This window comes from Heloderma suspectum, chromosome 2 (assembly GCF_057233095.1).
Source record: "Heloderma suspectum isolate Gila_16-S chromosome 2, 16-S_ref, whole genome shotgun sequence".
Classification (NCBI taxonomy): domain Eukaryota; kingdom Metazoa; phylum Chordata; class Lepidosauria; order Squamata; family Helodermatidae; genus Heloderma; species Heloderma suspectum.
Genome location: NC_139459.1, coordinates 166,263,471 through 166,365,270, shown reverse-complemented (window position 1 = coordinate 166,365,270; position 101,800 = coordinate 166,263,471). Strand labels below are relative to the sequence as shown.

Here is a 101,800-nt window from a genome sequence, read left to right as displayed (position 1 = left end):
CCTTTTATCTGCTTGATTGGTCATGGGGTGCCCAGGAAACAGGCCACACCTGGCCATGCAGCTGCTTGTCAGCCATTCGTTCCATTACTTATGAGCCACCAACAATGGGTGGGTGTGTATGCCACTGGCTGTACTTCCTGAATGGGTAGTGCCCCACTTTTGTCAAACCCCCTGAATTACAGCTGAAAGTCCTGACTTCGCTCCCATCTGGGTGTGTTTCCTTTCACCTTCAGTGTGGTGGTGTGCAGAGGCCAACTGCCAAAACAGTTATCCTTGTTCCAATATTTCTGGCCCTGACTGTATAGAAAGAACATAAGAATGAGCTTGTCAGATCAGAACAAAGGTGCATCTAATGCAGAATTTGGTTTCCAGCAATGACAAGCTCACAAACATAGAATGAATAATATTCCCCCACTGTTGCTGCCCTCAACAACTCTTATTCAGAGGTATACTGCCTTCTGAACTTGGAGGTTCCATTTTCAGAGCTAATATCCTTTGATAGACTTGTCCTTTTCCATGAATTTATTTAAACCTTCTAAATCATAGTAAAGAACATTTACATCAACAGGTATCACTGCATCTTGTGTTTCAGGTGGCATTGTTTGGTGTTATCTATGTTTATTGATCTGTGGCGGCTCATTCAAACATGCACACCATGGTGTAGTCATCAAGGGATGAGTGTGTACATGTGAACCAGCCAATAGTGACAGCTACTCATTCTCACATTACATCATCTCCTGCTATGTCTCTTTGGTTCCCAGACTGGGAAAACTTACACAAGAAGCAGGCTTCTGTGTGTAGCAGAGGAAGGGAGCTTTTTGCCAAGAGGACCTGCCCAGTACAATAAAGTTAGCTGAATACGTGTGCTGCCTCCTAGTGGTAGGGGTGGCCCAGTTGGCTCAACATGAACAGGAAGCAAGCAAACCTCCCTCTTGGGCTATTAATGGTGCCCATCTCTGCTTCTCACAATCACAATTTGTGCCAAGATAGATCCTACCAGTGCTTTTCAAAGTCCAGAGCTGCCCTGCAGCTCCAGAGGACAACCGCCCTGTATGGCCTGCAGTCACAGGGACTACTTGTGGCCTCCAGAAGCTAAACCTAGGTGGCCTTCCTCGCCCAGAGGTACGGCCAGCACACTTTCGGTATTATCTGCTAGGCCTCAAATCTTTTCTTCAGTTCTGATACCCTGGGCTGGGCCAAAGGCCTGGAAGCCGCAGGGCGCTGCGTTTTGGTGACTTGCTCAAGGACCGGGATGCCCTCCTTTGCCATGATGTCAGTGTTCACGTTGACTTCTGCTTGGAACAATGCTGCAGGTGACTGGATGGTGGAGCAACTGGGTGCTGCTGTCCCTGCCTCTGGGGTGGGGACAGCTGGAGGAGGTTCAAAGGTCTGGTCAATCCTAGATTCCGGTCCAGACTTTGTACCAGTGCAGCTTCCGGTTCTATTCACACTGAGATTGGAGGCCTCGCAGTCTACATCCTGGGTCCACATCACCTGCGTCGGCTCATCACTAGCAGCAGCAACCTTCTCCTCTTCCTCCTCCTCCTCTTGCAAGGGAACTGCTGCTGTCTGAGGGCCAGGAACCTCCTGCGGCTCAGGCGTGCCATGGTCCCACCTGTCACTGCTTTCATCTGCAGCTCTGGTGGACAGCAACAAAGCACTCTGCATATGCTCTGGATCCAGAGAGGGCAGGAACTTCACATCCTCAGACAAGGAGTCACCATCATCCTGTTCCTCAGACACGGGTTCATAGAGGGTCTCTCGGCTGGGCCTCAGCTGCAACGGACAAGGAGAGGCTAAGTTACAATTTGCCCCTCTCCATCTCAGCTACATCGGCACCTGGGCATATTTAACAGGACCATGGTTACTTGAACTAGGAGGGCTTACCTTAGTATAGAAATTCCTCTCTTCTAGGTTGCAGAAGTCCAGGCTGCGGGTCCCATAGAGAGGCCGTCCAGCTTGGCTTGGCTCCATCAGATTTAGCGTCTCAAAGATTTCCCCTAAGAGGTCAAAGCCGCTTGGATCCAGGAAACCTGGGTGCAGATTTTCACCTTCATCCAGATTTGGGGAGCAATCCAGTGACATGGTGCTGGAGGAGATGGAGACACCCCTGGGAAAATATGTATATTTCACATTTGAAATGTGATCATGAAGAAAGTGCTATCTACGAAAGCACCGATATTTGAAAGAGCATGGCATCTCACATTTAAGCTGCAATCATGTCCCTACTTACCTGGGAGTAAGCTCCATTGAATTCAGTGGTACCTACTTCTGAATAGATGTGTATAGGATTGCATGGTTAAAGCAGCATATAAAATGACATGGGAAGTAAGCATGTTAGCACAGTGCACTGCTGTTAAGTAAATGTAATATATGCTAACATCCACCGGTATGCAGGCCAGTAGCCAAGACATGACCCAAGGGGAGCAACCTTCTCCTTCCCTGCCATATTTGTGGCCTGGCTTAGCAAGATCTTTATTGCTGTATATTTTGTACAAAAAGCTCACTTTGAAACTGAGAATGTCCAGTTGTCCCTGCCCCAACCAAAAGCAGTTGTGCGGGTGGGTTCAGATGGATTAGATCACTTAGGGGCTAGCCCTGACACCTCAGCTAGACACAGCTAACTAAGAAATTACCTGCACAGCAGAGCTACACCACAGAAGGACTTCCAGCATTTATTCCGGGTGCAGGCTGTCTTCAAAACTTATAGAGAGCTGTTCTTTTTTGCTCCATCCCCACTCACTTGTGAACTCTGTGGGATAAAACCTACAGAGACTTAAAAAAAGAAAAGAACCTTTGCTTGGCCAGGTTGATCAGATGCAAAAGAGGGCAGGGCTCATATATCTTTCCAGACGAGGGAACTCTGGTATGTGCTACTTATTCCATATTGTTATATTTGCCAAGAAATTCAAATGAAGCCACTTAGCTGGAATTCATTAGCAAATATAATAATGTGGGAAAGGCTCTATTGCTACAGAAACTAGTTGTCCTGCTTTAGAGGCAGAATCCAATGGGGCACTTACACCTCAGCTGATGCTTTTACGCCCCGCCAATTCTGTTGTGCAAGTGGCCCCCACTGCTTGCACAACATGGATTTAATGCTTCTGGGGTAACCCAAAATGAGTGGAAATGCTAGTTTCTGGAAGGAGCAGGTTGGCGGAGCTCCCATAAGGGAGCTCTGCTGACCTGCTTCCTTCCAGAAATGAGCATTTCTGCTCGTTTTGGGGCTTCCTCTAGGAAGCGCTAAATCTCCTTTGCATAAGCAGTGGGTCCCATTTGCGCAACAGAATTGGCAGGATCCACCACTTACGGAAGGGAATTGGTGGGGCAGAAAGGAATCGACGGGGGCGTAAGCATCCCGTTGGATTCTGCCCTAGGGGTTTACACTGCATGTCGCGTTGTGATGCCAATTTATTCCCACTGGCTTCTAGCTGGGAGTGAGTCATGCTGGCTTGGACTGGCTCCAGTATTAATTGGTGTCCTGCATACTTATGGGATACACCTGCTTGTACTGCATTGCTGGATTTTTGGTCCCACTTTGTAAACTGGGGTGCATCCAGATGGGCGGCTCCCTATGGGGAGGGGCCATAGCTCACTGGCAGAGCATCTGCTTTGCAGGCAGAAGGTCCCAGGTTTGATCCCCAGCATGTACAGGTAGGGCGGGCTGAACAAACTCCTGCCTGAAACCCTGGAGAGCCATGGCTGCCAGTCAGTACCGAAAAACCTGGGTTAGATGGACCAAGGGTGTGACTCAGGCAGCTCCCTATGTCCCTATCACCCAACTATTGCTCTTCCACTCTAAGCTGCATGTGGAATCACAGTTTGGAGGGCTACAGCACACGTGTACACCCTACTACATTCCGTCTAGCCAACAGGTCGCTGCGCCTGTCAAAAATCATGCCGATTTCTTTTAAAAAAGAGAAGATGTAGGAGTAGTTCTAAGGTGATCTACACTTGTGGAGACTGCACTACCACTGTAGTGTTCTTTCCAAAGAAGTCTGATTTCGTGTGGCCTGAAAAGAGATGGAAAGAAACCCGGGGAAAACAAAGCAGAACAAAGATTGGATGATGACCTCATGTAGACGCCTTGCAAAAATGAGTGAACTAAGTCTGGCTATTCCAGAGTAAACATCTAGCGTGGAAGCATCCCTGTGTTTTTCCTCTCTTTCTCTCTGCATCCCCACAACCCCCGGTGTGGGAAACCATTTCATGTATCTGACAAATAGGCGGGTTTTAGCCCATAAAAGCTTATTCCACAATACATTTGTTTTTAAAAACTGAAACAACTTTACAAAACATTCTCTAAATGGAATGAACTTCCTCCAAATAATGATTCTAAGGGGATGTTCTGTTTGAATTCTTTTTTTATTGTTTTGGTTTCTAAAAATAGTAATCCTGGAAGACAAGTGAGGTATACAATAGACCTGTTTATCTTTAAGGTGCCACTGGACTCTGTTGTTTTTTCCACAACAGATGAAGACAGCTGCCACTCTGGAATTTAAGGTTTCTCTCTAGACATAACAAATGCCTCATCCTTGGGCACTTTTGGAAGAGTAGATAGGTTAAATAATTTTTAAAAAACTTTTGGGGAGATGAAACAAACAAAAATAGAAGTCTGGGCACAATTAAATTCCCAAGCACTATCATGGCTTCCCAGTCCAGATCCTGAGAGGACTCCTGTACCTTTTATCAACCCAGTCCTCTGCCTCCTTACTCAGAATTAAACCTTACTCTGAGTCCAATGAGACTTACACCCAGGTTAAGTGTGCGCAGGATTGTAGCCGAAGGGGGTTAATGGAATGCGGCTTTTCCCATCACACCAGATCCCATTTGTTTCAGTGAGGGTTGTGCCCCATGTACAATAGTTGGGATTTTTCCACCTCAGGCACCAGTTTTCCTTGGACACACGCAAGGAAAACTCACACATGCACAGGACACAGTCAACAGAGCAGCAGGGTTGTGGGTGAAAACACTGAGTGGAGCCCAGCTGTATTCTGTCTACTTCGCATGCCTTACCCTTGAGTCTCCAGGTCTGTCCTGCTGCTCTGCCTTTGTGGTCGCCTGGGGCGAGACTGTAAAAAGAGAGTGTGAGCCTGAGACAACCGCTGTGATGCAACACCTGTAGGGGGCCAGCTGCCCTTGTTCTGCTCAGTATGATAATGTGGGGAGGGGAGAGGAAGAGGGGAAGAGGTCCCTTCCTGCACCTGCCAGTCTCAAGCCACCTTGCTGCTGGGTAATTATAAGCATAATTACCCTCACCAGGTACAGGTTGTCATGACATCCGAACCTGGCGAGGGTGGCTGGCTGGGGTGGTTTACAAATCACCCTGAAGCCCATGGCTTATGTTGAACCCAGTCAATATAAAAATGGGGTGGTTTTGAGTATGCTTTGTCTCCGTTTGTCTTGCTTGGGGCAACTCTGCATGTCTTCCTCTTGGATGGAACCCGTGCTCCTGGGCTGAAGAAAGATGCCGCGCTGTTGTATGCAGGCTGTTAGAACTAATCTTGGGATTTGTACCAAGTGCAAAAACTACTTGAAACACAGGTTGCATTTAAAAATAAAATGAACACTATCTTGAACCCTTAATAAGATATCATGAACTGGAAACTCGGGGTGCTTCCAGATGGAGGGCTCCTATCACTATGAAATGGAAGGCACATGCAGCTATTCTGTCTTCTTCCCTCAACAGTTTCTCTAAGGCAAGAAAAACCTCGGAAGAAGTGGTGGGAAGACACAGGAGGGTTACGAGTGGAAGATGGCGTCTAGAAAACCAGTAAAACTCTGTGAATGCGGCAGGGTGATGGCATGAGAAAACGCCTCCTCTGGAAGCACCCCTAGGGTTTATTAAGCACTTGCTGTGATGCTCTCACCCACGGCTGGCTGTTCTAAGGCTACTGAGCCAACAGGAGAGCAGACTCAGGTCTGACTCTTCCCTTTAAGAGATTGTAAGTCTGAGTTGTCCATGTGTTCAGACTAAGCAGTATTAAAACGCGGCTGGTGACGGCATTACCTGTGAGTGTAAATAAGTCGCAGGGCGTTTTCCAACCTGTTCTACTAAGAACAAAAGGTGGGAGTGTCCGCCTCTCCATTACAAACGCTAGGGATCGCTATCAGAGTATGTTCAAGCATTCTCAACAAACTAGAATTCCCAGGGCTCTTCAGGGAAAGCCAAGAAAGTTAAACCAGTATGCAACTGATATACGTTCATCTCGTAGATTCAACTACTACTTCTGTCCTGCGGCTCTGCTTTGGGATCTTTGCATAATGGAACTTAATTGACGGTCCATATGTGAATCCACCTCTCATGGTTACTGGGCTGCTCTTTGCACTTGGGAAAGCCGGACAAGAAAACAGCCAAGCACAATTAGACCCTTGATTGACAGGGGCCTCCACGCATTTCACACTGAGTTCTAGGTTCCACAGATGTCCTCTCCGCTCCACCCTCAAGGCATGGAGAAAGCTGCAGTTCTACTAGGAGGCAAGTCCCATTGAACTAACTTCTTGAAGGCAGTACAAGATATGGGGGCCTTGAGGTAGCCCATATTTTGGGTGCCCTGCCCCTATTTACTTATGACCAAGCCGCTCCTCAACACTCGCCTCTCAATGCCCTCATGCCTTTGTAATGGAGAAGCATGCACTCCCACCTCTTGGTAGAACAGGCTGGAAGGCACCCTGAGACTTATTTACACACACAGGTAATGCCGTCACCAGCCACGTTTTAATAGCGCTTAGTCTGAACACATGGACAACTCAAACTTACAATATCTTAAGGGATCGAGTCAGACCTGAATCTGCTCTCCTTCTGTTAGCTCAGTAGCCTTAGACACAGCAGTCAGCTGTGGGTGAGAGTATCAAAGTAAGCTTTTAATATACATTCACATACAAACCAGACACAGGCATACCATCCAGACCATTTCTATACACAACAGATGCCCTTCTCTGTTTATTTCCTGATGCAGTCAGGATCAGGAAATAAGCAAACGGCCCATGGCCCTCAAGCAAGCCACTGCAGATGGAGATGTTTGCATGCTGAGTATGTCCCACGAGCGTCAAACATGTCCATTTGCACTAACGCAGCCATGGCCCCGGCGAAGCCTTTTCCCTCCTCCAGCTGTCCCCTGATCTGGTTCACTTTTTCTTGCATGTCATTCTAAATCTCCATTTCCCCAATACCTTCCCAAAGTGCTGGGTGATAGGCAGCCGGCTCTGCAGGCTTTCTGACTGTCTGCTCCTGGTGGGCAGGATGGGCCTGGAGATGGGATCACAGTTCAAGGAATGTCCTCGCTGTCGGTGCTGGTCTAAGCTGAAGTCCTAGGGGAGACCAGAATTCTATGGAGCATGAGCTCTGCTCCCACCCCTACCCTGCAGCCACTGGGGAAGTCAAACAAGCCCCTCATATTTGTCTTGTGGTCGATTGCTTAAAGTTGTGTTTAGATATACGTTGCCTCTGTGTATACTGTTTGTGTGTTTTCATGTAAATGGCTTTTTAAAACTTTGTATACTGTATCTTTAATGGTTTTTAAATTTTGTAAACCGGCCAGAGAGCTTCGGCTATGGGGTTATATAGAAATGTTATAAATCACCATCACCATCCAAAATCTAGAATGCGATTCCTGGTACGACCAGCAAACCAGTCAGAAAAGATTGGCCGGGGGGGGGTGGGGTGGCGGTAGTGGTAGTGGTAAGGAGGGGGATTTGCTAAGAACAATATATAAAATGAGGGAAAGGACCCTAAAGAGGTCTGTGTATATGTATTCAAGCACAGTGAGTTATGCGACAGATGTACATAATGGGGATAGTGGTAAATGTCCGCAAAAAGGTATAAAATACAACAAGCTCCTGGCACACTGATTATTAATTAATCACATTTTGATCTCGCCCTTCTTCCAAGGACCTCCATGCATGGTCCTGCAATGAGCTTCACGGTGAGTTCGGATCTGAGCCTGGGTATCTCTGGTCCTGGTCCGGCAATCCAACTACTACACTATGCTAACGTTTACACAAGAACTTACACTTTCAGAAGCTCACGCGCATCCCATTTCAGACAACCCCCCCCAATCATAGCACTTATTCTTAAACTGATGCCCTCCAGATATTTTGGACTATAACTCCCATGATCCCTAGCCATTGGCCATGCTGGCTAGAGATTATGGGAGTTGTAGTCCAAACCATCTGGAGGGCGCCAGGTTGCCTAACCCCAATACTAAAAGGCTGCAAACATACCGCCTCCCATCTTCCACATGCGATAGTTTTAGAACAATTGGAAGCTTATAGCAATCTGAAGCATTTTAAGGAAAGGTCAGGAATGGGGAGAGGACATTGTCTCCTACCTTTTCCAGCAGTCGGCTCCGCATATTCTTCAGCCCCATTTTGGCATGGCCTTTGGCCTAGAGGACATGGAGATGTACAGCACTCAGAGGAGTTTCAAGGATAGACAGGAATTCACAGTATTTTTTAAAATGTGATTAATTGATTCAGATCTACAGTCCCTGAAGACTTCCCACCACACCCCTCTAGGACCGCTGATGCCTGGGAGGCAGCTGACCTCCCTTTTCCTTAGGACTCTCAGCTCAAAGAGGGAAAACAGCCACATGGTGGAGCATTGATCCTGGAAACTGCCAGAAAAAGGAGAAGTCACACAAGTGCCTTACATATTGGTATGCGTTCCTGACAGCTGGATTGGCCTTGTTCTTCATGGTACTTATCAGGGCTCCTCCACCTTTCTAGAAAGAGAAGAAACAGCACAGACATATCAGCTGGAAGCAATGCACTCAAGCAACGTCCCAGTGCAGCTATTGAAAGAGGCACAATTGGGGAAACTCAATGGGAAGACTGGCCACATGAGGAATGAGCTGATGAAACGTGGGTACCGAGGCAGAACAACGGATGGGCAGCTACTGGAAAAGGACGCTAGCCCAGGAGACATGAGCTCCATTCCCTGCCCTGCATAACGTGGAGGCCTCCCAAGCAACTTTCTTTATGAGGATTGGAGGGACATCCATAGAGACTGTCCAGCCTAGTAGTCTCCCTGGTTTTGCTTGGAATAACAACAATGAGCAGTTTATAAAGCACTTTGATTTATTTCAAAATACTTTTAATTTCTTTATTTAAAGCATTTTGATCCCATTTCTCAGCCAAAAAAGGGTCTTAGAGCAGCTTAGGATCAATCAGTAAAACAAGACAGGCCCTGCTTGCAGGTTTACAGTCTAGAAAGACACGACACACAAGGAAAAAGGAATGGCGAGGGAAGAGGAAAACACTGAATATGCTTTCAGTAGTCCTGTTTCCTCTCTCAGCTCTCAGTTTATATATAATCTTGTAATTCTTACAACAACCAGAAGTCAGCATGATTAGCCCCAGATTGCAGGGGTTTGTGTGGGTGGGTGAGATACAGAGGCTGAAACAGCAGTTCATGGCAGAGGCAGGTTTCAAACTTGGGGCATGCTGATTCATAGCTCAGTCTCTTAGCCACTATGCTACATCAGCTCACATCAGGGATCAATATCCATACTGGCAATGGGAGGGGGCGGGGAATCTGGGACCCCCATGTTCATTCTGTCTTGCCTCGCACATTGCCAAAATGTCACCTGCCCTCCCACTAACTGGCGTGGGCCACAGCCCCCTGGATACTCTCCTGAACAAATCCTCTTGAAATGAATAAGAGCTAGGAAAGAGCACCACTACTTTCAATCAGGCTTGGCTAGAATTGGACTTGGATCTGAGAAGCAAGGATTGAAATCCTTCCTCTGCCATAACCAGCATTTGGGAATGCCCCTTCCTTAGGCTCCCTTCTGCATTGGTACGGTTTTTAAAATTTATTATTTTGATAACAATAATAGGATATTCAGACTCTCCAGATTAAAAAAACAAACAAACATGCTTGTCATGCTGAGCTAAGCAGCCACTGCATGCATCCTTAAGAACGCCTGTCTGCTTAAAAAGCAAAGGCAGCTGTGTTGCCCATAAGCAAAATTCCAAAACCCATTTTAGTGTAATACTTTTATTCGGCCCACCAAATGGTCAAAAAATGTGCAAGCTCTTGAGCTCTCTAGATCGCTTCATCAGGCAAGATGTTACAAAAAGCAGCCGGGAGTGGGGAGAATGACAAACAAACAAGGCTAACTAGCCACTGAAATCATGGTGTCTGCATGACCACAATCTTGAGATGGAATGGGCCCCATCTGAATCTCTGCAGACCCTTCCTCCACCGCTCCATCTCAACACTGTGAACATGCAGACTCCATGTCAGCTTTGTTTGGATGTTTTCACCCCACCCCACCTGCAGGCTGCTTTTTGTAACATCTTGCCAGATGAAGATATCTGGTGATCTTGAAAGCTTGCACATTTTTGGTGATCTTTTGTCTGTCTCTCTCAAGGAATACCCAGGGACAGATCATGGCTCTGGCCCAAGCCAGCATGCATGCATGCATTTTCTTTCTCATCTCATCTCATCTCATCTCATCTCATCTCTATACTGCCCAATAGTTGAAGCTCTCTCAGTGGTTCACAAAGAACTGCCCACAAAAAGTATAATGCTGAATATTATGTAAGTCTCTCTAAAGATAGGGGATTACTTAGAATTCTTCTCTTTTGTTTGCTAATTCCTTATTTCTCCCACTCTCTTTAATTGATGGTCAATAAACCTTACCTCTCCATTTGGACTCTGGAGTTGACCATGCATTTTGACTTACTTTGAAGGACAGCTAAATGGGAATAACAGGATTCGGTCCAGGCTGGTAGTACCCAGCCTGGTCCTTCATCAGCACATTAGTTCCCTACTTTTAGGTTAAATTCCTGCAGCTCTTAAGTGCCTGCTTGATAGGTAGGGAGCACAAGGAAGTGGGAGCAGTCTACTCATGAGTAAATTAACAGCATGAGCTCCAGCCTGGTCCTTCAGGCAGGGTGGCTCTGTGCCAACCCAGTCTATACAGAAGCTGACTGACATGAAGCAAGCAAGCAAGCAAAAGATGGAAAGGACAGGAGTTGCAAGGACAACAGCTCCTGCCAGATGGCGGTTCATTCGCTTACCTTTAGATTCTCCACCCACTGCTGATAGGAGTGCATGCTACCTGGGGAGGAAGAGGACACAGGTGAGATTCCATCAGGGCCTGGGCTCCAGTCCTTTCAGAGGCTGGGTCTCAAATGTTATATTCAGGGTAATGTATCTGCTAGCCCTACGCAGCATGGATTCAGCATCCCGCAAAGAACTGGGCAGAGAAGGCAGTTTTGAACACTTTTCCTACACAGAAAGCTCCTCCACGTAGAGGAAAAGTGTGATGAAAAACCTTGTGCAGATTGTCATGGGTGATGACCTCCCATGTATCTGTTTAGTGCCTGTATATATAAGCACTGGAAAGCAGTGGCCAATCACACCTTCCCAGTGGGTGTACCCTCAGTACAATAGACACCTCTGTAACTGTGTATGGGGTTCGCAAGTCTTTTCTAATACTGGTGTTCTTTCTGTGTAGAAAATGCAGAATGATTCCTGGTGAGAACTAGATTTATAAACTTACCCTTATACAACCGGCTGTAACACGAAGGTTAGATGCAAAAGGTTTTGAGAAGGATGAGGCCCCAGGATGTACTTTTCTTCTGAAACTGGAAATGGCAACATCCTGCAAAGCCGTATTCAAAATCTTCTCTGCCTTGTTGCATTGGGAGCCGCTACAGATGCGTCCACTCTAGCTTTCCCCCCTGGTAGTGACGCCACTGGCTCACTCCTTCCTTGCTGAGAATCCTGCCAGCATTACCTGCTATAACTTTTTTCAGGTGCTATCCTGTTTATTTCACTCCCTGGGTTTTAGCGATGGTGGAAGTTCCCATCAACATTATATTGCTATCATGGAAGGTCTGAAGTAACCTTGCACATTTATGTTACCTTCTTATCTCCCCCCAGCCCCCCCTACCCCATGCACATGCACATCAATAGCATATAGACTGTTCTGGCTTTACATTCTCAGCTTCTGCATGTGTAGGTCAAAAACTAAACTGCCTTGTTGTCCCACAGGAGGCCAGTCATGAGCTTGTGTTGCTTTTAAATGGGGAGAAGAGGGTTGACCAGAGACTACCCAGCAGTAACACATTGCCCACTTCTAGCACTGTAGGAGTGATTGTGGGGATACAAGTTGTGGGAGGTTAACGGGAGCAACATTGATTGGGTGTGCAGGGAATTAACAAGAACAAAACCAGTGGAGGCTGGTGGCTCCAATGTCAGGGAGCAGTGAATCCGCTCCGGGTTTCAGTCAGAGCTCTTAAGCAACTATCCAAGGTGCTGTACCTTGGATAGCTGCTTTAGAGCTCTGACTGAAACCCGGAGCGGATTCACTGCCCCCCTGACACTGGAGCCAGCAGCCTCCACTAAACAAAGACAAATGCAGAAGATTGTGGTGGAACACCTAACCTAGCATACAAGCATTCTAAGCATCTCGGCAGTCTCCCAGTAAGTTGCTGGGTTTATTTTGCTTTTTTACAGAGCATCACATTCGACGTAGCCCACAAACAGAAGGGTGCTGGGCAGGACATGCAACTGAGGGCTGTGGTTTGGTGCAAGGGCGTCTCAATGGGCCCTGTAGAGACCTATTTCCCCTAATTAACAGAGAAACAAAACATGCTGGGTTTTGCATTACCTGGGGACAGGCTTCTATTGATCTCCTGCTCAAAGAGGTCAGAGAAGTTGTCTCCTGCATTTAGCTTCTCCAGGCGGTCATCGATGAACTGACAGAATTCAGGGTGTTGGGGAGAGATACAAAGAAAGGGAACCATTAGGAAATGCAGGAAGGATCTCCCACAGAAGAAGGAAGCATATTTAGGGTAAACAGCTCAGGAATTAACTCATAGGGAAGAAGAACCAGTTGATGTCTTGGGCCTGGAGACACCTCATAAAAACTAGTGGGGATTTCGTAGTTATGGGGCAGGCCTTATGGAGGGCACCTTAAGGGGGCTTTAAGAGAGGTAAGGTCCAGAAGCCGGTACAGGCTTCACACCCCCATTGGCCAAAATCTGGGAGGGTTAAATAGCCCAGGCCAAGGACCATGTATGTGCACATGCGTGCACACACATGTGACTGCATCCTCATTGCCTCATCACTCAAAAGTGAATGAAGGGAACTCAGAAAGAGCTGATGTTTTCTTCTTATGATGTGCATGTTTTAGGACTAGCACCAAAGAGATGCTGTTCTGGTCTTAGTATCCCAACCTGGAGATCCCTACATGGAGCAACAGGCTGTGTGCACACAACTGCATCTCTGCAAGCTCGCTTGTGCATGACAGATCATTAGTTCTGGGCTGGGGCCTCCAGAAGATAATTTTAGGTGGGGAGGCTCCCCAAGTATGACACATAAGATGTTAGAAGGGTAGACGGGGGACAAGACACAAACAAGAGAACAGCAGCAGAAAGCAGTACCTTATGGGACCTCATTATTTACATAGCACCAGACGTGTTGGACTACAACTCCTGTCATCCCTAGCCAGCACTGCCAGTGGGCTGCTGGCTGGGGAGGATGAGAGTTGCAGCCCAACATATCTAGAGGGCATCAGATTGGGGAAGGCTGCTTTACAGAGTATCATAAGCAGAAACATAAGCAGGGTGAAGGAGACAACCAAAGGAGAGGGAGATGGGGCAGGGGGGAAAAGGAGGTGAATATGGGCAAACACTGTTGATGCATATTTAAACTTGGTGTCAGAGCAGCATTAAAAGCCACATATAAGGGAGCATATTATTATTATTATTATTATTAATTATTACATTTCTATCCTGCCCCATAGCTGAAGCTCTCTGGGTGGGGTACAGGAGTAAAAAACATTAACATCCAATATACAAAGTTTAAAAGTCATTTACATAAAAACACAGACAATATATGCAAACAACATATAACTAAAAACAACTTTGAACAGTCAGTCATAACTAAAGACACATCCAGGACTGATTGAAACTCATCATGTGCTGCCAGATGCCTGGGAAAAGAGATAGGTCTTAACCTGGCACTGAAAATATAACAATATCAGTGCCAAACGGATCTCATCAGGGAGCTCATTCCACAGATGGGTGGCCACCACAGAGAAGGCCCTCTCCCTCGTTGCTGCCTTCTGAGGTAATAAGCAGGGGAAATCACTACAATCGTACTGGGGGGGCCAATGGGTGGAGTTATTACAGAGATGTGTGTGCAAAGAGAGTGCAGGGTAGTATCGCTGGGGTGGGAGCACAGAGAGGGGAAAGTATGTGGAGCACCATAGGCAAAGAGATGTCAAAATGCATCAGACAAGCAGGCACATGCTGTTTGCACACTGTACTCTGGTCTAGGGTGTGTGGCTGAATCTGATGCAGTGTGCGTGTATTTGTGATGTTTCTCGCTTTGTAGGTGAGGGGGCTGAACATGACCTTGAGTCCCTTCCAACCTTAGGAGGCTGTTTGCTTGAAGAGCTGCTTGGGCATTCCCCTGGGAATGGTCCACCAGCCCATACCTCCTTGAAAAGCTGCAGATGCACGGCCCGCTGGAGGAAGGCCTGCATGGCGCTGGATCCTTGCTGCAAGAAGCTGTCTTGGCAAAAGGAGATGCGCTCACCCTGCAGGGAGACAGAGAGAGAGAGAGAGAGATTGAGAAGGGAGCTGATAGCACAGATCCCAAGATGCAAAAAGTTGGCATAGCATGGTGGGGTGGGATAAAGAAGAAAAAGTTGTGGGGAAAATGAGTGCTTTAAAAGAGCTTTCTTTTCCGGAACAATTTCTCAGATCAAAATCTTAGGTAATGTAATAGAAGCCACAGAACCTTTGTGGTTTAAGAAGTGTGTTGCTGCAGCATCACATGCAACAGCAGCCGTGCAGGGCCCTGAGGGTCTGGTGCTGCTTCTACTGCTGGGCAAGAGGTATCTGACATATGTAGGCTCACAGAGATTAGGATAACCAACGCTGGTAGTTCCTGTTTGACTTGCACCACGAAACTGGGTGCTATTTGTGAACTTAACTGGATGACATTTGCACCTCATAGACAGGACAAGAAGAGTTGCCTCACCATAAAGCTCTGGGCAAAACTACCTGCAACATTAAATGTGTAGCATATAGCTGATCCTAACTTCTTTTTAAAACTTTAATGTAAGCGTACATGTCCCCAATCTGGATCACGACCACCACACACAGTTAGGAAGGTTAAACCTTTCCACCCAGCTGCTTTCCCACCTAAATTCTCTGCCCCCACGCAGGGGCTAAAGAAAGAAAAAAGGTGTCCATTGGCACCAGGGGAGGTTTTCTTTTTCTTTAGCCCCCACACCAGTGGGGAGGAGATTTAGAGGAAGAAAGCAGCTGGGTGGGAAGATTTAACCTGCCCTCCCCTACATGTGGTGGTCCAGAGTAGGGACCCACACAATTACACTAAAGTAAAAATTAGGATGAGCTACACATTAAACATAGCATGTAGCTTAGCCATCTATCTTGTTTATTTAAAAACAAAACAGATTTTGAATGCCAGGTAATCTTACATTTTAGAGATGGGAGGATGCTTTCTGTCCAGTTTTTTTTTTTTTTTTTTTTAAGTTATTGAACCTTGGCAGCACACTGCAGATTGGGAGAGCAGGTACCTCTATGTGATTATTTTTCATTTTCTTTTCAAAAGAGCCACATATATATTTACCTTACTATACAGATTAAAAAGTCACAAAACTGCTTCAGGGATGCTGTGTGCGTGTGGCCAATAGGCACCTGCAACAGCCACACACACACATCCTTTTTCAATCTGCCTTCACTGAGGAGGGATCAGTGGATAGGAATGCTCTATTATCCAGATTTATCTGGGGTGGGGTGGCAGGGAGATATTAACCAGAGCAAAGCATGACAAGAAAATCACACTCTAATAGTTCCCTGAAATAACCTGGAGATAAATGTAACACTGAATGGTGGGTGGGAGGTAGCAATTCAGGACACCAATCACTATCCACAATCCAAACACACATTGTCATTATTTTTGCTTGGCAGGCTCTGATTAAACTGATTTAAAGGGCAATTTCTTAATGAAAAAACCCAGTTTCCACACAGCACTGGTGCAAACTCTCCCACCACCTGAGGCAGGAAACGGGCAATTCAATCCTTCCCCCACTTTGCTGCCTGAAGCAGGGGATTCACCCTGCCTCATGAGAGGGCCATACCTTGGCCAGAATGCCCATTCATGTGCCAAATGCCTCAGTACTAAGGCCATCTGGCCAAGGTTTTCCCTTTCACTTAAATGACTACCAGACAATTAACACAAATAGGGAGAGAGAGGGCTTGGCTCAAAAATGGCCAAAGACAAACTTCTTACTAAGACTACCAACTCGCCATTGTTAGCTGTGCTTCTAAGCCCAAATTTATTTGCAGGTGATCACGTTTACGTCTAGGCCCCCAAAAGATCCAGAGGACGATTTCTGCATATTATTCTATTTTTAAAAACACAAAAGCAAGCCAGGACAGTTTCCCCCCTTTTACCCAGCTTATGTCCCTTCCAAACTCCCCTCCTTGCCATCTAGAATGCTTCCATGAAGGAAAAGGGTGCTCCCTTGAGCAACCCAGTGGGCGCCATGCCACTACTCACTGGGCCATAAACAAGTGCCTCACGGTAGCTGCCGAACAGCAGTGCCTGTGCCCTGAGGAAGGCTCGAGCAACTCCATCCCCCGTAGCTGCTGATTGTTTCTTCAACTGGAACTTCAACAGAGAGACCTGAGTGAGGAGAGGAGAGAATACAAGCTCATCCTCAATTCAGAGGCCTTTTCCACACAATCACAAAAGGGTTCCCCAACCACAATTTATAACCAGAAGTCCCAACCGAGCATTAGTAGCACAATATTCCATTAGTAGCCTCATATCCCCCCACAATTTTAGGCGGTCTGTGCAAAATGAAAATTATACCACGGTTGGGAGCGTGGGACCTTTGGTGGTGTGCTCCTTGCCCAGCAGATGTTAAGCCTTGTCACCCTCTGGAGCTGGCCCTGCTCCATGTAAAGAGCTTGGGAGGGAGATAGCCTTGCCTGTCATTGGAGGGCCTTGGTAAAGTCAGGGTACCTCCTAAAACCCCACAGAGTAATGAAAAGGTCATGGAATATGGGAATTGTAATCAGAAAAGCTTTAAGCATCAGGTCTTAAAAGAGTGATGAAAAATTTTACAAAGGTTTACAAAGATTAAGCCTTTAGAGCAAGGTTGAGCAACTTGTGGCCCTCCCGATGTTTTGGCCTACGACTCCCATGATCCTTCACCATTTGCTATGCTGGCTAGAGCTGATAGGAGTTGTAGGCCAAAACAAAGTTGCCCATCTCTGCTTTAGAGAGACTTTCAGCATGCAGTTTTTCAAAGAAGCATGCAAAATTACCAGCCCACTACGTTGTACTCCTTCCGGCGCCAGGTGAAGGACTTTTTATTCTCCCAGTAGTTTAGCATTTCATTCTCCTAGTCTTTTAGCTTTGGTGTTTTTAATCTGTATTTTAAATCTCTGCATTGCTGCTAGGTTTTATTCTGGCTCTAATGTTATGTTGTGATTTTAAGCTTCCATATTTTATATTGTTTTATGATGTGCTTTGTAGTTTTAATTTTTGTGAACCACCCAGAGAGCTTCGGCTACTGGGCAGTATAGAAATGAAATAAATAATTTTAAAAATATAAATAAAATATTTTTACTAGCCTGCCTGCAGACACATGCATCCTATTTATCTCTGTGTCAGTCATCTGTGGCCTAAAAATGGGGAGGGAACTTTTGGAAAGTTTGGAGACAATTCCCCTGGGAAAAAGGCCCATGGCTCAGTAGTAGAACACCTGCTTTGCATGCAGAAGGTCCCAGGATTAATTCCTGACATATACAGGTGGGGCTGGAATGGCTCCTGTCTGAAATTCTGTGTGGACAGTAGCACTGAATTAGACAGGCCAATGGCCCAGCTCAGTGGAAGGCAGCTTCCTATGTTCCTAACTCTGGCTTGCTACAGGTGACCAGGAAAGTGGCTGCTTATGAGCAGGCCATAAAGCACAGAGGAGTTTACAATATATATGCATCCATAGCGGCTCTTAGGATAGTAACAAAGCAGGAGAGATTCGCCAAGGAACAGACAAAACTAACCGTAAGCCAGCCTTCCTCATGTACTTGAGAGGCTCATTACGCAGTGACAGAAGGTATTAAGTAACTGAATTGAGTAGTGCAGCATTCTCCAACCTGGCTGGCTGGAGATGATGGAAATTGTAGTGAAACACATCTGGAGGCCGAGAGATTGGCAAAAGCTGCTATAAAGGCCTTATACATTCTGTTTTGCACTGTCAGGTGAGACCACACCCACCCACACATCACTTAAAAGGAGCCTGAATTCTGTTTCCTCTTTTTGCTGTTCTAGTCACTATAGACAGAATATCTGGGGACTGAAATTCATTCTGCACTGCCAGTGTTCAAATGTGACTAATAATTCTGGAGGATGTAGCATTAGTGCATGCAAATAGCAGGTTCAAAACTATACATTCTCTCAAATTATTTAAAATGCAGTTATTGTACAGGAATTGCATTGCAATCATAAGAGTTTATTACGTTAATTTGTACAAAATGTATCAACCAACTCAAAACCTATTTAAAGTGGCTGAGCCAGTTACTGAGCCATTCTTGGGAGTTAATGTTTGAACAGGAGGACTTTAAAAAAAAAAATACCAGTGAAAAATACCAGTTCAACTACCTGCATGAAAACATACCAGAGAATGTGTTTGCAATTTTCACAAATTGGGAAAATACTTCAAATGTTTAAGCTGGACAATTCCCCATCTTCCAGTTTTACTTATGGATGATTTGGTTTATTTAAAGTGCAAATGTTGCACTCAGAGTGAAAGGTCACATGTATTTAAAAAAAAAAAAACCCTGCTAGAACACAGCTGCGATAGACCGGGGCAGTGGGGTAGAGGGAGATTGTTAAGCAGAGAGAATACACGAAGCAGCCCAAGGAAGACCCCCAAGAAGTCGGAATGATACCAAAGCACATGCACGGTAAAAAAGGGGGGAAGGGAAAGAGGCTTATGAAAGCAATACTAACTACATCACTCGGGAGGCTTTCCAGGTCTTGGAAGGACGATTCTACTGTGTTGGTATCGATGTTGAGAATGACGACATCCTCCAGGGCCTTGCTCCTCACTCTCTAGAGATGTCCAAGACAGAATCGAGAAACACAGAGCGCCCCGCTGGCGTTGCCAGTCACCACTTTTTGAGGCCTCTGTCACGTACGGTAACCGGACCCAGCTACACCTGAGCCCTCATCACCCTCGCTCACAACACTCACTTCACGGAGCACCCAGATCACAGAAACTGAAAAGATGGCTGGGACCAAAGGGCTGTGTACTAGCATGAGAACCCACCAGCCAGCCTCCCAGAAGTCAATCCCCACCCCAAACCCTAATCCCAGCATGCAGCCTGCAGGGCCGGCCTGACTGGACAAGCAAATCCAAGCGGCAACCGCGATTTCTAGGGATGTCCAAGAAGCAGAATGCAATCTGAAAGGTGCCCCCAGAATCCTTTGCAGCATCATGACAGTGCTGGGGCACAGCTCTTGCCTGCAAAATGTCTTGGGCCAGCCTAAGCCACAAGGAAAGGGCAGGCACACTGAAGAAAGGAATGTACTGAACAAAGAGCGCTTACAGACAACCAAGCTACAGGGCAGTTTGCATGATCATGAAATCTCAGTTGCATGCCGGGGGATTTGCATAATTACTCTTGCTGGTGGAGCTTGCCCTGTGATGCCAACCTGGCAAGGGTGGCTTGTTGCCATGGTTAACAAGCCACTTCAGAATTCTACAATAGCCCATGGATTCTGGGTGGCTTGTTATCCACGGCAACAAGCCAGCATCACCAGGTTCGCACAACCCAGCAAGCCAGGCCGGTGAGGGCAATTATGCAAATCTCCCCAGGACACACAATGGACGGGCATGTGTGGTGGGGGAAATAAGCCACTGAGTCGCATCCCCTTTGCCTTGGAGCCACGGAGTGCAGGGCTCAGCTGCAGGACTTATGAGGCCCACCCAGCTCTCCTAGGGGCAGGATGGGCTTGCAAACTCACCTCCATGAGGCTTGTGTGGACTCCTATAAGGTAGGGCATAGGGGCACTGTTGAGGAAAGAAAGGCAAGTCAGAGCTGGCTCCAGATTTTTGTGGGCAAGAGGCTATCAAATGGGCCCTCCTAGTCCCACTTTGCTCCTAAAAGGTAAAGGTGTCCCCAACCAGTCGTGTCCGACTCTAGGGTGCTGTGCTCATCCCCGTTTCTAAGCCGAAGAGCCAGCGCTGTCCGAAGACGCTTCCGTGGTCATGTGGCCGGCATGACTGAACACTGAGGTGCACGGAACGCTGTTACCTTTCCCGCTGAGGCGGTACCTATTTATCTACTTGCAATTTCTTGCTTTCGAACTGCTAGGTTGGCAGAAGCTGGGACTGAAGACGGGAGCTCACTCCATCACGCAGCACTCGGGTCTCGAACTGCTGTCCTGCCGACCTTCTGGTCTGCAGTTCAGCGTCTTAACCACTAAGCCACCGCAGCCTTTGCTCCTAGGTATGCGGAAAAAAAGGAGACCTGCCCTTGAGACTGGGCAAAACACTTTCTTTTAGCGCTGTGGCACCACCAACAGATTCAGAACCACTGGGATTAGTAGAAGGAGCTCCCAGGGCAAAGGCTGTTACATCCAGGCTTTTCCTCTTGTTTCATAGATGGACGAGACCTATGCCTACAGCTTGTGCCAAAGATTCCCGCTGCTAGCGTGAATACAAGATCCCAGCGCATATGTGCACCCTGGCAGGGAAGTAAGCAGCAAAGACTTCTTTGACAGTCCCTGGCCCTCACAAGGGTCCGACCCAATGCCAAGCATAGGGTGAGCGCAAAGGGGTAAAAAGACTCCCCTTTTCTCTCCTTCTGCTCTCCACTCTTAATATGCGCCCTTTTCCTCCAGCAGCCTTCCCTACAAACAGGACTTAATTTGAGCCAGACCTTCTCAAAGCACAGCTGCAGAACTGGTTTCAATGTTGCGGGGGGGTGGGGGGTGGGGGAGGGTTCAAGATATGAAGTAGTATTAAGAAGACGGATGTCATGGCTCATTCAGGGGGCTTCCAGGTGAGGCTTTTGTTGTGCAATTTCACTGCCTCATTTAAGGATGTACGAAAGTCACTTACCTTGCCCAAAATTTGATTCGCGGTGGGGGGAGGCACTCCGTCCCTCCCCCCGAAATTCTGGCCAGGGGGGAGGCGCCCCGTCCCTCCCCCACAAAATTCTGGCCGGGGGGGAGGCGCCCTGTCCCTCCCACCCCGAATCCTGGCTGGCCAGGAACGCAAATGTTTGCGTCCCTGCAATCAGCCGTGATAGGCTATGTAAATGTTTACGTAGCCTATCACGGCTGAGTAAAAAAATAACAAAAAATCACGCGTACACAAATGGCAGCGCCCATGGATGCCCATTTGTGTATGCGTGGGGTTTTTTTTTTAACTCAACCATGATAGGCTACGTAAACATTTACGTAGCCTATCACGGTATTTTTTAAAAATCTAGCCGTGATAGGCTACGTAAATGTTTACGTAGCCTATCACCTTTTTTGGGGGGGGGGGGGTTCTGGAAATGGCGGCGGCCGCAGCCGGTCAGAAAACCGGCCGCCGCAGCCACCAAACCGCCGCCGCCGCCAGGGACATTCGCACAAGGTAAGTCCCGTCCCAGGGGGGGCAGACCATTTCGCCACCGATTTTGGGGGGCCGAATGCGCTGGCATTCGGCCTCCCCAAGATTCGTGGCGAAATTCTCTGACATCCCTACCTCATTTGTGGAATTCTACAAAGGGTCCCCGCATCACCATCTGCCATGTGTGTTTTCCCACTGCTTCTTCTATCTTTATTCTTACCCGAAAAAAATCTGTTGCGCAAGAAATGATGCAGTAGCTGCACAATACCTGCTAATAAATGTTAGCACAGGACCCCTCCCTCTGGAAGCACCCTCAGTCACATTTTACAGGGGTTGTCTATATTATGGTACCATCCATTTCTAATAGTCCTGGGTTTTCACTTAAAAAAATTAAACTCTGACTCTTTGTGAACAGAAGAGTACTGCAGTCTCCACAGGTGTAGGTGCATTACCCTTAGCTCTGTCTTAACACTTCCATCTTGCTTAAGAGGCATCATTCTGGTATGGGCAGTGATCTATTGGGCAGGTGAGCCCATAACAGCTCAGCACCCATTCAGTACAACCTTTATGGTATGTGCCAGTTAGTCCTTTGCTTATTTTACTTTAAAAATTAAATTAAAGCAGTGTTAAATGCTTTTCTAGCTACATTTAAACAAAGTGAAATAGCAGCAAGATAGCAATGAAAGAGTGTTACAGGACAGCCCTGACCCCCAGTCTGCTGGCTGGAGGCGGGGAGGATGCTGGGAGCGGGAGGGCCATCGTCCCAAAAGGGACCTTCTGGGAGCTGCCCTGGTCACCGGTGTTCTCTGGAAGCGCTTTCGATGCAGCAGTGGCTCCCTGTTGGGCCAGGTTAAGATTGCTCTGCCCTAGTGCCAGTGGAGGTCGGTGGCTCCGATTGTGGTGGGGCTGTGATCCCATTCTGGGTTTCAGTCAGAACCAGCCAGAACTCTAAAGGAGCTATCCAAGGTGCTTAATCATGCCCCCCTAAAAAAATTTAGGTTCAGCATGCAACTCAGAATGCAATCACAGCCCCACCAAATTTGGAGCCACCAGCCTCCGCTGTCTAGTACTCTATCCCTATAATGCACGCGCCGCATATATATATGTATGTATGTATATATATGATTGGCATGGAACTTTTCTATTCACTGTCATTTTGGCAAGCTGGTTAAGGGTGGTGGCCAAAAAGCTTTTCTATAAAATCAGCATTATAGTGTTATAGCAGTATACTCCTATAATGCTACTTTAAACAAAAAGTATCATAGCATTACAGGGGTATAGCACTAACACTATAGTGCTAATTTTAAAAAACATCATTTGAAAGAGGAGGAAAAAGAAAACTACCCTGCTAAAAAAGCAGTGACTGGAAAGGTCCCCCCTGCCAACCTTTTTTTAATATACATATATTGCATTATAGAGATATAATGCTGTAACACACTTTCATTGAAATGGTACTTCGCCATTATTTAAATATTAAAAGAAATACAGCCAGAAAAGTGTTTTAGCACTACTTGAAGGATCAATTAAAAAAGGAAAAAGAAATGGGTAATAAAAACCATGCCCCCTGCAAAGAGAATAGTAAATGTGTCCTGAACTGTGAGAGGATCAACTGCCCGTTAAGTCACTACCCAGATCAAAGGTTCGCCCCTTAAAACAGAGACGGAAGAGAAGTGCCAAGGACGCTGATCTGGACGAAACATGGGGGGGGGGGGTACACACAGGAAATGCACAATATTCCCTGACAGCATTAAAGTCAGCTTGTAGCTTACAGCAGAGGAGCAAGGATGGATACCTTCGTGCCAGGAGACCCATGCCCGGAAGCAGCCCAAGCCACAGCAAGTGGCAGTCGCTCTCAGGGGCCGCCAGGTCAGAGACCAGGAAGGCAAGAGCCCCGACATCTCTGTGGGAAGGAAGCGCTGCCTGGGAGGTGCTTGGGTAGTGGGTGGAGGAGAGCAAGGAGGGGTCAGGACACACCAGCAAGAGCAGGGTCTCTCCTCTCACTGGTGCCTCTTAGGTTTCAGTCTCTCCCTCCCTCCAGGCTGGCTCCTAAGTCTTGCTAAAAAAAGAAAGTTGTGTCTCTGGAGAGGCACAGTGAAGCTTTAACCAGCAGGCTGGGCGGGGGGGGGCTTTAACCCTTGCCTCCCCCACTGTGATCCTGAGGAAAATCCCTCTTCTGAAGGCACCATTTGCATTGGGAGGAAACCCTCCATTGGCACTTCAGGATCACAGCACACCCCTTCATGGATCACTGCCTTGTTCTGGCGAAGGGGCTTGCGTAACTCAGTGAAGCCATAAGCTATGCCGTGCAGGGCCACCCAAGACGGACAGGTCATGGCGGAGAGTTCTGACAAAATGTGGTCCACTGGAGAAGGAAATGGCAACCCACTCCAGTATTCTTGCCAAGAAAACCCCATGGAACGTATCACAAGGCTAAAAGATATGACGCCGGAAGATGAGCCCCTCAGGTCGGAAGGTGTCCAATATGCTACTGGGGAAGAGCAGAGGGTATTTCCAAGTAGCGCCAGAAAGAGTGAAGCGGCTGGGCCAAACCCGAAAGGACACTCAGCTGTGGATGTGTCTGGTGGTGAAAAGAAAATCCGATGCTGTAAAGAACAATATTGTTTAGGAACCTGGAATGTCAGACCAATGAATCAAGGTAAGCTGGAGGTGGTCAAACATGAGATAGCAAGATTGAACATCGACATCTTGGGAATCAGCGAACTAAAATGGACAGGCATGGGCGAATTTAATTCAGGTGACCATCATATCTACTATTGTGGGCAAGAATCCCTTAGAAGAAATGGAGTAGCACTCATAGTCAACAAAAGGGTGGGAAAAGCAGTACTGGGGTACAATCTTAAAAATGATAGAATGATCTCAGTACGAATCCAAGGCAAACCATTCAACATCACAGTAATTCAAGTCTATGCCCCAACCACTGAGGCCGAAGAAGCTGAGGTTGATCGGTTCTATGAAGACCTACAACACCTTCTAGAACTAACACCAAGAAAAGATGTCCTCTTCATCATAGGGGATTGGAATGCTAAAGTAGGAAGTCAAGAAATCACTGGGATAACAGGCAGGCATGGCCTTAGTGTACAAAATGAAGCAGGACAAAAGCTAATAGAGTTTTGCCAAGAGAACACGCTGATCATAGCAAACACTCTTTTCCACCAGCACAAGAGGCGACTCTACACATGGACATCACCAGATGGTCAATATCGAAATCAGATTGATTATGTCCTTTGCAGCCAAAGATGGAGAAGCTCCATACAGTCAGTAAAAACATGACCTGGAGCTGACTGTGGCTCAGATCATGAGCTGCTTCTTGCAAAATTTCGGCTTAAATTGAAGAACGTCGGGAAAACCACTAAACCGTTCAGGTATGACCTAAATCATATCCCTGATGAATTTACAGTGGAGGTGAGGAATAGATTTCAGGGATTAGACCTGATAGACAGAGTGCCTGAGGAACTATGGACGGAGGTCCGTAACATTGTTCAGGAGGCAGCAACGAAATCCATCCCAAAGAAAAAGAAATGCAAGAAAGCCAAGTGGCTGTCTGATGAGGCTTTACAAGTAGCTCACGAAAGAAGGGAAGCGAAAAGCAAGGGAGAAAGGGGAAGATATACCCAACTGAATGCAGAATTCCAGAGAATAGCAAGGAGAGACAAGAAGGCCTTCTTAAATAAACAATGCAAAGAAATCGAGGAAAACAACAGAATGGGAAAGACTAGAGATCTCTTCAAGAAAATTGGAGATCTCAAGGGAACGTTTTGTGCAAAGACGGGCATGATAAAGGACAAAGAAGGCAGGGACCTAACAGAAGCAGATGAGATTAAGAAGAGGTGGAAAGAATACACAGAAGAACTCTACAGGAAAGATCTGAATGTCCCTGATAGCCATGATAGTGCGGTCACTGAGCTTGAGCCGGACATCCTAGAGAGTGAAGTCAAGTGGGCCTTAGGAAGCATTAGTAACAACAAAGCTAGCGGAGATGACAGTATTCCAGCCGAGCTATTTAAAATCCTAAAAGATGATGCTGTTAAAGTGCTGCATTCAATATGCCAACAAATCTGGAACACTCAACAGTGGCCACAAGACTGGAAAAGGTCAGTTTACATTCCAATTCCAAAGAAGGGCAACGCCAAAGAGTGTTCAAACTACCACACAATTGCGCTCATTTCACATGCCAGCAAGGTGATGCTCAAAATCCTACAAGCTAGGCTTCAGCAGTATGCGAACCGAGAACTACCGGAAGTACAACCTGGGTTTCGAAGAGGCAGAGGAACTAGAGATCAAATCGCCAACATTCGCTGCATCATGGAGAAAGCAAGAGAATTCCAGAAAAACGTCTATTTCTGCTTCATTGACTACGCTAAAGCCTTTGATTGTGTGGATCACAACAAACTGTGGCAAATTCTTAAAGTGATGGGAGTACCAGACCACCTTACCTGTCTCCTGAGAAACCTGTACGAGGGTCAAGAAGCAACAGTAAGAACCAGACATGGAACAACCGAGTGGTTCAAAATTGGGAAAGGAGTACGACAAGGCTGCATATTGTCGCCCTGCTTATTTAATTTATATGCAGAGTACATCATGAGAAATGCCGGGTTGGATGAATCAGAGGTCGGAATTAAGATTGCTGGGAGAATTATCAATAACCTCCGATATGCAGACGATACCACCCTAATGGCAGAAAGCGAAGAGGATCTAAAGAGCCTCTTGTTGAGGGTGAAAGAGGAGAGTGCAAAAGCTGGTTTGAAACTCCACATTAAAAAAACGAAGATCATGGCATCTGGCCCCATCACTTCCTGGCATATAGAAGGGGAAGAAATGGAAGCAGTGACAGATTTTACTTTCTTGGGCTCCAAGATCACTGCAGACGGTGACTGTAGCCATGAAATTCAAAGACGCTTGCTCCTTGGGAGGAAAGCTACGGCCAACCTAGACAGCATAGTAAGAAGCAGAGACATCACCTTGCCGACAAAGGTCCGTCTAATCAAAGCTATGGTTTTCCCAGTAGTAATGTATGGCTGTGAGAGCTGGACTATAAGGAAGGCTGAGCGCCGAAGAATTGATGCTTTCGAACTGTGGTGCTGGAGAAGACTCTTACGAGTCCCCTGGACTGCAAGGAGGTCAAATCAGTCCATCCTAAAGGAAATCAACCCTGAGTGCTCATTGGAAGGACAGATAATGAAGCTGAAGCTCAAATATTTTGGCCACCTAATGCGAAGAGAAAACTCCCTGGAAAAGACCCTGATGCTGGGAAAGACTGAAGGCAAAAGGAGAAAGGGACGGCAGAGGATGAGATGGCTAGATAGCATCACGGATGCAATGAATATGAACTTGAGCACGCTCCGGGAGAGAGCGCAGGACAGGAAGGCCTGGCGTGCTATGGTCCATGGGGTCACGAAGAGTCGGACACGACTGAACGACTGAACAACAACAAATCACAGCACAGGAGGAAAAGGCTACATTCCCAGCCCAGGCCTGCTGTGATGCAGATAATCATCAGCTGCTGCAATGCTTTTTGCACTTTGAAAACATCTGTATGTTAAATGCAAAGACTAGCCTCCTTTGGCCCTTCTGGGGAGCACCAACAGCACAGGCAAGCTTCTTTGCCTCCTCCTGTCCTCACAGCTCTCCCCGCCAGCACACCCTCACCTGCCTCCAGCTTCCTGGGATGCCCCCCGCCCGCAACAGCTTCCAGGTTTTACTCCCGCTCAGCACAGGACCCCAGCTTCCAAGGAGGAAATGCAAAGTGCTCACCAGCAGTAGTCAAGGAGGTGCGAGGGCAACGCAGGGATGTAGATGTGCTGCCAATGCATGGGGTACAACATGGAGGAGGAGGCCTGCACACAGGCGGTGAGCTGCAGGGAGACAGAGGCAGGCCGCTGGTTAGATCACACCGACCCCACTTGGAAGCTGGGCAAGGCGGCAGGCTGGAGCCACAGGTGCAGGGGGTGGGGAGAACAAGAACAACAGCTGGCACTGATACGGTGCTTTGCAGTCTTAAAAGAGCGTCACAGACTGTATCTTGTTGTAATCCATCCAACAAACCTGTACAGTAAGCGAGTGTTATTGTCTATCGCAAATGGGGGACTGAGGGTGAGAGAAGAGTGGCTTGCCTAAGGCTCTCTAGTGAGTTCATGCCAGAGGCAAGATTTGAACCAGGGACCTTCTGCCATGCTTCCAGATGAGGCCGTTACCACACCATCGTTCTGCCTCATTCACAGAATTTTAGGGGAGGTCCAGATATCGCCGCTTTCCATTCGTAACCCTCCTGGGTTTTCACATGGCTTCTTCTGCCTTTTTTCTTGCTGCAGAAAATCCATTAAGGAGACGGGCAGAATCACTGCACAAGGCCTCCTGATTGATAGCACCAGGCGGCCTCCATCTGGAAGCCCCCCAGATCTGTACTTCAGTTTCTTAGCCACTAAGGGCACAATCCTAGGCATGTTTAGACAGAAAAACGTCCTACAACTCCCAGCATGCCCCAGCTAGAAAGAAAGAACAGAGGCAGCCCCTGCTCTCCCAAGCCCTGCCCCCTTGCGTTTCAGGGTCTGTGCCTCAGGAGACCTGGCGGCTTCCCCCCTCTTTAACACCCCCCCTCCCGGATCGCCTGGCCCTCACCGTGCTAAGCTTGCTGGTGGTGAGCAGGATCCGTCGCTCGTGGAGCAGGCTCGCATACAGATGCAGCATGTTGTTCACGTCCACGGCCACAACAAACTCGGTCAGGTTTCTCTGAGGGGAACAGCCAAGATCTAGGTAGGCTCTCCAATGCAGACTTGGCACAATGCACCCCAACCTGCCCCCTCCCGGTTTCTGCTGTATTCTGCTTTCACCCATGGCAATACAGTGCACACACACACACACACCCGCTCCTTCACTGCATTCCTGCCACCTATTTATTATGGACAGGCTCCTGTGTCTTTCAGGGCACCTCCAGGCAAGGCTTTTACAGCATCATCACCCTGCCTCATTCATGGAATTCCACATCATTGTCTTCCATTTGTAACCCTCCTTTTTCCCACTTCTTCCATCCTTTTTCTTATCGTAGAAATCCATTAAGGAAAAATAAAACAGAACAGCTGCACAAGACCTTCCAATTGGTCTCGCTAGGAGGCCTCTGTTTAGACCAGGGCTGGGCAACTTCTCCCTCTCTCATAACTCTAGGGATGTACGAAACCCCCTTACCTGGAGTCCGCGGGGCATCCAGCAATCCCTCCCTCCCCCCCAGAATCCTTGCCGGCCAGCTCCACTCTGCAGCAAGTCCATGGTGCTGCCGGCCAGCTCCAGCCGCTGGCAGACTTCCATCTGCTGCCAGTCTGCAGACGCAAATGGCGTCTGGCGTAGCAGACGCCATTTGCGTCCCTGCTCTTTGCCATGATAGGCTATGTAAATCTTTATGTAGCCTATCATGGCAAAGAGCAGGGACGCAAATGGCATAGCGGACACTATTTGCGTCCCTGCTATTTGCCGTAAAAAGATTTACGTAGCCTATTACGGCAAACAGCAGGGACACAAATGGCGTAGCAGACGCTATTTGTATCCCTGCTCTTTGCCGTGATGGGCTACGTAAAGATTTAGAACACAGAACAACGTAAATATTTATGTAGCCTATCACGGCAAAAAGAAGGGACGTAAATGGCGTCCACTACGCTGGACGCCATTTTCTTCCGCAGACCGGCAGCAGATGGCCTGGACCCAGCCAGTGGCAGGTAGGAACCGTTCCAGGGCAACTTCACGGGGTGGTGGAGGTGGGTGGTCCGCTCCGCCACAGACTCCGCGGGGCTGGATTCTGAAGAATTCATTCTAAAGGACTCATTGGAGTCCATGGCGGAATTCTCTAACATCCCTACATAACTCTAGAACCCGGGGTCATCACATGAAGCTGATTGGTGGGAGATTCAGGACAGATAAAAGGAAGTACTTCTTCACATAGAATACAGTTAACTGATGGAATTCACTTCCACGAGATGCAGTGATGGCCACCAATTTGGATGGCCTTAAAAGGGGGCTTGACAAATTCATGGAGGGGAAGGCTATCAATGGCTGCTAGTCCTGGGCTATGTACTACCTCCAGTATCAGATGCAGTATGCCTATGTACACCAGTTGCTGGGGAATATGAGCAGGAGAGCGTTCTTGCTCTCATGTCCTGCTTGTGGGTTTCCCGTGGGCAGCAGGTTGGCCACTGTGTGAACAGAATGCTGGACTAGATGAACCACTGGTCTGTTCCAGCATGGCTGGATCAGCATGGCTCCTCATGTTCTTAACTTGTGACCTTCCAGATATTTTGGCCTATGATCTCCATCAGCCCAAGCCAGCATAGTTAATGGCGAAGGAGGATGGGAGTTCTTGGCCAAAAAAACCTGGAGGGCCACAAGTTACACAGCCTTGGTCTAGAAGCACCCTAAGAGCAACATGACAGTAGGAAAGGCCCAGCGAAAGCTTTCCCATTACTAGAAATATAGGAAGCTGCCCTATACTAAGTTAGACCCCACTGGGTCCACCTAGCCCAACATGGTCTACTCTGCAGGAGCAGCATGCCAGTGTCTTCCCCATCACCTACAACCTCAGGGGTAGGCAACCTTTTTTGGCCTTGTGGGCTGCGTGCAAGGCCAGGTCAGGTCCGCACACATGCACACCTACACACAAACTCTTCCTTGCACCTACTTTTCGATGCATATAGACGGAGAGCTTTAAATGCACAAGTGATCTTGGCAGTGCTGGCATCACCTGAGGATGTGAAGGTTAAAGCTTCCCTCATCACCCAGCAACACAAGTCAGGCTCACTGTTTCCCTGCCGCCATTAGAGGCGGGGAAGCAGTGTTCTTGGCTGCACCGGCATTGCTGAGGAGGAAGCAAAAGTCTCTTCCCCTATCCCAGCAACCCCGATAACAGCACCAGAACAGCCCTCGTCCCTGCAGCTGATCAGCTGGGCTGCAGGGGAACATGGGCATCCCAGGCCTTAGCAGGCCAGACAAAGGGCGATGGAGGGCCACAGGCAGCCCATGGGTTACCCACCCCTGTGCTACCCGATCTTCTTAACTGGAGACACCAGGGATCAGATCCAGGGCCTTCTGCATGCAGAGCCTGTGCTCACTGACCTGCGCTCCCTTCCCCTGCATCTCTCTGCCAGGAACAGGCTCAGCCCTTGCACTGCTGCCTGTCATGCAGCTGTTAAAAGCACAGCAGCAGCCTGGCCACAGAAATACAGCAACTCTGATTATTGCTGCTCTGTTTTCCTTCTTCCCACAATGCTTTACAGACCCCTCTTCGCCCCTGATGCTGCATGACACCCAACTGCACAAGACACTTCCCTTGCACTACCACTGTCCACTGGATACCTCTCCCTCTCTTGGGGAAGTGCCCTCAGCAATACATTGCTCCCCCCCACATTTGAAGTCTATATAGTGCTACCAAGGGGTGTCCTTTCTCACCCCATTCTTTGCAGCTTCACATGAGAAAAGTTAACACTGGCTCATCCAGACCTCTACCTCCCGCCCGTATCCCAAAGCTTTAAGACAGGACCCCTGTGGCTTACATTTTCAGGGATGGTGGGCAGTTTGCCATGGTCGGGAGCAATGAAATAAGCCTGGAACAAAGGACAAATGGTGACAATCTGCTCAGGCCAGAAGAGGAATTGGTGAAGCAAAGTTAGCATTGGTGGTAATCTGAGCAACCTATATTAGTGGCCAGAACTGGCTGGTCATATTCATTAAGGCCAAACAACAGGTTACACCAGGAGTTTCATGACTGATCTCTCAACTTCCTTGAAAAATTAAATGCAGCTGTGGGGTGGAGGTGCTAAATTTGATCAGGGAAACAATATGGGGACTGGGGATGTTTAACCCTTTCCTCCGTGCACTGTTTCCCCAATTTAAAACCCCATCCCACACTATTTACTGGGGAGGATAGAGGAATTAAAGGCATGATACAGGCACCCCACCCCTCCAGGACAATAGCAGCTGGTAAATCATGAGCTGCACCACCTACTGCAGGTAAGGAAAAACCATTTAAAAAAATGCTCCCATATGTAAAGAAAAGAAAAAAAAAGCAATTCTTTGCAAGTAGAGTACTAGAATAGCAATGAGTAAGCTAAACTAGAACCTTCCTCACCAACGTACTACTTCCTCACTTATAGATAGATAGATATACACAGGACGAGCATTAAAAAAAATAGATTTCTCCCACCTGGAGTTTAGAGTGGTAGAGCCCATTCAATACCAGGTGCTAGTTCCTTAAAGGCAGCAATTATATCACCTGGACATCACATGGCCAAGTGGAGGAAAGACTAGATAGTCAAGGGCCATTGAGTTAGCCAGCATACATACACTGGACATCTGGCTTACCACTGCTGTCCCAGGATTCAGATCTTGGTTCTTGTCTTGTCTGTTCAGATTGTTCTCCGTGGAAATTTTCAATTTGGTCATCTTTGGGTCCTTAGAGGACAGCAAGAAGTGGTGAAAAAGGAACTCAGAAAGATGTGACTGACTCTCCAAGCCAGAGACCCAGGAGGGCACAGCACATTTAATAAAGGTAGACAGGGTGAGGTATTGTTTCCATTTTTTGTTTTTCAGTAATATACTTGAGCTTTCAAAACTATTCCAGGTATTTCTTAAAATACTTTTGAGAGTATAAAATACTGTAAACAAAGCTTGTTTTTTTAAAAACAAAACACCCCTCACTGCACTCCTTTCCACTTCTGCATAATCTAAAGGCATTATATATAAAAAGAACATTAGCAACAGCCCTTGATGATACCCAGATGTTTTTAAAAATGTAGATATCGATCATTATCAGGATCACAAGCGTGGAGGGAAAATTTAACCCTTTCCTTCCATGGATTTGCACTGGGAGGAAACCCCTCCCCATGGGCAACAATGCAAATTCCCTGCTTCAGAGGAGGGATTTTTCGCAGGACCACAGCATGGAAAGAAAGAGTTAAATTCTGCCATCCTTGTTCTCCCCCACCTCTACAGTGATCCTGTTAATTGTCACACACACAGCTGATGCTATTTACATTTTCCAAACCCTACATGACAAAAGCAAAGCATTTAGTGTGGAGTCTGGGTCCCACCCTTGCCTTTTTGCTAGAGCAGGTATTTGTTCTGGAATGCAACTCTCCTCCATCACTCCAACTCTGTGTAAGGAAGAGCTGCCCCTGTTAAATGGGAGTTTCCCACACAGATCTTTAAAGGCACTGGGCAGTATCCAATGCTTGCAATCCACCAGCGCTAAACACAATGAGATAGTAGGAAAGACCTGTAGCACAACTGGAATCAAGCACGACCCAGGAAACTAGCCAAAACTACTGCAAGCTCTGCTGACTTGTCGGATTCCAGAAGCTGTAGTTTTGGCTAGTTTTTAGGTGCGCTAGCCAGTGGTTGCTTCCTGTTGCAGTAGCGATTATTCCCACTAGCACAGCAGTGGTACTGGATTCTACCCAGTGTCAGGAAAAGATTCCCTTATTGCAAAAGATGGTGGTACCCCTACCCAAAACTGAGGGTGTCTTCAGACTTTTACATCTGCTCCATGTTAGAGAGGTGAATACTTACAAATTCAAGGCTGATGGGGCTGCTGAGGTTAGGCACAGGGTGGATATAGAGTGCCGCTAAGAACTCATCCAGCTCGGCAATCTGGTGGTGAAGATAAAGTCAGAGGTTGAATCTTTAAATGAAAAAAAAAATGAGGAGTAGGAATCAAGCCTGAAATGGACCCAGAATTCCTGCCCTCACCTGCTCCTTGGCTAAGTTGTCTGCAACGTAGTTCAGGATCTTGTAGAAAACTTCAAACCAGGGCAAGTAACTGTCAAAACAAGCAACAGCATCAGGGGACCAACTGATTGCAACCTCTTGCTTTGTCTGCAGAATGTTTCCTGTACAATCCCTGCCATCTCCAGTTAAAAGGATCCCAGGAGGCAAGGGCTGGGGAAGACTCTAAACAGCCACTGCTAGTCCGAGGAATCAGTGCTGGCCTTCGACAGATCCACTGTCTGACTCCACAGGCATCTGATGCGGCCCTTGGGACTGAAAAGGCTGCACACCCCTGATGTATAAGGTAACGCTGTATGTTCCTACTGCCTCTGAACACAGACGTTCCAGTTTAAAGGCAGCGGTAGAGGCGTGTGGTTTGTATGTATAAGGCTCCAGCTTCATTCCCTGGCACCATCGCACACAGCGGGGCTAGGAAAAGCCCCTATGTGGCAGAGCTGCTGCAAGCTGCAGAAGACAATCCTGGGCTACACAGACTAATCTCCCCCCCTGCCCCCCCATGGATTATGGTTGTCACCACTCCCTTCACAGCTAAATGTGCTGTGACATTTTCAGAGTGAAAGAAGGCCAGATACACTGACCAAAGGTCTAGACTGGGCGGGAAAGGGCTCTATCCCTTTATGGAGAAACAGAGGAGGAAAAGAACTGAAGAGCAAGATCCAGCACAAGGAGCTGTTGCTATATGATGGTCCTATGCCAGCAACAGAGGAGACAGGTGCTCCTTTGAAACCAGAGTGTCTGATGAGCTATTCTGTTAGAGGAATGAGATTCAATGGGGGAGTGCAGTGGAGCCCTCCTGCAAGCACTGGAGAGGCACGTGGGTGGCTCAGTGGCAACAGACTTCCACAACGCCTTCTCCTTGTCTGCACCTCTAGCTAGTCAAACTTCTAATCATCACCTGGGTTCAAAAGTGGAGTGAGGGGAAGGGGCAGACAATCTGTGTGCCCATGTGCCTGTGTAGGGGGGGAATTACACCTGGAAGGACTTTCTCTGTACAGTTCGTAGTAAAGAACAAGGCAATGAAATCAACCTCTATCCCCACAAAATCTAAAAAGCCACCAGCATGGCTGGCTGGGGCATGCTGGGAGTTGTGGGTCATTTTCTGCCTAAATATGCATAGGGCTGCAGCCATAAGAGTGCAATACTATGCACATCTACTCAGATGTAAGTCCCACTGAGTTTAATAGGACTTACTCCCAGGCAAGTTTGTATAGGACTGCAGCCTAAGCTATGAACCTGGAGGTGCCTAATTCAAATCTCACCTCTGCTGCTAGGGGGCCTTTAGCAAGAAATTCTCTCTGTCAGCCTCTGTCTATAGTTCTGCTTTACCTTACGGGGCTATTGCAAGGATAATACTCAGCACATCACATGTTCGAAGCACTTTGCCTAGGTTATTTTGTAATCCTTACCACAATCATATAAGGTTGGTCAGTATTATTATCCCATACTGCAGATGGGAGGGTTGAGAGTGGCTTGCGGAGGGGCCCTTACCGAGTTCACAGCATTCAAACAAGGAGCACCTCAGTTGTCTTATTTATGTATTTATTTCATTTTTATACCACCCAACAGCCAAAGCTCTCAGGGCGGTTCACAAAATTAAAACCACAAAATACATCAGAAAATACAGTATAAAATATAATAGATATCCTAGCCGCTATATAAATGCGAAGTGTTATTGCTTGTGATTTATTTTCTGAAATGGTTCCTATTATTTTGTACTCAGCACAAATAAAGATCTTTTTTGTGGATCTGGGTGTTCTTGCTGCCCTCTGTTTTTTCAGAGCAACCTTCCACATCCCTTCTGCCTGGTACTAGCTCAGCTGCTCTGATTCACAGCATACGTTTAGCCAGCAGGAGTCCGCCCTGAAAGCAGCAGAGACTTGCAGGCCTTTGCCTCAATGCCCAGTTCCCAGAACGTCACCGGGCGAAGTGATAAATCCCACCTGTGAGAGAGATGAGAGAAGGCTAAGCAAGAGTGAACTATCCTACCTGAGGATGCACAGGCAGGTACGGAAGCCTATGGCCAGTCGGCAGAAGCCAAAGCGCTGCTTCCCCTCCATGTCGGTGAGTGCGAAAGTGAAGTGTTGGACTGCCGGGCTCTCCTTAACCCTTAATAGGAAAGGGAGAACAGTGTAAAAGAGGTGATCAGGGGCTGGGGGAGAATACAACAAATCAGCTAAAACAACAACAACAAAATCCTTTAATTTGTTAAAGGCTAAGAAGTTTCTTATGGTATATGTTGTTGGGGGCAACAGCCCACTTTGTCAGGTGCACAAAGGAGTCACGTAAGTTGGTACTGGAATATATACACATATGAATGCAGAGTAGGAATACCATTCTACATAATGGGGCCAAAAGAAAGGGACAGCAGTAGATGTGCATCATGTTTACACAGACCACAAATGGTGAGGAAGGGGGGGATATGACAGAAGTTTATAGAATTATGCATGGTGTGGAGAAAGTAGATAAGAGACCCTTTTCTCTCTTTCTCATAATACCAGAACCTAGGGTCATCCCATTAAACTGAAAGGTGAGAGATTCAGGACAGATAAAAGGAAGGACTTCTTCACATGGCATACTGTTAAACTACGGAATTTGCTACCACAAGTTGTACTGATCACCACCAGTTTAGACAGCTTTAAAAGGGGATTAGATTAATTCATATGGGATAAGGCTATCAGTGGGCACTAGTCATTTACTTTTAGCCTGTGTAAGACTAAGAAAGCCCTCCCCAAGAAAAGCCTTCCCCCACGACTCCTTAATTGTATTCAGGTTGTACCTCCCTGAGTGGAGGAGACAAGCCAGAACAGTGACTCATCAGAGATACAGGAAGCATCCTCTGTTGACTGCTGAAAGTTCTTTGTTCTGAAAGGAGTGATCAGATCATTCAATCACACCAGATGCAGACACAGCAGAACTAGCTACTTCCAGTAGAGAGGGATTGGAAGGAGACAAGAGCCCAGTGAGTCATGCAGAGGCACGGTGGCATCCGTACTTTAAGCTCAAGGTGAGCCTTTATTTAATTTATTCTTTAGGAATTACTACTTTAAGATCAGGACCAGATCATCCTGGGAGACTAAAATGCTCCCCCACTGGTTTCGTCACATTTTCATTTTCACTATCTGATTTAACCTATTTCTCCTCTTACAAAGGGAACATCTAATTAATCCTTTGCTGCAAAGGCTTAGGACTATGGGTAGTATCCAATTAGGTGCTCTTGCTGGTGGAACGGCTTCTGTCAGCAGAACAGGGAAGGGGGAGGTGATTCCCCCTCCCCTCCAGAACAGATTTTCAGGTGGCCCAGGATGGGTGGGAGAAAGGAAGTGTTGTTGCGCAAGTGAAAGTTGGATTTCATCCTTTGTCCACGTGTACATATTACTTGATAACGTCAAGTTAAGACTTTCATGCATGAAAGAGCCATCACAGACAGATGTTTTATATAACCCCCAAACACAGAATGTTCCATTGTAAGCAGTTCACATGTTCAGCTGTGAAATATCAGGTGGTGCATAATCACATGAAGAAATCAAGTGATGTACCTGCATTTGTGAACTCATGAGCCTATGAGGGGGTGTGGGGCAGGAAGAGAAGTGGTTAGTCACACTTGGAAAGAGGACAAGAATTCCATAGTGAAGAGCATCCCCATGTTAGGGTAGAATTCTGCAGGTCCAGATCTAGAAAATGAGTAGCGTTGCACAAAGGGGTCTTATTAAAAAGGGACAAATCCCAGTCTCTAGGGTTCTGTTCCCAGCTCTTAGAAAACAGGTAGGAGAAGCTGTTAACATGGGGGTTGGACTTGATGGCCTTGTAGGCCCCTTCCAACCCTACTATTCTATGATTCTATGATGATAGAGATGCTTTGAGTGGGGTGGCTTGCTGAGGGTTTCCAAATGACCAGGAAAAGAAAACCCAGGCTGACAAGCTCTTGTGCCTTTAACAGCAATTTGATCTGCAGATCTCAGCAAGCAATGCTTTTCATTGCACAGAGGTCTGCTCACCAGATCTCTGTTAAAGGCACAGCTGAAGTGGCTGGATGAAAAGTTGGCAACCTTAAGTTGCAATAGGTGTATGTGTGTATTTGGGGGAGCCCCCATTCTTGCAGGTGATTGCATACCTTTCTATATCAAAGGGGAAGCAAAATCTGGGGAGCATCTGTATGGATTCCTAGAAGAAGAGAAATGGGATCTTGGTTATTGCAGGAGTCATATATTAGCCTGAACAGATCAGTCACCCACACAGGCACTTGGAAAAAGACTTTGGCTGGCGAGGAAAACCCTTGTGCATATATATAATAACATGCACTTACAGTACAATCCTTACTTCTACTTGGAACCTAACCATACACTACAATCATCATCTGAGGCCCTCTTTCAGGTGCCTCTTCTGAGGTAGGTTCGGAGGGTTGCAACAAGGGAGAGTGCCTTCTCGGTGGGGCCCTTCGTCTGTGAAACACTCTCCCAACTGAGGTCTGCCTGGTGCCAACATTGGCATCTTTCCAGCACCAGGTTAAGATTTTCCTCTACTCCCAGGCATTTGACAAGGTTTTTAAACGGTCCTGGGATGTTTGTTGCTGAGTGTTGTAAATTGTTTTGTATGGAAATAGTTTTTATATGCTGTTTTATATTGTATTTTTAAGGTTTAATCTTTTGTAAACTGGCCAGAGAGCTTTGGCTATTGGGTGGTATAGTAATGTAATAAATAGTAATAGCAGTAATAATTCCCATTCAGTTCAGTGGGACTTAGTCCCAGGTAAGTATGTACCGAATAAGAGCTGCAGCCTCTTTTGCTAAATGAATGGCAACAAGGACTCACCAAGGTTGAAGGATTCATCAAGGCTAGGGTGGGAAGGTTTCTTTTCCTATTGCTTATAAGGTGTGTGTCCCTACCTGCCAGTCCATATGCTGGGGGATGCAGGAATGCCTGGGACTGTTTTCTGCTCTTTCCAGATCCTCCATTCCCTCCTCTAAGTTCTCTCCTCTCCATCATGCAACACATTTTATCTTACTTCATTCAGTGTTGTTACTGCAGCCTTTTATTTAACAGCTTACCTGGTAGCAATATCTAGAGGGTCTGGATACGGCATGCTAGTCTATAGCAGCAAAAATGACAAAGGGTCTCATGGCACCTTAAAGACTAAAACATTTATTCTGGCATAAGCCTTTTGTGGTAGCCACAGGTGACAAGGTGTGAGCAGACTGGCAGTGGAGGGACAGATCTCTTTCCCTCCTCTGTCAGTCCACTCGGTTTCTGTGCTGGCCGCAGAGGAAGGGAAGCCTGTTGGTCAGTCAGCTCCATCACTCCCCTGAGAGCCTGCCTGGCAGAAGGCATTTTTTTAACCAATAGGCTAGTATCCTGCATTTCCAGGCTATTATCTTCTTAGCAGGCTGGTTTAAAAACATTGTTGTTCAGTCGTTAAGTCGTGTCCGACTCTTCCTGACCCCATGGACCACAGCACGCCAGGCCTTCCTGTCCTCTGCTCTAATTTTTGCATGCTTATAAGGCTGTGCTAATTATTTCTATTGAATAACTCTGAATTCCAAGGAGGTGGAATCACGATTTGCCCAGCAACAATCTAAGGCTAAGGGTGCCGGCAAAATCTCACCAGAAATAGAAAGCTTACTGGGATGCCCAAACAAGGAATCCTGGCTTGTTGCACCCCTTACAAGCTAGGATTGCAAACCAGGGTTTGTTCTGGATTTGCACATCCTAGCTTCTTTGGGAGCAATAAGCCAGGATGGACAACACATTCAGCATTCTATTTCTGGTTAGTTCAGCCACTTCTGCTGACGTTCCTAAGTAGGAACAAATGAGCTGCATGCACTAGTACAGCCTTCCCCAACCTCATCCTTCCAGATGCCATGTTAACTGGGGGATTATGGGAGTTGTAATCCAACAGATCTGGATGGCGCCAGTTTGGGGAAGGCTGCACTAGCAGCAGCTCATTCACGCTATGCCAGAATTCTCTGGAATTCTGACTTACTTTGTTGTGCCTGTGTGGTGGGTTATTTTTTAAAGCCACAGGAGGAGAGGCAGAAAAGAAATGTGGCAACTCTAGCACATGCTTGCAGCGGGTTTAGGACTGAGGGTGGTGGAGTTGGGCAGCAACTTTGCAAAGGAGGACAGACCTGATCATCGAACTCCAGAGGGAACTGTCTAAGCACTTGAGGATCTGCATAGAGAAAGAGATCAGAGGTGAGCGGACAGAACACAAACATTTTCCCTTTCAAACGGCTTTGCATGGAAGCAGAGTTCACTCGGGACAGGCCACAGGCATCATCCTGATTGCCACTGCACTTCATTTCCCTCCTAGAGTGGATGTTTTAACTCAAGGGCGCTGAACCACAGGCCTGTGGGCTAAATCTGTTCTACTTGGGGTCGCAGTCCAGCCCACTGGGGTTTCCCCAAAGGTCACACCCCCTTCCCCTGGGCCCACCCCTTTCTCTCCGTTGCCAATTGTTTGGTAGTTTCCTGACTTTTGTGCAGGTTTTTTCCCCATTCTAAAAGGTTGAAATGCCTTTCCTAAGGCTGTGACTGACAATAAGAGCTTTAAGCTAAAATACGCTGGTATTTTGGCTCTTTTTGGTATGTTGGCCCCACCCCCTTTTCCCATTGGTCCTGCTCACCACTAGAATGTGGTCCCCAAAAGCTTCCCCAAAACTGAATTTGGCCCTCAGGCTGAAAGAGGTTCTGCCTCCCTGGTTTAGCTGTTGATGAGCACAGGCCCACTTCTATAGAATTTGAATGCTTCAACTGTCCTCACTGAATAGGGGCAGGCCCTATTTCCTGGCACCTGTCCCTTTTAAAATATAATTTCTGATTCATCCCTGGTTTTTTCTTTTTCCTTTTGGGGAGACATTGGGAAAGCCTTTTTTAAAGCATTGTAATTATGCCCAGACCTGCACCAAGTTGTTTCGACTGCAGCCCCTTCTCCTGGGTGGATGCCTCTTGACAACAGTGCAGGTAAATGCACACCCATGGGCACACAATGCCAGCACACTGCTTCCCTGTGAGGGGCAATCCATAGCTCAGTGGTAGAACAACTGCTTTCCATGCAGAGGATCCCAGGTTCAATCCCCAGCACCTCCAGTTGAAAGGACCCCATAGTAGGTGATGGAAAAGACCCTTCTCTATCGGAGACCTTGGACAATGGCAGCCAGTCAGGGTAAACAATACTGGGGTAGTTGGACAAAAAATCTGACCTTCTCAATTTTTATTCCATAATGGAACTTAAGGAATAAAACTCTTAAGAGATTACAGGGTTTGGGTATTTCTCAATAGGGTGATGTATTAATCGAACAATACCATATAATGGTATAGTTAGGAGATGGATGGTGAACAGTTTCTGTAGTCCCAATAATGTAGTTCCATTCCCTCCATAACTGCCTACTCAGATAGTATAAATAAATGTTGCTGGTTGAGTTGCTGCTATCTATAATAAGTACACTAGGATCCATAGTCAGATTAAATATTACATTAAATGTTTTCTAAGGAACTGGTAATGGTCAGTTTACTAATGTCCCTTTTTTCCAGAAGCCACCATAGGACTGGTTTTTGCAAGGTAAAAAGTATACAGTGGATACAGCAGGCAAAGAAGAGACTTCAGTAATGTGCACTGAGGGTGCAACACAGGTAGTGTGATCCTCGGTGTGAGAACAGGATATTACAAAAGCATAGGTTTCCCTATCTTTATCTGTGAAATGCTGGAAACTGTATAGTTCCTCTTCCATCTTCTGTGTTACAGAAACTCATCACAAGAAAATCTAGAACAAGAATACTCAATATGGACAACCATGAGGTCTAGCACCTTGATTAACTCTTGCAAAACAAAGAGTTTAATTTGAGCCACGAATCAACAGTGCTCATTTTCAGTCCTAGTGCTCAGGGCATGGAGAGTAACAACAGTGACAACAGAGAGTGCCTCTGCTCCGAGTTTGTTTGCACATTTCCCTTGCCACTGAGCAGCCTCAGCCCTGTTGCAGTTGGCATTCACAGCAAGGCTTCCAGGCTAGAGGCAGGCATGGCTTCCTGGCATGTGTGAGACTCAGCCGCTCTGTTTCAGAAACTAACCAATATACACACAGGAAGGAGAGAGGCTGACAGGAGGTGATGAAAGAGCTTCATGCTGTCCCCGGGTAGAGGTTTCGCATGCATGCTGGCTTCCCTGGGTAGCACAGCTTAAGCAGAGATTTGCAGTTCCCCTCTTTTTCTTATTTTTAACAACCACCTCGAGCCATCTGGAGAAAACCATGCAGAGGAGGAGGGTGCAGAAATTACGCCCTGTTGCTGTTAAACAGGCAGACTTGGAGCACACGGAACTGGAAGGGATCCAGATGGATGGGGATACTGACTGGTTACCTTATACAAGCTTTGGGCGACTGCAGAAGACAAGGGCAGGAGGTGGGCATATGAATGACCACCGAGGCACACACCTCCCTAGCAATCACCACCCAACAATTTACTCAGGATTGTGCTTCAAGTCTTCCACCTTACTTTGTAAATGCCATGCTTATCTTACAACACTTGAAAGACAGCCATACTCATGTCAGATGGCTGGAAGGGGCTCAATGTATTTGTTGGGCTGGATTATTTATTTATTTATTACAATTATATCCCGCCTTTTTTCCTCCTTAAGGAACCCAAGACGGCGTACATAATCTTCCTCCTCCTCCATTTTATCCTCACAACAACAACCCTGTGAGGTGGATTGGGCTGAGAGTCAGTGACTGGCCCAAAGTCACCCAGTGAGCTCCCATAGCTGAGTGGGGACTAGAACACAGATCTCCTGACTCCCAGTCCAACACTCTAGCCACTACACCACACTGGCAATCATTTCTGGTTGATCTAGACAAATTAAAATGTTGGGTTGCCCTGTTTTCGTTTTTTCGAAACTTTTAGCAGGGAGGGTAGAGTGCCTCTGAGCATACACGTTGTGATCTTTGGGCCAGTGATACAGCACCCGCATTGCATGCAGAAGGTCCTAGGTTTAATCCCCAGCACCTCCAGGTAGGGTCAGGAAAGACTCTTGCCTGAAACCCCAAAGAGCCACTGCTAATCAGTGCCAACAATACTGGGCTAAATGGACCAAGGGTCTGACTTGGTACAAGGCAACTTCCTGTATTCCTTGAAAAGTAAAAGCACTCCTGCTCTATGTACAATTTAAAAACAGAACAGCCTTAACACTGGTTTAGGAGCGCATAGCATTGGACACAAACTTGAGGCATATGATGCCTCCTGCTTCTGCATGCGTGTAGACTAGATCAGCTCCAGCAGCTCATCCCACGTACTGCCAAATGGGGATGTGGCATTTAACTAGATACATAGACGCCCCTTGAATAGTGCCACCTTAGGTGGTTACCTAGTCTGCTTATATGATTGGGGTTGGCCTTACTTACTGCATACACATGGAACTGAACATAGGAAGAGAACTGTTGGATCAGGCTGACTGCACAATCCTATAAATACCTATTCAAAACTAAGCTGCATGGATTTCAGTGGGGCTTACTCCCAGGTAGGTGGGTATAGGATTGCAGCCTAACAGTTCCTCTAGTCCAGGGGTGTAGAACCCCAGGACCAGGGGCCACATTTGGAATGCGGCCCCTGAGAGATTCTCCAAAATGGCATCCAGCCCTTGGGCTAAAAGCAGTTCTACTCCCCTGCTCTAGACTGGCATCCTGTTTCCATCACTGGCTGGACAAATGCTTCTGGGAAGCTCACAAGGGCACAGGCCTCTCCTGCTGTTTGCTCCTCAGCAACTGGTACTGAGATATTTTTTTCCTCTGAACATGGAGGCTCTATTTAGTTGTCATGGCTTATTCCCACTGACAGACCTCTCCCCCTATGAATTTGTCTAATTCTCTTTGAAAGCCAACTAAGCCAGTGGCCATCAACACACTCGGTCGCAGCAAATCCCACATGTTAATTTTTTGTTGGGTGAAAGAAGCATTTCATTTTCTCTCTCCTGCATCTGCTACCAGTCAATTTCACTAAATGATGCTGAATTCAGCTGTTATGAGAGAGGGAAGAAAAATTATCTCTGTCCACTTTCTACACCCCGTGCATAATTGTACTAACTTCCATCATGAGACATGACCATAAGAAGAGCCTTCAGAAAAAGGAGGGTGCATGACAGAGGTGTATAAAATTACACATGGTGTGGAGAAAGTGGATAGGGAGAAAGTTTTCTCCCCTTCTCACAGTACTAGAACCCAGTGGGGTCATCTCATGAAGCTGAATGCTGGGAGATTCAGGACAGATGAAAGGAAGTCTTTCCTGATGCAGCACATAGTTAAACAATGGAATTTGCCTCACACAAGATGGCCACCAACTTGGTCAGCTTTAAAAGGGGATTAGACAAATTCATGGAGGCAAAGGCTATCAACAGCTATTAGTCATGATGGTTATATACTGCCTCCAGGATTAGAGGCAGCATATCTTTGAATACCAAACGCTGAGGGAATAGCAGGCAACAGCTGTTGTCCTCATGTCCTGCTTTGGGCTTCCCATGGCATCAAACTGGCCACTGTGGGAAACAAGATGCCCCCAACCTCATGCCCTCCAAAGGATTGAGGCTTCAACTCCTATCAGCCCCAGCCAGAATGGCTAATGGTCAGGGATTATGGGAGTTGTAGTCCAAAACCTTTTGAGGGCACCAGGTTGTAGATGGCTTTGGGTCTGATCCCACAGGGCTCTCCTTATGTTCTTACACAACCTCAAGCCAATCCCTAATGTGGAGACTGGACTTCTTCCTTCCTGTTTTACTCCCATTTTATTTCCTTCCTTTAATTCCTTTGGCCCCTGCAGATACAGACTGGGACGTGGATGCGACAGCAATGGGGCTGGAAAAAAAGAGGCTTCATCTTTGACCTGGGAATGTTTTCACACACATCCCACTAGAGGTACCTCAGAGCCTACAAAAAATCTGACACATTGATGCACAAATTTTTGCTTTTCCTCACACACAGCCCACCTCAAAAGTACCTCTGCCCACCCTGATTGAGACTCACCATCATCTGCAGATGTTGGACAGGCAGCTTCAAGGAAGAGATCGAATATCCTCTGTGGATTTTCCCTGGGGAGACAAGAATAATCAACGCACTCAGAGCTGCCCTAGTCATCGGCAAGAAGTAGTCTTAGAAGCCATGTGAATTTTGGGGTGTGAGCTTAGAGGTCCATAACATCAGGAATCCTCTGTAAAGGTAGAACAAAATGAAGGTACAGTGTCGATGGGGTGGGAATCGAGATCTTTTGTCCTACTGTAGTAACGTTTGGCTCATGTTTCTCAACCTGCATCATCAGGGCCCACTTCTAATGTACATGTCTGTTTTTTCTCATTTCTCTTTCCACGCAGAGAGTGATAGGCATGATCCACCGTAGCTCAGCATGTGTGACCCTGTAGTGCATCATGACCCACCAGTTGAAGACTAAAGTTTATAATTTATACATTTATACTGAGTCCCGGTATTGGGGAAAAGGCGGGATATAAATATAATGATAATAATAATAATAGAATTTATATCTCGCCTTTATGCCAAAAATGGTGCTCGAGGCAGCTAACAATAGTAAAATGCAGATAAAATCAGAATCTCAATGAAAACATAAAAACAAATCAATTCAAAACACAGTAATAAAAAGAAATAAGCACCACCTAAGCGTCGCTCATGACTTTAACAGTGAACAACAACCACATGTGAAAAACTCCTTCAGCAACAAACCAGTTTACAGGCCAAAGGCCTGCCTGAATGAAAATGTCTTTGCCTACTGGCAGAAGAACAGCAAAGAGGGATCCAAGCTACCTAAAAAGTTCTAGTGGTTACTTGATAAAAGGCTGAAAAGCAGGCAAAGTCTCTCCTTCTCTAATATAATTCAGGCCTAGTTCTCACTGAAGTCCTTAATCTGTTTCTGGGCTGCACCAAACTGCAGGAGGAGGCTGTTGTATGAACGAAGTGCTCCTCCATTCCCCCCTCTCAAACCCGGTTCCACAAAGGAAACTAGATGTCAGAGAGAAGACTTGGTTAGAAACTGTCTCCCTGATGGGCTGCTCTTCTACATGCAGGGAAAGTTTTGTGCAGAGAAACATTCCATCATGCCAGCCCCTACCTGCAGCCTGAAGTGGTTCAGCCCGGACACAGGTTTACCACCTTAATGGCAACTAGGCCTCAGTCCCCAGTCACATTGGGAAATTATTTCGACATAACTAACTGAAGCCAATAACATGGTCATGGAATGTAAAGTCCTTTGGCTGGAGGACACTCGTCATGCTCTGCTTGAGAGAGAGAAACTAGAAGGGCTTTATATAGTGCTTGCCATGGGGGTTGGGGGGTTGGCCCATGTTTTACCCAGGATAGAGCCTCTGTCTGTCTGTATTATATATCTTCCTCCAGAGGTAGGCAATCTGATGCCCTCTAGATGCTTTGGACTACAACTCCCATCAGCTCCAGCCGGCATAGTCAATGGTCAGGGAGTATGGCAGTTGTCCACATCTGGAAGGTGCCAAGTTGCCTAGTGAACTCGGGTGGTGGGTGCCCACAGAAATGGAGCTTCCGAGAAATAACAGGGAGGGATCAGCATGCTCAGGTGAACCCTGAGTTTTACAAAATCCAAAGAGGGCAAACCCACCCACTTACCCCCGCAAACCAGCCCCATGAAGGCTGAGCATACTCCGTAGCTACAATATGGTGCTTGTCAGTTGGAAAAGAAAAACCCTGCTTGAGCTCCTTCTAGCTTATAGTATCCTGGGGAAGGCACGGCTAAGGATATATGGCAACATTTTGTTGCAGGTGAGGGTTGTGTGCCAGGTCCCAACAATTATGGGGCAAACTTAGTATCAGCAGTCGCCAGGGAATATATTTAGCCCCTCAATCTAAACGGTGCCCCAAAGTGCATGGCCTTCATTTCTCCCACATTCAGGAATGCTTGCTGTTCATTCTTAAGAGAAAACATAGGGCGCTGTCTTTGGGGCCTGAGGGGCTGGGGCTGGGGGACTGTCTCTCATGGAGGCCCTGGAGAGACCTGTTGCTAGCCAGGGTAGTTGGCACTGGACTAGCTGGGCTGATGGCCTAACTAAGGGTAATTTATTTTTATTTATGACATGTATATCCCACCTTTCCTCCAAAGAGCTCAAGGCGGTGGGCATGGTCCCCTGCTCCCTGTTTTTTCCTTGCAATACCCCTGTGAGATAGGTTAGGCTGAGAGTTGGTCACTGTGGTCACACAGTGAGGTCCTTGGCTGAATGGGGATTTGAACCTGGGTTTCCCCAGTCCTAGTCTGAAATGCTAAGCACTATACCACACCGGAGCCATAAACAGCTTCCTATGGTACTGGCAACCCACCCGCAGCCCCCTGCCGGTTCCTGGCTCTTACAATCACCGCTGGTTCTTCAAGCATCCCACCGCACAATGGCCTAGAGTCAAGGTCCGAGACTGTTTACAAGCCTAGAACTTCCTCTGGTCAGCCCCTGTGCTATACTACTGGTTAGCAGCCTTGATGCTTTGGGAAGCTCTTTGGCCTTCCAAGGACATCTGGACTGACTCAGCATGCACATATCTAAACAGCAGCATGGGTCAGCAGTCTTCTCAGAGGAGCCAGCAAAGCAGTGCAAGATCGAAAGATTCACTCCACAGCCTGCTCTGCGGCATTGTCGTGCTGGAGTCCCTCCTCTCCAATCACTTGGAGGAGCAAAATGTTCCACTTTTCCATCTGATCAAGGATCTGGATTGGATTTCTGCCCTGCAAACTTAAAGCTGAAGACAAGTGAAAGTGAGCAGGCTATTCCGACAGGATGACCCCACCCTGCTGCTCACAGAACCCAGCCCAAAGTCTTACTTGATTCGGGACCCCATCTTCCTTGGATCATTCCATCACAATTGTCATCCCGCTGAAGCAGCAAAGGGGACAATCTTTCCTCCCATCAAGACAAGAAGACAGAAGACTGAAAATCTCTCTAGAGCTCAGTGTGGTAGATTTCAAAAAAAAAAAAAGCAGCATTTCCTTTTGTGGCTTTTTGTTAGAGGAAGTATGAAGCCTGCAACTGACTTAGCTCACTGCAGGGTGGAAGCTTTAGGTGGGGGGAAGGAGGGAGGAGTGGTGGCTATTGGTTTGGTCCCTTTCTTTTGTTTTGCTGTATCCCTTTCTAGCTCACTTGAAACTTCAGTTAAGGTAACAACAAATTCTGGGTTGCCAAGCAGTTTTGGATATGCAAAATTACCTTCTCTCAAGGTTTTTGTATAGTTGACTGGATGTAGTGTAATGGCTTTGATGGCCGGTGGCTACTAGCTAATGCACACCTTGTGTGTTTGGGTGTGTGTGTGGGGTGAAATCTGTGTGTGTGTGCGTGTGTGTGTGTGTGTGTGTGAGAGAGAGAGAGAGAGAGAGAGAGAGAGCCTGAGTGTGGAGCAGAGAAACATAATGACTGTTTGAATCATTATGATTATGTTTGAATCATTATCATTGAATCTTCTCTCTATAAAGGAGAAGGAAGTCCACATTTTTGCAGCTCACTTACAACAAATAGCAACAAAGAGTGGGATGGATCTCTGTGCTATTGCACTTGATGTAAATTGATGTAAAGCCTGACATTGTCTCTCTCCTGCACAACATGTCAGTTTGTAATTTTTAAAAAAGCCATAGGTGTCCATTACTCTCTCCTTTTAAGTAAAGTAACCCAATACCAGCTACTCTTGGAACTTCCTGCCACTGAGAGAAGTGGAGACTGCCAAATAGTATTGTTAGGACTGTTAGGCAACCATCATTTGCTACGCTGATTTACTCTATAATAGTCAGGGATGAGCAGTTAATGTTTCCTCACTGGGTGTCAATGACTGAATTAGTAAGGGTTAAGTAGGGTGCTCTCTGAGGGGAAGCGGGAAGGGAGGTGTTGCAGTTTTGAATTTTTGAACTGCAAGTTTAACTGGCCTGCAGGTGGAAAAACCATTGATCTCTGGGAATCTGATGCAGGATCTCAGGTTTTAATGCCTGCTTTTGAAGAGTTTCCTTGTTTGCAAGAGCCTGATCTTGCATCAGATTCCCAGAGATTTGTAAATAGGGCAAATGTTATGAAGACCCTAGGCCTACAAGTTCTCTCTTTCAGAGGAAATTAAACTCTGTAGCATGGCCCCTAGAACTTCTCACAGCTCAGGGAAGTGTTGGAGCACTTCCAAAACATCTGGAGGGCCACAAGTTGCCCTCCCTGTTATATCAGCTGTGTAGACTCCACTGCTCACATCTGCCCTCAGGAACAAACCTTGCATGCTCAATACTGACTTTAATAAAGCACTACTTGGTGTTGAATTGCAAGAAGCAAATAAGGTCACCAGTGCTTTGTTTGAGCCAGGTCTTTGCCCAGGAACATAACTCTTTTTCCCTTCCCGTGCTCACAGACGTGGAACATGTGTAGTAGTACTAGCCAAGTAGCAACAGCCCATCCCCACAGGGGGATATACCTTCCAAGAAAGCTTCAGCCCTTAAACCCAGGCCTGGCTCAAGTCATTTTGCTCCCCGCCCCTTCCAAACGCCTGCTGTGCTGCCCAGTCCAGTGGCTTCTCAGACGTTGCAGGAGATCCTGGGATGCACTTCGATGGCACGCCCCTTCATTTATGCCCCTAAAACTATTGTCGCCATGATCGATCATGATCTCTCTCTGTCTCTCTCTCTCTCTCACCCCCCCATAAACTCCCAAAGTGTAAGTGTTATTGCCTTTGTCTTGTGTTGAGAGTTGAGTATAACTTATATTTCATATAGATATGCAACCTTTCCCCCAAAAAACCTGTCTTACTGCACAAGGAATATACATGGAGTACAGCAGGCTATATCCTAGAATAAATAAAAAAAAATGTGCAGAGTTGTTTCTGCATCTTTTTGCAGCCCTTGGCTGTATATATCTAAATATATATACATACAGATTTTTCTCCCCCATGTTATGTTGCAAATGGGGATGTGCGTGGCAGTGCTTGGAGAAGCAACAGCTTTCAAACAGCATTAAGCTGTTGCATTCTGTGGGCAAGAGTTAGCACACATGCTCCACAGGGGAAGTCAGGCCATGGGAACTCTGGCTGGGTGTCAGGACAAAATCCCAGGCAGGCTGTTAAGCAACTACCCACTAGCTGGACTTTGGACAGGCTTGTACTGAAGTTATGAAGTCTGATACAAGAAGCATAATAGAAGCCTACTTTTCACTGAGGTGCTAAAGCTGCGTCAAGTCTGTACATAGGGATTCACATGATGGAATGCCACTCCATAGAAGAAATTCTCCGTACACAGAAAACTAGCATGCCGGAGGAAAAGATTCTTGCCTAGCCTTCTCACTGACATGGTGGTTTTCTACATGAATTTTAAAAATTTGTTTTACAGAGGAGCATTCCATCATGTGAGCCCCCCACTTGCAGCCTAAAATGGTAGTTAGGTTTGCCACCTCAGTGAGAACTAGGCCAGAAGATTAAGACTAAAAGAAATCCAGTGCAAGCCAGTACTCAAAGTCAGGACCCGCCCCCCAATTTCATTTCCTTACAAATTAATCCACAGAATTTAGATCTCAGTGTGCCACAAGCAGAGGGCAGATGTGAGCAGTGGAGCCTACATAGCTGATACAACAGGGTGGGCAACTTGTGGCCCTCCAGATGTTTTGGCCTACAACTCCCATCATCCCTCACCTTTGGCAATGCTAGCTGGGGCTGATGGGAGTTGTAGGCCAAGGTACCTGGAGGGCCACAAGTTGCCACCCCCTGTGATAAAACAAAGAATCTTGTGGCACTTTAAGGACTAACACATTGGGACTAACTTTATGTGGACAAGCATCCACTTTATCAGATGCATTAAGTGTTATCCTTAGTTGGCAAAAATATACTTAAGTATATATTTATTTTGTAAGTATTATGAACATATGTATACACACTAGGGATGTACGGACTGTGTAAAATCCGCTCCGTCTGTGTTTCATGGATTGCCAGGTGCCTTTTGTTCCATCGTCTGCCCACAGACGGATGTGGATGATTTTTTTTCATCATTAAGAAAAATTTGCAAATAATTATGTAAGTAATTACATAATTATGTTAAGTATTTACATAATTTACCTCAGTATATAACATTCAGTGTATTGTTCCCCATTCCATTCAACATTTCCTCAGCAGAAACTTAAGTATTTTTCTACGGATTTAGATGTGTAAATTTCAGGAAAGTAAAAAAAACTCATCTGTAAGTCCTTCTTAAAATTCTTAAAAATCCGAGCTCATTTTAGTCTGTCTCAAATTTCTCCAGCATCCCTAATACACACACATGGCTGGGGCTGTGTGGGAACTGTAAGCAAGGAGATCAGAGGGAAAGGAAAGGTAAGAAAGTACAGACTGTGACAATTCCATTAGAGCTCCTTGTATGTCTGCAAAAAAAGCACAGTGACCCTTCACAATAGGGATAGGTGATAATGCAATCAGCTTAGGAATGCTGACTTAATTAACATCTGTAGTGGGACAGGAAGTGCTGTGACCAGAGTGAAGCCACTGGCTGCAGTGCCCCACCTGGAATACCAATTTGCCCCACCTAGTAATGTTTTGGGGAAAAGTTGTTTAACTTGTGTGACACAGAACAGCTTCCATTTAAAGAATGACAATAGGACTGTGTGCAAGACAGGGTGCTTAAAGAGGATAAGGGCTAGCTTAACAAAGTTATTGTTCAAGTCAGGCGTTCCTTATAAGCGGGTGAAAGTTTCTGAACTTAAAAAGAATTTCTGATTTGGCAGATATTTTTCTAGTACTAAGAATTGATAGACACTAAAAAACATAGACATTTGGGCTTGACAACAGGATTCTTGAAGTTTCTGTCAGTTATTAGGAAAAGGGAGCAGCCCCACCTGGAAGATTGGCTATGGCCTTAGTGCAGATGAAATTAATAGTCACCAAAGACAGTATTTTCTCCATGGTCATGAGGTCTAGAAACATTATCTAAACAGTGAGATCTCTGTGTTGTAAAAGAGCCTTGGGTGCCTTGTAGGCCCCAAATGTCCCACTGAACACTTCCATCAATTTGTGTTGTGCTCAGCGCTATACCTTTGGTGGTGGGGGTAGCCTTGCCCTCCTGAATTTTCAGCTTTTATTATTTTTTAAAAATTAAGTCACTGTCTTTTTAACTTGCAAAGATATAAAGGGGAAACACACAGGCAGTGTTCTATAATCCAGTTGCTCTATAAGGGATAAACTTGCTGCCACCATTCTGGCTAATGAACATAAAGGTACTGGGATGACTGACAAACACTAGACAGTTTTAAAAAGTTAAAAGAATTAAATTTTACTTTATTGATATTTAATACAATTAAATAACCTTAAACATATTAGATTACTTTTATTTAAGTTTTGGCTGTTCTGCATGGACTCTATGCACACAACACAAGTACTATTATGCCCCTTCAGTACCACATTTCTGGCTGTGGGTCAAAATGTCCTGGTTCTTCCTTGTACTGCCAACCCCCAAATCCCCTCAAATAAAGTGATAAGCCAGTCTTTCCAAAACTGTTAGAGTCCGAAATAAAGACAGCTTAATAAATCCCTTCATGGATCACTGCCTTGTTGTGGCGAAGGGGCTTGCGTAACTCAGTGAAGCCATAAGCTATGCCATGCAGGGCCACCCAAGACGGACAGGTCATGGCAGAGAGTTCTGACAAAATGTGGTCCACTGGAGAAGGAAATGGCAACCCACTCCAGTATTCTTGCCAAGAAAACCCCATGGAACGTATCACAAGGCTAAAAGAGATGACGGCGGAAGATGAGCCCCTCAGGTCGGAAGGTGTCCAATATGCTACTGGGGAAGAGCAGAGGGTATTTCCAAGTAGCGCCAGAAAGAGTGAAGCGGCTGGGCCAAACCCGAAAGGACACTCAGCTGTGGATGTGTCTGGTGGTGAAAAGAAAATCCGATGCTGTAAAGAACAATATTGTTTAGGAACCTGGAATGTCAGATCAATGAATCAAGGTAAGCTGGAGGTGGTCAAACATGAGATGGCAAGATTGAACATCGACATCTTGGGAATCAGCGAACTAAAATGGACAGGCATGGGCGAATTTAATTCAGGTGACCATCATATCTACTATTGTGGGCAAGAATCCCTTAGAAGAAATGGAGTAGCACTCATAGTCAACAAAAGGGTGGGAAAAGCAGTACTGGGGTACAATCTTAAAAATGATAGAATGATCTCAGTACGAATCCAAGGCAAACCATTCAACATCACAGTAATTCAAGTCTATGCCCCAACCACTGAGGCCGAAGAAGCTGAGGTTGATCGGTTCTATGAAGACCTACAACACCTTCTAGAACTAACACCAAAAAAAGACGTCCTCTTCATCATAGGGGATTGGAATGCTAAAGTAGGAAGTCAAGAAATCACCGGGATAACAGGCAGGCATGGCCTTGGTGTACAAAATGAAGCAGGACAAAAGCTAATAGAGTTTTGCCAAGAGAACATGCTGATCATAGCAAACACTCTTTTCCACCAGCACAAGAGGCGACTCTACACATGGACATCACCAGATGGTCAATATCGAAATCAGATTGATTATGTCCTTTGCAGCCAAAGATGGAGAAGCTCCATACAGTCAGTAAAAACAAGACCTGGAGCTGACTGTGGCTCAGATCATGAGCTGCTTCTTGCAAAATTTTGGCTTAAATTGAGGAACGTCGGGAAAACCACTAAACCGTTCAGGTATGACCTAAATCATATCCCTTATGAATATACAGTGGAGGTGAGGAATAGATTTCAGGGATTAGACCTGATAGACAGAGTGCCTGAGGAACTATGGACGGAGGTCCGTAACATTGTTCAGGAGGCAGCAACGAAATCCATCCCAAAGAAAAAGAAATGTAAGAAAGCCAAGTGGCTGTCTGATGAGGCTTTACAAGTAGCTGAGGAAAGAAGGGAAGCGAAAAGCAAGGGAGAAAGGGGAAGATATACCCAACTGAATGCAGAGTTCCAGAGAATAGCAAGGAGAGACAAGAAGGCCTTCTTAAGTGAACAATGCAAAGAAATCGAGGAAAACAACAGAATGGGAAAGACTAGAGATCTCTTCAAGAAAATCGGAGATCTCAAGGGAACGTTTTGTGCAAAGATGGGCATGATAAAGGACAAAGAAGGCAGGGACCTAACAGAAGCAGATGAGATTAAGAAGAGGTGGCAAGAATACACAGAAGAACTATACAGGAAAGATCTGAATGTCTCTGATAGCCATGATAGTGCGGTCACTGAACTTGAGCCGGACATCCTAGAGAGTGAAGTCAAGTGGGCCTTAGGAAGCATTAGTAACAATAAAGCTAGCGGAGATGACAGTATTCCAGCCGAGCTATTTAAAATCCTAAAAGATGATGCTGTTAAAGTGCTGCACTCAATATGCCAACAAATCTGGAACACTCAACAGTGGCCACAAGACTGGAAAAGGTCAGTTTACATTCCAATTCCAAAGAAGGGCAACGCCAAAGAGTGTTCAAACTACCGCACCATTGCGCTCATTTCACATGCCAGCAAGGTGATGCTCAAAATCCTACAAGCTAGGCTTCAGCAGTATGCGAACCGAGAACTACCGGAAGTACAAGCTGGGTTTCGAAGAGGCAGAGGAACTAGAGATCAAATCGCCAACATTCGCTGCATCATGGAGAAAGCAAGAGAATTCCAGAAAAACGTCTATTTCTGCTTCATTGACTACGCTAAAGCCTTTGATTGTGTGGATCACAACAAACTGTGGCAAATTCTTAAAGTGATGGGAGTACCAGACCACCTTACCTGTCTCCTGAGAAACCTGTACGAGGGTCAAGAAGCAACAGTAAGAACCAGACATGGAACAACCGAGTGGTTCAAAATTGGGAAAGGAGTACGACAAGGCTGCATATTGTCACCCTGCTTATTTAACTTATATGCAGAGTACATCATGAGAAACGCTGGGTTGGATGAATCAGAGGTCGGAATTAAGATTGCTGGGAGAATTATCAACAACCTCCGATATGCAGACGATACCACCCTAATGGCAGAAAGCGAAGAGGATCTAAAGAGCCTCTTGTTGAGGGTGAAAGAGGAGAGTGCAAAAGCTGGTTTGAAACTCAACATTAAAAAAACGAAGATCATGGCATCTGGCCCCATCACTTCCTGGCATATAGAAGGGGAAGAAATGGAAGCAGTGACAGATTTTACTTTCTTGGGCTCCAAGATCACCGCAGATGGTGACTGTAGCCATGAAATTAAAAGACGCTTGCTCCTTGGGAGGAAAGCTATGGCCAACCTAGACAGCATAGTAAGAAGCAGAGACATCACCTTGCCGACAAAGGTCCGTCTAATCAAAGCTATGGTTTTCCCAGTAGTAATGTATGGATGTGAGAGCTGGACTATAAGGAAGGCTGAGCGCCGAAGAATTGATGCTTTCGAACTGTGGTGCTGGAGAAGACTCCTACGAGTCCCCTGGACTGCAAGGAGGTCAAATCAGTCCATCCTAAAGGAAATCAACCCTGAGTGCTCATTGGAAGGACAGATAATGAAGGTGAAGCTCCAATATTTTGGCCACCTAATGCGAAGAGAAAACTCCCTGGAAAAGACCCTGATGCTGGGAAAGACTGAAGGCAAAAGGAGAAGGGGACGGCAGAGGATGAGATGGCTAGATAGCATCACCGATGCAATGAATATGAACTTGAGCACGCTCCGGGAGAGAGCGCAGGACAGGAAGGCCTGGCGTGCTATGGTCCATGGGGTCACGAAGAGTCAGACACGACTGAACGACTGAACAACAACAATAAATCCAGGGGACCACCAAATTCCTTGACTAAAAGGCAGCTTAAAAATGATTTTACATTAACAAAATGGGCTGCGTAATTCCACACAGTGGAATGCGGTGTCTCACCTCCAAACTCAATTGATCATACTGCTGGCTACCACCGCAGACCCTCCATCACCAAGGACAACCAACTAGTTCCTTCCTGTGCCCATGGGTGCTGATGGAGCCCTTTGTACTGAGCGTAATGAGACTGTGCTATGAAGAGGATCAGACCTTTATATACAGGGTTCTCCTGAGTAGAACATTTTGTAAGGATTGCTGGGTTTCCTCACCATTTTTCACCTATAGTGGCACTGGCTTTGTGGGAGCCATTGAGTGCATGAAACCCAAATAAAAATGAGTAGGTATGTGCCTTAAATACACAGGTGCTTTAGAGGTGACATGGTAGAGCTACTCTAAGAATGAGCTGTGAGATATGGAAGTCTTAAAATGTGTGTTGCTATTAAGATGTGAGCAATGGTGAGTATCGCTCACCACATTTCCTGTTAAAACAGGCCAGTAGGTGGAGCGCCACAAACCATTATAATGGAAGCTGTGAGAGATATCAGTTAAGGCTAGTCCCTGAATAGGAAGTCAGTCATGGAGGGTTAAGGGTGTTGTAATGGCGAGCTAGGCTATATTTGTCATGCAAACTATGGGTGAATCACTTTCTCCTCAGAGCTCTGCTGATTTGGGCAGTGCACCCAGCTGAGGTCACAAGGAGCCCATCCGTCTTTTGGGGCTGTGAAAATCATACATCAGCTTCTGCACCACCACTCCTGCCCATCGCAGTGTGGCTTCTGCAGGACAACTACCCACAGTGGGTTGTTTCTCCACCTTAATCATTGAGAGGGGCTTTGTTGTTTATTCGCTCAGTCGCTTCCGACTCTTCGTGACTTCATGGACCAGCCCACACCAGAGCTTCCTGTCGGGGCCGTCGCCACCCTCAGCTCCCCCAAGGTCAAGTTTGTCACCTCCAGAATATCATCCATCCATCTTGCCCTTGGTCGGCCCCTCTTCCTTTTGCCTTCCACTTTCCCTAGCATCAGCATCTTCTCCAGGGTATCCTGTCTTCTCATTATGTGGCCAAAGTACTACCATTTGGATTTTTTGCCTCAGCCCCAGAAGTATCAGCTGGCCTTGTATGTGTCCTATTCCGTCTCCTGCCACCCAAAACTGAGCTGATGTCATACTAGGCACATTAACAAACCCGAGAACAGCACAGGTGGCGCCCAGCCTCCTCTTTCTAACCCACACAAAGGGGCACATTGTGATGCTGGAACATTTCCATGGAGCGGGTGAATCATGATGCTTTCTCTGTACAGGGAAAGCTGGCACCAGAGCCTTGCAAGGGGAGGACAAAGCCAGTGTAAAAAGCTTTTGAGAGCGAGCGAGAGCATGCGCAGTGTTCCTGAGGTAGCAGTGTGTGGAGGATTAGATGAAGGGAAATTAATAACTTGTCCTAGAAAAAGGTGGTCCAACAGGTCTGTCCAGGTGGAAACTGCTAGCAAAGCTCCAGGACTGGCAATTGCTGGTTCCAAGTTTTCTTGGTCCTTTGAATGATGGCTTGGTAATGTCTGCAAGATGCAATTTCCCCAAGATATAACTAAACTTCTCCCTGCTACACACCTATTATAGAGTCCCACCCGTCTAAGAGAGGTTTTGACAACGCCTCAGGTTTCATCCAGCCCCTGTCAAGGCCAGTTTTTGTTCCTGCCACAACATTTATTTTATTACTATGTCTGTATCCCACCATTCTTCCAAGGTGCTCAAGGCAGCACACAGGATCCCCCATCCATTTTATCCTCAGAACAGCCCTGTGAGGTAGGTTAGGCTGAGACAGTGCAACTGGCCCAAGGATACCCAGTGAGCTTCCTGGCTGACTGGGATTAGTACCTGGGTCTCCCCAGTCATAGACCAACACTAACTACTATACCACACTGTCTCTCAACACACTTTGGACAAAGGCAACACCTCCCCTCAGGTGTTAGGAGGACAGAATGGCAGCTCTTCACTCATATGTCAGAAAGTAAACAGGGTACATTCAAGGAGGTTATGAGCTAAACTAGAATGAGGGTTAGATCTTGCCCTCCACTTATGTGAGAGAAAGCAAAGGGGTTTTAATGAAAAATACTGTGAATTGAGTCTCTTATCACCTACACAGCTGCAGCCTAGGTCTTGTTTCTTAGTCATCCTACGGCAGAAGCATGTGCACTGGTTTTATGCCTAGATGATGCTTATGAGACATTACAGCAAAGCCAGTATGAGTGTAGGCCTGAAGAAGGCCCATAGCTAGTGGTAGAGCACATGCTTTGCATGCACAGGATCCCAGCTTCCACCTCCACATACAGAAGATCAGAGGGCACGGCTGCTGCCAATCAGAGTAAGCCAATATTGGGCAAGATGGACCAATGGCCAAAGTATAAGGCAGCTTACACTATGGACATACCAATCTTTATCTCTGATAATCTTTGGCATGAAAGCACTCTATTTCCATCTTAGTTTCCTCTTTCAAAAATGGTAGTGACTACAAAACAACCTGCCAACGTTCTTGAGTAAAGCTCATAAAGCACTCCTGCATATTAAAATGTGATTTTTAAAAAAGGCAACAGTGCAATACCTGGGAGCTATGGCATGGGAAACTGGCACAAGTCACTGCCATCTTTGTTCATCTTCCATATATGAAGAATCAGTTTTGCATAGCTTCTGATGAAATGGGGTTGAGAAGGAACACAGGGACTCAAGCTGTGTGGCTACGGCTCTCCCCTTCCATGCCTCTGGTGGGCACTTCATTAAAGGGACCAGCCTTAGTAAACTGTGTTCTGTCTGTTCTCTTACAAAGGCACCGTTGCCTAAATCCAACAACATATCCAAGTCTTCCATACAGGCAGAGGCACTCTTCCAGAGAAAGATGGAATGTGTGTGCAGAGGTGCATTCCACTTGCTCCAGTTCTGCTGCTCATGGAAAGCAGTACAGAGCTTTGGGTTGTCAAATGTTTGTACTAGAGTAGGCCCATTGGAGACAACCTTTAAGCTTCTGCCCTCCAATTCCAGAAGTCCACTAGGCATTGCTCATACACTTCCAAATTATATCTTTACAGGGTCAAACCTTCCTTTGGTTTTAAAAACGGAGCAGACTCCCAAGAGTGGCTGTGTTTCCCTCCTGCACTCCCACAGAATACAGCATCACACATGCTCTGCAGGGGATACAGTGACCAACGCAATGAACAGCTCCATCAGGCTCCTGAACTGACACCAATTAATGGAGAGTGCTGAAGGGTATTGTTAGTGTAATTACCAAATGAGAGCTGCACGGGCATTACTCAGATAGGACAGGTAGACAGAGCAAGCAAGGAAGGAGAGCCTGTTCTACAACCTGAACCTGTTTGCCTCACACCCTGCTAGTTGCCCCATCTTCCTTTTGCTGGAGGGCATCCCTACCCCCACACGGGACACCTGTGCAAGTGACAAAACAAGGTCATTAGACCTATTGGTTCCTAGCAGCAGGACCAGCAGGCACAGCTCAGTCATTCCAAGGGGTTTCCAATGCGAGGGGTAGCAAGCAACTGGATGCGCAAGAGGCGCATGCTGGGTAGGGGCGCTTAATACTCCCCCTGCTCACATTAAAGCAGGTAGTTTGGCGCCCCACCCAGCATACCTTTCTTGTGCTAGTGCCGGTTCCAGGTTTTGGGGGGCTCATGGACCCTTAATGGGCTCCCTCTCTTAACTAGTCTACCACTTCACCACCATTGTTACCAGCTGCTGCTCTTCTTCATCCTTGCTTGTTTGCCAGGCAGAGCCCCATGACACCGCTGGGGCCAGAGCAAGAGGCAGGTACAAAAGCAGGTTGCAATGGCCAAGAGGAGGAGCAGGCCCAGGGGGTTTTCTCAGTGGGCTCCCTACTGGGGTGTGGGCCCTAAGCAAGTGGGTTGTGCCGGGTTTTGACACTGGTTGTGCTTTAGCTCCCGCCCCTACTTTTACACCACTGGGGCAGACCCACATTTGAAGATGGCAATATCATGCACCACTTGACCTTAAGAGTGGATAAGGACATTATTCTAATCAACGTTTGAACATTCCCACCTCATGAGTTCCTGGGGAGACTTCAAGCCTCAGCACTGAAACCAGCACATGATGATCTGAAGCGCAACAGAGGGCCGGAGGGGGAGAGGAGGGGCTGTTCTATCCCCTCCCTCTCTCTGCTTTCCTGCACATGGGCCTCTTCAGCTGGTGGCAGGCCTACAGAACTGCAGTCCGACTTGATGGGCAACAGGAGTGGGGAAAGCCAATGATGGATACCTCCTTGCTGGTTATACTTCATGCTATGCTCATACCTCGGTATGACTGAATCCTTGTATGCACACCTTTTTGAGGCTGCATTAAATTGCAACAGTAGATCTGGATGGGTGCAGTGTCTGTGATGCTTGTGAATCATTACTTTGCCACTCGGCACAAGCGCCCTGCCTTAAAACTCAGCAAGTCCATTGGTACAAAACCAAGACACCCCACCTTCCATATCATAAGACAAAAGGCTGTTAAGGATGCCAACCATGCTTTTGCTTTGGTTAAGGAAAGACTGGAGTTTTAATGCACAAGGAAACTAAAAGTCGAGCACAGCAATTGTTTCAGCAGCTTCAAAAACTGCAGAATGATTCCCCCCTGCAAATTATTTGCTGAATTCAGGCTTTCCCAACCTGGTGCCCTCCAGATGCTGTTGGACTTCAGCTCCCATCTATCTCAGCCAGCATGCCAAAATGGTCAGGAATGCTGGGAGTTGTTGTCCAAAACACCTGGAGGGCACCAGGTTGGGGAAGGCTCACTGAAATCATGACTACAGGATGGGCAATTGTCCCCTTTTAGTGAAGGGTCTCCTTCCTTGTAGTTAGCAGCAAAATGTTTTGAGGATTTCAGATTTAATCCTCAAAGTGAGTGGGGTGGGAGTGGGGAGAACTGTGCCTGATGCAGCGCCAGTGGTCCTGCATTCCTGCAGCTCAACCTGGCCCCAGTTGCCAAGTCTTGCTTTTAAGGACAGATTTAAAAAGACAAGCTCAGAAACCAACATTAGCCTGTATCCGTTATTCAGTAGTTTATTGCAGAGACATACAACTGCTTTGAGAGCAAACACACTCAAAAGGGGGAACCAGGTTTCACCCTAAAGGACAGAGCCCTATCCCCCCTCAAACCAACTGCCCCCCCAAGTTCCAATAATCTTTTCTTTAAGCCCAGCATGGATGGAAAAGAACCCCCCCAAAGAAATGCAAATTATGAGTTAGTGCATGCTCATCTCTGAAAACAAAAAAAATGCAGCTGACCACACACAGAACACTTAAGGACAGACAGACATCACTGCAGGAGGGGATATGCACTGGAGCATGGGCAGAGAGGAAAGAAAAGGGGCGGTGTGGGCATGGTAAGATGAGAAAATATATTGGTAGTGCTTGTAGCTAGACATATTATCCCCCACTGCCATTCCTGAACACGTCACTGAAGCTGGCTATCCTACCCTTAGCCCCCACCCGCCCAGTATGCATCATTCCACCTTGTGGCAGGTGGGAAGGACTTGGAACACATCTCTCTCAACTCCTTTAGGCTGGCCTAGAACATTCAAGTCTATGCCAGCGCAGGCAATATGGTCCATTGTTTCAGAAGACTGGTGGGAATAAGGAGGAGGAGTCGTCATGGGGAGGGGGACAGAGAGAGGAGACTTTCATGCTACTTCTTCCTCTGCCTCCTCTTCAAACTCCCCTTCTTCAGCAGTGGCATCCTGGTACTGCTGATACTCCGAGACCAGGTCGTTCATATTGCTCTCTGCCTCCGTGAACTCCATCTCATCCATGCCCTCGCCCGTGTACCAGTGGAGGAAGGCCTTGCGACGGAACATGGCTGTGAACTGCTCAGAGATGCGCTTAAAGAGCTCTTGGATGGCTGTGCTGTTGCCAATGAAGGTGGCCGCCATTTTGAGGCCGCGGGGCGGGATGTCGCACACAGCCGTCTTCACGTTGTTGGGGATCCACTCCACAAAGTAGCTGCTGTTCTTGTTCTGCACGTTCAGCATCTGCTCGTCCACCTCCTTCATGGACATCCTGCCTCGGAAGACAGCCGCTACGGTGAGGTAACGCCCATGGCGCGGGTCGCAGGCCGCCATCATATTCTTGGCATCGAACATCTGCTGCGTCAGCTCCGGCACGGTCAAGGCCCGGTACTGCTGGCTGCCACGGCTGGTCAGAGGGGCGAAGCCAGGCATGAAGAAGTGGAGGCGAGGGAAGGGCACCATGTTAACAGCCAGCTTGCGGAGGTCGGCATTGAGCTGGCCGGGGAAGCGGAGGCAGGTGGTCACACCACTCATGGTGGCAGAAACCAAGTGGTTGAGGTCCCCGTAGGTGGGAGTGGTGAGCTTGAGGGTGCGGAAGCAGATGTCGTACAGAGCCTCATTGTCAATGCAGTAGGTCTCGTCAGTGTTCTCCACCAACTGGTGCACCGAGAGAGTGGCGTTGTAGGGCTCCACCACTGTGTCAGAAACCTTGGGCGATGGCACCACGCTGAAGGTGTTCATGATGCGGTCGGGGTATTCCTCCCGGATCTTGCTGATCAGCAGGGTCCCCATCCCTGATCCAGTGCCGCCACCTAGAGAGTGAGTGAGCTGAAAGCCCTGGAGACAGTCACAGCTCTCAGCTTCTTTCCTGACCACATCCAGGACAGAGTCCACCAGCTCAGCTCCTTCCGTGTAGTGCCCTTTGGCCCAGTTGTTCCCAGCACCACTTTGACCTGAGCAGCAAGGAGAGTTGGGGAGCGGGGGAGGGATTAAAGATGCTTAGTTTGTTATTGGCCTTTTGCAACTATGAGTTCAATCCAGAGTCTCTCTACTGTCTCTCAGTCATTCTCTAAAGCAACCTTCCCCAACTTGGTGCCCCCCAGGTCTGTTGGATTGCAACTCCAATCATTCCCAGCTGAGTCAGGCATCTCCTTTCCACCCTGTGCACCACCCTGATTGGGGCGGTGTGCAAATAAAAGCACACTTGCCGGCCAAATGTGCAGCACTTAGCTTGCTGTTCCCCCTCCCAAATGGGAAAGGGAGCAGCACGCTCAGTAAGGGGAATCCCCTTGTCATCTTGATCTGTGATGAGAGAGAGCAAGGGGAGTCCTCCCCCTGCCACCCCCCCCCCCCGTAGCTTCCAGGACAGGGGCAGGGCTAGGGGAGGTCCCTGCAAAGGGAGCCCAAGCTTCCGTGGGCTGAATTAGGTCCACAGGCCACAGGGTCCTTTAAAGTAGCAACAGCCACTTTGGAAAGGCAATCTGAAACACCACCCACAGATGGAACCTTCCCTTGCCAGATGACTTGCTCACTGAGGGACCATGCCATGAACAGGGGTGGGGAACATGTGGCCCTCCAGATGTTGTTGGACAGCAACTCCCAGCAGCCCTAGCCAGCACAGCAAATGGTAAGGGATGATGGGAGTTGCAGTCATAGATGCATAGAATAGTAGGGTTGGAAGGGGCCTACAAGATCATCAAGTCCAACCCTCTGCTCAATGCAGGAATCCAAGTCAGAGCATCCCTGACAGATGGCTGTCCAGCCTCGTCTTGAATGCCTCCAGTGTGGGACAGCCCACCACCTCCCTAGGTAATTGGGTCCATTGTTGTATTGCTCTAACAGTCAGGAAGCTTTTCCTGATGTTCAGCCGGAATCTGGCTTCCTGTAACTTGAGCCCATTATTCCGGGTCCTGCACTCTGGGGTGATCGAGAAAAGATCCTGGCCTTCCTCTCTGTGACAACCTTTCAAGTCCTTGAAGAGTGCGATCCTATCTCCCCTCAGTCTTCTCTTCCCAAGGCTAAACATGCCCAGTTCTTTCAGTCTCTCCTCATAGGGCTTTGCTTCCAGTCCCCTGATCATCTTTATTGCCCACCTCTGAACCCTCTCCAGTTTGTCTGCATCCTTCTTAAAGTGTGGTGTCCAGAACTGGACACAGTACTCCAGATGAGGCCTAACCAGTGCTGAGTAGAGGGGAACTAGTACTTCAGGTTATTTGGAAGCTCTGCTTCTATTAATGCAACCCAGAATAGCATTTGCCTTTTTTGCAGCCACATCACATTGTTGGCTCATATTCAGCTTGTGATCGACAACCATTCCAAGATCCTTCTTGCTTATAGTGTTGAGCCACATATCCCCCATCTTGTAAGTGTGCATTTGGTTTCTTTTTCCTAGGTGCTGAACTTGGCATTTATCCCTATTAAATGTCATTCTATTGTTTTCTGTCCAGCGCTCCAGTTTATCAAGATCACTTTGAATTTTGTTTCTGTCTTCCAAAGTATTAGCTATCCTGCTCAATTGTGTCATCCCGCCCAATTTTGTGTCATCTGATCAGCATTCCCTGCACCTCCTCATCCAAGTCATTAATAAAAATGTTGAAGAGCACTAGGCAGAGGACTGAGCCCTGTGGTACCCAACTTGTTACCTCTCCCCAGTTTGAGAAGATCCCATTGATAAGCACTCTTTCGAGTCCGATTCTGTGGATCCACCTGATCATTCAACAACATCTGGAGGGCCACACACTGCCCATCCCCGTTTTAAAAAGGCAAACAGTTTTGCCCTTGTTTGCACACCCCTTGAAACATAACTGAAGATAGATGCCCCTTTCTCATGGGGAACAAAGCATTTCACAAGACAATCCCCTCAGCTCCTGACAGCTTCAGGGACGCTTCAGGGAAGGCAGCTTTCAGTGCTTTTCAAATGGGTAAAGCCATCCCTCTCAAGCCCTGGGGATAACTCATACCCCTCCTATGAGCATGCATAGTTTTGTGCATTGTCAGCAGATCCAGTTATGATTAGGCTTCTCAATCATCTGAGCAGCAGGTGCTTAGCCCTCAGGAGCTTTTGGAAAACCACAGGTAGCATCTGTAAAAGGCTCCTGTGCTCTGGGTGGGGTGCTTTGTACCCTGCATGACTAACTGCTCCTTCCAGCCTGCTACAATTTACCCATGCAACCCTCTTGCAAAGAGCAAGAGGTTCTAAAAAGCCCTATGTTAATTGAGAATGAGGTATACAAAACCAGGACATAAGCCCAATGCACCATTTCTGTGTACACAGCATTGATCTGCGTAACTTGTTCTGTTCCCCCACCCTTTTTACTGCCAGACAACCTTCCCCTTGAGAAATCTTCTTGCTCAAGGGAAGTGATCTTAAGTGACACTGCCCCCCCCCCCCGGCCCCAGATTGACATGTTCTGAACATGGTTTAAAGACATGCAGTTAACACAATCTCTGCAGTCACAGCAGCCAGAACCTGCCACTCCAATAAAAGCTGGCTTTCTGCATTATGGGGTGCCAGTGCTATTCCTTAACCCTGCAGCTCCGTTCTGGAACATCATATTCCTCTCCCCGCCACTGTAAACTATGTCACACTGCACATTCTGCACAGGGAGTCGTCAGAGGTGGTGGCTTCCTGCTCATGCCTTCCCTCACCCCAGACAGCACACCCCGGGCATACACATCGGCCCACGCCTGTGCTTGTGGAATCCAAGCTAGTACAGAGAGGGCTGAAAGGGGCTGCTGGCTTATTCCATCGTCTCTTCCTCCAGGCATGTCTCAAACACAATGAGGATGGTTTTAATTAAGACCTGCTTTTGCAGAATGAGTGCATATGCAAGCCTCCCCTACCCCACCCCGAGGCAAACTGCACCACACCGAAAACTACTATAGCAACCTTCCCCCACCTGTGGCTCTCCAGATTTGTTGGACAAAAAACAACAACCTGTAACTCCCCAGCCAGGATTATGGCCAATTGTTGCCCAACACCTCTGGTTGTGGGAGGCGGCACAATAGGGTCAGAGCATGGAGCACTCTTCGTAGCCAGAAGCTGACCCAGACCTGAAACCTCCAGCCCCACATGTTCCTAGTCTCATACTAGTTCCAATGAGAATTTGACTTGTAACTAAATACTGGGAGGGGGGTCTTGCCCTAAGCACTGAGGAAAATCAGAGATCCCAACCATATAACATCTTGAAAACCAGTGCAGCCCACCAAACACTCTTGCACCCCACCACAAACCCTTGGAAAGCACTTAAGTGATTTAAGGCTGCAATCCTACGCATGCTCAGAGAGAAAACAGTCCTACAACTCCCAGAACGGCCCAGCCAGCCATGCTAGCTGGGAATTGCAGGCCTTTTTTCTCTGAGCATGCACAGGATTGCAGCCTTAAATTTTATATATACTGCTCACTGAGCAGCATACATATTCCTCCCTATTATCCTTACAAAGGTCCGGGAAAGCAGGTTACATGGAGGATCTTAAAATGGTGACCTTGGGCCAGTCACTCTTGACTCTCATGGCCAAGCAGAAATTCAGACCTGGATCCCCCTAGCCCAATCCCAACACTATATCCCCTACATCACCCAGTTTGCAGTAGCTGTTTTTTTGGATAAGAGGTGGTTCACCATATCAAAGTTGAAAAACCTCAGTGTTGAGGCAGTGTGATAAGGGACACACACACTTATGAAACTATCTGGTCTTCTAACTTGAAGTGGCAGTGTCTGCAACAGCAGCTGAGCAACACTCCTTTCCGGTCATTCCTTACCAAAAACAAAGTTATCGGGCCTAAAGATCTGCCCGAATGGTCCAGACCTGACAGAGTCCATGGTGCCAGGTTCCAGATCAACCAAGACCGCTCTGGGCACATACTTGCCACCTATGGGGAGAGAAAGAGATCTTTTAGAACTGGTTTAAAGAATCCACATGCTGGCAACAGCCTTCCCTTCCAACAGGTCCCTCTAGCATTTACCCAGACAAGAGCACAGGCTGAGCAAATCAGCTGGTTCAAACATGGGAACACATTCAGCACCGCCTCTACTTACTGATCATCTGTGTCAGAGGTAGGCAACTTGATGTCCACTAGATGTTTTGGACTCTAGCTCCCATAATACCCCATTATTGGCCATGCTGGGTGGGCCTGATAGGTGTTACAGTCCCAAACTTAAGGAAGGCACTAGGTTGCCTATCCCCAGTAAACATCCTGCTCTTCCTCAGACTTGCCCAGAACACCTGCTCTCTGGCAGCTTTCAGGGCTTCTGCAGCAGAACTGCATCATGTGCCTTCAGACCATCTTCTGGGTTTTCTACAGAGATGGCCAACTTGACAAGATGCTTCTGCAATGGGCAGCTTGCTATCATCCATCTCCCCAACAGCTGCTAGGAAACATTTAGGAACTTTCCACCAGTGTCCTAGTAGGTGGCTGCTATGGGCTGTTCTCCCTAGAGTTCACACAAAGGTTTCTCTGCACAACCCCTTGCAAAAGAAGGGTCATGCAGGGCACGCAAGCAACCTATTCCATGAGCCAGCTGATGACAACAGCCTTACTGATTCCACTAAGGGTAGCATCTCTCCCCGCACCCCTTAGTCTGATCTACATTGGATACACAAGGGACGGAGAGGTCAGTGACTCGGATAACAGGGAAGGGACAGGCCAGAGGTCAGCAGAGATGGGACAGAAAGACGCTGGGTGGCCGATTAAGGAGAGTCTTGGGGGACCAGAAGTGGAGAAGGACTCGCAGCCTTTCACAACCTGGTGCCCTTCAGATATTTTAGATGAGAACTCCTGGCATTTCTGATCATGGTCCATGCTGGCTGGGGCTGATGGGCATTGAAGTCCAAAACATCTGGAGGGCAAAAAGCTTGGGAAGGCTGCATCAAGAGGAGAGAGCTGAGAGCGGGCTGCATGCACTGGGCTGTATAGCCCGGTCACAAACTGAACACTGAAGCCATAATACAAGGCCAGGCAAGCAGGGTAGTGCCACAGGGATACCACTGCTCGTATCTCCATGGCACACTCCTGCTCTATTCTGCCAAAGAACCAAGAGAGCGTTGGTTATTGGGCAGATCAGAAATGTAATCCATCGATAATAAGTAAGTAATTGGCAAATTTCAATCAGGAACCAGGAACGTCTGGATTGTCACGTTTCATTCTTGCCCTCCGTTGGAAGAGCACCCTTAGCCCAAAGGGAGAGCGGCGACGGCAGCCGACTGCAGAGGAGTCTGGGCAGCACAGCTTGAGCCAAGCGAGACACCCTTTGAACTCCCAAGATGAAGAGCAGCACAACACGAACAAACCTGAGGCCTCGTTGTAGTAGACATTGATCCTCTCCAGCTGCAAGTCACTGTCCCCATGGTAGGTGCCAGTGGGGTCTATGCCATGTTCATCACTGATGACTTCCCAGAACTGTAGAGGGGGGGGAGGCGAAGCATTAGTGGCAGCCATGTGACCAAACCCTCCCCAAAGCCAGATCCAGCACTGTCTCTTGTGAAAAGAGGAAGCAAGCAAAGGGGGGGAGGTGGATTTCAGACAGTTAAGTTACCACCATGCGCTTGTGTATCTTTCGTTCATTTCCATGTGGTGTGAGGAGAAGAACACCATCCCAGTGGAGTGGGCTCCCAAGTTAGCATGGAGGGCACCACTGGGGTTTTCTGCTTCAAAGGCATCAGTCATAGCAGTCCTTCCCTTTCATTAATCTCTTGAGCGAGCTAACGTTACAAGGGGATGTATTTCTTCACAGCTGCAGTTGGCAGCTGGTAGACTCAGTCACTGTACACCTGCAGCATGGGAGAGCCATGAACTCCGATACCTCCAAGGGGGGTAGGCCAGGTATCAGCATCACGCCCCTCCCCTCTTTCAGACCCCTTCACCACTCAAATGCCACGTATTGGATTTGCTACCCATTATCTTGAGTGCTGGCAGGCCAAGGGTATTGGTTACTCTTCATTCAACACACTCTGTCTTGCCATCCTGACCTCTAAAGGAACTTGTGCAAGAGAGACGGCATCCCATTTCACAGAGAGGCAAACCAAGAGTGTGATTTCATATGTGGCTGAGCACTCTGCGATTTTCAAATGCTCTACCTTCAGAGAACACTCTCTATGCAAGCTGATCCACTATCGACAACTCCACGCCACCTATTATGGAGAATTCTGGGAGATGTTCTAAAGGCGCACACTCTAGGCCATTCTACACATGTTGTGGCAAGAAATTCAGCTTTGACAATAAAGCAAATCCAGCTCTTCTAGATGGCCAGCCCTACCATTAGGTAGGATGAGGTCACCTCAAGCATCAAACGCTGGGAGGCAGAGAGCAGTCAGCTTCTGTATGTGGATGGGGGGCATCTTATCCTTCACGTCAGGCATCAAAATGTCTTGGGCTGGTACTATACCCTATGTACGATACACATTGGTCCATTCACTCACACATTCTCATTCGGATGCACACACTTTTTAAAGATGTATAGTGGCTCAGTTGATTCAGGCAGTGGTCAGGCCTAGTAGGCTATCCTGTGATCATCTGATGACACCCAAGCATACACCCAGACACTCCAAGGCTGCACATGGCAGGGAAAGGGAGGCAGTGGCAGGGCAAACTGTCCATTAGAGCTGGTTTGCCATTACTGATCTTCGCAGTGAGGGACCCCAAATCAAATTATGAAGCAAGCAGCCCAGGGTTCCCTGGAATACAGTTTGACGACCACTGCTCTTAGTAAATTCCTCCAGTTACCAAGAGATAGAATGAAAGGACAATGGGAAGCAAGCATGAAGCCAAGACATTTTATAGAGCATCAGCCCCACTAAATTCAGTTTGTGGAAGAAGCACCAATACAGGACTACAATCTAAGATTTATTTCACAGGACACCACCTCTTCCAGAGCAGAGTCTGCTTCCCATGTCACTCCCATGTCATCTGATCCTGCAGGGAGGCACATGCTACAGTCTCATGCGGACTATACCACCGCATCAAGTGCTCTCCACAAAGCCTCCTTGAATATGGAAATCCAACACATCAGGGGGGTCTTCTAGACTACTTTTCCCCAGCCACAACTTAAGTCTTCCAAATGCAAGGAGACTCTTGATGTGAGAGCACTTCCAAACACCCACCCACATGCACTCCAAAAGCGGTACAGACAACTTATAGGGAGAGATGACATGCTTGGCATGAAGAAGGTCCTAGGTTCAGTCTTGGGCATCTCCAGGTTAGGACTGGCAACGATTCCCACCTGAAACCCTGGAGAACCACTGGCAGTCAGCAGAAACACGAATGGACCAATGGCAGTCAGCAGAAACACGAATGGACCAATGGCCTGACTTGATGTGTAGGAACACGGGATGCTGCCTCACATCACATTATCCCTGCATGTTTGGATTGACTGTGAGGAGTTCCTATGCATACATCCACTGGAAAGACAGATCTGAATGTAGCAAGAAGCTCCCAAGAGCATTAGTGGTATCACACCACTTGTATCATTTGCACAAGGCAGATACATTGTTAATACAGCTCATGGCGCTCTCTCGTGTTGTATTTCAGACACATGACTCAACTGCAGACACCACGCCCACAGTTTAAAACTAACTCAGCAAGTGTCACACAGTCATCTGAACCAAGGGATTACGTCACTCTGGTGCAGCTGCTGCTGTGTCAAGAAGCCAGTCTGCTATGAAACAAGAAGCCACCCAAGTTTGCAGGCCAACCAAGATCCCCAAAGGGCCTCAACGGGGCCAGTTTGGGGGGGCGGGGGAACCCCAGACAAGCTCTGTGCACTTCCTACCCAGAGCGAGCTTAGCTTGTGGGGTTTTGAAGCTGGGAGAGTGGAGAAGGGCCATCTGTTAGTACTTTTAACACATTTGAACCACGGGTTCTGACCACATGGGCTTAGCAGAAACCACATGGGCGCACCGAGCCCTTAAGGATCAACATCACAGCTGCAAAGCAGCCACCACCAACTTGTGCAAATGGAGATGAGACTCCCCCAGAGGGCAGCCAGCCATTCTTTGAGGATCTTCACATCACAGCTAGACAGAGCCAGGCAAAGGGAGGGGCAAGAAGCACAACTGGGGGGAGATGATCTTGCTCTTACAAAATGGCTTGGGGCTGTAGAGGAAATGGAGGGTGCACAGCTGAAAGGCCAAAGTAGGTGTGGCTTCCAGGGCCCTTTGGGGATCAACTATTTTGTGGCATGACCGGGCAAATTAGAGCAGCCATCCCCAAATATGTACGCCAGAAGGGGCTAAAGCAGCCTTCCCCAACCCAGTCCCCTCCAGATGTGTTGGACTATAACTCCCAGCATCCCTAGTGAGCCATGCTGGCTGAGGATGCTGGGAGTTGTAGTCCAACACATTTATTTATTTATTTATTTATTTATTGCATTTATGCCCTGCCTTTTTTCCTCTTGCAAGGAACCCAAGGCGGCTTACATTCTCCTCCTCCTCTCCATTTTATCCTCACAACAACAACCCTGTGAGGTGGGTTGGGCTGAGAGTCTGTGACTGGCCCAAAGTCACCCAGTGAGCTTCCATGGCCGAGTGGGGCTAGAACCCGGATCTCCCAGCTCCTAGTCCAACACTCTTGCCACTATACCACACTGGCTCTCCAACACATCTGGAGGGGGCCAGGTTGCCTATCCCTGGGCTAAAGTATACCTTGAAAAAGTTAAGCCCCCATGCAGGATGCATCCACTGACTACTCTATATGCCTTGTAGTAGGTAGATATATTGAAATGTACGCACAGCAGTAGCAGCAGCTACAGTATACTGCACCACACATTGGAATAATTGCAAATGCCGAAGTATTTTGTCAGCGGCTTGTTCCCAATAATTCCAACAGTCTTTGGAAGGGAACAGTCATGCCATAGAGGTCAGGAACTCAAAGAAAGCTTGTATTATCATCATCACCCAGAACTGAGGCTGCAAGGAACCAGAGATGTAGGAAGACTTGCTATACACTTGGGAATCATGAACATTACAAGGCATGCACATGGATGGGGCCTTCCCTGTCAAACAGATACTGATGTAAGAAAGGACCTTGTGCCAAATGGTCCTTAGGTGAGCCAGGAAAACTTCCTTCCTTTGGTTCTCAAGTGAAACATTTGACCACCACCAAAGCACCGCTTTCAACTTGAGCCTATTTTTGGCCTCACCTTCTCACAGCTCTTGCCACTGGCCCTTTAGATGGCCTTATGAAATGGGTGGGGGTTAAAAAAAAAATCACTTGATGATAAGGACACCTTTGCAGGTTTAAAAGCAAGGAGGGTTGCCCTCCTGATACCTTGCAGTAGAGATATAGGGACCTTATTCCAGCTTTCCCCAAGCTAGTGCCCTCCATATGGTTTGTCCTTCAACTCCCATAAGCCACTGCAGGCATGGTGAGAGATGTCAAATTTCCGGAAATGTTGAAGCCATGGAATAAAAGTTTTCCGGGTTTTTTTTTTGGGGGGGGGGGGACGGAAATTTGGGGGCAAATTGAAAAATAAGCTTTTCTTTTTTTAGCACTCTTTGCAGATTTAAAGGCACTTTGTTCCTTTAAGACAGGCGTCCCCAACCTGGTGCCCTCCAGGTAGTTTGGACTTCAGCTCCTATCAGCCTCAGGCAGGATGGCCTATCATCAGGAATGCTGGCCAAGTAGTCCAAAACATCTGTAAGACACCAGGTTGAGGAAGGCTGCTATACGAACATAAGGCAGCGTTTATGTTCCTAAAATTGTATTACGTATAACTTAGTTTGTTCATAAAATTGTCATTATATAACTTTTAAAAGTGATATCAGTAAATTTGTAATTATTGTCTGAATAATCTATACTTTTAAAATGTAATATACCAAACATGATTAATTTTATGAACAAACCAAGTTATACATAACATATTTTAGGTTCCTAGTTTATGTCTGACCAGAGGGAACTTCTGAATCATCCTAGAAGCCCGAAGAAGCAGGAAGAACTGGAGGCAGAGGAAGACAAGTCCAGAAACACAGGACCCTGTAGAACAAAACCCAAACTTTCATGAATGTACATTTTTGTTTCATATGAATGCTTCGTTCACATGTTGGGAAACTGAGCATGACTTGGAGAATCCCAAAACATCTATTAGTAAAAGATATATTGGAACAATAATTTTACCAAGAAATGAAAGAAATAACTATATTGAGGATCTTACAGAGAGGATTTATAAACATTTTCCCACATGGCGCCATTGTTTCCAGACATTTTACACCTCTAGTTTTTCTATAAAAGTCCTCCTATTACATAGCTTTTAGAAATCATTTTTTTTGGGGGGGGGGAGGAAAGACTTGGTAACAGTATATAAACACCTTGTCTTAAAATTCTAAAAGAAAATATTTCATAATCCAAAGCTGTTCAATTTTTTCCATTTTTTTATAAACAAAAAACAAAAATGGTCTTTGGAAAAAACATTTTTTCCGATTTTTCCTGTTTTTTTTCTGGGCCTTCACATCTCTAGGCATGACTAATGGTAGTAATGCTGGGAGTTGTGGTCCAAACTATTTGGAGGGCACCAAGTTGGGGAAGGCTGCCTTATTCTGTGCCTAGGACGATGCCACGCAAGGCTGCCTTGATGCAGTCTGCACTAAAGTAGACAGGTGCAGGGCAATCCCGGAAGCAACAGAGTCTTTGATCATTTCTAGCTGCCAGATGCAGAATGAACCAGAGGCAGTGATCACAGGCTACTCAGAAGCCAACAGGGATGAGACATGGATGCCCCCATCACTCCTCTTGTGTTGGGTTCCCATAGCTGTCAAGGCAGATGGGCACCTGAGGCTGAAAATCCGAGGTCTTCCATGTTGCTGACTAATACAAGCCCCACTGAAATGAATGGGAGCTGGACAAGGGTACCACCCACTCACTTCAGTGGGGCTCATCCAGGAAGTGCCCCACTGGCTGCGCGCATGGATCATCATCTCTACCTGCCTCTCACTCTGCCTGAGGCAGTGCTCAGCCTCAGTTTGGTTCATGATAGGGCCGGGTCTGACACTCCAAACCATAAGCTGCCCAGGACATTTATGCAGCTCACTCAGAGTGGGGAGAGGGCCTAAAATGGTTCCCCTGCTAACCCAGTTCATCCAGGAGGTCTTTCATATGCAGGACAGGTCTCTCTTTCTCACTCCCCTTCTCTCTCAATCTCTCTCTCTCTCTCTCACACACACACACTCACACACACCCTACAGATCCAACACCAGATCTTTCATATCCTCTCATTATTTTTGATAGCACCAGCCCACTTGCCACCTGTCATTAGAGGGGGCTTCACACCAGTCGACACATGGAGAGGTTCTTGGGAAACACTAGTCTAGCCTCACCCTCCTATATACCGCCTCCCAGGAGAAGCCCTTCTCGTGGCAGAGGAGGCAGCAAGCAGTTCTGGCCATGGTTCCCCCAGTGTTCTTTCAACATGAGGATGGGGTCCCACGTACACCACTAAGCATCCACTCATCAAGGGTAGAGAAATGAGCTGATGTGAAACCAGCTGCAAGGTGGGGAAATCTGTTTTGCCATCAAATTGTTCCCCATTTCCTGCCCTCCTCCCACTTTCTCTATTCCCACTGTTCTTCTCCCTTTATTGTCTTTATTATAATTGGCACCAAGTGCTGTATGGTTAGCAGCAGGGATCCACAGACATTTGGCTTGGCTGAGTAGTAGCTGCCATCAGCACCTCCCTCTCCTGAATCTTGCGGCACTTGGGGAAGAGAGGGATGTTTGTGACAGTGGCGAGCTTTCACAGATGGTGCAAGGAGAGTCTCACCGCCGCCTCCTTCTGCAAAAGCCCCGTGGAAAGAGAGAGCAACCAGCACTCATCCCCCTTGCCCAAATTCTCCGTGAGCTGAGCTTTGGGAAAAGGGCTGCGGCTCAGCTGGGGAGCACTTGCTTTGCATGCAAAACATCCCAGATTGGATCCCTGGTATCTCCAGGCAGGGCTGGAAGAGACCCCCGCCTGAAACCCTGGACAGCCACTGCCACATCAGTGTAGACAAGACTGAGCTAGATAGACCAAAGGCCTGACTTGGTTTGTGTCAGCTTCCCTCTGCTCCAGTGGAAGCGCAGGGGTGCGCGTGCCAGTGGATTCATGGAACCTGGGTCAGCAAGGAGGCAGATGTGGACTGGTCTACTCAGGGGTGCCAGATCTCCCTATGCTGTGATCCTAGTGTTAATGACTGTGTCTGCAGCTGGCACTGCTGCTCTCCAGGATAAGGTCAGGCTGCGGGAAGCAGGAAGGGAACCCCGTTTGCATCGGAATGCTGATGTCTAGAATGCGCACTCATGCTATTGGGGCGGGGGGGGGGGTGGCAGGCAGCAGGGCCAACATGGACCTGTGGTGCCCAAGGAACCAGCAGAGCAAGCGAGCGAGCAGCTAAAAACTAGGCTAGCAACGGCTGCCTAATCTAGGGGTGGCCAGACTTCAGGCTCGTGGGATGTACTTTACTAGAACCTTGGTATCCACCAACTGGAAATAGATGGGAAAAGCATATAATTCAAATTCAACAATTCTGAGCCCAGGAATTTAAGTACCAGAACTGAACAGAGGTCACAGCCCTTGCACGCAAAAATCCACTGCTGGCTGCACCCCACCCCCACCCCTGCCGCTATATTCAACAGTATAATTTAGAGTGGGGGATACTTAAAACAATTGGGAGCCAGAAATCCTTGGCAATCTGCTGCAAATTGCCCAGAGATCTATGAGCAGATCCCCATCTACTTTCTGCCCACCCCTGACTTGGTGAGTAAGCTGTTCCAATAGGTACGATCTCCTCTCTAGAGGCAAAAAACATCCTCCAATATTTTAGGCACACAGTAGCTACAGAGAAGTCTCAGACTGGCCTCGCAGCCAATACAGCACTACTGTAGCAGGACGGTGGCTAAAAGTCTGAGCTGTGAACAGGTGTGTCCCTAGTTTAGATCTCACCTCTGTCATAACCTCACTGGATGGCTTTAAATTAAGTCTATTCTGACAGCTTTGTCCTCCCCTCCCCCCATCTTAAAATATGGGAGAATGCTGACCTACCTTACAAGGTTGTATGGATTTCCAGGAATATCAGCATGCTTTGCACACTCTCCTACACTATACTAATGCGAAGTATGATGTAGAGCCCCCCACCCTCACCCCCCCAAAGACAAGGAGAGAACCCTAGCTCACGTTTGCTCCCAGAAATCTAGTCCACTGCATGTATATCTTTCTTGTTCTCACCAGTATCAGATCCTGCTCTGGAAATAAAGACATTACCACTTAAGCCATTAAGACTACCCCCCCCCCGACGCACACAAGTATGGACCTCCCAATCAGGTCTGACCCACCTCCCACCCTTGCAAACAGGGCACCTTGCAGAATTAGTTCCCAGCCATTTCTCAGTGCATTCTGCAACCGTTCTAAAATGGAGTCGCTGTTTCAGTCTTTGCCTCCCCACCCTCACACTGCTGCATGAACAGCAGCAGCATGAGTGGCAGATTCTATTTATACCCAGTGCCTCTGAAACTAAAAGAGGGGAGAAAAGGGAGAGCCTGCCAAAGGGAGAGCTCAAGGGTGGATGAAGAAGTCACCGTATCCCCTTAACCTCCCCTCCTCACCCCCCCCTCAAAGAAACCAGCCGGACCAGGAGGGAGAAGTGAGCACCGCAGTCATAAATCCAGCACAAGAGCAAACTGCTAGCCTCAGTGCCTGACATTACGCTGGAGAGTTGAGCCAAGATGGCTGACAGGCTTCCCACTGCTGCCAGGTCACTCACCAGGCTGCAGGAAGGGCTTAGCTGAAGCAAGAAGGTTTCATTGACCTTTCAAAGACAAATCCTCCTTCTCCAGCCCTCACCACCCCCACCACCCTGAGGATTTGCTGCTGTGAAAACAAGCCCACTCCTCACACTAGGAATGGGACCCCTGGTTACTGTCTCTTCTGGATTCCCCCAAAGCAGGAGCCCTGATAGGCTGCTCCAAAACTTCTCTCCATGTGGCAGTGCCTTAAAACTGAGAGCGGCCTTCCATTTTGACCACGCTCAGTCACCTCTGTTTAGCATCCTCCAGGTCAACCCCAGTCAGACTTTTAAATCATTCCTGGGGAGGGGGGGCACACTAGACATACAGCAAGGAGCCTCCTGCTGCATGCCTGTCACTGTGTACACTGGAACCCCAGCCGGGGCATGCAGCTGCCACCTTTGTTCTGCAGGAGGTCCACATGTGGGGGAGCAAGGCAGATCTTGTTACCGTAAAGGGTTAGGCTACTGCCCAAGCGAGTTTGGTTCTGCGCAGAAACAAGCCAGTGTGCTCTGGTACACAGACCATTCCACAGCATGGGTGGTGTTGGTGCTGGGAATATCAATGTAACAGAAAGCCTGTCGAGCTATCAGAGCCTCACCTTTTACTGCTACAACTGCACTGAACCTCAAGGTCAGGATGAATCTGCTGCCCCAAGAAGCGCACTGGGCATTGCATTTGCGTTCATCCAAGCATGCTGAGCCCTCCCTGGGTTTTATTAATTCCTTCAGAGTCAGACAAATGTTTTGGGGGGTGGCAAATGCAATTTTATGCAAGACAGCCACAGCATAATGCGTGAGGGCATTGCAGAAAGACAGCTGCCAGTCAAAAACAGCCACTCTTACAGAAAGCAAGCACACCCGGAACTGTGGTAGCCAACAGGCTGGAAGACAAGGGTGCTTTAAAAAAAAAAAAAAGCAGCTGTCGGAACTGGCAAGTGCTGCCTTCCAGAGGGCTACAAATTAGCAGCTCCTGGTTATTCATAGATTGATCCCTCCCCACAGAGGACTTGCTGAGCTCTCAGACAGAAGGAAAATGAGCTTTGCAACGGTGACTCAAGCCTAGTTCTCACTGAGGCGATAAACGAGCGTCTGGGCTCTACCACTTTGGGGCTTGAGCAATGAAAAGCTCTCCCACGTAGAACACAGGCACCAGGACTTCTACGTTTTCTTCATGGAGGAACTACATTGTACAAAAGCACACACCATCGTGCAGGGCCCTACCAGCAGTCTTAAGCAGTACGGCCCTGACACAGACTTGTCCCCTCAGTGAGAACTAGGCCTCAACTGGTTCAGTAGGAAGGCTGGTTTAGCGGCACCCCCTGCCCCCAAGCTCTCCCACTCAACAACTTTTTCCTGAGCAGATGAAGAACCTTCACTGGAGGCGGGGGGGGGGGGAGAAAATAGCAGCAGCTCCCAAGTGAGAGCACAAGGTCCACCCACTTGTGCTATCAATGACTCTTACTTTTGATGGAAAAGTCTGCATTACTAACAAGGGTGGAGCACTTCTGGATAACAGGAGGGGAAGGTGTGCTACATTTCTGACCTACTTCCGCTCCCCCTTGGAGAAAGGGAAACATCTCTTTCTCAGGGGTTGGTAGACTGTGCCAGAAACCTGTGGAAGGTTAACAGAAGGGAAATACAACCAAGTCAGCTTTCTAAAGCAGTCAGGAGATGAAGATGTGCCTGACAGAAATGCTTAATGGGCAGTGATGGCCTGTATGGCTAAATGCAGCCTTCCCCAACCTGGTGCCCTTCAGATGCTTTCAACTTCAGCTCCCATCAGCCCCAGCCAGCATGTCCAATGGTCAGGAATGCTGGGAGTTGCAGTCCCAAACATCTGGAGGGCACCAGGTTGGGGAAGGCTGACCTTCTGCATCCCTTCCAGAAGAGTTCAGCTCAAGACACAATGGCTCCCGAAGACCAGGAGGGTTATCCTGATCCATTTCTAACCTTCTAAGGGAGGTGCTCAGACCAAAGATTGATGGCGCCCAGCAAGTTATGGGAACTAGCACAAGTAACCCAAGCCATTACTTACAGTGGCAGTCTCAAGGGTGCCAAATAATGAGACCACACACCGTCCAAAAAGGGTGCTGGGGCACAACATTCACCCAGAATGTAGCTGTTTGGGGAGGGGTACAGAACATCCCAGCTTTAAGGCTGCTTTGCACAAAGCGGCGTTCTCTGGATACTGTACAGCAGCCTCCCCAAGCCCAGGGGCGAGGGGGCGCTTCTAAATGTGCTGGATTACAACTCCCATTACCCCAGATGAAGGGAGTTGCAGTCTGTCTGGGGGAGGCTGCTTTACAGCATTCTACATACGCACTGCAGTGCCTGACAAGTCCAGGTCCACTGTGCAGGGGGAGAGGGGCGGGGGAAGTCGAATCTTCCGTGAAGCAATTCCTGGGGCTGGACCTGCCTGCAGCCGGGCAAAGCCCGGAGGACTCCCCTCTCCCCTCGCCTCCCAATCTCCGGAGTCTGGCCTTGGGTGGCAGGTCAGCACAGGCTGTCATAACACATAATTACTCCATCAGGCTTCACCACCCCCTGAGACTAGGATAACCCGAGACCGACTGGGTTTGCGCCAAAAGTCCATGGATACGCCGCGGGGCAGAGCCCCTCGTCAAAGGGCGGGTGGGGCGTCACGTGCCTGGCCCTCTACCATGCAAGCACCGCACCGCACCGCACGGGGAATGGAAGGACAGAGATCGCAGGCGCTTGCTCGCCGCCACCCCGCCCTCCTTTGCTGGGATTTCTTCCGAAGGGCAAGGATGGAAGCCATGTTGGCGGCCGCATTGCAGGGAGATCCGGCTACACGCTCCCCCACGGGGCTGACGCTTAGAGGGGGCTCGGCTCGGGACCAGGCAGCAGAGCCAACCTTCCCTTCGCCGCCGCCAAAAGCGCCCCGTCAGCGTTCCCCAGACCCCACCCAGCCACCCTGCGCTCCAGGCACATTCCGGCAAGGAGCCATCCCCGCCGAGACGCGATTGCGCTGGAATTCGCGAAGGGAAAAGGCGGGTGGGGGAAGAGGCGGCAGAGCAGCAGTTTCCCCGCCTAGCTTAGCAGCCGAGTCTCGATCGCAGACCCCTTTGCCACATCCCTGAGCGCGACGGGGCTGCGTTCTTGGAGAAGGCGATCAGCGGCTGCCCCCTCGCCCAGCCCAGGCGGAGGCCTGACTGTCCAGGCGCCAGGCAAGCCCCTGGGGTGGGGAATCCGGCTCTGGCTCATCCCGCCCCCCGTGCACTCCCCCTCCGCCCTAACCTTGGCCCCGATCTGGTTGCCGCACTGGCCGGCCTGCAGGTGCACGATCTCCCTCATGGTCTCCTCGCGGTTGCTTCCAGCTGTGCGCAGACTCCAACGTCGCCTGGCAGCTCCGCGTCTCTCTGCCTCCGGCCCGCCGTTCTGATGCGCCTTAAATGGGAGCCGGCCGGGGAGGGAAGGGCTGCCGCGAGCCACTGCGCATGGGCCGCAGCTGTCTGCCAATGCCATCGCGACCCCCCCGCGCGCCCCATTTCCTCCCGCTTTAGCAGGCGACCGAGGTGTGTCGACTCGTCGATCCAGGGTTACTCTGCGCGGGTGGGCCGAGCGGGGATTTCGACAATCAAGATCCGAAAACCTGGCAGACGCGTGTGTCCTAAATGTGTGCTGCGCTGAGCCAGTTGCGTGGGTTATGCGGTGGCGGGGAAGAAAACACACTCTGTACATGCTCAAAGGCACTATGATGTTTATTTCACCTGTTCTAGGGCCCTGTTCTTCTATACGCCAAGAAGTGAAGGAATCGGAGTTTTGGGACACGGAAATGGGGGTGTCTCCAAACAGAAAGTCTTCAACTTTTGCTGGTGGAGGTATATGGGGGTGGCCCCGCACTTATTCCGGGATGCAGGGGTGTGTAGGCCTCAGTCCCTTATTCATGCTGCTCGTGAAGCTGTGCATTAAATCAGGAGCTAGGAAGCAGGTACTTGCTTCAGCCTCCTTTGGTTAGGGGAGCAGAGAGCAGGGGACTTCTCTGTTTCATTGCAAAACAAGGTGGGGCTAAGAAAGAGACCTAATTCCCTCCCCCCTCCATCCTATTCATGCATACTCAGAAGACTCACTGATTTCATTGGGACTCGACTTCCAAGAGAATCTTACACATAGCATCCACATCGCTCCAGAATGGTATTTTCTGGGCAGTTTACAATACAGTATCCAACATTTAGTATCAACTATGGAAACTCTTTTTAAAAAAATTTGGAGGCATTCTCCCCACCAGCCCCCTAGTTAGAATGTAGTATTGGTAGAATTAATTAATATGCAGGGCTTTGCTAAATGTTGGGAGATTCAAGACAGTCAAAAGGAACTACTTGATGTGGCACGTAATTAAACTATGGAATTTGCTCCCAGAGGAATGCAGTGATCGCCACCAATTTGGATGGCTTTAAACAACGGTTTAGGCGAATTCATGGAGGATAAGGCTGTCAATCCCCTTCATGGATCACTGCCTTGTTGTGGCGAAGGGGCTTGCGTAACTCAGTGAAGCCATAAGCTATGCCGTGCAGGGCCACCCAAGACGGTCAGGTCATGGCAGAGAGTTCTGACAAAATGTGGTCCACTGCAGAAGGAAATGGCAACCCACTCCAGTATTCTTGCCAAGAAAACCCCATGGAACGTATCACAAGGCTAAAAGATAGGACGCCGGAAGATGAGGCCCTCAGGTCGGAAGGTGTCCAATATACTACTGGGAAAGAGCAGAGGGTATTTCCAAGTAGCGCCAGAAAGAGTGAAGCGGCTGGGCCAAACCCGAAAGGACACTCAGCTGTGGATGTGTCTGGTGGTGAAAAGAAAGTCCAATGCTGTAAAGAACAATATTGTTTAGGAACCTGGAATGTCAGATCAATGAATCCAGGTAAGCTGGAGGTGGTCAAACATGAGATGGTGAGACTGAACATTGACATCTTGGGAATCAGCGAACTAAAATGGACAGGCATGGACGAATTTAATTCAGGTGACCATCGTATCTACTACTGTGGGCAAGAATCCCTTAGAAGAAATGGAGTAGCACTCATAGTCAACAAAAGGGTAGGAAAAGCAGTACTGGGGTACAATCTCAAAAATGATAGAATGATCTCAGTACGAATCCAAGGCAAACCATGCAACATCACAGTAATTCAAGTCTATGCCCCAACCACTGAGGCCGAAGAAGCTGAGGTTGATCGGTTCAATGAAGACCTACAACACCTTCTAGAACTAACACCAAGAAAAGATGTCCTCTTCATCATAGGGGATTGGAATGCTAAAGTAGGAAGTCAAGAAATCACCGGGATAACAGGCAGGCATGGCCTTGGTGTACAAAATGAAGCAGGACAAAGGCTAATAGAGTTTTGCCAAGAGAACACGCTGATCATAGCAAACACTTTTTTCCAACAGCACAAGAGGCGACTCTACACATGGACATCACCAGATGGTCAATATCGAAATCAGATTGATGATGTCCTTCGCAGTCAAAGATGGAGAAGCTCTATACAGTCAGTAAAAACAAGACCTGGAGCTGACTGTGGCTCAGATCATGAGCTTCTTGTTGCAAAATTTCAGCTTAAATTGAAGAATGTAGGGAAAACCACTAAACCGTTCAGGTATGACCTAAATCATATCCCTTATGAATATACAGTGGAGGTGAGGAATAGAGTTAAGGGATTAGACCTGATAGACAGAGTGCCTGAGGAACTATGGACGGAGGTCCGTAACATTGTTCAGGAGGCAGCAACGAAATCCATCCCAAAGAAAAAGAAATGCAAGAAAGCCAAGTGTCTGTCTGATGAGGCTTTACAAGTAGCTGAGGAAAGAAGGGAAGCGAAAAGCAAGGGAGAAAGGGGAAGATATACCCAACTGAATGCAGAGTTCCAGAGAATAGCAAAGAGAGACAAGAAGGCCTTCTTAAATGAACAATGCAAAGAAATCGAGGAAAACAACAGAATGGGAAAGACTAGAGATCTCTTCAAGAAAATTGGAGATCTCAAGGGAACGTTTTGTGCAAAGACAGGCATGATAAAGGACAAAGAAGGCAGTGACCTAACAGAAGCAGATGAGATTAAGAAGAGGTGGCAAGAATATACAGAAGAACTCTACAGGAAAGATCTTAATGTCCCTGATAGCCATGATAGTGCGGTCACTGAACTTGAGCCGGACATCCTCAAGAGTGAAGTCAAGTGGGCCCTAGGAAGCATTAGTAACAACAAAGCTAGCGGAGATGACAGTCTTCCAGCTGAGCTATTTAAAATCCTAAAAGATGATGCTGTTAAAGTGCTGCATTCAATATGCCAACAAATTTGGAACACTCAACAATGGCCGCAAGACTGGAAAAGGTCAGTTTACATTCCAATTCCAAAGAAGGGCAACGCCAAAGAGTGTTCAAACTACCGCACAATTGCGCTCATTTCACATGCCAGCAAGGTGATGCTCAAAATCCTACAAGCTAGGCTTCAGCAGTATGTGAACCGAGAACTACCGGAAGTACAAGCTGGGTTTCGAAGAGGCAGAGGAACTAGAGATCAAATCGCCAACGTTCGCTGCGTCATGGAGAAAGCAAGAGAATTCCAGAAAAACGTCTATTTCTGCTTCATTGACTACGCTAAAGCCTTTGATTGTGTGGATCACAACAAACTGTGGCAAATTCTTAAAGTGATGGGAGTACCAGACCACCTTACCTGTCTCCTGAGAAACCTGTACGAGGGTCAAGAAGCAACAGTAAGAACCAGACATGGAACAACCGATTGGTTCAAAATTGGGAAAGGAGTACGACAGGGCTGCATATTGTCACCCTGCTTATTTAACTTATATGCAGAGTACATCATGAGAAACGCCGGGTTGGATGAATCACAGGTCGGAATTAAGATTGCCGGGAGAATTATCAACAACCTCCGATATGCAGACGATACCACCCTAATGGCAGAAAGCGAAGAGGATCTAAAGAGCCTCTTGTTGAGGGTGAAAGAGGACAGTGCAAAAGCTGGTTTGAAACTCCACATTAAAAAAACTAAGATCATGGCATCTGGCCCCATCACTTCCTGGCATATAGAAGGGGAAGAAATGGAAGCAGTGACAGATTTTACTTTCTTGGGCTCCAAGATCACCGCAGACGGTGACTGTAGCCATGAAATTAAAAGACGCTTGCTCCTTGGGAGGAAAGCTATGGCAAAGCTAGACAGCATAGTAAGAAGCAGAGACATCACCTTGCCGACAAAGGTCCGTCTAATCAAAGCTATGGTTTTCCCAGTAGTAATGTATGGCTGTGAGAGCTGGACTATAAGGAAGGCTGAGCGCCGAAGAATTGATGCTTTCGAACTGTGGTGCTGGAGAAGACTCTTAGGAGTCCCCTGGACTGCAAGGAGGTCAAATCAGTCCATCCTAAAGGAAATCAACCCTGAGTGCTCATTGGAAGGACAGATACTGAAGCTGAAGCTGAAATATTTTGGCCACCTAATGCGAAGAGAAAACTCTCTGGAAAAGACCCTGATGCTGGGAAAGACTGAAGGCAAAAGGAGAAGGGGACGACAGAGGATGAGATGGCTAGATAGCATCACCAATGCAATGAATATGAACTTGAGCACACTCCGGGAGAGAGAGCAGGACAGGAAGGCCTGGCGTGCTATGGTCCATGGGGTCACGAAGAGTCGGACACGACTGAATGACTGAACAACAACAAAAGGCTGTCAATAGCTACAACTGATGGCTATATGCTGCCTCCAGTATGAGAGGCAGTATGCCTCTGTATGCCAGACAGTTGCTGGGGAACAAGATGTGTGGGAGGGTGCTATTGCAGTCATGTCCTGCTTGTGGGCTTCCCATCAAGGCATCTGACCGGCCACTGTGTGAACAGACCATTAAACTAATAGGTCTTTGGTCTGATCCAGCAGGGCTCTTCTTACGTTCTTATGCCTACATACAGTCTGTCCAAAGAGAAAAATGTTTATGCTGCAGTGACATTTCATGTGGTACTCCTGAGGATTTCATCGGGGAACAAATATGCTTGTTTTGCTTGGTGGCCTGTTACATTGTGTGCTTTAAAATATAATTTTCTTATAGTTTAAAAAAAATAAAAAACATCCTTAAAACATCTTCTGAGGCAAGTATTAGAACTGAGTTACAGAGCAATCCTAAGCCCCTCATACCATGTAGTGGAGGCCTACCAAGACAGTGGCAGATGGACCCCAGAGGCCCATGGTATACCTGTGGAAAGCTCCATGGGCACAGGAATACTGCCAGTGATATTTCTGTGGGGCATGTCAGGGGTGGCCTTGGATCTGCTGGATCCAAAGTCCCCTCACTCCCCTGAGAGGCTCCAAGAGTAGGCCTGTTAACTGCTACAGGTCAGTCCTCCACCTGCCCCCAGTTGAAACCAATGAGGGGAAATAAAACATACATAAACCACTGGAGGACTAAAAAAAAAAGGCCTCCCACCTCTTGACCTGGTGGATTGAGCCAGCAGAGCTTTGGAGGCAGTTTGTCTACCACTTCCCTCCCCCTCCCCCACTTAGAATTGCTCCATAATCCACGTAAAAATAATGACTCAATCAATTTATGTCCAATTTTGGACATAAATGCCCAGCATAAATGCTGGGAATTTCATAACTCAACTCTCTGTGCTGTTTTCATTTACTCAGGAGTAGCCTGTCCTGCAGACAGTTTGTAAACTGTCTCAATTTGGGGTGGGGGATACCTTAAGAGACTGCCTTTCCCAACCTTGTCACCCTAAGATGTTGTTGGACTGCGACTCCCATTATCTCCAGTAAGCCAGGGCAATAGTCAGGAATGATGGGAGTTGTACCTCAAATCATACTGGCTCCATTTGGACATAATACTAAACCATGGTTTATAATTATAAGAACAAGCCTCAGCCACACACCCCTCTTCTTCTGGCATGGCCACAAGGAAGAGACTGAAAGTTACCACTTCTATTTTAGATTAATCAGTTTGGCATGTCATCTGAACATCAACTATGCTTAGTTAAAACACACCTGCTTCATGACCCATAGTGAACAATAGCTACCCTTTGTCAGGTTTGGATGACACAGCAAGCCAGGGTTAAGCTAAAACAGAAGCAAAAGCTTCTGAACTCCAGGCCATGCTGGATGAAGAGGCAGGAGGGTGCAAGCTGGAGTTTATTGCAATTCTTGTAATGCTAAACCATGGCTTAGCATTATGTGTGAATGAGATCACGGTCTCATCTCTCTTTCTCCCCAGGATAAGTAATCATGACTGCAATCTTATGTATACTTCTTTTGGGGTAAGTCCCATTAGGTTCAGTAGACTTATTTCTTCTCAAAAGGCAAAGTAGAAATAATATTCTACCATGGACAGGTATGAGATCTAGAGTATATGAAATCACAATGAACATCTGAAAAGTTTCCTAACTGTTCTCTGGTCTACAATGCTAGCATGTTTCTATGTCTCTAGCATTCATTCTCACAACCCATGACACTTGTACGGCTTGAGGCTAAGCATGTTTACTCCAAAGCAAGTCTGTAGGGGCAAGCAGAATTCGGGCTTGCTGGATCTACTTCATTTGTTACTAGAACTTTAAGATTGACCAACTGGAGCCTGGTGCAAAAGAGATTGAATTAAAGAATTCTTAGCCCAGAAACCTGTTTTGAATATGAGACCTGAATGGAGCTCACCGTTTCCCCCCACAAAAATCCTTTCCTGGCTACCTTAAACCTGTGCCCCTCCAGATGTTGTTGGATGTCCAATTCCCATTAGCCTCAGCCAGCATGGCCAATGATCAGGGATGTTTATCTTGTAAATCACTTGGGGATTATTATTTAAATGAAAAGTGGTATAGAAATTCACTGAAATAAATGAATAAAATGTTGTGGGCATTGTAGTCCAACAACATCTGGAGGGGCACAGGGTCCCCACTCCTGTCATAAACTTTCGTAATTTCAGCATTATCATTCGGGTTGGGGGGTCATTTTGTTGTTGGTATTGTTAAACAATTGGGCTTCAGAAATCCTTGGTGATCAACTGTAAATCACCCAGATATCTACCAGTAGATTGTGATCTACTTTCTGTCCACCCCTGCTCTAATAAAGGTGCTTGAGTTGCAACTTTACAGTCTGAGCCTGTAGATGTTTACTCAGAAGTAAATCCTCTTAGTTTAATGCAGGGGTGAGCATGAGGGATGATGGGAGTTCTAGGCCAAAACATCTGGAGGACCACAAATTGCCCACCATTAATTGGTTTAATGGGACTTACTTCCAAGACAGCATGTATAGAATTGCAGACTTTCTTGGGTGAACATTAAAAGCAAAGCACAGTGCTACCATCTGTGAGGTGACACTATGAATGTCAGGAACTGGGGTTTGTTTGTTGCTCCAGATTAGTGGTTTGTGGGTTGCTGGGGTCCTCTCCCCCCGCCACCCCTGCGGATGCCTGTAAACTTACCCGTATGAACAACAGCTTCATAAAACACAACTTGCATTAATATCTACCCAAGCTGGTTGAACAGACCGGCACTGTATGGGATGCCGTTCAGAGGGTATTAATTACCAGGACTCCAGGGTAACTATTATCCATTATTATCCTATTATATGCTGGCATTAACTGAAAGCTTCGAAACTGCACAGGAGGGAATCAAAACTAGAAAGGCAAAAACTGGGGTTTCCTTTCAGAACACAGAGCAGCTGGGTTACCTACCAATTACTCTTGCAAACACTTGCAAGACCCTGTGGATCAGGGCCTAAGGCTTCCCTCTGGCCGAGGTTACATCAACCTGTAAACACAGAACAATTTTAAGGCTACACCCCTATGCACACTTACCTGGGAGTAAGCTGCACTGAACACAGATAGGGTGGCCATGTGCTGTACTTCATACCGCACAGCCCTCTGTTTGAAGGCATCCTGTGTTTGAAGGGCTGCCCAGTCCCAGTCCTGCATAAAGAACCATCAGAAGGGAGAACAGAGGCCTTGAAGCTGGCCTGCAACGCTTCTGGGTCGTGTAGGCGTGCAATCTGGTGCACCCAGTGTCATGATGATCTCTGTCAGAGAGTGGTATTTTGATTAGGAATGCCACACCATGGTTTCAAGTGTAGATGGGTCCCCAGTACTCCTGCGGCACCCTGCCCCATGGCAGGCAGGAACTCCTGTTAGAGCAAGATAAAGAGGAGAATGAGTCCAGTGGGTCATAGCCAGAGCTGTATTAACCATCATGCTAAGTATTCTATAGTACTATAGACTAAGGCTCCCAATGTAGGCACCTCTTAAGGTTAGCCAACATCCTGTGGTTTCTCAATGTGAAGTGTGTGCCCAGCTCACTCCTTGCACAGTGCTTCTTCCCAGTTCAGAATGTGATATTTCTCATAGAAATAAGTTATTTGTCAAGATCATAAGTCGCAACAAGTGTAATCCATAAAAGGGTAACATAATGTACATACATTGCGTTGTTATTCTCTCTAGATTTCTAGGGGTGGGAGCTGAGGCTCAGAGGGAGTCAGTATTATTATCTCCTTATTGCATGTTGAGGTAACAACCCCCTGGTATTATGATCTTTATATTTCAGATGGGAGCTGATGCTGATAATATACAATAGCTTATTACAACCACCCTCTAATAAAGGCTTTAAGAACTGTCACCATCTTGTTCCAGGTCTCCACTGTAGTACACCACAGTACAGACGTGTCACACGTCATCATAAAAAAAATGCATACAAACAGAAGAACAATTACATCACTCCACCTGAAATAGTAGACAGCACAGCAAACAAACAAAACATTCCTCAGGTTGCAACAAAATCTACTTAAAATGCCACTTACATCAACCCCTCAAGAGCTCACCCACCCAAAGTCAGCACTTGGGTAAATACAGATACATTAGGACTCCATTCATTTGCGTGCAGATACATTGTATTTTTATGACTGTATAAAAAAGAGAAAGAAAATGCAAACTAGGGTGTGTGTTACTCTGGTTAGCACAAAGCAGGAACAGTTCCTAGCTTCCCATGCAAAATAATGTTATGCGTGCTGGGAGACCATCCTTTGTTAGGCTGATGGCTTGCAAATAGTCCAGGATGTTTGATGGATGTTTCATCAATAGAAGCTAATGACAGGAGGTATTCTATTGGAGATACTGGGATATCTCCAATATTCTTACTGCTAGAAAACATACTTACCTCTCCGCCCTTTCTTCAGCATCTTCTCTGACCACAGAGTCCCCTCCCACCACGTTTTTTTAAAAGAATTAAACCACACAAATAGAAAAAGTGTAGAGTCTCACACAACTAAATGTCCTGTAAAATATGAAAGCATACATGGGCCATATGGGCACAGAATGTTGCCTATCCCTTGGAATCTCTGTGATGAAAGCCCTATATGTTTTGCCTTGGAAAATATAGTAAATGGAAAACCTGTTCAATTTTAAACTGGAATTGCTAATAAGCTGTGGTCCAGTGGAGCCAGGGCTCACAGGGACACAGCGCTGGCACTTTTTAAAAAAATTAGCAGGGATGCTGACATCATCTTCCATCCCCTTCAGAATTCCCTGTTCTCTCTGAGCTTAGCTGCAATCCCCACAGTAGCAGGGGTGGGGGGAATGAATTTTCCCAACAATAATATATTGGCCTGGTTCACATGATCACAGCCCACCATGGCTTATTTAAGCCATGTTGGGTTGCAGCGCCTGCCAGTGGCCATTCTGAATATTCAGACTGTGGCAGGCAGTTGCCACAGCTTATCATGACATGCAAGCCCAGCTAAGGTAGGTTGTTGCTGTGGGTTGTGGGTGGTTGGTTAACCACAGAAACAATCCACCTTCATGAAATTCACATGACACAATAAGCCACATCGTGTCATGGCTTGCATATTCACAATGATCGCTGTCTTGCAGTGCAACCACTGCAATTATTGTGCAAACCAGCCCACCATTTTTTATAGTAAGGCATGGTATTTTGGGGTGGTTTGGTCTTGAATGGGCAATTAGGACCCGTTAGGCTTTACAAAAGGCCTGCTCCTAACCAATGAAAACTCACAGAACTGGTTTGCTGATTTGGATAACACAGCTGTCTGCAGTTCTAGACTTTCCTTGAGGGCATGGCTATGGGGGAATGTCAGGGTGATGGCCCACACTTGAAAATGTCCCACCACACCACTGCTAATCAGGACTGTGGTGGTGTATCACTGTTTTTCTTTTATGATTAGAGCTTGGGGAAGTTGAATGGAACCCTTACACAGGTGAGGGGAGGGGACAGAGAAACAGTTTTGAGTCTGTTCGCAGTTTGAATTTAGAGAGGATCAGACACATAGCTGTGAGTTGGCTGAAGCTAAAACATCTGTGGGCTGCAGTTGCTGTCTCTGAGGACCTAGTGCAGAGTCAATAGATTTACAGCATGCTGTAGGAGTGCCTACTTGCTGCCAAAATGTTTTGCTTCCATATTTGTAAATAAGGCAAATATTACAGAGATACCATGGGTCTCCAGGGCTTCCTCATCCAAAGAAAATGCAGCCAAGGAAGATGCCCCCAGAACTTCTCACCACTCAAGGAAGTGGGAGTCAGCAAATAACAGTAACCTTGCTAGCCTGGCCTGAATGAAGTGTAGCATATTCCTTGAATGTGGGACTGGACTGGCCTAGCCTGAGGGAGGAGGTATCCATGTAGATGCTTTTATATTCACCTTTGTATATGGAAACCTGGCTTAGGAGTCAGGGATAGCAGGGCTTGGTTCAGTAGGAGAATTCTCAGTTCCTCCTTTGGTCTCACCCTGGCCATAGTTTCACAGTGGTTGTGTAGAAGAGGAGAGTGACATAAAATGAAGCCAACTTTCTATGGGATTTCAGCATGATTACAGCTCCTGAACAAGGCTGCCCTCTTTGTTTCTCTGTGTACCACCAAGCACCCTGCCTGTTCTGCTTCACATTGACTCTTTTGAGTTGAAGTCCTCCCAGAGGCCCCTGGGACTCTTCCTTTACCTGCTCACAATCCTTTTGCTTAGCTGGTAATTTGGGGAAGGGAGCCTCAAAAGACCAGATTTCTTGCAGGGGAGCAACTCAGTGCCTGACACAATGGTCCAGATTGAAGACCATGTGTCTGGGAAAGGAGCCCAATGAAAGAGCAAATGGAAGCAAAAGATCTGGACACAGGGCCAGGTATGGGTTATGTAACTACTCACCTCTTTCTTCCCTTTGGCTTCTCTTTTTCCTGTTCTGTCCCCAAGTTATGAATGCTCTATATCAACTTTCCCCGTTTTCTGTTTTCAGTTTAGGTCTGGGGTGCTCCAGTCCTAGGACAACAGATACAGGTTTATGTTTTGGCCTTCCAGGGGCTTGGCAAGCACCCTGTTTTTGCAGTCCCAGATTGGCAGCACAACCTGGATGTTTATGGAGTCCCTGCCATGCTGGTGGGCTCCAAGTTGAAGCAGGCCCCACTCCTGCCCAAACTGGTACAAGCAAGGTTCCACTTGCTGTCTCTTGGACATCAGGCGTTATGGACTAAACTGCTCTGAAAGACAAACTTGCTCTATAATGTCAATAGGAACAAAAATGTTATGTGAATGGATACATGGAGGGGAAGCAGTTTTGGTGAACACCAGCAGAGAAGTGGCACCTAAAGCAGCAACCATTTTGAGATCAGTTGTAGTAAGAGTTGCATAGGTTTACATTTGTTCCACACTTTAGCCTCCTGTGGCATCATTTTACAAAGTCTGCAGTGGCAAATAATACAGACTCCTCTAGGTATCCACCACCCTGGCCTTTACTCCATGTGGAACCACAGAAATGTTTGCCCCAACCCCAGAGTGCTTCAGAATACACAAGAAGAATGAGAATAGGAATTCCACCTCCAAGGAGTGTAAGACTGAGCCCACCTCAGTTCCTTCCCAGTTATTCATACATTCTTCTAGCCAATTTATTGTGAAGCAGAGGTCAAATGGGGTATGGGAAAGTGGAATAAAATTATAGAAAGAAGTAAAACACATCCAGACTGCTGCTAGAACAAGTATGAGGCCTCTTCCCAGGATACTAACCTGTTGGGAGCTCAGGTTCTTTGTCAATTCGCAGTATCTGCCCAGCATAAAAATACCAAGGGAAACAGCAATGCCACTCTGCAAGCACATAGAGAATTGTGGTCAATTGAAGCTCTCATTTTCTAAACAAGAAAAGTTTGGGCAGTATGTGCCTTCCCCTACCTGTTGCCCTCCAGATGTGTTGGACTACAGCTCGCATCACCTCCAGCCAGTCTGCCTGGCTATGCTGGGTGGGCTTGATGGGCATTCAAGTACAACACATCTGGAGAGCACTATGTTGGGAGAGGCTATAAATGTGCCCACACTCCCAAAGTGAGAGATCTCTGTCTTAAACTCATTTCCCTCTGGTCAACATCACCCATCCAAGTAGCCCAGTAGGGTAGCCAACTATGAATCGCCAAAAAAGAGGACAGTGATTTGCATAAGCTAATGTATATGTATAGATGCAAATTTAGAAATAAGTATTATAATTTAAATAGAAATACAGTACATCTCACTATAGTGTGGAAAGCTGTGACCAGAAGACCTGTGTGCTTGCCTTTTCAATCTCCTGTTCAGGTGCTCACTGGTGACGGGCAACAGTTCTTATGGCTCTTTATCTTTAAACTGGAATTGGATAGGACAGCTCTTCAAATAGAGGACTGTCCTCTGTAAAAGAGGGCAGCTGGCCACCTTGCGCCATTCATCCAGACTGGCCAGAACAATGTTTACAAGCTACATTCCTTCTTTTCATGTGCTAGCTTTTTACACAACTTGGGTGGTGGGGTGGGGTGAAGCATGAGGGAGACAAGTTATGGCCTATCAGTGTTTTTGGAAGGACACAGGGACTGCGCAGAACCCTACAGACTTGTCACAGATGAGTCACAAATTGGGCAGGCCTGTATTAGAGGCCAGTAGATTCAGGGAAAGCATTAGCAAAAAGAGAAAGAATGGAAGAGAAAGGATTCCATGAAAGCAATTCAGCGAAAGAACAAACTGTTGAGGGAAGTTGTAGAAAAAGGGTGTTAAGATGAAGAGATTGGCTGGCAATTTGGTGTAGCCCACCCAGCAGGAGAGCAAAGGCCTGAACGCGATACTTCTTTGGACTAGGGACAGGGATGTAGACTAAGATGGGGGAAGGATGAGTGTGGCTTTATTGTAAACCAGGGATGGCCAGCTTCTTCATCCTGCAAAACTGAATCCTCCCTGGTCAAACTGCTGCGGTGTTGGACTAGCCTAGCCTAGCCTGCCTTGGCCCCTCAGGGAGAGAAGCATCTTGTCACTTTGGAGGTGTGATGGGGATGGCTGGAAATTGCTGACTTAAAAGTGCCACCTTGTGCTACGCTTAGTGGTAAAGGAGACATCATGTCTGCACACGGCAGCTGCGCCGTGCAAAGTTGACCAGACATCCCAGAATGTTGCACAGAGTGTCAGCCATGGTGGAAGTTGAACCCTCCCTGCTGCTAAGTACAGTGAGAGGTGCCACTTCTGATTTTGCAGGGCCGGCCCTACCATTAGGCTGAGTAAGGTGGTCGCCTCAGGCAGCAGATGCTGTAGGGCAAGAGCTGTGTGTGTCTCACTGGCTGCCCTGCCTCCCCATCAGTAAGCCTGCTGCCCCAAGGTGTGCAGTTCCATTGCCAGTGTCGAAGTCAGATTCAACTGCCAGTCCAGTCAACTCCTGTATGTGGAGTGGGGGAGGGCCACCATTTTGTCATTCACCTCAAGCAGCAAAATGTCTTGGGCAGGGACTAGGCAAATCCATCCCACTGGGCCACAGTCCTAACAAAGCACAATGTGTTTAGGATCAGGATGTAAGGCTTCATGTAAGTAAGACATCATACACATGATCACCAAACTTTACGTTTGTGTAAGCATTTAATTCCCCCACTCCCCAAAGTTCTCAACTGCTCTTGAAATGGTTTCTCAAAGATGATGGTACAAAACCCCAGCTTTGCATCCACTCCAAAGTCAGCACCATTTGGAATTCATTTGCATTCACATAATGCTGTGGTTTGCTACTTGTGCTGTATCCTTGCAGTGCTTGCCAACTTGTTTTTCCATGTTGTGCACTAGGGGAGCTGATTTCCCCCCCATGCTTCTATAAAATTCTCCTTTCTCCAGTTCTATAATTGCAGAGTTTTATATGAGGAATCCCAAGAGCTGAGGCTTTGGCCTAGAATCACAGAATAGTCGGGTTGGAAAGGGCCTACAAGGCCATTGAGTCCAACCCCCTGCTCAATGCAGGAATCCAAGTCAGAGCATCCCTGATGGGTGGCTGTCCAGCCTCGTCTTGAATGCCTCCAGTGTGGGAGAGCCCACCACCTCCCTAGGGAATTGGTTCCATTGTCGTGTTGCTCTAACGGTCAGGAAGTTTTTCTTGATGTTCAGCCGGAATCTGGCTTCCTGTAAATTCCCTAAGTTCCCTTCCTGGGAACTCAGGCATGCATGAGTTGGCCTAGTGGTAAGAGCAGGGGGGGCAACCTGGTGCCCACCAGATGTTTTAGATGACAACTCCCACAATCCCTGGCTTTTGGCCATGCTAGCTGGGGCTTGTGGGAGTTGTAGTCCAAACCTTCTGGAGAGCATCAGGTTGCCTCTAGCCCAAGGTTAGAGAGTTCAGGGAGATCCAGGTTCAAATCTCCATTCAGCCTTGAAGCTGAGAGACTTTGGGCCAGTTGCTGTTTTGCAGCCTAACCTACCTCGCAGGGGTGTTGTGAGGATAAAAGACAAGGGGGAGGACCATACATGCCACCTGGAGCTGCTTGAAGGCAGGACATAAATGCCATTGTATTTAAGGTAGTTGCATGCTTGCATGCATAAGGTCCCATATTCAACCCCTGGCAATTCCAGGGTGGGGGGGACATCTCACTGTAAGGTATCTTCATAAATTCATATTTGAACAGGGAAGAGTCACAGCTCAGTGGCAGAGCCCACACTTTGCATGCGGAAGGTTTAATCTTCAGTGTCTTCAATTAATAAAGGACCTCAGGTATCAGAGTTGGGGAAGAGCCTTACTTGAGGCCCTGCAGTGTGATTGCCAGTCAGGCTAGGTGAACAAAGGGTTGGACTCTGCATAAGGCAGCTTCCTATGTTCAGTGAGCTACTGTGCTCAAGTCAGAAAGCCCTCTTCAGAATGTAAGGTGGGCCAGTATTATCAATCCCCCATTACAGATACATGTGGGCAGAGCTGAGGCATAGTGGTTGTTTGTCTAAGCTAGGGGTGGGCAACCTTTTTTTCTGTCAAAGGCCATATTCCCTCAGGGGTAATCTGCTGGAGGGGGGTCATGTTGGGTGTGAGTGGGGCTGAAGCCAGTGGTGGACAGAGTAGAGCCAAAAGTGGCTTTTTCTGCCACCCCTTCTATCTTTTTTCCTCTCATCTCTCTCTTTTTCCCCCCTTCCTATCCAGCAGGCTGCTGAGGAAGGGACAGATTGCTCGTCACTGGTCTCAATGGACTTTGGGAGGCTGTAGGCTAGGCAAGTAGTAATGCATGCAAGAACACACCAAGGCTTAGCCCTGGATCCTTAGTTTCAGTTCCATGCCAGAATTCAGCCCTGGAACATACCTGTGAGAAATCCTGACTAGTCCTCACATACCTGAGATTTTAAAAGCAGAGATTTTGTTCGAGGCCAAATGGCATGGCTTATGAATTAAGCCCTGGCACTGATCATTAAAAAAAAACCACGCAAAGTGCTGTGGGATTTTTAAGCCAGTTGTTAAGTTTAGTTAATTTATGACATTTATGTATAGCTTCACACAACTGAAAAGAGCCCCGAAGTGATTTACATAAAATGCAAACCAACCAACCAATACAAATACCATATACAGTAACATATCCATTAAAACCATACACATTTACAAGAGTATCCATCTGACTAAAAAGATCATGTAAAGGACAATCCCCACACCTGGCAACACCCCGTTCAGCACAGGAGTTAAAAACAAATATAGTCACCAAAGCCAGGCCATTAAACTATCTAAATGCCTAGGGAAAGAGAAACTTCTTCACCTGGAACCTTAAAGATGGCAAAGTCGGCACCCAGCAAGCTCCCCAGGGGAGAGCAATTCCATAACGTTCAGAACTAAGAACCCAAAAACAGTGTGTACATTTAGATAGTCAACTTCTGCTTTAAGAAACAAGGAAAAGAGTGTGTGTCATTTGTATAATAACCAGAAGATGGCACCCAAGGCCCCGAATGCAGGCTTGTTCCCTTCCCAAAGTCTTAGACATCATTCCTCTCAAGGAAACCACTAATGTGAAACTAATTAGATCCTGCATGGCTCAGGCTGGGGCTCCTTCCAGGCAGGTTCTTCTGAGGACAGGTAGTTCTACTATATCTAGCATTGGGAGTGACAATGATCCAAACTTGCCCAATGCAGGAAAATGCCAGAGTTACCTGCCAGGGCTGGCAGCATTAGGCAAAGTGAGGCAGTTGCCTCATGCAGCAGATGCTAGGACGTGGCAGCAAAGTGCTGGAAGAGAGAATTGTGTGCCATATGGCCTTCTCTGTGCTCCCTAAACTAGCTTGCTGCCTTCAGGTGCAGTGGAGGATACTTCCTATCAGTATTGAAGAAAGATTCATCTTCCATTCCAGTCAGTTTTTGTACCTGGAAGAGTGTGTGTGTGTGTGTAGGGGGGTGGGGGGATCTGGATCTTTGCCTCAGGCAACCAAATGTCTCGGACCAGCCATATTACCTGCCCTCAGAGGAGTCACTCCTGGGAAGCATACCTCCTTCCAATCACTGGGCATGCCCAGAACAGCAGCCCACACAGAGACACAGCTGCTGGTGGTAGGACATTCTTCCGCCTCGCAGAGTCTGTAAAATGATAGTAAACCCTTTGGGGGGTGTTAAGAGTGCAGCATGCCTTTAATTTTAATTCAGAAAAATAGTGTGTCCTGCTTATCAGAATATGCATACTCAGCCACTTTCATCTCCAGACAAACAGTTTTGCAAGTTTTTTGAAGCACTACAAAAGCCTGCAAAACCTGTTTGATGAGAGTTGGCAGAAACAAATACACACTCCAAGAACAAGGATGCCTTTATCAAATCAGCCTTCAGCAACCTGGGGGGGGGGAGGAGAAGGGGGATACACCCTGCAGCCTGTCATCAGCCTTAATTTGAATTGTTTGTGTTTCACATTTTCCGCCAGATATCAGCCCTATTCCATCCATCTTTGTGGGAAGGGAAGGGTTATAATTGCCATTGGCCAGTGGGGAAACTGAGATCTAAACTGAGAGACCAAATGCACAGTCTGACAGGAAATTATCCTGCAGAAGCCCCATTGAAATGAATGGGAAGGTTCTTGCTCTTGCCTCTTGGTAGACCACAGAGCTGTGGCCCTGGGAGACATTCTCAAGACAATACAGCGCATCAGTAGAACAGTACCTAAACCGTTCCCCAAGGTTTTCGCTTCACACCACATGTACTGCAGGTTCCAGGTTTTGGGGAGCCCTTGGGCAAGATGGTCTCTGTGGGCACACCACCTCCCACTGTTGCCACTGCCCATTTGTTTGCCTTTCTCGCTGGGCCCAACTAATATCACCTGAGGCAGAGAGGATGAGGCATGCAAAAGTTACTGCTCCTTCTCCTTGCACTGCTTGCGCTCGCGCTCTCTCTCTCTCTCTGTGTCAGAGAGAGCAGGTGAAAAGGTAGTAACAGAAAGGAAGGGCAGCAGTAGCAGAGGCAGGAGGCTCCACTGATTGGCAGTGGCCCCACTACGGGCATGTGGGCCTTGGCAGGTGCCCAACAATACCCGCCCTGTGACATGAATCCAGCCAGCCCTCTCTCAGCTTGGAGCAGCTCTTTCCAAACCAGCACTCAGTGCTCCAGTGGTGAATTAATTGTGTTCCAAAAGGGGTGGCAAAATGGGAGGAAGTCAACAGATCTGCTTCATGCGGCACCATCCACAGGGTGGTTCTCTGGAGCAATCGCCATTGAGTTGAGCAGCAGTTGACCTGTGGCCCATCATAACTATGGGAAGGGGACAAGGGGCGAGGGCCTCCAGCAGCCACCCTACAACATCTTACCTGGTCTGTAAGGCTCGTTAAAGGCCTAGTCCTCTAGGCCTTTAAGCAGCCTCTCAGACCAGGTTTTATAAGTCAGGCATGGCTGCCCTCAAGGCTACAGGACTGGCCTGAGTGCTATCAGCAGACTTCACACCCTGAAGATGGTCAGCTGACCTCCCAAACCAGTGGAAAGACACCAGGCCCTATAAAGTCCTCCTTTCAAGGCTGGTTGGCCAGTCTGACTGACTCATCTGACTGAGCAACTATGTGCCTTGATCAATTCTTCTCCTTCAAGTGTGTGGCTGGGTCAAAGGGATTACAGCAGACAAAGGACGATGATAGGCTTTTGGCCTACAATTTCCATCAGCCCAAGCCAGCATAACCAATGGTGAGGGCCACAGATGCTCAAAGCATCTGGAGGGCCACAAGTTGCTTACCCCCGATTTAAAGAGTAGATATGCTTAGTATCACAATTTGCATGACAAAATGACAGGGCAGTCAGGTGGGCCTCCTATTTTGAAAGAGGCACATACATGTTTATATCACTGTGGGTTTATCCTTACCAAAAAGGGGGGAGGGAATAAAGAAATAATAAATATATTAAAGTTGCAAGACTACATAGATAGATCTGCTCCATTTAAGCTCCACCACAATGAAAACATGTGCATGCGTGTGCACACACACAGTTTTTAACCTTGCCTCAGTGGAGAAGTATGTATGTTTATATGCCTCTGTCACTTTCACAATGGTACATTTGTATGCACCCCAAAGCTCTCTTGTATCTCTTGCTTCCCTCTACTGGGAGTTTAGTCATCTCTTTCCAAATTTGCTGTGACTATTTCCCCTTGCACAATATCCATTGGCAATGAGTTCCACTGGTTAATCATGTACTTGCCCTGTATGAAAAAAGAAACTTTAACTACATTCACAAGGTACAGATTCAGTTCTGCACACAGGCTAGGAAGATCAGTCCTCTCACCCCCATTTCCTTTTCCAATACATTGGCAGTGGGTCGGTTCACACAATAGCAGCAAGGGAAATAAGCCACAGTGGCTTATTTCCCCCACTGCGCATGCCAGTCAGATTTCATCTGAACCCAGCAGCCTGGCTTTTGGGGTGGGCAGGAACCCTCAAATGACCCAACAGCAGCCCATGGATTATTTGAGGGTTGCTGTCCCCTGGAACAAGCCGTGCCACCCAGGTTCAGATGACACTGCAAGCTGCACCAGCAAGGGCAATTAGGGAAATCCATCCAGCATGAACGGTGAGGTTAACAAGTCACTGTGGCTTGTTAACCATGCTGCAATCATGTGTACCCAGTTAGTACTGGCAAAGCTTCATTGTCTAATTGGGGAGACACTCCCCTCTCTGCCCTCCTAGCTGGAGGCAAATGTGAGGGAGGCATCAGGAAAGAACACAAAGGATCATTTGTTCCTGCAGTATCGCCTGAAACCTGCCCATAAGAAGCCAGGATGGGACCTGCAGCAAAAATCAGCAGGGAGGAAAGGAATGCATCAAGCTGCTGAAAGAACTTATCCTTAGATATCTTCGAAAGGCCTTCTATTTTCAGACAAGCTTAGATGGGTGGAGGTGAGCAGCACTATGGATACTGATTCCACATCCCTCAGAAAACAGCACACATAAATTTGCACAGAATATAGATAATATAGATATTTCTACCTAGGCCAATTATTTTCAAACCTGCTTACAGCTGCAATCCTGGGCACATTTATGTGGGAGAAGGCACCACTGAACTCAATGAGGCTTACATTTGAGTAGACATGTATAAGATTGCACTGTAAAATAGTTGTTTTACAAAATATTGCTTTGTTTTGTTTTTTATAAAAAAAGGTGGACAGAAGAAGGAATCTTTGGATTTGCCTCTCAAATCTGTTTGTGGTAGAGTATTTTTCATTCAGTGTTGGGGAGCATAAAATTCGGGGATGGGGAAACAAGAATTCTACCCCCATCAACAGCCTATCCAATAAGATAAAGATACTCTGTCAAGCAAAGAAAGTCGACAACATAATAGTAATGGTCTTACTAGGAAAAGAAAAAAAGGAAAGGTTCCTCCTGTGCAAGCACCTAGTCATTGCTGACTCCTAGACGGAGTCAGCTCCCTCCTAGAGGGAGGGAGCTTTCGCTGGCGTTTTCATGGCAGACTGTAGCGGGGTGGTTTGCCATTGCCTTCCCCAGTTGTGACTACCTTTCCCCCAGCAAGCTGGGTACTCATTTTACCTACCTCGGAAGGATGGAAGGCTGAGTCAACCTGAGCCGGCTACCTGGGCTAACAATAAATCATACTTAGAATGTAAAGATCACTTTTATTAATTTTATTTGTTATTTATTATACGTTTAACCTGCCCAATAACATTCTCTGGATGGACTTTTTGGCAGGTTCAAAAAGCTAATACAGTATCTCAGAGTGTATTTAGACATAGCCTGACTGGTTTACAAGTGATTCCCTCTCTCTCAGGGAACTGTGGTCCTGTGAGGGGACAAACTATAGCAGAGAATCTCTAATACAGAATGCACAGTTGTCTATATAACCATTCCTGGGACTCTTTGGGGGAAGCCTAGGATAAAACTTTGGAATATATACGTGTATGTGTGCAAATCTTGTAAGGCAAGGGTGAGCAACTTGTGGCCCTCCAGATGTTTTGGCCTACAACTCCCATGAACCCTAGCCAGCATAGTCAGTGGTGAGCAATGATGGGAGTTGTAGACCAAGACATCTGCAGGGCTGCAAGTTGCCCACCCCTGTTGTAAGATAAGATCTAATTGGTCTGATCAGTACCTTTCCCTGTAAGTAGGTACTTCATAGTGTAGGCCAAGTTATGTTCAGATACAATGTTAAGGCAGAGGCTGTGTGCAGAAAAGATGTTGCCATAGGTGTTGCGTGGACTTGGTTCAAGACTGAAATGAAAACACATACTTGTTCCATATTGATTAGCTATGACCTGCTTCTTCATTAGGTACAGCTGGACTATACTGAATTTGTGCCTATTACCGGAGCTTAACTGGTAAGAGTTTCTATGTGGGTGGCATGGTATGGTCTGCCTCAGTGAAACTTGGATTCAACAACATTACTGGTGCATACTTGAATCTGGGAATTCTGAAATCATTAGTATTTGGGGAATGACATATTGCATGATAATTTAAAGCATTGCAAACATCAGTGATACTTAGATGGGCTTTCTTCTGCTTTGATGGTCATATCTCCAAAGTTCCTCGTCAGCAGATCTCACTAAAACCACCAATGCAGCCTATGAGTTCTGCTTGCTCATGCCAACATATGCAAGGTGTATGTTAAAGAACACAGGATATGTACGCTGGCAAAATGTACAGCATAGTAATACTACACTTAAAAGATTTAATCCATGTTCAAAAGGACAACAGCATCTAAAATTCTAAACCAAAGTAATTCAAATTCTGTGACAGGAAGAGCTAAATTCAGAGGCAGCTTCAAAGGCTGGCATGGCTGGGCACCTGCTGGGGGCCCACTGACAAGAGCCCCCTGGACTAGCCCCTCTTCTTCACTATTTCAACAAGCTTTTTCACCTACCTCTCCTTCTGGCCCAGACAACAGTCACGGTGGAAAGGAACAGTAGATACCACTGCCTGGTTGCTCATTGGCTGTTTGCCTAGTAAGCAAGCAGGTGGTAGCAATGCTGAGGAAGAGGAAAAGAATCGGCAACAGCTGGTAACAATGCTGTTGAGAAAGTAGCAGTGGAGGCTGGTGGCTCCAATGTCAGTGCAGTGGTGAATCCACTCCGAGTTTCTGTCAGAACTCTAAAGGAGCTATCCAGGGTGCTTCGAGGGAGAAGGGGCCATTGAGGGTGTCTTGCCCAAGGGCCCCCCAAAACCTGGAGCTGACATTGGCTGAATTCTGCAGTCAGTATAAACAATGCAAAATAAGCATATTTACATTATTTATTTTGCACAGTTTATTGTTCTGTTTTTACAGCTTGCATATTCCCCATCCCTCCCCACACACACTTTTACCAGTCAGGTCAAGAGCTATAGAGGGCACTGAAGCCGCACTGGACACAAGTGACATTGGAGATCTTATGCAGCACCTGCTCTGGCTTCTGAGATTTCAGCAGCATTGCCCACACACATTCTATGTATCTTTGCAAACATCAGGGTCAGAAACTTGCTTCTTTAAAAAGCCGAGATTCTTTGGAAGTCACATCCTGAGACATGATACCACATTCTACATTGTAGAGCCTACAACGTTCCTGAGCTCCCCTGGAATTGCAGCACACACACAGCCTTGTGATCATTTTCAGTGCAAATACAACATGCCCAATGCACATTTTTTAGGTGCCCAGAAGTGGCATTCTGGCTTGCTAAAACCTTTGGCCTAGTCCAGCACTTCTGGAAAGCACCAGGTTCAGGAAAGCTAGGCCCTTTCCTTCTTTTCTTGGTCTGAGACTCTGGAAGTGTGCGCATGTCATAATTCTGCACTCTTTCAACATTCACACAGGTTTTTGCTGCTTTAGAGTGCAATTGTATGCATGTTTAGACAGAAAAAAGTCCTACAACTTCTAGCATTCCCAGCCAGTATGTGGAATAGTGGGAGTTGTAGGACTTTTTTCTGTCTAAACATGCATATGATTGCACCTTTAATCTACCTTGTTCCCCGCAGACAGCAGGAAAATATGCATCAGACATGTTTTGTGGAGAAGCAGCTGGGCTTGTATGTGAGAGATCAAATTGTGCTGATGTCTGGTGGGAAACGGCATGCAATGTTGAATCTGTGTTTTAACCCTAATTTCCTGACACATTTTGCTTTCTGGGTTCTGGAACAGCAAACGTGACTGCAGTTCAAACATTGCATGTGTGTCTGTGTGTGTAATTAGGACACTGTGACAGGAGCTTCCAAGCATCCCTGCACATATGTCTGGAAGAGGAATTCCATGCCATTGCTTAGGCTTGCTTTTGTAGTTAACAGCTGGATTACTTTTAATCCCAGCTGATACCCTAAACTTCTTTCTCCTAGGACTCAACTCATTCCAATGTTGGGATGCTACAAACCAGAGACTACAAGCTGACAATTTGCTGGCCCATCTGTAGTTATACTTATTGACTGCTTTCCAGT

General features: G+C 47.2%; 2 protein-coding genes across 3 annotated transcripts; both read right to left on the bottom strand.

Annotated features, from left to right (window-relative positions):
- Positions 1-506: 506 nt before the first annotated feature.
- On the bottom strand, positions 507-47,363 carry DENND1C (DENN domain containing 1C). Of its 2 annotated transcripts, none has more exons than XM_084835758.1 (23): positions 47,229-47,363; positions 44,411-44,475; positions 39,533-39,576; positions 37,522-37,571; positions 35,397-35,516; positions 33,372-33,441; positions 33,192-33,272; positions 31,986-32,075; positions 31,178-31,228; positions 28,263-28,373; positions 27,399-27,499; positions 20,033-20,078; positions 19,016-19,117; positions 16,556-16,681; positions 14,460-14,561; positions 12,627-12,714; positions 11,029-11,069; positions 8,652-8,723; positions 8,331-8,387; positions 7,174-7,311; positions 5,017-5,072; positions 1,888-2,110; positions 507-1,776 (listed from the first exon to the last, which is right to left on the bottom strand). In XM_084835758.1, exons 1-23 carry the CDS (start codon positions 47,243-47,245, stop codon positions 1,153-1,155), a joined length of 2,475 nt encoding a protein of 824 aa, XP_084691884.1. In that variant the 5' UTR covers positions 47,246-47,363; the 3' UTR covers positions 507-1,152. The 2 variants fall into 2 exon arrangements, with proteins under 2 accessions (XP_084691884.1, XP_084691885.1); XM_084835759.1 differs by lacking the exon at positions 47,229-47,363 and adding an exon at positions 45,200-45,386.
- A 12,870-nt stretch (positions 47,364-60,233) lies between these two features.
- On the bottom strand, positions 60,234-79,115 carry TUBB4A (tubulin beta 4A class IVa). The gene is made up of 4 exons (XM_084835757.1): positions 78,987-79,115; positions 67,272-67,380; positions 65,743-65,853; positions 60,234-61,936 (listed from the first exon to the last, which is right to left on the bottom strand). Exons 1-4 carry the CDS (start codon positions 79,041-79,043, stop codon positions 60,879-60,881), a joined length of 1,335 nt encoding a protein of 444 aa, XP_084691883.1. The 5' UTR covers positions 79,044-79,115; the 3' UTR covers positions 60,234-60,878.
- Between the last annotated feature and the right edge of the window lie 22,685 nt (positions 79,116-101,800).

Coding starts and splice junctions, on each gene's coding strand:
- DENND1C (XM_084835758.1), bottom strand. Junction 7,312..8,330: donor GGAGCCGACTGCTGGAAAAG/GTAGGAGACAAT, acceptor GGTCTCCCCTAG/GACTTCAGCTTAGACCAGCA. Junction 2,111..5,016: donor ACAGACCTGGAGACTCAAGG/GTAAGGCATGCG, acceptor ATATTTTCCCAG/GGGTGTCTCCATCTCCTCCA.
- TUBB4A (XM_084835757.1), bottom strand. CDS start 79,043: ATGAGGGAGATCGTGCACCTGCAGGCCGGCCAGTGCGGCAACCAGATC. Junction 67,381..78,986: donor GCAACCAGATCGGGGCCAAG/GTTAGGGCGGAG, acceptor CCCCCTCTACAG/TTCTGGGAAGTCATCAGTGA. Junction 65,854..67,271: donor CTACTACAACGAGGCCTCAG/GTTTGTTCGTGT, acceptor CTCTCCCCATAG/GTGGCAAGTATGTGCCCAGA.